At 57.3% G+C, this 143,741-nt stretch overlaps 4 protein-coding genes across 4 annotated transcripts; 2 read left to right on the top strand and 2 right to left on the bottom strand.

Moving 5' to 3' along the window:
* Positions 1–31,486: 31,486 nt before the first annotated feature.
* Positions 31,487–56,571, bottom strand: C3 (complement C3; the record flags this gene model as incomplete). Its single annotated transcript, XM_080636188.1, has 40 exons — positions 31,487–31,628; positions 32,230–32,365; positions 32,806–32,889; positions 33,397–33,483; positions 34,010–34,099; positions 34,260–34,365; positions 34,838–34,927; positions 35,132–35,219; positions 35,376–35,427; positions 35,507–35,657; positions 36,188–36,346; positions 37,111–37,274; positions 37,987–38,137; positions 38,271–38,366; positions 38,503–38,662; positions 38,734–38,809; positions 39,037–39,240; positions 39,322–39,408; positions 39,743–39,809; positions 40,459–40,671; positions 40,777–40,916; positions 41,674–41,759; positions 41,980–42,111; positions 42,566–42,770; positions 43,529–43,600; positions 43,743–43,872; positions 43,956–44,117; positions 45,060–45,254; positions 46,035–46,247; positions 47,092–47,238; positions 47,577–47,692; positions 48,180–48,300; positions 48,419–48,521; positions 48,930–49,020; positions 49,095–49,177; positions 49,256–49,350; positions 49,424–49,494; positions 50,363–50,522; positions 52,474–52,666; positions 56,501–56,571. 40 exons carry the CDS (start codon positions 56,569–56,571, stop codon positions 31,487–31,489), a joined length of 4,989 nt encoding a protein of 1,662 aa, XP_080492314.1.
* A 2,780-nt stretch (positions 56,572–59,351) lies between these two features.
* Positions 59,352–93,601, top strand: VAV1 (vav guanine nucleotide exchange factor 1; the record flags this gene model as incomplete). The annotated part of the gene is made up of 27 exons (XM_080636150.1): positions 59,352–59,555; positions 60,957–61,073; positions 61,160–61,218; positions 61,724–61,789; positions 62,905–63,007; positions 63,125–63,214; positions 65,855–65,923; positions 66,695–66,801; positions 67,543–67,639; positions 68,667–68,762; positions 70,297–70,365; positions 71,919–72,005; positions 72,096–72,181; positions 76,258–76,390; positions 77,014–77,123; positions 77,216–77,317; positions 78,986–79,083; positions 79,732–79,754; positions 79,883–79,928; positions 80,046–80,182; positions 80,496–80,561; positions 80,684–80,715; positions 83,985–84,101; positions 84,204–84,291; positions 84,399–84,513; positions 89,540–89,688; positions 93,498–93,601. The coding sequence occupies 27 exons, from the start codon at positions 59,352–59,354 to the stop codon at positions 93,549–93,551; spliced, it is 2,520 nt and encodes an 839-aa protein (XP_080492276.1). The 3' UTR covers positions 93,552–93,601.
* Positions 93,602–95,264: 1,663 nt separating this feature from the next.
* LOC308231075 (hepatic lectin-like) lies at positions 95,265–102,058 on the bottom strand (the record flags this gene model as incomplete). The annotated part of the gene is made up of 10 exons (XM_080636187.1): positions 95,265–95,442; positions 95,719–95,828; positions 96,914–97,083; positions 97,273–97,362; positions 98,119–98,181; positions 98,498–98,620; positions 98,715–98,765; positions 98,847–98,966; positions 101,057–101,107; positions 101,983–102,058. The coding sequence occupies 10 exons, from the start codon at positions 102,056–102,058 to the stop codon at positions 95,307–95,309; spliced, it is 990 nt and encodes a 329-aa protein (XP_080492313.1). The 3' UTR covers positions 95,265–95,306.
* Positions 102,059–111,027: 8,969 nt separating this feature from the next.
* On the top strand, positions 111,028–131,976 carry LOC308231074 (EVI5-like protein; the record flags this gene model as incomplete). The annotated part of the gene is made up of 19 exons (XM_080636186.1): positions 111,028–111,176; positions 112,198–112,387; positions 112,459–112,683; positions 113,859–113,933; positions 114,014–114,139; positions 115,796–115,939; positions 116,016–116,105; positions 117,738–117,835; positions 117,918–117,978; positions 118,341–118,394; positions 119,263–119,295; positions 120,356–120,496; positions 121,509–121,637; positions 123,250–123,329; positions 123,456–123,513; positions 124,914–124,988; positions 125,381–125,434; positions 130,435–130,527; positions 131,794–131,976. The coding sequence occupies 19 exons, from the start codon at positions 111,028–111,030 to the stop codon at positions 131,974–131,976; spliced, it is 2,058 nt and encodes a 685-aa protein (XP_080492312.1).
* Between the last annotated feature and the right edge of the window lie 11,765 nt (positions 131,977–143,741).

Below are 143,741 nucleotides of genomic sequence, written 5' to 3'. Positions count from 1 at the left end.
CAATGCGGATGGCACCGTTGCAAAGCTGACTTTCTGCAGAAGAGGCACAGCTCAAGTTTTTTGCCCTGGCTCTTCGGCTGTGGGAGCAGAGGCCAACCGTTCGTGCTCTACTCCCTGGGATGCTGGGCAGCCGAGCACGGGTGCCAAAGAGGTTCCATTGTAATGGACTTTGAGTTGGGAAATGGAGGAGCGACAGCAATGCGGATGGCACCGTTGCAAAGCTGACTTTCTGCAGAAGAGGCACAGCTCAAGTTTTTTGCACTGGCTCTTCGGCTGTGGGAGCAGAGGCCAACCGTTTGTGCTCTATTACCTGGAATGCTGGGCAGCCTAGCACGGGTGCCAAAGAGGTTCCATTGTAATGGACTTTGAGTTGGGAAATGGAGGAGCGACAGCAATGCGGATGGCACCGTTGCAAAGCTGACTTTCTGCAGAAGAGGCAGAGCTCAAGTTTTTTGCCCTGGCTCTTCGGCTGTGGGAGCAGAGGCCAACCGTTCGTGCTCTACTCCCTGGAATGCTGGGCAGCCGAACACGGGTGCCAAAGAGGTTCCATTGTAATGGACTTTGAGATGGGAAATCAAGGAGCGAGAGCAATCCTGATGGCACCGTTGCAAAGCTGACTTTCTGCAGAAGAGGCACAGCTCAAGTTTTTTGCCCTGGCTCTTCGGCTGTGGGAGCAGAGGCCAACCGTTCGTGCTCTACTCTCTGGGATGCTGGGCAGCCGAACACGGGTGCCAAAGAGGTTCCATTGTAATGGACTTTGAGTTGGGAAATGGAGGAGCGACAGCAATGCGGATGGCACCGTTGCAAAGCTGACTTTCTGCAGAAGAGGAACAGCTCCGGTTTTTTGCCCTGGCTCTTCGGCTGTGGGAGCAGAGGCCAACCGTTTGTGCTCTACTCCCTGGGATGCTGGGCAGCCCAGCAGGGGTGCCAAAGAGGTTCCATTGTAATGGACTTTGAGTTGGGAACTGGAGGAGCGACAGCAATGCGGATGGCACCGTTGCAAAGCTGACTTTCTGCAGAAGAGGCACAGCTCAAGTTTTTTGCCCTGGCTCTTCGGCTGTGGGAGCAGAGGCCAACCGTTCGTGCTCTACTCCCTGGGATGCTGGGCAGCCGAGCAGGGGTGCCAAAGAGGTTCCATTGTAATGGACTTTGAGTTGGGAAATGGAGGAGCGACAGCAATGTGGATGGCACCGTTGCAAAGCTGACTTTCTGCAGAAGAGGCACAGCTCAAGTTTTTTGCCCTGGCTCTTCGGCTGTGGGAGCAGAGGCCAACCGTTCGTGCTCTACTCCCTGGGATGCTGGGCAGCCGAGCACGGGTGCCAAAGAGGTTCCATTGTAATGGACTTTGAGTTGGGAAATGGAGGAGCGACAGCAATGTGGATGGCACCGTTGCAAAGCTGACTTTGTGCAGAAGAGGCACAGCTCCAGTTTTTTGCCCTGGCTCTTCGGCTGTGGGAGCAGAGGCCAACCGTTCGTGCTCTACTCCCTGGGATGCTGGGCAGCCGAGCACGGGTGCCAAAGAGGTTCCATTGTACTGGACTTTGAGTTGGGAAATCGAGTAGCGAAAGCAATGCGGATGGCACCGTTGCAAAGCTGACTTTCTGCAGAAGAGGCACAGCTCAAGTTTTTTGCCCTGGCTCTTCGTCTGTGGGAGCAGAGGCCAACCCTTCGTGCTCTACTCCCTGGGATGCTGGGCAGCCCAGCACGGGTGCCAAAGAGGTTCCATTGTAATGGACTTTGAGTTGGGAAATGGAGGAGCGACAGCAATGCGGATGGCACCGTTGCAAAGCTGACTTTCTGCAGAAGAGGCACAGCTCCAGTTTTTTGCCCTGGCTCTTCGGCTGTTGGAGCAGAGGCCAACCGTTCGTGCTCTACTCCCTGGGATGCTGGGCAGCCGGGCACGGGTGCCAAAGAGGTTCCATTGTAATGGACTTTGAGTTGGGAAATGGAGGAGCGACAGCAATACAGATAGCACCGTTGCAAAGCTGACTTTCTGCAGAAGAGGCACAGCTCAAGTTTTTTGCCCTGGCTCTTCGTCTGTGGGAGCAGAGGCCAACCCTTCGTGCTCTACTCCCTGGGATGCTGGGCAGCCGAACACGGGTGCCAAAGAGGTTCCATTGTAATGGACTTTGAGTTGGGAAATCGAGGAGCGAAAGCAATGCGGATGGCACCGTTGCAAAGCTGACTTTCTGCAGAAGAGGCACAGCTCAAGTTTTTTGCCCTGGCTCTTCGGCTGTGGGAGCAGAGGCCAACCGTTCGTGCTCTACTCCCTGGGATGCTGGGCAGCCGAGCACGGGTGCCAAAGAGGTTCCATTGTAATGGACTTTGAGTTGGGAAATGGAGGAGCGACAGCAATGCGGATGGCACCATTGCAAAGCTGACTTTCTGCAGAAGAGGAACAGCTCCGGTTTTTTGCCCTGGCTCTTCGGCTGTGGGAGCAGAGGCCAACCGTTTGTGCTCTACTCCCTGGGATGCTGGGCAGCCCAGCACGGGTGCCAAAGAGGTTCCATTGTAATGGACTTTGAGTTGGGAAATCGAGGAGCGACAGCAATGCAGATGGCACCGTTGCAAAGCTGACTTTCTGCAGAAGAGGCACAGCTCCGGTTTTTTGCCCTGGCTCTTCGGCTGTGGGAGCAGAGGCCAACCGTTTGTGCTCTACTCCCTGGGATGCTGGGCAGCCCAGCACGGGTGCCAAAGAGGTTCCATTGTAATGGACTTTGAGTTGGGAAATGGAGGAGCGACAGCAATGCGGATGGCACCGTTGCAAAGCTGACTTTCTGCAGAAGAGGCACAGTTCATGTTTTTTGCCCTGGCTCTTCGTCTGTGGGAGCAGAGGTCAAATGCTCTTGCTCTACTCCCTGGGATGCTGGGCAGCCGAGCATGGGTGCCAAAGAGGTTCCATTGTAATGGACTTTGAGTTGGGAAATGGAGGAGCGACAGCAATGCGCATGGCACCGTTGCAAAGCTGACTTTCTGAAGAAGAGGCACAGCTCAAGTTTTTTGCCCTGGCTCTTCGGCTGTGGGAGCAGAGGCCAACCGTTCGTGCTCTACTCCCTGGGATGCTGGGCAGCCGGGCACGGGTGCCAAAGAGGTTCCATTGTAATGGACTTTGAGTTGGGAAATGGAGGAGCGACAGCAATGCGGATGGTACCGTTGCAAAGCTGACTTTGTGCAGAAGAGGCACAGCTCCAGTTTTTTGCCCTGGCTCTTCGGCTGTGGGAGCAGAGGCCAACCGTTCGTGCTCTACTCCCTGGGATGCTGGGCAGCCGAGCACGGGTGCCAAAGAGGTTCCATTGTAATGGACTTTGAGTTGGGAAATGGAGGAGCGACAGCAATGCGGATGGCACCGTTGCAAAGCTGACTTTCTGCAGAAGAGGCACAGCTCCGGTTTTTTGCCCTGGCTCTTTGGCTGTGGGAGCATATGTCAAATGCTCGTGCTCTACTCCCTGGGATGCTGAGCAGCCGAGCACGGGTGCCAAAGAGGTTCCATTGTAATGGACTTTGAGTTGGGAAATGGAGGAGCGACAGCAATGCGGATGGCACCGTTGCTAAGCTGACTTTCTCCAGAAGAGGCACAGCTCAAGTTTTTTGCCCTGGCTCTTCGTCTGTGGGAGCAGAGGCCAACCGTTCGTGCTCTACTCCCTGGGATGCTGGGCAGCCGAGCACGGGTGCCAAAGAGGTTCCATTGTAATGGACTTTGAGTTGGGAAATGGAGGAGCGACAGCAATGCGGATGGCACCGTTGCAAAGCTGACTTTCTGCAAAAGAGGCACAGCTCAAGTTTTTTGCCCTGGCTCTTCGGCTGTGGGAGCAGAGGCCAACCGTTTGTGCTCTATTACCTGGAATGCTGGGCAGCCGAGCACGGGTGCCAAAGAGGTTCCATTGTAATGGACTTTGAGTTGGGAAATCGAGGAGCGACAGCAATGCGCATGGCACCGTTGCAAAGCTGACTTTCTGCAGAAGAGGCACAGCTCCAGTTTTTTGCCCTGGCTCTTCGGCTGTGGGAGCAGAGGCCAACCGTTCGTGCTCTACTCCCTGGGATGCTGGGCAGCCGGGCACGGGTGCCAAAGAGGTTCCATTGTAATGGACTTTGAGTTGGGAAATGGAGGAGCGACAGCAATGCGGATGGCACCGTTGCAAAGCTGACTTTCTGCAGAAGAGGAACAGCTCCGGTTTTTTGCCCTGGCTCTTCGACTGAGGGAGCAGAGGCCAACCGTTCGTGCTCTACTCCCTGGGATGCTGGGCAGCCGAGCACGGGTGCCAAAGAGGTTCCATTGTAATGGACTTTGAGTTGGGAAATGGAGGAGCGACAGCAATGCGGATGGCACCGTTGCAAAGCTGACTTTCTGCAGAAGAGGCAGAGCTCAAGTTTTTTGCCCTGGCTCTTCGGCTGTGGGAGCAGAGGCCAACCGTTCGTGCTCTACTCCCTGGGATGCTGGGCAGCCGAGCACGGGTGCCAAAGAGGTTCCATTGTAATGGACTTTGAGTTGGGAAATGGAGGAGCGACAGCAATGTGGATGGCACCGTTGCAAAGCTGACTTTCTGCAGAAGAGGCACAGCTCAGGTTTTTTGCCCTGGCTCTTCGGCTGTGGGAGCAGAGGCCAACCGTTCGTGCTCTACTCCCTGGGATGCTGGGCAGCCGAGCACGGGTGCCAAAGAGGTTCCATTGTAATGGACTTTGAGTTGGGAAATGGAGGAGCGACAGCAATGCAGATGGCACCGTTGCAAAGCTGACTTTCTGCAGAAGAGGCACAGCTCAAGTTTTTTGCCCTGGCTCTTCGGCTGTGGGAGCAGAGGCCAACCGTTTGTGCTCTACTCCCTGGGATGCTGGGCAGCCGAGCACGGGTGCCAAAGAGGTTCCATTGTAATGGACTTTGAGTTGGGAAATGGAGGAGCGACAGCAATGCGCATGGCACCGTTGCAAAGCTGACTTTCTGCAGAAGAGGCACAGTTCATGTTTTTTGCCCTGGCTCTTCGTCTGTGGCAGCAGAGGTCAAATGCTCGTGCTCTACTCCCTGGGATGCTGGGCAGCCGAACACGGGTGCCAAAGAGGTTCCATTGTAATGGACTTTGAGATTGGAAATCAAGGAGCGAGAGCAATCCTGATGGCACCGTTGCACAGCTGACTTTCTGCAGAAGAGGCACAGCTCCAGTTTTTTGCCCTGGCTCTTCGGCTGTGGGAGCAGAGGCCAACCGTTCGTGCTCTACTCTCTGGGATGCTGGGCAGCCGAGCACGGGTGCCAAAGAGGTTCCATTGTAATGGACTTTGAGTTGGGAAATGGAGGAGCGACAGCAATGTGGATGGCACCATTGCAAAGCTGACTTTCTGCAGAAGAGGAACAGCTCCGGTTTTTTGCCCTGGCTCTTCGTCTGTGGGAGCAGAGGCCAACCGTTTGTGCTCTACTCCCTGGGATGCTGGGCAGCCCAGCACGGGTGCCAAAGAGGTTCCATTGTAATGGACTTTGAGTTTTGAAATCGAGGAGCGACAGCAATGCGGATGGTACCGTTGCAAAGCTGACTTTCTGCAGAAGAGGCACAGCTCCAGTTTTTTGCCCTGGCTCTTCGGCTGTGGGAGCAGAGGCCAACCGTTCGTGCTCTACTCCCTGGGATGCTGGGCAGCCGAGCACGGGTGCCAAAGAGGTTCCATTGTAATGGACTTTGAGTTGGGAAATCGAGGAGCGACAGCAATGCAGATGGCACCGTTGCAAAGCTGACTTTCTGCAGAAGAGGCACAGCTCCGGTTTTTTGCCCTGGCTCTTCGGCTGAGGGAGCAGAGGCCAACCGTTCGTGCTCTACTCCCTGGGATGCTGGGCAGCCGAGCACGGGTGCCAAAGAGGTTCCATTGTAATGGACTTTGAGTTGGGAAATGGAGGAGCGACAGCAATGCGGATGGCACCGTTGCAAAGCTGACTTTCTGCAGAAGAGGCAGAGCTCAAGTTTTTTGCCCTGGCTCTTCGTCTGTGGGAGCAGAGGCCAACCGTTCGTGCTCTACTCCCTGGGATGCTGGGCAGCCGGGCACGGGTGCCAAAGAGGTTCCATTGTAATGGACTTTGAGTTGGGAAATCGAGGAGCGACAGCAATGCGGATGGTACCGTTGCAAAGCTGACTTTCTGCAGAAGAGGCACAGCTCAAGTTTTTTGCCCTGGCTCTTCGGCTGTGGGAGCAGAGGCCAACCGTTCGTGCTCTACTCCCTGGGATGCTGGGCAGCCGAGCACGGGTGCCAAAGAGGTTCCATTGTAATGGACTTTGAGTTGGGAAATGGAGGAGCGACAGCAATGCGGATGGCACCGTTGCAAAGCTGACTTTCTGCAGAAGAGGCACAGCTCCGGTTTTTTGCCCTGGCTCTTTGGCTGTGGGAGCATATGTCAAATGCTCGTGCTCTACTCCCTGGGATGCTGAGCAGCCGAGCACGGGTGCCAAAGAGGTTCCATTGTAATGGACTTTGAGTTGGGAAATGGAGGAGCGACAGCAATGCGGATGGCACCGTTGCAAAGCTGACTTTCTGCAGAAGAGGCACAGCTCAAGTTTTTTGCCCTGGCTCTTCGTCTGTGGGAGCAGAGGCCAACCGTTCGTGCTCTACTCCCTGGGATGCTGGGCAGCCGAGCACGGGTGCCAAAGAGGTTCCATTGTAATGGACTTTGAGTTGGGAAATGGAGGAGCGACAGCAATGCGGATGGCACCGTTGCAAAGCTGACTTTCTGCAGAAGAGGCACAGCTCAAGTTTTTTGCCCTGGCTCTTCGTCTGTGGGAGCAGAGGCCAACCGTTCGTGCTCTACTCCCTGGGATGCTGGGCAGCCGGGCACGGGTGCCAAAGAGGTTCCATTGTAATGGACTTTGAGTTGGGAAATGGAGGAGCGACAGCAATGCGGATGGCACCGTTGCAAAGCTGACTTTCTGAAGAACAGGCACAGCTCAAGTTTTTTGCCCTGGCTCTTCGGCTGTGGGAGCAGAGGCCAACCGTTCGTGCTCTACTCCCTGGCATGCTGGGCAGCCGGGCATGGGTGCCAAAGAGGTTCCATTGTAATGGACTTTGAGTTGGGAAATGGAGGAGCGACAGCAATGCGGATGGCACCGTTGCAAAGCTGACTTTCTGCAGAAGAGGCACAGTTCAAGTTTTTTGCCCTGGCTCTTCGGCTGTGGGAGCAGAGGCCAACCGTTCGTGCTCTACTACCTGGAATGCTGGGCAGCCGAGCACTGGTGCCAAAGAGGTTCCATTGTAATGGACTTTGAGTTGGGAAATCGAGGAGCGACAGCAATGCGGATGGCACCGTTGCAAAGTGAGTTTTTGCAGAAGAGGCACAGCTCAAGTTTTTTGCCCTGGCTCTTCGGCTGTGGGAGCAGAGGCCAACCGTTCGTGCTCTACTCCCTGGGATGCTGGGCAGCCGAGCACGGGTGCCAAAGAGGTTCCATTGTAATGGACTTTGAGTTGGGAAATGGAGGAGCGACAGCAATGCGGATGGCACCGTTGCAAAGCTGACTTTCTGCAGAAGAGGCAGAGCTCAAGTTTTTTGCCCTGGCTCTTCGGCTGTGGGAGCAGAGGCCAACCGTTCGTGCTCTACTACCTGGCATGCTGGGCAGCCGAGCACGGGTGCCAAAGAGGTTCCATTGTAATGGACTTTGAGTTGGGAAATGGAGGAGCGACAGCAATGCGGATGGCACCGTTGCAAAGCTGACTTTCTGTAGAAGAGGCACAGCTCCTGTTTTTTGCCCTGGCTCTTCGGCTGTGGGAGCAGAGGCCAACCGTTCGTGCTCTACTCCTTGGGATGCTGGGCAGCCGAGCACGGGTGCCAAAGAGGTTCCATTGTAATGGACTTTGAGTTGGGAAATGGAGGAGCGACAGCAATGCGGATGGCACTGTTGCAAAGCTGACTTTCTGCAGAAGAGGCACAGCTCCAGTTTTTTGCCCTGGCTCTTCGGCTGTGGGAGCAGAGGCCAACCGTTCGTGCTCTACTCCCTGGGATGCTGGGCAGCCGAGCACGGGTGCCAAAGAGGTTCCATTGTAATGGAATTTGAGTTGGGAAATGGAGGAGCGACAGCAATGCGGATGGCACCGTTGCAAAGCTGACTTTCTGCAGAAGAGGCAGAGCTCAAGTTTTTTGCCCTGGCTCTTCGGCTGTGGGAGCAGAGGCCAACCGTTCGTGCTCTACTCCCTGGGATGCTGGGCAGCCCAGCACGGGTGCCAAAGAGGTTCCATTGTAATGGACTTTGAGTTCGGAAATGGAGGAGCAACAGCAATGCGGATGGCACCGTTGCAAAGCTGACTTTCTGCAGAAGAGGCACAGCTCAAGTTTTTTGCCCTGGCTCTTCGGCTGTGGGAGCAGAGGCCAACCGTTCGTGCTCTACTCCCTGGGATGCTGGGCAGCCGAGCACGGGTGCCAAAGAGGTTCCATTGTAATGGACTTTGAGTTGGGAAATGGAGGAGCGACAGCAATGCGGATGGCACCGTTGCAAAGCTGACTTTCTGCAGAAGAGGCACAGCTCAAGTTTTTTGCCCTGGCTCTTCGTCTGTGGGAGCAGAGGCCAACCGTTCGTGCTCTACTCCCTGGGATGCTGGGCAGCCGGGCACGGGTGCCAAAGAGGTTCCATTGTAATGGACTTTGAGTTGGGAAATGGAGGAGCGACAGCAATGCGGATGGCACCGTTGCAAAGCTGACTTTCTGCAGAAGAGGCACAGCTCAAGTTTTTTGCCCTGGCTCTTCGGCTGTGGGAGCAGAGGCCAACCGTTCGTGCTCTACTCCCTGGGATGCTGGGCAGCCGGGCACGGGTGCCAAAGAGGTTCCATTGTAATGGACTTTGAGTTGGGAAATGGAGGAGCGACAGCAATGCGGATGGCACCGTTGCAAAGCTGACTTTCTGCAGAAGAGGCACAGCTCAAGTTTTTTGCCCTGGCTCTTCGGCTGTGGGAGCAGAGGCCAACCGTTTGTGCTCTACTCCCTGGCTTGCTGGGCAGCCGAGCACGGGTGCCAAAGAGGTTCCATTGTAATGGACTTTGAGTTGGGAAATGGAGGAGCGACAGCAATGCGGATGGCACCGTTGCAAAGCTGACTTTCTGCAGAAGAGGCACAGCTCAAGTTTTTTGCCCTGGCTCTTCGGCTGTGGGAGCAGAGGCCAACCGTTCGTGCTCTACTCCCTGGGATGCTGGGCAGCCGGGCATGAGTGCCAAAGAGGTTCCATTGTAATGGACTTTGAGTTGGGAAATGGAGGAGCGACAGCAATGTGGATGGCACCGTTGCAAAGCTGACTTTCTGCAGAAGAGGCACAGCTCAAGTTTTTTGCCCTGGCTCTTCGGCTGTGGGAGCAGAGGCCAACCGTTCGTGCTCTACTCCTTGGGATGCTGGGCAGTCGAGCACGGGTGCTAAAGAGGTTCCATTGCAATGGACTTTGAGTTGGGAAATGGAGGAGCGACAGCAATGCGGATGGCACCGTTGCAAAGCTGACTTTCTGCAGAAGAGGCACAGCTCAAGTTTTTTGCACTGGCTCTTCGGCTGTGGGAGCAGAGGCCAACCGTTCGTGCTCTACTCCCTGGCATGCTGGGCAGCCGAGCACGGGTGCCAAAGAGGTTCCATTGTAATGGACTTTGAGTTGGGAAATGGAGGAGCGACAGCAATGCGCATGGCACCGTTGCAAAGCTGACTTTCTGCAGAAGAGGCACAGCTCCAGTTTTTTGCCCTGGCTCTTCGGCTGTGGGAGCAGAGGCCAACCGTTCGTGCTCTACTCCCTGGGATGCTGGGCAGCCAAGCACGGGTGCCAAAGAGGTTCCATTGTAATGGACTTTGAGTTGGGAAATGGAGGAGCGACAGCAATGCGGATGGCACCGTTGCAAAGCTGACTTTCTGCAGAAGAGGCAGAGCTCAAGTTTTTTGCCCTGGCTCTTCGGCTGTGGGAGCAGAGGCCAACCGTTCGTGCTCTACTCCCTGGGATGCTGGGCAGCCGAGCACGGGTGCCAAAGAGGTTCCATTGTAATGGACTTTGAGTTGGGAAATGGAGGAGCGACAGCAATGCGGATGGCACCGTTGCAAAGCTGACTTTCTGAAGAACAGGCACAGCTCAAGTTTTTTGCCCTGGCTCTTCGGCTGTGGGAGCAGAGGCCAACCGTTCGTGCTCTACTCCCTGGGATGCTCGGCATACGGGTGCCAAAGAGGTTCCATTGTAATGGACTTTGAGTTGGGAAATGGAGGAGCGACAGCAATGCGGATGGCACCGTTGCAAAGCTGACTTTCTGCAGAAGAGGCACAGCTCAAGTTTTTTGCCCTGGCTCTTCGGCTGTGGGAGCAGAGGCCAACCGTTCGTGCTCTACTACCTGGAATGCTGGGCAGCCGAGCACGGGTGCCAAAGAGGTTCCATTGTAATGGACTTTGAGTTGGGAAATGGAGGAGCGACAGCAATGCGGATGGCACCGTTGCAAAGCTGACTTTCTGCAGAAGAGGCACAGCTCAAGTTTTTTGCCCTGGCTCTTCGGCTGTGGGAGCAGAGGCCAACCGTTCGTGCTCTACTCGCTGGGATGCTGGGTAGCCGAACACGGGTGCCAAAGAGGTTCCATTGTAATGGACTTTGAGTTGGGAAATGGAGGAGCGACAGCAATGCGGATGGCACCGTTGCAAAGCTGACTTTCTGCAGAAGAGGCACAGCTCAAGTTTTTTGCCCTGGCTCTTCGGCTGTGGGAGCAGAGGCCAACCGTTCGTGCTCTACTCCCTGGGATGCTGGGCAGTCGAGCACGGGTGCTAAAGAGGTTCCATTGCAATGGACTTTGAGTTGGGAAATGGAGGAGCGACAGCAATGTGGATGGCACCGTTGCAAAGCTGACTTTCTGCAGAAGAGGCACAGCTCCAGTTTTTTGCCCTGGCTCTTCGGCTGTGGGAGCAGAGGCCAACTGTTCGTGCTCTACTCCCTGGCATGCTGGGCAGCCGAGCACGGGTGCCAAAGAGGTTCCATTGTAATGGACTTTGAGTTGGGAAATGGAGGAGCGACAGCAATGCGGATGGCACCGTTGCAAAGCTGACTTTCTGCAGAAGAGGCACAGCTCAAGTTTTTTGCCCTGGCTCTTCGGCTGTGGGAGCAGAGGCCAACCGTTCGTGCTCTACTCCCTGGGATGCTGGGCAGCCGAGCACGGGTGCCAAAGAGGTTCCATTGTAATGGACTTTGAGTTGGGAAATGGAGGAGCGACAGCAATGCGGATGGCACCGTTGCAAAGCTGACTTTCTGCAGAAGAGGCACAGCTCCAGTTTTTTGCCCTGGCTCTTCGGCTGTGGGAGCAGAGGCCAACCGTTCGTGCTCTACTCCCTGGGATGCTGGGCAGTCGAGCACGGGTGCTAAAGAGGTTCCATTGTAATGGACTTTGAGTTGGGAAATGGAGGAGCGACAGCAATGCGGATGGCACCGTTGCAAAGCTGACTTTCTGCAGAAGAGGCACAGCTCCAGTTTTTTGCCCTGGCTCTTCGTCTGTGGGAGCAGAGGCCAACCGTTCGTGCTCTACTCCCTGGGATGCTGGGCAGCCGAGCACGGGTGCCAAAGAGGTTCCATTGTAATGGACTTTGAGTTGGGAAATGGAGGAGCGACAGCAATGCGGATGGCACCGTTGCAAAGCTGACTTTCTGCAGAAGAGGCACAGTTCAAGTTTTTTGCCCTGGCTCTTCGGCTGTGGGAGCAGAGGCCAACCGTTCGTGCTCTACTACCTGGAATGCTGGGCAGCTGAGCACGGGTGCCAAAGAGGTTCCATTGTAATGGACTTTGAGTTGGGAAATGGAGGAGCGACAGCAATGCGGATGGCACCGTTGCAAATCTGACTTTCTGCAGAAGAGGCACAGCTCAAGTTTTTTGCCCTGGCTCTTCGGCTGTGGGAGCAGAGGCCAACCGTTCGTGCTCTACTCGCTGGGATGCTGGGCAGCCGGGCACGGGTGCCAAAGAGGTTCCATTGTAATGGACTTTGAGTTGGGAAATGGAGGAGCGACAGCAATGCGGATGGCACCGTTGCAAATCTGACTTTCTGCAGAAGAGGCAGAGCTCAAGTTTTTTGCCCTGGCTCTTCGTCTGTGGGAGCAGAGGCCAACCGTTCGTGCTCTACTACCTGGAATGCTGGACAGCTGAGCACGGGTGCCAAAGAGGTTCCATTGTAATGGACTTTGAGTTGGGAAATGGAGGAGCGACAGCAATGTGGATGGCACCGTTGCAAAGCTGACTTTCTGCAGAAGAGGCAGAGCTCAAGTTTTTTGCCCTGGCTCTTCGGCTGTGGGAGCAGAGGCCAACCGTTCGTGCTCTACTCCCTGGGATGCTGGGCAGCCGAGCACGGGTGCCAAAGAGGTTCCATTGTAATGGACTTTGAGTTGGGAAATGGAGGAGCGACAGCAATGCGGATGGCACCGTTGCAAAGCTGACTTTCTGAAGAACAGGCACAGCTCAAGTTTTTTGCCCTGGCTCTTCGGCTGTGGGAGCAGAGGCCAACCGTTTGTGCTCTACTCCCTGGGATGCTGGGCAGCCGAGCACGGGTGCCAAAGAGGTTCCATTGTAATGGACTTTGAGTTGGGAAATGGAGGAGCGACAGCAATGCGGATGGCACCGTTGCAAAGCTGACTTTCTGAAGAAGAGGCACAGCTCAAGTTTTTTGCCCTGGCTCTTCGGCTGTGGGAGCAGAGGCCAACCCTTCGTGCTCTACTCCGTGGGATGCTGGGCAGCCGGGCATGGGTGCCAAAGAGGTTCCATTGTAATGGACTTTGAGTTGGGAAATGGAGGAGCGACAGCAATGCGGATGGCACCATTGCAAAGCTGACTTTCTGCAGAAGAGGCACAGCTCAAGTTTTTTGCCCTGGCTCTTCGGCTGTGGGAGCAGAGGCCAACCGTTCGTGCTCTACTCCCTGGCATGCTGGGCAGCCGAGCACGGGTGCCAAAGAGGTTCCATTGTAATGGACTTTGAGTTGGGAAATGGAGGAGCGACAGCAATGCGGATGGCACCGTTGCAAAGCTGACTTTCTGCAGAAGAGGCACAGCTCAAGTTTTTTGCCCTGGCTCTTCGGCTGTGGGAGCAGAGGCCAACCGTTCGTGCTCTACTCCCTGGGATGCTGGGCAGCCGAGCACGGGTGCCAAAGAGGTTCCATTGTAATGGACTTTGAGTTGGGAAATGGAGGAGCGACAGCAATGCGGATGGCACCGTTGCAAAGCTGACTTTCTACAGAAGAGGCACAGCTCAAGTTTTTTGCCCTGGCTTTTCGGCTGTGGGAGCAGAGGCCAACCGTTCGTGCTCTACTCCCTGGGATGCTGGGCAGCCGAGCACGGGTGCCAAAGAGGTTCCATTGTAATGGACTTTGAGTTGGGAAATGGAGGAGTGACAGCAATGCGGATGGCACCGTTGCAAAGCTGACTTTCTGCAGAAGAGGCACAGGTCAAGTTTTTTGCCCTGGCTCTTCGGCTGTGGGAGCAGAGGCCAACCGTTCGTGCTCTACTCCCTGGGATGCTGGGCAGTCGAGCACGGGTGCTAAAGAGGTTCCATTGCAATGGACTTTGAGTTGGGAAATGGAGGAGCGACAGCAATGCGGATGGCACCGTTGCAAAGCTGACTTTCTGCAGAAGAGGCACAGCTCCAGTTTTTTGCCCTGGCTCTTCGTCTGTGGGAGCAGAGGCCAACCGTTCGTGCTCTACTCCCTGGGATGCTGGGCAGCCGAGCACGGGTGCCAAAGAGGTTCCATTGTAATGGACTTTGAGTTGGGAAATGGAGGAGCGACAGCAATGCGGATGGCACCGTTGCAAAGCTGACTTTCTGCAGAAGAGGCACAGGTCAAGTTTTTTGCCCTGGCTCTTCGGCTGTGGGAGCAGAGGCCAAATGTTCGTGCTCTACTCCCTGGGATGCTGGGCAGCCGAGCACGGGTGCCAAAGAGGTTCCATTGTAATGGACTTTGAGTTGGGAAATGGAGGAGCGACAGCAATGCGGATGGCACCGTTGCAAATCTGACTTTCTGCAGAAGAGGCAGAGCTCAAGTTTTTTGCCCTGGCTCTTCGTCTGTGGGAGCAGAGGCCAACCGTTCGTGCTCTACTACCTGGAATGCTGGACAGCTGAGCACGGGTGCCAAAGAGGTTCCATTGTAATGGACTTTGAGTTGGGAAATGGAGGAGCGACAGCAATGCGGATGGCACCGTTGCAAAGCTGACTTTCTGCAGAAGAGGAACAGCTCCAGTTTTTTGCCCTGGCTCTTCGGCTGTGGGAGCAGAGGCCAACCCTTCGTGCTCTACTCCCTGGGATGCTGGGCAGCCGGGCACGGGTGCCAAAGAGGTTCCAATGTAATGGACTTTGAGTTGGGAAATGGAGGAGCGACAGCAATGCGGATGGCACCGTTGCAAAGCTGACTTTCTGCAGAAGAGGCAGAGCTCAAGTTTTTTGCCCTGGCTCTTCGGCTGTGGGAGCAGAGGCCAACCGTTCGTGCTCTACTCCCTGGGATGCTGGGCAGCCGAGCACGGGTGCCAAAGAGGTTCCATTGTAATGGACTTTGAGTTGGGAAATGGAGGAGCGACAGCAATGCGGATGGCACCGTTGCAAAGCTGACTTTCTGCAGAAGAGGCACAGCTCCAGTTTTTTGCCCTGGCTCTTCGGCTGTGGGAGCAGAGGCCAACCGTTCGTGCTCTACTCCCTGGGATGCTGGGCAGTCGGGCACGGGTGCCAAAGAGGTTCCATTGCAATGGACTTTGAGTTGGGAAATGGAGGAGCGACAGCAATGCGGATGGCACCGTTGCAAAGCTGACTTTCTGCAGAAGAGGCACAGCTCCAGTTTTTTGCCCTGGCTCTTCCGCTGTGGGAGCAGAGGCCGACCGTTCGTGCTCCACTCCGTGGGATGCTGGGCAGCCGGGCACGGGTGCCAAAGAAGTTCCATTGTAATGGACTTTGAGTTGGGAAATGGAGGAGCGACAGCAATGCGGATGGCACCGTTGCAAAGCTGACTTTCTGCAGAAGAGGCACAGCTCAAGTTTTTTGCCCTGGCTCTTCGTCTGTGGGAGCAGAGGCCAACCGTTCGTGCTCTACTCCCTGGGATGCTGGGCAGCCGAGCACGGGTGCCAAAGAGGTTCCATTGTAATGGACTTTGAGTTGGGAAATGGAGGAGCGACAGCAATGCGGATGGCACCGTTGCAAAGCTGACTTTCTGCAGAAGAGGCACAGCTCAAGTTTTTTGCCCTGGCTCTTCGGCTGTGGGAGCAGAGGCCAAATGTTCGTGCTCTACTCCCTGGGATGCTGGGCAGCCCGGCAAGGGTGCCAAAGAGGTTCCATTGTAATGGACTTTGAGTTGGGAAATGGAGGAGCGACAGCAATGCGGATGGCACCGTTGCAAAGCTGACTTTCTGCAGAAGAGGCACAGCTCCAGTTCTTTGCACTGGCTCTTCGGCTGTGGGAGCAGAGGCCAACCGTTCGTGCTCTACTCCCTGGGATGCTGGGCAGCCGGGCACGGGTGCCAAAGAGGTTCCATTGTAATGGACTTTGAGTTGGGAAATGGAGGAGCGACAGCAATGCGGATGGCACTGTTGCAAAGCTGACTTTCTGCAGAAGAGGCACAGCTCCAGTTTTTTGCCCTGGCTCTTCGGCTGTGGGAGCAGAGGCCAACCGTTCGTGCTCTACTCCCTGGGATGCTGGGCAGCCCAGCACGGGTGCCAAAGAGGTTCCATAGGTTCCATTGTAATGGACTTTGAGTTGGGAAATCGAGGAGCGACAGCAATGCTGATGGCACCGTTGCAAAGCTGACTTTCTGCAGAAGAGGCAGAGCTCAAGTTTTTTGCCCTGGCTCTTCGGCTGTGGGAGCAGAGGCCAACCGTTCGTGCTCTACTCCCTGGGATGCTGGGCAGCCGAGCACGGGTGCCAAAGAGGTTCCATTGTAATGGACTTTGATTTGGGAAATTGAGGAGCGACAGCAATGCGGATGGCACCATTGCAAATCTGACTTTCTGCAGAAGAGGCAGAGCTCAAGTTTTTTGCCCTGGCTCTTCGGCTGTGGGAGCAGAGGCCAACCGTTCGTGCTCTACTCCCTGGGATGCTGGGCAGCCGAGCACGGGTGCCAAAGAGGTTCCATTGTAATGGACTTTGAGTTGGGAAATGGAGGAGCGACAGCAATGCGGATGGCACCGTTGCAAAGCTGACTTTCTGCAGAAGAGGCACAGCTCAGGTTTTTTGCCCTGGCTCTTCGGCTGTGGGAGCAGAGGCCAACTGTTCGTGCTCTACTCCCTGGGACGCTGGGCAGCCGAGCACGGGTGCCAAAGAGGTTCCATTGTAATGGACTTTGAGTTGGGAAATGGAGGAGCGACAGCAATGCGGATGGCACCGTTGCAAAGCTGACTTTCTGCAGAAGAGGCACAGCTCCAGTTTTTTGCCCTGGCTCTTCGGCTGTGGGAGCAGAGGCCAACCGTTCGTGCTCTACTCCCTGGGATACTGGGCAGCCGAGCACGGGTGCCAAAGAGGTTCCATTGTAATGGACTTTGAGTTGTTATATCGAGGAGCGACAGCAATGCGGATGGCACCGTTGTAAAGCTGACTTTCTGCAGAAGAGGCACAGCTCCAGTTTTTTGCCCTGGCTCTTCGGCTGTGGGAGCAGAGGCCAACCATTCGTGCTCTACTCCCTGGGATGCTGGGCAGCCGAGCACGGGTGCCAAAGAGGTTCCATTGTAATGGACTTTGAGTTGGGAAATGGAGGAGCGAGACCAATGCGGATGGCACATTTGCAAAGCTGACTTTCTGCAGAAGAGGCACAGCTCCAGTTTTTTGCCCTGGCTCTTCGGCTGTGGGAGCAGAGGCCAACCGTTCGTGCTCTACTCCCTGGGATGCTGGGCAGCCGAGCACGGGTGCCAAAGAGGTTCCATTGTAATGGACTTTGAGTTGGGAAATGGAGGAGCGACAGCAATGCGGATGGCACCGTTGCAAAGCTGACTTTCTGCAGAAGAGGCACAGCTCCAGTTTTTTGCCCTGGCTCTTCGGCTGTGGGAGCAGAGGCCAACCGTTCGTGCTCCACTCCGTGGGATGCTGGGCAGCCGGGCATGGGTGCCAAAGAGGTTCCATTGTAATGGACTTTGAGTTGGGAAATGGAGGAGCGACAGCAATGTGGATGGCACCATTGCAAAGCTGACTTTCTGCAGAAGAGGCACAGGTCAAGTTTTTTGCCCTGGCTCTTCGGCTGTGGGAGCAGAGGCCAACCCTTCGTGCTCTACTCCCTGGGATGCTGGGCAGCCGAGCACGGGTGCCAAAGAGGTTCCATTGTAATGGACTTTGAGTTGGGAAATGGAGGAGCGACAGCAATGCGGATGGCACCGTTGCAAAGCTGACTTTCTACAGAAGAGGCACAGCTCAAGTTTTTTGCCCTGGCTCTTCCGCTGTGGGAGCAGAGGCCAAACGTTCGTGCTCTACTCCCTGGGATGCTGGGCAGCCGGGCACGGGTGCCAAAGAGGTTCCATTGTAATGGACTTTGAGTTGGGAAATGGAGGAGTGACAGCAATGCGGATGGCACCGTTGCAAAGCTGACTTTCTGCAGAAGAGGCAGAGCTCAAGTTTTTTGCCCTGGCTCTTCGTCTGTGGGAGCAGAGGCCAACCGTTCGTGCTCTACTCCCTGGGATGCTGGGCAGCCGAGCACGGGTGCCAAAGAGGTTCCATTGTAATGGACTTTGAGTTGGGAAATGGAGGAGCGACAGCAATGCGGATGGCACCGTTGCAAAGCTGACTTTCTGCAGAAGAGGCACAGCTCCAGTTCTTTGCACTGGCTCTTCGTCTGTGGGAGCAGAGGCCAACCGTTCGTGCTCTACTCCCTGGGATGCTGGGCAGCCGGGCACGGGTGTCAAAGAGGTTCCATTGTAATAGACTTTGAGTTGGGAAATGGAGGAGCGACAGCAATGCGGATGGCACCGTTGCAAAGCTGACTTTCTGCAGAAGAGGCACAGCTCAAGTTTTTTGCCCTGGCTCTTCCGCTGTGGGAGCAGAGGCCAAACGTTCGTGCTCTACTCCCTGGGATGCTGGGCAGCCGAGCACGGGTGCCAAAGAGGTTCCATTGTAATGGACTTTGAGTTGGGAAATGGAGGAGCGACAGCAATGCGGATGGCAGCGTTGCAAAGCTGACTTTCTGCAGAAGAGGCAGAGCTCAAGATTTTTGCCCTGGCTCTTCGTCTGTGGGAGCAGAGGCCAACCGTTCGTGCTCTACTCCCTGGGATGCTGGGCAGCCGAGCACGGGTGCCAAAGAGGTTCCATTGTAATGGACTTTGAGTTGGGAAATGGAGGAGCGACAGCAATGCGGATGGCACCGTTGCAAAGCTGACTTTCTGCAGAAGAGGCACAGCTCAAGTTTTTTGCCCTGGCTCTTCGGCTGTGGGAGCAGAGGCCAAATGTTCGTGCTCTACTCCCTGGGATGCTGGGCAGCCCGGCAAGGGTGCCAAAGAGGTTCCATTGTAATGGACTTTGAGTTGGGAAATGGAGGAGCGACAGCAATGCGGATGGCACCGTTGCAAATCTGACTTTCTGCAGAAGAGGCAGAGCTCAAGTTTTTTGCCCTGGCTCTTCGTCTGTGGGAGCAGAGGCCAACCGTTCGTGCTCTACTCCCTGGGATGCTGGGCAGCCGGGCACGGGTGCCAAAGAGGTTCCATTGTAATGGACTTTGAGTTGGGAAATGGAGGAGCGACAGCAATGCGGATGGCACTGTTGCAAAGCTGACTTTCTGCAGAAGAGGCACAGCTCAAGTTTTTTGCCCTGGCTCTTCGTCTGTGGGAGCAGAGGCCAACCGTTCGTGCTCTACTCCCTGGGATGCTGGGCAGCCGAGCACGGGTGCCAAAGAGGTTCCATTGTAATGGACTTTGAGTTGGGAAATGGAGGAGCGACAGCAATGCGGATGGCACCGTTGCAAATCTGACTTTCTGCAGAAGAGGCACAGCTCCAGTTTTTTGCCCTGGCTCTTCGGCTGTGGGAGCAGAGGCCAACCGTTCGTGCTCTACTCCCTGGGATGCTGGGCAGCCGAGCACGGGTGCCAAAGAGGTTCCATAGGTTCCATTGTAATGGACTTTGAGTTGGGAAATGGAGGAGCGAGACCAATGCGGATGGTACCTTTGCAAAGCTGACTTTCTGCAGAAGAGGCACAGCTCAAGTTTTTTGCCCTGGCTCTTCGTCTGTGGGAGCAGAGGCCAACCGTTCGTGCTCTACTCCCTGGGATGCTGGCCAGCCGAGCACGGGTGCCAAAGAGGTTCCATTGTAATGGACTTTGAGTTGGGAAATGGAGGAGCGACAGCAATGCGGATGGCACCGTTGCAAAGCTGACTTTCTGCAGAAGAGGCACAGCTCCAGTTTTTTGCCCTGGCTCTTCGTCTGTGGGAGCAGAGGCCAACCATTCGTGCTCTACTCCCTGGGATGCTGGGCAGCCAAGCACGGGTGCCAAAGAGGTTCCATTGTAATGGATTTTGAGTTGTTATATCGAGGAATCGACAGCAATGCGGATGGCACCGTTGCAAAGCTGACTTTCTGCAGAAGAGGCACAGCTCCAGTTTTTTGCCCTGGCTCTTCGGCTGTGGTAGCAGAGGCCAACCGTTCGTGCTCTACTCCCCGGCATGATGGGCAGCCCGGCACGGGTGCCAAAGAGGTTCCATTGTAATGGACTTTGAGTTGGGAAATCGAGGAGCGACAGCAATGCGGATGGCACCGTTGCAAAGCTGACTTTCTGCAGAAGAGGCAGAGCTCAAGTTTTTTGCCCTGGCTCTTCGGCTGTGGGAGCAGAGGCCAACCGTTCGTGCTCTACTCGCTGGGATGCTGGGCAGCCGAGCACGGGTGCCAAAGAGGTTCCATTGTAATGGACTTTGAGTTGGGAAATTGAGGAGCGACAGCAATGCGGATGGCACCGTTGCAAAGCTGACTTTCTGCAGAAGAGGCACAGCTCAAGTTTTTTGCCCTGGCTCTTCGGCTGTGGGAGCAGAGGCCAACCGTTCGTGCTCTACTCCCTGGGATGCTGGGCAGCCGAGCACGGATGCCAAAGAGGTTCCATTGTAATGGACTTTGAGTTGGGAAATGGAGGAGCGAGACCAATGCGGATGGTACCTTTGCAAAGCTGACTTTCTGCAGAAGAGGCACAGCTCAAGTTTTTTGCCCTGGCTCTTCGGCTGTGGGAGCAGAGGCCAACCGTTCGTGCTCTACTCCCTGGGATGCTGGGCAGCCGAGCACGGGTGCCAAAGAGGTTCCATTGTAATGGACTTTGAGTTGGGAACTGGAGGAGCGACAGCAATGCGGATGGCACCGTTGCAAAGCTAACTTTCTGCAGAAGAGGCACAGCTCAGGTTTTTTGCCCTAGCTCTTCGGCTGTGGGAGCAGAGGCCAACCGTTCGTGCTCGACTCCCTGGGATGTTGGGCAGCCGAGCACGGGTGCCAAAGAGGTTCCATTGTAATGGACTTTGAGTTGGGAACTGGAGGAGCGACAGCAATGCGGATGGCACCGTTGCAAAGCTGACTTTCTGCAGAAGAGGCACAGCTCAAGTTTTTTGCCCTGGCTCTTCGGCTGTGGGAGCAGAGGCCAACCATTCGTGCTCTACTCCCTGGGATGCTGGGCAGCCGAGCACGGGTGCCAAAGAGGTTCCATTGTAATGGACTTTGAGTTGGGAAATGGAGGAGCGACAGCAATGCGGATGGCACCGTTGCAAAGCTGACTTTCTGCAGAAGAGGCACAGCTCCAGTTTTTTGCCCTGGCTCTTCGGCTGTGGGAGCAGAGGCCAACCGTTCGTGCTTGACTCCCTGGGATGCTGGGCAGCCGGGCACGGGTGCCAAAGAGGTTCCATTGTAATGGACTTTGAGTTGGGAAATGGAGGAGCGACAGCAATGCGGATGGCACCGTTGCAAAGCTGACTTTCTGCAGAAGAGGCACAACTCAGGTTTTTTGCCCTGGCTCTTCGGCTGTGGGAGCAGAGGCCAAACGTTCGTGCTCTACTCCCTGGGATGCTGGGCAGCCGAGCACGTGTTCCAAAGAGGTTCCATTGTAATGGACTTTGAGTTGGGAAATGGAGGAGCGACAGCAATGCGGATGGCACCGTTGCAAAGCTGACTTTCTGCAGAAGAGGCACAGCTCCAGTTCTTTGCACTGGCTCTTCGTCTGTGGGAGCAGAGGCCAACCGTTCGTGCTCTACTCCCTGGGATGCTGGGCAGCCGGGCACGGGTGTCAAAGAGGTTCCATTGTAATAGACTTTGAGTTGGGAAATGGAGGAGCGACAGCAATGCGGATGGCACCGTTGCAAAGCTGACTTTCTGCAGAAGAGGCACAGCTCAAGTTTTTTGCCCTGGCTCTTCCGCTGTGGGAGCAGAGGCCAAACGTTCGTGCTCTACTCCCTGGGATGCTGGGCAGCCGAGCACGGGTGCCAAAGAGGTTCCATTGTAATGGACTTTGAGTTGGGAAATGGAGGAGCGACAGCAATGCGGATGGCAGCGTTGCAAAGCTGACTTTCTGCAGAAGAGGCAGAGCTCAAGATTTTTGCCCTGGCTCTTCGTCTGTGGGAGCAGAGGCCAACCGTTCGTGCTCTACTCCCTGGGATGCTGGGCAGCCGAGCACGGGTGCCAAAGAGGTTCCATTGTAATGGACTTTGAGTTGGGAAATGGAGGAGCGACAGCAATGCGGATGGCACCGTTGCAAAGCTGACTTTCTGCAGAAGAGGCAGAGCTCAAGTTTTTTGCCCTGGCTCTTCGTCTGTGGGAGCAGAGGCCAACCGTTCGTGCTCTACTCCCTGGGATGCTGGGCAGCCGGGCACGGGTGCCAAAGAGGTTCCATTGTAATGGACTTTGAGTTGGGAAATGGAGGAGCGACAGCAATGCGGATGGCACTGTTGCAAAGATGACTTTCTGCAGAAGAGGCACAGCTCAAGTTTTTTGCCCTGGCTCTTCGGCTGTGGGAGCAGAGGCCAACCGTTCGTGCTCTACTCCCTGGGATGCTGGGCAGCCGAGCACGGGTGCCAAAGAGGTTCCATAGGTTCCATTGTAATGGACTTTGAGTTGGGAAATGGAGGAGCGAGACCAATGCGGATGGTACCTTTGCAAAGCTGACTTTCTGCAGAAGAGGCACAGCTCAAGTTTTTTGCCCTGGCTCTTCGGCTGTGGGAGCAGAGGCCAACCGTTCGTGCTCTACTCCCTGGGATGCTGGCCAGCCGAGCACGGGTGCCAAAGAGGTTCCATTGTAATGGACTTTGAGTTGGGAAATGGAGGAGCGACAGCAATGCGGATGGCACCGTTGCAAAGCTGACTTTCTGCAGAAGAGGCACAGCTCAAGTTTTTTGCCCTGGCTCTTCGGCTGTGGGAGCAGAGGCCAACCGTTCGTGCTCTACTCCCTGGGATGCTGGGCAGTCGAGCACGGGTGCCAAAGAGGTTCCATTTTAATGGACTTTGAGTTGGGAAATGGAGGAGCGACAGCAATGCGGATGGCACCGTTGCAAAGCTGACTTTCTGCAGAAGAGGCACAGCTCCAGTTTTTTGCCCTGGCTCTTCGTCTGTGGGAGCAGAGGCCAACCATTCGTGCTCTACTCCCTGGGATGCTGGGCAGCCAAGCACGGGTGCCAAAGAGGTTCCATTGTAATGGATTTTGAGTTGTTTTATCGAGGAATCGACAGCAATGCGGATGGCACCGTGGCAAAGCTGACTTTCTGCAGAAGAGGCACAGCTCCAGTTTTTTGCCCTGGCTCTTCGGCTGCGGTAGCAGAGGCCAACCGTTCGTGCTCTACTCCCTGGGATGCTGGGCAGCCGAGCACGGGTGCCAAAGAGGTTCCATTGTAATGGACTTTGAGTTGGGAAATTGAGGAGCGACAGCAATGCGGATGGCACCGTTGCAAAGCTGACTTTCTGCAGAAGAGGCACAGCTCAAGTTTTTTGCCCTGGCTCTTCGGCTGTGGGAGCAGAGGCCAACCATTCGTGCTCTACTCCCTGGGATGCTGGGCAGCCGAGCACGGATGCCAAAGAGGTTCCCTTGTAATGGACTTTGAGTTGGGAACTGGAGGAGCGACAGCAATGCGGATGGCACCGTTGCAAAGCTAACTTTCTGCAGAAGAGGCACAGCTCAGGTTTTTTGCCCTGGCTCTTCGGCTGTGGGAGCAGAGGCCAACCGTTCGTGCTCGACTCCCTGGGATGCTGGGCAGCCGAGCACGGGTGCCAAAGAGGTTCCATTGTAATGGACTTTGAGTTGGGAACTGGAGGAGCGACAGCAATGCGGATGGCACCGTTGCAAAGCTGACTTTCTGCAGAAGAGGCACAGCTCAAGTTTTTTGCCCTGGCTCTTCGGCTGTGGGAGCAGAGGCCAAATGTTCGTGCTCTGCGGTTTGGGATGCTGGGCAGCCGAGCACGGGTGCCAAAGAGGTTCCATTGTAATGGACTTTGAGTTGGGAAATGGAGGAGCGACAGCAATGCGGATGGCACCGTTGCAAAGCTGACTTTCTGCAGAAGAGGCACAGCTCAAGTTTTTTGCCCTGGCTCTTCGGCTGTGGGAGCAGAGGCCAACCATTCGTGCTCTACTCCCTGGGATGCTGGGCAGCCGAGCACGGGTGCCAAAGAGGTTCCATTGTAATGGACTTTGAGTTGGGAAATGGAGGAGCGACAGCAATGCGGATGGCACCGTTGCAAAGCTGACTTTCTGCAGAAGAGGCACAGCTCCAGTTTTTTGCCCTGGCTCTTCGGCTGTGGGAGCAGAGGCCAACCGTTCGTGCTTGACTCCCTGGGATGCTGGGCAGCCGGGCACGGGTGCCAAAGAGGTTCCATTGTAATGGACTTTGAGTTGGGAAATGGAGGAGCGACAGCAATGCGGATGGCACCGTTGCAAAGCTGACTTTCTGCAGAAGAGGCACAACTCAGGTTTTTTGCCCTGGCTCTTCGGCTGTGGGAGCAGAGGCCAACCGTTCGTGCTCTACTCCCTGGGATGCTGGGCAGTCGAGCACGGGTGCCAAAGATGTTCCATTGTAATGGATTTTGAGTTGTTATATCGAGGAGCGACAGCAATGCGGATGGCACCGTTGCAAAGCTGACTTTCTGCAGAAGAGGCACAGCTCCAGTTTTTTGCCCTGGCTCTTCCGCTGTGGGAGCAGAGGCCAACCGTTCGTGCTCTACTCCCCGGCATGCTGGGCAGCCCGGCACGGGTGCCAAAGAGGTTCCATTGTAATGGACTTTGAGTTGGGAAATCGAGGAGCGACAGCAATGCGGATGGCACCGTTGCAAATCTGACTTTCTGCAGAAGAGGCAGAGCTCAAGTTTTTTGCCCTGGCTCTTCGGCTGTGGGAGCAGAGGCCAACCGTACGTGCTCTACTCCCTGGGATGCTGGGCAGCCGAGCACGGGTGCCAAAGAGGTTCCATTGTAATGGACTTTGAGTTGGGAAATGGAGGAGCGACAGCAATGCGGATGGCACCGTTGCAAAGCTGCCTTTCTGCAGAAGAGGCACAGCTCAAATTTTTGCACTGGCTCTTCGGCTGTGGGAGCAGAGGCCAACCGTTCGTGCTTGACTCCCTGGGATGCTGGGCAGCCGAGAGGGGGAGCTGGGGATATTTGGATTCCAATGGCCTTATAGTTTGGAAAGTGAGGAGTGAGAGCAATGCGGGAGGCAACTTTGCAAAGCTGGTTGTCTGCATCCCAGAAAGAGAATGTCCTTTAGATTTGAAGCTCTGTGGCACCCGTTCTCAGCTGTCGCTCCTCGATTTCCCAACGGGGGCTGGTGGTGGTGTACTGAAAGGGGCGTGGCTAGAGAAGGGGCGGAGCTAAAGGGAGTGGATTCAGGGAATGGGGCGGGGCCTGGCAGGGGAGTCCCGAATGTGGAGGTTCCCCCTTGGGGTGGGGGCGCTTTTATATTTGGGGGCTCACTTATAGGGGAACCCCATTAGGACCCCATAGGAGTTCTGGGGGGGGTCCTTGGGGGTGGGCATCGATGAGGGTCCCATTTCGAGAGGGTTTACTTAGGGGTCTTATTTGGGGGGGGCCACTTGGCGAGGGTTCCATGGGGGGGGTGGCTTGGGAGGGGGTCCCATGGGGGGGATGTTCATGGGGGGGTCTTCTCTGGGGTTGTCTCCCATGAGGGGTGCAGGTTTCAATGGGAGGGTCTGCCATAGGGGGGTGTTTTCCATGGGGGGGATGTTCTCAATGGGGGGATCTCCCATAGGGGCGTGCTTCCTGTTGGGGGGGATGTTCTCAACTGAGGGGGGGTCTCTCATGGGGGTTCTCCCATAGAGGGGTGTTTCCTGATGGGGGGGATGTTCTCAATGTGGGGTCTCCCATAGGGGATGTTTTCCAATTGGGGTTGTATTCCCAATGGGGGGGTGTCTGCTGTAGAGGGCTGTTTCCCATAGGGGGGCTGTTCTCAATGGGGGGGGCTCCCATAGGGGGGTGTTTTCTATAGTGGGGGATCCTTCCCTTCACCACCCCTTTGGTTTGCACGGGGGGGTCCCGGTGTTGAACCGAGGAAGCCGCCCCCCCCCCCCCATTGCTTGTGTCATCCCCGTCCCCCCCCATCCCCTTCCCATTCCCGATGTTCCCCCCCCCCCCCCCCCCCGCAGGAGCAGGAAGCGACCAGAGGAGGCGAAATCCCCTTTGGGAGGGGGGGGAGGTGACGTCACCCAGGCTGGATCCCCCCCATCCCATCGCATCCCATCCCGTGTCCCGCCCGGGCTACCCCCGCCCCCGAGGCCGCTGGTTCCTTCCCGGCCGGTCCCCACCTCCGGTCCCCGCCTCCGGTCCCTCCCTGCTCCGGTCCCTTTAAGAGGCGGCTCCGCCGCTCGGTCCCTGCTGCGATGCCGCCGATCGCCGACCCCGAGTCCCCGCCGCTGCCTCCCGGCCACGACCGAGATTGGGACCGGAGCCGCCGCCGCCTCTTCCCGGTTCTCGCCGCGCTCGGAGCCGCCGCTCTCGGAGCCGCCGCAGCGGCCGCCGCGCTCCTGGGGATGCTCCATTGCGGGATGCTCCAGAGGGGGACCCTGCCGCAGGTCCGTGTCCGTGCCCCCCCCCCGAGTCCATCTGTCCCAGTGTCCAAGGGTCTGTCCCAGTCTCTGCCTCGTGGTCCATGTGTCCGGATGTCCGAGGGTCTCTGTTCTGGTGTCCGTCTGTGTCCACTTGTCCAAGCATCCATCTGGATGTCTGTCCGTCCCTCTGGGTGTCCATCTGGGCTTTCCCTTCCCATCCTTCTGGGTGTCTGTTCCTCCAATGTCCATCCAGGTTGCCCATCCTGGTGGTGTCCATCCATCCCTCCATCATCCATCCATTCGTCTGTCCATCCATCCATCCATCCATCCCTCCCTTCCTCCCTCCATCCTTCCCACCCTTGTGGGTGGCTGTTCTTCCAGCGTCCATCCAGGTTGCACATCCTAGTCGTGTTCATCCCTTCATCCATCATCCGTCCCTTCATCCATCATCCATCGCTTCATCCATCATCTATCCATCCACCATCCATTCCTCCCTTCCTCCCTCCATCCTTCCCATCCTTCTGGGTGTCCATTCAGGTTGCACATCCTGGTGGTGTCCATCCATCCCTCCCTCCATCCATCTCTCCCTTCCTCCCTCCATCCCTACTGACCAATGGGGTATCCACCACCTGCCTGCCTCTTGGAGACCCCCAATCCTTCCCCGTGCCTCAGTTTCCCATCCCCAAACACACCAAGTCTCCCCATATCCAGGTCTCACCCCCTTGCTTGGGGACCCCCCGGAGTCCCCAGGGGGATGCTGGAAAGTCCCCACATCCTGATGTGACGCCAACTTCCCCTTCCCTGAGGGGCACACTGGGGACAAGGACGCTTTGGGTGCTTCCTGACACTCGTTTCCTTTCTCTCCTCAGGCTCCCACAGCTGCCCACATGCTGCTGAGTGCTGGTAAGTCCCCAGGGCCTGAGGCCACCACGAGGGGACAAAGGGAGATGGGGACAGGCCCTTCCTTAGGCGGGTGGCTCAGTCATCTCGAAAACCCTCCTGTGGGTTCCTCCTTCCGCCCTCACAATGGAAATGTCACCCCAAGGCCTGCAGCATCCGGACATGTCTCAGGGCGGCCGTGGTGTCACAGAGTGCCCAGGGTGTCATGGAGCATCCTCCATCCCTGTGGTACCCAGGGTGTCATGGAGCATCCTCCATCCTTGTGGTCCCTACGGTGTCATGGAGCATCCTCCATCCCTGCGGTACCCAGGGTGCCATGGAACATCCTCTGTTGTCATGGAGCATTCTCCATCCCTGTGGTACCCAGAGTGTCATGGAGCATCCTCTGCCCTTGTGGTCCCCAGGGTGTCACAGAGCATCCTCCATCCCTGTGATACCCAGAGTGTCATGGAGCACCCTCCATCCTTATGGTACCCAGGGTGTCACGGAGCATCCTCCGTCCCTGTGGTCCCCAGGGTGTCATGGAGCATCCTCTATTCCTGTGGTACCCAGGGTGTCACGGAGTATCCTCCATCCCTGTGGTACCCAAGGTGTCACGGAGCATCCTCCGTCCCTGTGGTCCCCAGGGTGTCATGGAACATCCTCTATTCCTGTGGTACCCAGAGTGTCACGGAGTATCCTCCATCCCTGTGGTACCCAAGGTGTCACGGAGTGTCCCATGGGTGTCACGGAGCATCCTCCATCCCTGTGGTACCCAGGGTGTCACAGAGCATCTTCCATCCCTGTGCTCCCTTTGTTCCACATCCCTGGCTTTCCTGCAGCGCCTTGGGGCCACCGAGGAGAGCTGCAGAACCCATCTCCCCTTGGGGTCACCCATCCCCACCCCTCACCACCCCTCTCCCTCTCCCCCCGCAGGCTCCCTGTCGCCGCCATCCTCCCCTCTCTGGCGCTACGAACGCGGCATCAGCGGCGTCTTCCTCAGTGGCGACGTTCAGGCGACAGCCGGGGACCTGCGGGTGACGACGGCCGGGCTCTACCTGCTCTATGGGCAGCTCGCCCTGACCTGCACGGCCCCTGCGTGTCCCCCCGGCACCGCCACCCTCCAGCTCCGCCGCTCGGGGGCCCCGCGGCCGCTGCTGGCGGTGCCCGTGGCGCTGCGCGATGGCCCCGGCCCCGTGCGCTCGGCTCTGGTCCAGGCCGTGGGGCGGCTCCGTGCCGGGGAGCGACTGAGCCTGGCGCTGGTCGGGGACACGGAGCGGGCCGGGGCCGGGTGGCAGCTGGCGCAGGACGAGCGGGAGGGGAACTTCGTGGGGCTGCTGCGCATCGCGGGGGACCCCGTGGGTGCAGGCAGGGGGGTGGTGGAGGAGGCCATGGTTTGAGGATGTGGCTGGAGATGGAGACGTCAAGGGACGTCAATGGACGTCAATGGACATCAGTGGACATCAATGGACATGGCTGACCTCAATGGGCAGCAATGGACACCAATGGCCACCAATGGCCATTGCTGACCTCAATGGACACCAGTGGACATCAATGGACATCAATGGACATCAATGGACATCGCTGACCTCAATGGACGTCAATGGACACCAATGGCCACCAATGGCCATTGCTGACCTCAATGGACACCAGTGGACATCAATGGACACCAATGGACGTCAATGGACATCAATGGATGTCAATGGACATCAGTGGACATCAATGGACACCAATGGACACCAGTGGCCATTGCTGACCTCAATGGACACCCATGGACACCAATGGACACCAGTGGACACCAATGGACATCAATGGACATCAATGGACATCGCTGACCTCAATGGACACCAATGGACACCAATGGACACCAATGGACACCAATGGACATTGCTGACCTCAATGGACATCAATGGACACCAGTGGCCACCAATGGCCATTGCTGACCTCAATGGACATCAATGGACATCAATGGACATCAATGGACATCAATGGACGTCAATGGACGTCAATGGACATCAGTGGACATCAATGGACACCAATGGACACCAATGGCCATTGCTGACCTCAATGGACACCCATGGACACCAATGGACACCAGTGGACACCAATGGACATCAATGGACATCAATGGGCATCGCTGACCTCAATGGACACCAATGGACACCAGTGGACACCAATGGCCATTGCTGACCTCAATGGACACCCACGGACACCAATGGACACCAATGGACACCAGTGGACACCAATGGACATCAATGGACATCAATGGGCATCGCTGACCTCAATGGACACCAATGGACACCAATGGACACCAATGGACATTGCTGACCTCAATGGACACCAACGGACTCAATGGACATCGCTGACCTCAATGGACATCAATGGACACCAATGGACACTGCTCACCTCGGTGGACACCAATGGACACCAATGGACATCAGTGGACATTGCTGACCTCAATGGACATCAGTGGACACCAATGGACATCAATGGACATTGCTGACCTCAGTGGACCCCAATGGACATCACTGGACACTGCTGACCTCAGTGGACATCAATGGACACCAATGGACATTGCTGACCTCCGTGGACATCCATCAATGGACCTCAATGGACATCACTGACCTCAATGGACATCACTGACCTCAATGGACATCCATCAATGGACATCGCTGACCTCAATGGACATCAGTGGACACCAATGGACATTAATGGACACCTATGGACACCAATGGACATTGCTAACCCCCATGACCAGAGACCTGGGGACATCAAGGGACAGTAAGTGGCATTAATGGACACTGCTGACCTCAATGGGCATCCATCAGTGGACATCAATGGGCATTGCTAACCGCCATGACCAGAGACTGAGGGACATCAAGGGACATTCAGTGGCATTAAGGCACATTGCTGACCTCCACACGTTGAGGTTTGGGTGCCAAGACCCCCATGACCAGAGATTTGGGGGCATTAAGGCACATTGCTGACCTCCACACGTTGAGGTTTGGGTGCCAAGACCCCCAACCACAGAGATTAAGGGACGTCAATGGACGTCAATGGACACCAATGGACATTGCCAACCCCCATGACCAAAGACCTGGGGACATCAAGGGACCATTGCTGACCCTCATGCCCCATGGTGCTGGTGACCCCAGAGGCTGGGGACATCAAGGGACCTTGGACACCCCCATGGTGGCCATCTGGGGGGACCCCGATGCTGGACACTTGGAGACCTCTGAGCTCCCCATGATGGGGTCATTGGGGACCAGAGAAGTGGGGTCCCTGCAGGTTCCCACCCCCCCCCCAGCAGGCCTGGTGGGGGTCCCGCCCCCCCCCCTTAAATTAAGACCTTAATTTATTGATTAATAACGATTATTTATTGATTAATGAAGTTATTTATGTTCCCATACACGTGTGTATGAACCCACATATGTCTGTTTGCACATACATGTGCCAATGCACACACACATGTATATGCACAACCCTCCCCAGCCCCCCCTTTGGTCCCTTCCATTCCCTTCCCCCCCCCCCCCGCCATGGCCTCATCCGGCCTCAGCAGCAGGAAACAAGAACAAGGGGGGGGGGATGGGGGTGTCACATATGGGTCCCAACCCCCCCCCCCCCGCATTCATCCCCCCCATAACCGGAAGTTGGGGGTGTGTGTGGTGTGGTGTGTGCTCAACCTCATAGCAGCCAGCAGAGAATCTCCGCTTCTAAGCACAAAGGCTGCTGGTGAACTGGGAGTGAATGGGTTGGCCCTGACCGTCCCCCCCCAATAGCCCCTGCACCCCCATTTTGACCCCCCCAGACCCATAGGTTTGCTCCTGCACCCCCAAATCTACCCCAGAGCCCCCCAGTAGAGCCCTGATCCTCCAATATAGCCCTGACCCCCCAATCTGCCCCTACACCCCCGAAACTGCCCCAGGCCACCCCAATTTGCCCCAAACCCAAGCTGGGGATGGGATTGGGGGCTTGGGGGTTCCCCTGAATGTCAGGGTTCAATCCCCCCCCAGTGAGCACCCCTGTGCACAACCCTATACGAGCCACTGGAGAATCCCCACTGCTCTCCAGGCTTGAGGACTTGGAGGGTGGGCAAAGGGGTCTCCACAGGCTTCCAGTGAGGGACCCAAGCCTCTGGGTTGGGGTCTGGAGGGTCCAGGGCATCGTGACCCCATGCACAACCCTATACATCCCCTATGGAGTCCCCATCACCCCTATGGTGTCCCCATGATCCCACCATCCCCTATGGTGTCCCCATCACCCCTATGGTGTCCCCATGATCCCATCATCCCCTATGGAGTCCCCATCACCCCTATGGTGTCCCCTTGATCCCATCATCCCCTATGGAGTCCCCATCACCCCTATAGTGTCCCCATGATCCCATCATCCCCTATGGTGTCCCCATCACCCCTATGGTGTCCCCATGATCCCATCATCCCCTATGGAGTCCCCATCACCCCTATGGTGTCCCCTTGATCTCATCATCCCCTATGGAGTCTCCATCACCCCTATGAAGTCCCCATCACCCCTATGGTGATCCCATCATCCCCTATGGAGCCCCCACACTCCTCTTGCCCCCTACAAAGCCCACATGACCACCCTGAAGGCCTCACCACCCTATTGTCCCCTATGGTGTCCCCATCACCCAACACAGAGCCAGGCAATCAGAAAGGACCTTTATAACCCAAAACCAAGGGGCAGGAGGGTGGGGAGCACTCATGGGTGCTCACGAGGGGCACCCAAACATGGTCATGGCCTCAGCAAACTCCACGAAGTCCTGGCACAGGGCTTGGAGGTCGGGCTCCTGACATGCTGCCTCCGAGGGCCAGGCCTCCAGCCACGTGTCCTTGCCGATGAGGTAGGAGAAGCTGGAGGCAAGGGGATGTCAAGGGGGACACGGTCAGAAGGAGGTGGCACCTCGGTGGAGGGGGATGGGGACACACAAGGGATGGGCAATGGATGTGCACAACCCTGTACGAGACACTGGAGAATCTCAGGTTTGGGGAAGGGGAATGCTTGGGTGTCGGTGTCACCATGGGCACGTGTCTCCGTATCTACCCATGTCACCCATGTGCCATGTCCCCAATGCCCCATGCCCCATGTCCTCCGTGTCCCCCATGTGTCACCATGTCCCATATCTAGTGTCACCATGGCCGTGTGTTCCCAAACCTACCCATGTCCCCTATGCCCCATGTCCCGTGTCCCATTCCATATCTAGTGTCACCACGATCACGTGTCTCCAAACCTACCCATGTCCCCCATGCCCCATGTCCCCTGTGTCCCATGTCCCCATATGTCCCACGTCCCATATCTAGTGTCCCCATGGACATGTGTCTCCATATCTACCCATGTCCCCCACATCTCCCATGTGTCACCATGACCACGTGTCTCCAAACCTCCCCATGTCCCCCACATCCCATGATGTTCCTGTGTCCCCAGGACCCCCCCTCCATGTCCCCACGTCCGTACCGGTTGCCGGTGACCCACATGTCGGTGCTCAGCCCCCAGAGCAGGTAGTCCTGACCCAGCTGGAGCTTCAGAGCATCGCGGCACTGCCGGTGGCTCACGAAGGTCCGGTTGCTTCTTGCTGGGTCCTCATCGGTGCCTGTCCCCATAGGACACAAGGTGCACGTCACCTCCCCGCCGGCACAGCAGGGGCACCCGCTTTGGTGGGGTCCACAGTGGGGACCCTCAATCCCCACTGATGGCGCACCAGCCATGAGTGACACCAGATCCCTCCAGCGCCCTTGGATGTCACCAACCCAACTGGGTGACCCCAATGCCATTGGGTGACACCAACCCAACTGGGTGTCCCTTTCCAATGGGTGTCCCCAGCACCCTTGGGTGACACCAACCCAACTGGGTGTCCCTTCTCAATGCGTGCCCCCAATGCCATTGGGTGACACCAACCCAACTGGGTGCCCCTTCCTAATGGGCATCCTCAGCACCATTGGGTGACACCAACCCAACTCATGTCCCCAGCCCCAGGTGACCCCCCCATGTCCCTCAGGGTGGCCTTGTCCCCCCACCCGGGGGTGCTTGTACCCATCTTGATGACGGAGAGGATGGTCATGATGTAGTTGTCATGGGACGGCGTCTCCTCCATTGCCACCAGCTTCACCTTGTACACTGGGAATGGACATCACCGTGTCCCCCCCAGGCCCAGAAGGCACCAGGGTGGCCCCACTGCACTTGGTGGTCCCTCTGTCCCCACCTCTCCACCTTCTACATCCCCCCCTGTCCTTGTCCCTTCATGTCCCCTCCTGTCCCTCCATGCTCCCTGTGTTCTTCAATGGCCCTTCATGGCCCCATCCACATCTATGTCCCCTCATCTGCCTCTGTGACCCATGTCCCCCATGTCCCCATGTCCCCCATGTCCCCCATGTCCCCATGTCCCCCATGTCCCCCATGTCCCCATGTCCCCCATGTCCCCCATGTCCCCCATGTCCCCCATGTCCACCATGTCGCACCATGTCCCCATGTCCCCATATCCCTCATGTCCCCATGTCCCCAAGTCCCTCACGTCCCCATGTCCCCAACTCCCACCATGTCCCCATGTCCCTCATGTCCTCCATGTCCCCCATGTTCCCCCATGTTCCCCCTGTCCCCATGCCCCCCATGTCCCCCATGTCCCACCATAGTCAACTCCCGGCTCGCAGGCGCGCTCAATGCGTTGGTTGACGGTCATGGGGACATCATCATCCTTCCGCTTGAAGCAGTTCTCTGCAGGGACATCATGACAGGGATGTGTCCAACCATGGCAGGGACATGGCTCCATTGCAGTCATCCCAGCTGGTCAATGCCGTGTCCCAGCACAACCATGATGTCCCACCATCCACAATGATGTGTCCCATCACAACCATGATGTCCCACCATCCACAATGACGTGTCCCATCACAACCATGATGTCCCACCATCCACAATGATGTGTCCCATCACAACCATGATGTCCCACCATCCACAATGACGTGTCCCATCACAACCATGTCATCCCATCACCCACAATGATGTGTCCCATCACAGCTATGACATCCCATCATCCACAATGATGTGTCCCATCACAACCATAGCATCCCATCACCCACAATGATGTGTCCCATCATGGCTATGACATCCCACTATCCACAATGACGAGTCCCATCACAACCACAATGTCCCACCCTCCACTAGGACACGTCTTATCATGGCTATGACGTGTCCCGTCATGGTAGAGGTGGTGGCCTAGTCTGTCCCCATGTCCCCACATCACCTTCTGCGCAGCGGCACACATCCTTGTAGCAGATCTTGCTCAGTTTTCCACCTTCCTTGTCCGGGTGGTAGAACCGCGTGCAGCGGTCATCTGCTGGGACATGGGGACACAGGGGGGGACAGGAGGGGACACAGTGGGAGCCATGGGGGCAGAGCAGTGACACACGGAGGGTGAGGGTCAGCAAAAGGATGTGGTGGGACAAAGGGACAAGAGGGGACCCAAGAGTGGCACCGGGGCACATGGCACCCACCGATCTTGTAGTAGCTGTAGACGGTGACGGCTGCGGGCTGGATCAGGCCCACCTTGAACTGCTGGTGGGCCTTGAAGGAGAAGCACTCCTCGGCCTTGTGTGAGATCTGGGGGCACGGCGGTGGCACTCAGCACCCTTGTCCCCAGCATTGAGACCATCCTGGCCTTGTCCCCCCCCCCTGAGACCCTTTCCTGTCCCCACCTCTGGCCCCAGCTTCATTCCTATCTCCAGCCTCTATCTGAGTCCCCAACCCCACCTGCATCCCCATCCCTGCCCTATCCCTGTCCCCAGCTTCATCCTCATCCTTGTTCCCATCTCATCCCTGCCCATGTCCCCAACTCAATTCAATGCCCATCCTTGTCCTTGTCCCCATCCCTGTCCCATCCCATCCCCATCTCTGTCCCATCACATTCCCTTCCCTGTCCCATCACATCCACATCCCTGTCCCATCCCATCCCCATCCCTGTCCCATCACATCCCCACCTCTGTACCATCACATCCTTATCCCTATCCCATCACGTCCCCATCCCTGTCCCATCACATTCCTAGCCCTGTCCCATGGTACAGGTCCATGGTACCTTGTCCAGGTAGATGACGACGTTGCTGCGGTCCGACTGAGCTTGGTCAATCTCAAACTTGGAGATGTATCGGTCCACCCCATCTGTGAGCTGGGGACAGAGCCATGGTGACATGCAGGACACAAGGGACACATGGGGACATCCATCAGGATACAGCAATGGAGGGACACAGTGGGACACGGTGTCATTGGCCACATGGGACACACAGGGACATGTGGGGACACGGTGGGACACAATGGCACAAAGATGCAAGGTCCTGGGTCCCCCTCATGTGTCCCCATGGACCACACTCACCCTCTTCAGGTCCTGGACATCAGGCAAGAAGCCTGTGAGCATGGAGACGTCAAGGATGGACATGGTGGCATCCACTTTGTCCAGGTACCTATAGGGACAGGGCTGAGGCCACCCACCTTGTCCTGTTGTCCCCAGCCCCTCCATCCTTCATGTTCCTATTCCCAAGAATCCCTATGGGGGCATCCCAACCATCCCCATTCCCATCCCTATCTCCAGCATCCCTGATGTCCCCACGTGGTCCTACCTGGTGCAGATGGTGATCTTGATGGAGCGGATAGCACCCTCCCGTTCCTTGCCTGTCATGGGGACAATGAGGGGACATTGAAGGGGATGCACACGGAGTGAGGACATAGGGGGGACATGTGAGGGACTCACCCATCTTCACGTCCTCCACTTGCACCCGCAGGTCAAAGCTGTCACACTTGTCGTCCTTCTCAGGGACGATGGCATTGTAGATGGTCACCACGGTCATCGTCCCCTTGCCCGTGCCCTCGGCCTTCACTGTGAAGTCCTCATTAAACTTGGTCTATGGGAAGAGGGGACATTGAGATGGGGCAGGGACACTGGGAGGGACATGGAGGGATGGACATTGAAGGACATGGAGGGGACAACAGCGTTGCAGGACACAATGGAGGGATGGACATAGGGGACATGGAGGGGACAACAATGTTGTGTGACACCATGGAGGGATGGACATTGAAGGACATGGAGGGAACAACAGCATTTTGTGACACCATGGAGGGATGGACATTGAAGGACATGGAGGGGACAGCAGCGTTGTGTGACACCATGGAGGGATGGACATTGGGGAACATGGAGGGGACAAGGAAATAAGAGGATGCAGAGGGACATGAAGGGGACAGGGACATTCCAGGCCCCAGCAAGACAAGGGGACATGGAGGTACATGGCAGGGACATCCCAAGCCTTGGAACGTCCCCATGGAAGCAACAGGGACATCCGAGGGCCATAGCGAGGGGACAGGGCTGTGGTGGGACGTGAAGAGACACAGAGGGGACAGGGACATCCCATGGCCACCACCACGGCCCCCGTGGTACCTCTGCGGAGCGCGCCACCAGCGCGTTGCGGTTCTCGATGCGGTAGGTGATGGCGTTGGCGCGCCGGGGCAGCAGCACCGACACGTCCAGGTCCAGGTCGAGCTCCCGGGGAGATGCCAGCTGGTACTGGGCCAAGGCTTGGAACACCAGCATGGTGGCCTGCAGGGACACCGGTGTCACCGGGGCTTGGGGACATTGCCTGGAGCATCCCTGTCATGGCCCTGAGCTCAGGGTGACCCCAAGCACTTGGAAAATGCCCTTGGAGGTGTTATGGGGCAGGAGGGTTCTCCAGGACAGGATGAGACCATGAGGGTCCACAGGGGCTGGAGGTGGCCCCTGGGAGTGGGCTTCTGGGGTTTCTGAAGCCCTTGAGATCCCATAGGAGCAGGGGTGTTCCTCAAGGATATAGGGGATCCCAAGGGCTATAAGGTGACCCCCGAGCCCCAAGAGGCCCCTCAATGCCTTTAGGGTCCCATAGGAGCAGGGGTGTTCCTCAAGGACATGGTGGATTCCAAGGACCATAAGGTGACCCCCAAAGCCCTGAGTCACCCCCCAATGCTTTTAGGGTCCCATAGGACCAGGAGTGCTCCCCAAGCACATGGGGGATCCCAAAGGCCCTGAGGTGACCCCCAAGCCCTAACAGGTCCCCCAATGCCTTTAGGGTCCCATAGGAGCAGGGGTGCTCCTCAAGGATATAGGGGATCCCAAGGGCCATAAGGTGACCCCCAAAGCCCTGAGTCACCCCCCAATGCCTTTAGAATTCCACGGCACCAGCTGTGTCCCCTATGACACATTCCAAGTCCCCGGAATCCCCATGGCCATTGGCGACCCCTCAGCGCTCAAACCCTCTCTCCTTGTCCCCATCCCCATGGCAGCGGGGGCCAGCGCAGCCCCCATGGGTGCCAGGGGGGTCCGTAGCCCACCTGGGTGGATCCGTAGCCACCTCCAAAGTAGTTCTGCTGGGCCAGCCAGCGGGCCACCGGCCCCGTCAGCTCCGGCTTCTCCATCCTCAGCAGGGCCAGCAGAGCATAGGAGGTGCCCTCGATGTTGTAGGTGAAGGCGTTGCGTTCCTCCCACCGGTTGCCCTCTGCGGTGACACCGGTCCCTCAGCACCCTCTAAGGATGGGTTCTCCCCACACCGTAGAAGGGGGTGGGTTGGGTTGGAAGGGAGCTTAAAGCTCATCCAGGTCCAACCACCTTCAACTTGGGCAGGATGCTCCAAGCCCCATTCAACCTGGCCTTGAATAGGGATGGTTCATCCAAACCTTCTCCATTCAACCCATCCCAGTGTCCCACCACCCTCATCGTGAAGAATTCCCTCATCTCCAACCTGAACTTCCCCTGTTTCATTTGGAACCCATCACCCCTTGTCCTATCCCTGAGGAAGGTCCCTCCATGTCCCCAAGGGGGATCTCACCAAGCAGAGCAGAGGGGCAGGATCCCCTCCTTGGACCTGCACCCACTCGATGGTTGGCTGGGTCCTGTTGAACATCTCCTCACCCAACACCCCCAAGTCCTTCTCAGGCTGCTCCATCCAGCCCGTGCCTCCCTTGGGATCATCCCAACCCATGTGCAGGGACCTTGCCCTTGGTCCCATTGCTCTCCATGAGGTTCCCACCTCTCCAGGTCCCTCTGGATCCCATCCCTCTCCTCCAGCTCGGTGCCACCACAACCATGCCCATGTCCCCAACAACAATGCTGAGCCCAGCACCAACCCCTCGGTCTCCTCTTGGACATCGAGCCATTGACCACAGCTCCCTGCTAACCCATAATTCCCCCTCCATCCGGTTGGACATCACCTTTGGAGAGCTTCATGAGAACCTTCTCGCTCTTGAGCTTCCCTGTCAAGGCCAAGGCGTAGGAGCTCAGGGCCAACGTGTAGGGCCGGGACAGCGACTGGTACCTCCGGGCCAGGTATTCAGCAGCTTTGGAGATGCCGTTGTCCAAGCTCTGGGCAGAAAGGAGGGAAGTTTGGATTCTCTGGTGGCTGCTATGAGCGGTGAGCCCCTTGACTTGAGGCGCTTGTCCCTCTATGGGACAGGTTTGTTGCATCCCATCTCCATCCCCATATGGGGACACTCACGTTGACATGGTCCTTGCAGATTTCCCGGGCCTCCTCCAGCGCAATGAGGACAAAGGCTGTGAGCGACACCTCGGGCTCAGCACCCTGGTAACCTCCCTGTGTGAGAGATGGAGGAGGAAGACCTCAGCATCGTGGTCTCCACACCAAGCTCTGGCCACCCAATGCTCATCCCCATCACCCAACATTGTCCTTCCCATTCCATCAGCCAATAGGGCTCCAATCCCCCCCATACCACCATCTCCTTATGGATGACAGGAGCATCTTCTTGGAAGATCCCATCTGGCTTCTGCCTGTTCAGGATGAGCCACTTCACCGCACCACAAACCACGTCGGGCTCGATGTCTATCAGCTTGATGGCCATGGCAAAGACTTTGGCCACGTAAGCGGTCAACCTGGGGACAGGAGAACCTCAGTGCCACGTCCAACCCTGTCACCCAGACCCATGGTGGCCGCAGGACCTCACCAAGTGCTTGATGGACGGTCCTTGAAGGCCGCATAGGAGCCGTCAGGCTTCCGGAACGCGAGCTGTTGGGTGTAACCTGGGGAGGAGGTGGTGGTTGGGCACCCCAAGGAGCACCCGGCCAAGCTTCAGGCCCCCAACCCATTCCTGGAGCCCATTCCAGGCCTTCCAGTAGAAATCCCCAACCTGGTTGCACCCAACCCATGTCTCCTTCAAAGCTCCTTCATCACCTTGGGTGACGGGGACATTTGGCACCCCAAAAGAGGAACCCAGGAGATGCTCCCCCCCTTTGGGGGGTGCTCTTACCCTTCCTGATCAAATTGATGGCGTCAGTGCGGCGGTCGACCCCAAGGCTCTCCCATTGCAAGGTGCTGTCCAAGTAATGGGTGGCAATGACAGTGGGGGTCATCCCGATCATGTTCTGCTCCCCACAGCCCGAGGGTGTCACGATGAGATGCTTCAGCTTCTCCCCATCCAGGGCTTTCTCCACCATGATGGACACGGGGTTGCCTGGACAAGGAGAAGGGGAGATGTGAAGCCAGGAGGGTCCCAAGCCCTTGGCCCCATGAGTGCCCCTTCCCTTAGGCTCACCTTGGATGCTGACTTTGGTCTCCGACTCGGTGTTGGGGACGATGTCGGAGAGGTTGGCGGCCTTCACCTTCTCCTCCTGCACCCCATCTGTGGGGCAGGATGGAGATGGGTGACCCCAAATCATGTCCCCTCCCCACACCATGAGGTTGAGCCAGCCCTGCCCCACATCTGCAGCAAGGACGTCCCTTGGGCCTCAGGATGCTCCAGATCCACATCAGGATGTCCCTTCCCCATTGAGATGCCCCAGCTCCAAGTAGAATGTCCCTTGCCCCATAGACCCATAGCAGGACCTCCCCCATCCCCCAAGATGTCCCAGCCCCACAACGGGACTTCTTTTGCCCCATAGATACCCCAGACCTTTCCCTCAGTGGAACATCCCTGTGGGGCTTAGACAGCCCCAGGACCGGATGGGGCCACTCACTGACTCCCTTCTTCTTCGGGTCCAGCTCGATTATCTTCACTGTCTTCTCCATCCTCATCCCTTCGGGCTGCAGAGGTGAGAGTCCAGTGCTAAAGGCTGGGTTTGGGTCCCCCTTTCCCATGTCCAGGAGATGCCAGTGCTAAAGGTTGGGTTTGGGTCCTCCTTTCCCATGTAGGAGAGTCCAATGCCCAAGGTTGGCTTGGGTTTGGGTCCCTCTTTGTCATCTCCAGGAGATTCCAATGCTCAAGGTTGGGTTTGGGTCCCCCTTTCCCATGTTCAGGAGATCCCAATGGTAAAGGTTGGGTTTGGGTCTCCCTTTCCCATCTCCATGAGATTCCTATGCTAAAGGTTGGGTTTGAATCCCCCTTTCCCATCTCCAGGAGATCCCAATGCTAGAGGTTGGGTTGAGTTTGGGTCCCTCTTTCCCATCTCCAGGAGAGCCCAATGCTAAAGGTTGGGTTTGGGTCCCCCTTTCCCATGTTCAGGAGATTTCAATGCTCAAGGCTGGGTTGGGTTTGAGTCCTTCTTCCCAACCTCTCCGTGTTGCCCCAGTAGAAACCAGCACCCTTATCTCATGCTCCAAACTAGAAAAGCCCCACTTGAGCATCCTTGGTGGGCAGCATCCTTCATCCCTGGGTACCAACCCCATGTGGACACAGGGCTCTGTGCTGGGAGCATCCCAATGATGGAGATACCACCACGTAGAGGCAACTCACCACCACTTTGAGCTTCTTCTTGACACCATCGGCCACGAAGCGGCCCTGCACGGCCGCCTTCACCTCGACCTCATGGAGCCCCAGCTCCAAGGGCACGATGACGAAGGGCACGGCCCAGGAGGACTGGGGCTCCAGCCTGAGGACCTGCTGGTAGCGCTGCTTGGTGGTGGAGGCGCTGCACAGGGCTGGGTTGTACATCAGCTCCACGCGCACCTATGGGCCCCGGGAGATGGCGCTCGATGGGGTTGAGGTGACCATGGACCATGGACACCCCCTGCCTGCCCCATGGTCCCCACATCTTGGGTCTCCTTTTCCTACCGTGATCCTGTGTGTCCAGTAGTTGTAGAGGATGGCGCGGATCTCCACCTGCTCGTTCCTCACCACCGAGTAGGGCAGGCGCAGGTCCATGAAGAACTCCTTCATCACCGTGATCTCGTAGGGGTCGGCCACGCAGAGCCCTAGGGGGGGAGCGCATTGGGTCAGGCTTGTGGGGACCCCAGGGGCATCGCCAAGGGTTAGGAGGTCCTTCAGGTCCCATTGAGTCCTCCTAAGACCCATGGAGCCTTCACAAGGCTTAGGGGATCCTTCAAGTCTAATGAAGTCCTCCCAAGGCTTAGGAGATACCTCAAGTCCCATTGAGTCCTCCTAAGACCCATGGAGTCCTCCCAAGGCTTAGGAGATCCTTCAAGTCCCATGGAGTCCTCCCAAGGCTTAGGAGACCCTCCAAGTCCCATTGAGGCCTCCCAAGTCTCATGGAGTCTTCCCAAGGCTTAGGAGACCCTTCAAGTCCCATTGAATCCTCCTAAGACCCATGGAGTCCTCCCAAGGCTTAGGGGATCCTTCAAGTCCAATGGAGTCATTCCAAGACTTAGGAGATCCTTCAAGTCCAATGGAGTCCTCCCAAGGCCCACAGAGATTCCTCAAATCCCATGGAGTCCTCCCAATGCCCATGGAGTCCTCCCAAGGCTTAAGGGATCCCTCCAGTCCAATGGAGTCATTCCAAGGCTTAGGAGATCCCTCAAATCCCAGGGAATGCCCCCAGGCTTTGATGGATGTCCCCAAGGGCCGGGGCACTTCTCCACCCTTCTTAAGGTCTTGGACATCCCTCAAACTCCAAGGAAGCCCACCAGGCTTTAGGGGACCCTTCAAGTCCCAGGGACCATCCCTGAGGATCGGGATATCCCTTTGCTCCACAGGGAATCCTCCATCACGTACCCTTGCTCTTGGAGATGCTGACAGCCAGGACCTCCCATGTGGTGATGGAGTCCTTCAGGTACACAGGGAGAGTCTTTGTGGAGATCCTGGAGAGGGTGGGAATGGCCAAGGGGGTCGTAACAGTCCCCAAGCCAAGCTAAGGAGGTGGACGGGGCCACACAAGCTGGTCCCAAAGCTGGACCAGGGGTTGCAGATGGGCCCTGAGCTGGATCAAGGCAGCACCACGGTCTCAGAAGCAGCCCCTGTGGGGGCTCTGGGGGGGCCCTGGTGTTACGGCCCCACATGGGCCGTGGGGCCAGGACTCACCCCAGCTCATTGGGCTGCTCCGTGAGCGGCTCCTCCTGCCACAACCAGCTCTCGGGGAAGAGGCTCCGGGAGGTGATGTCCTCATCAGCCAGGAACCCATCGTCCACCTCGCCTGGGGGGGACACGGGGCCTCTGGACCTTACCCCCAGGACCTTGTGCCCTGGGCAAAGCCACGTTCAGCGCAGCATCAGCCAAGCAGCAGCCAAGTGATGGCCAAGCGATGGGTGGGCATCGGCCAAGCATCACCCAAGGGTGGCACAAGCATTACTTGAGGTTCACCCCCAAAGCATCATCCAAGGGTAGCACAAGCATCACTTGAGCATCACCCAAGCATCACCCAATGGAGGCACAAGCATTACTTGAGGTTCACCCCCAAAGCATCATCCAAGGGTAGCACAAGCATCACTTGAGCATCACCCAAGCATCACCCAATGGAGGCACAAGCATCACTTGAGCATCACCCAAGCATCACCCAAGGGTGGCACAAGCATCACCTGAGGTTCACCCAAGCATCCCCCAAGCATCACTGAAGCTTCCCCCAACCACCAACCCCCCCCCCCCCCCGAACCCCTCCATGTCCTATCACTTGCTTCGGGCCAGCTGGAGGTGGAGCAGGCGCTGCTTCTGGCTGCGGATGGTCCTGATGTGGGTGCAGCAGTCGAGGAAGGCCTGGACACAAGCGTCCCCGTCCTGGATGTAGGTGGAGCGCTGCTCGCAGCTGTGGTCCATGGGGTTCTCCTTCATCCCGTCCTCACAGCACTTGCGCAGGGCCTTGTCCTTGTACTCGGCCGCTGCCGGCACCAAGGGACCCAACTGGTACCCGGCCCCAGAGCCCATCACCAGGGCCATGGGGCGCAATGGTGTCCTTTGGGGTGTGGGATGCTGTGGGGTCATCAGGGACATGGGACATGCTGGTGTCCTTTGAGATATGCGATGCTGTGGGGTCACCAGGGACATGGTGTGCAGTGGTGTCCTTTGGGATGTGGGGTGCTGTGGGGTCTTCTGGGACATGGGACACACTGGTGTCCTTTGGGATATGGGACACTGGTGTTCGCTGGGGCATGGGATGTTGTGGTATCTCCAGGGACATTGTGACATCCTTCAAGGACATGAAACACCGGTACTGGGATAGGTACCATGGCATGGGCAAGGGACACTGGTATTGACTGGGACATGGGATGGACATGGAACAGTGGTACTGGGATAGGTACCATGGGATGGACAGGGGACACTGGTGTTGGGATAGGTACCATGGGATGGGCAAGGGACACTGGCACTGGGATAGGTGCCATGGAATGGGCAAGGGACACTGGTATTGACTGGGACATGGGATGGACATGGAACAGTGGTACTGGGATAGGTACCATGGGATGGACAGGGGACACTGGTGTTGGGATAGGTACCATGGGATGGGCAAGGGACACTGGCACTGGGATAGGTGCCATGGAATGGGCAAGGGACACTGGTATTGACTGGGACATGGGATGGACGGGGACACTGGGGACTCTGGTGCCCCTTGGGGCCATGGGACACTCCCAGAGCCACCTACCCTTGATGCCCTTGTACTCAATGAGCTGCACGGAGCGACGCTTGCGTTGTGCAGGCTGGGGACACTTCACCTCTGGGGACAGAGGGGACACAGGTCAGGACCCCATCCCCAACCCTGGACCTCCATTGTCACACCCCAAAGCTCACAGCACCCATCCCTTGGGTGCCCCCTGCTCATCCTTCAGGTGCCACCCCTGAGGTTGTCCCATCCCTACCCCCTCGCTGCGGCGTCGTGATCTTCACGTTGGTGACCAAGCTGAGACCAGCATCAGCGAAGACCCCCACGTTGTCCCTCCCGCTGCCCGGTGTGCAGCCGATGTCGCTCTTCTCCACCGTGTCCCAAACCTGGGGCCACCATGGGACAACCCTGACAACCAAGCCCATCATAAGGGGGGGCACACAATGGGGATGGGGACCTGGGCACCCACCTTGGACTGGGTGAGTTTGTTCTTCTTGCTGAGGACGAAGACGCCCTTGTCCACGGCCACCAGGCCCACGTAAGCGTTGTGGTCGCCCTGGATGTGGAGCCTCATGGGTGTCCCCGGTTCATGCACCCGGTTGTCAGCTTCTGTCGCTCCCTTCACCACCAGCTGCAGAAGACATGGGGCTTGGAGAGGGTCATGGCCATGGGGTGCCCCAAACCCCACTTGATGGCACCCCCGGGAGGTGCCCATGGCGGCAACTCCAAGGCAATGGGGTGGTGGAGTCCTCCAGGTGATGGTTGGGGATTGTACCATGGAAGAGCTGGAGCATCAATGGGGCAACAGAGACCCACATGGACTATCCAAGCCACCTCAGTGACACCCAATCCCCATCATGGACCACTCAAGCACCATCATGGACTACCCAAGCCCCTCAAGGACCATCCAAGCCTCATCATGGACCATCTAAAATCCATCCTGGACCACCCAAACCCAACCACAGACCACCCAAGCCCACAAGGACCACCCAAGCTCCATTATGGACCACCTAAGCCCCATCATGAACCATCCAAGCCCCTCAAGGACCCAAGTCTCAACATGGACCACTCAATCCCCATCATGGGTCATCAACCAAAACCCTCAAGGACCACTCAAAACCCCTAAGGACCACCCAAGTCCCTCAAAGACCAACCAAGCCCCACCATGGACAACCCATGCCCCATCAAGGACCATCCAATTCCCATCATGGACCATCCAAACCTCATTATAGACCACCCAAACCCCTCAAGGACCACCCCAGACCCATCATGAACCACTCAAGCCCCATCATGGACCACTCAAGCCCCTCATTGACCAACCAAACCCCATCATGGACCAACCAAGCCCCATCGTGGACCACGCAATTCCCTTCATGGACCACCCAAGCCCCTCAAGGACCACCCAATCCTCACCATGAATCGTCTAATCCCCATCATGGACCACCTAAACCCCATCATGAACCCCCCAAGCCCCTCAAGGACCACCTCAAGGCTCCCCCAAGCTACTTCCAAGTCCCAACCAAAGCCCCCCCAAGGACACCCTGGCCCCCAAGGGCACTGGGGACACACTCACGGTGCCCATGCAAGTGTCCTTGACGTCAACCCAGATGGAGTCGGCCACGATCTCGCCCGGCAGCACGTAGTAATAGGCCACGATGCGGAAGGACGGGAGGAGCTCGGAGGTCACCGGCAGGGACATGGTCACCAGGCTCTGGCCGGCCTCATGCCGCTGGCGCCCCACATGGACAATGTGGCCCTTGCTCATGATCTGTGGTGGCCAAGGGAAGGTTGGGTTGGTGGCACCAGGATACTGGGGTTGGTGGCACCAGGACACTTGGGTTGGTGGCACCAGAATATTTGAGTTGGTGGCACTTGAATATTTGGGTTGGTGGCACCAGGACACTTGGGTTGGTGGCACCAGAATATTTGGGTTGGTGGCACTTGAATATTTGGGTTGGTGGCACTAGGACACTTGGGTTGGTGGCTCCTGGACACTTAAGTTGGTGGGACCTGGACACTCAAGTTGGGATGGTGGCATCTGGACACTTGGGTTGGTGGCACCGGGACACTGGGGTTGGGTTGGGGCACTGAGACTCTTGGGTTAGTGGCGCTTGGACTCTTGGGTTGGGGGCACCTGGACACTTGGGTTGGTGGCACTGGGACACTGGGGTTGGGTTGGTGGCACCAGGACACTTGTTTGGTGGCACCGCAACACTTGGGTTGGTGGCACTGGGACACTTGAGTTAGTGGAACCTGGACACTTCAGTTGGGTTGATGGCATCTGGACACTTGGGTTGGGTTGGTGGCACCAGCACAGTCACGTTGGGTTGGTGGCACCAGGACACTGGGGTTGGTGGCACCAGGACACTGGAGTTGGTGGCACCAGGACACTGGGGTTGGGTCGATGGCACTGGGACACTTGGGTTGGTGGCTCCTGGACACTGGGGTTGGGTTGGTGGCACTGCATATTGGGGTTGGGTTGGTGGCACCAGGACACTGGGGTTGGTGGCACCGGGACACCGGTGTTGGGTCGGTGGCCGTGGCTCACCAAGTAGGTGAAGTAGGGCACCGAGTCCCGGACGTTGTTGTTGTTGGTCTTGAGGTGGAAGTTGACGGCCAGGTTCTCCCCGAGCTGCAGCTCCGTGGCCCCCACGGCCAAGTGCAGGAAGTTCCCGGATGCTCCTTGGCTGCGATAGGCTTCGGCCACCATCTGCCGCGAGGCCTGGCGGGGCTCAGGGAGCTCCGGCTCTGCTGTCCTCACCTGCAGGGGCAGCAATGGAGAGGGGAGACCCTGGGAGTTGATCCCAGTGTGGATGTGGTGGCACCGAGCTGGAGGAGAGGGATGGGATCCAGAGGGACCTGGAGAGGTGGGAACCTCATGGAGAGCAATGGGACCAAGGGCAAGGTCCCTGCGCATGGGTTGGGATGATCCCAAGGGAGGCACGGGCTGGATGGAGCAGCCTGAGAAGGACTTGGGGGTGTTGGGTGAGGAGATGTTCAACAGGACCCAGCCAACCATCGAGTGGGTGCAGGTCCAAGGAGGGGATCCTGCTCCTCTGCTCTGCTTGGTGAGATCCCCCTTGGGTGCTGCATCCAGCTCTGGTGTCCTCAACTTAAGGAGGACATGGAGGGACCTTCCTCAGGGATGGGACAAGGGGTGATGGGTTCCAACTGGAACTGGAAGCTTGGAGATAAGGAAGAAGGGTGCTGGGACACTGGGATGGGTTGGATGGAGAAGGTTTGGATGCCCCATCCCTGGCAGTGTTCAACCAGACTGAGCCTGGTTGCAGGCCACTATGGACATCTTTGCCAGTCTCCATGACCATGGACATCCTTTGGTCCTTGACCCTCAATATCTTGGTCAACCCAATTGCGTTGGCCACCATTGTCCCCCCCGGCACCAGCCATCATACTCCTTCATCAGTGGTGGCCACGGTGGTCCACCTCCATGGATGTCTTAAGCCATCCTGGTCCCCTTCCTGTTACCCTGGCCCTTGGTCAATGGTGACCATGGTCCTTGGTCACCTTGGACATCTCACCCACCCCAGCACCATCTCCCTCCATCCACCAGTTCCTAGGGCACCCTGGTTCCTGTCCCCACTCACAGTGATGGGGACGGTGTCCTTGTTGGTGGGCATGTTGAGGACCAGCTTGGCTGTGCCATCGCGCTGGGTGGACACCACACCTTGGAAGCCATCAGCCTTGACGGTGACACGGGGAGCTGGGGACGCGTCTGGGTTGGTGACATAGACCTGCAGGGGGGTATGAGGACATCACCAGGAGGGACTCGTCACCGGGTGCAGGCAGGGTGACATGGGGACAGTGGCACCGCGAGGGAACATAGGGACAGACCCTGGTCCCCAAGGCTGTTCCACTATGGTGGGGCCATGGTGGGGCATGGTCCTGATGTGAGGGACCCTGGTACCATGGGGGTCCTGGACCAATACCACCACTGACCCCATCCCAGTGCTGGGGACCCTGGTACCATGGGGTCCTGGGCCAATGTCACCACTGTCCCCATCCCAATGTTGGGGACCCTGGTACCATGGGGTCCTGGACCAACCCCACTGCTGTCCCCAGATGCTGTTACCGTCAGGTCGAAGGGCATCCCTGGCTTGAAGTACTTTGGGGTGCGGGTGAAGTGGATGGTGTACGGGGACGTCACGATGCGGATGCCGCTCCGCTGGGCCTCCACCATGTCACTGCCTGCAGGACCATGGGAAGGGACTGTCCCCATTGCCCCAACCCCACCTCTCCCCATCCTCATTGCCCCCATCCCCACCTCTCCCCATCCTCATTGCCCCCATCCCCACCTCTTCCCATCCCCATTGCCTCCATCCCCACCTCTCCCCATCCTCACCATCCCCATCCCCACCTCTTCCCATCCTCATTGCCTCCATCCCCACCTCTTCCCATCCCCATTGCCTCCATCCCCACCTCTCCCCATCCTCATTGCCCCCATCCCCACCTCTTCCCATCCCCATTGCCTCCATCCCCACCTCTCCCCATCATCACCATCCCCATCCCCACCTCTCCCCATCCTCATTGCCCCCATCCCCACCTCTCCCCATTCTCACTGTCCCCATCCCCACCTCTCCCCATCCTCATTGCCCCCATCCCCTCCCCTCCCCATCCTCATTGCCCCCATCCCCTCCCATGTCCCCTCTGTCCCCACCAGCCGCCCGCTGCAGACCTGACTCTGTGAGCACGGTGACGGACACGTAGACGGAATGTCCCACCAGCTCCGCAGGGTTGGGGAACCTCTCCCGCAGGGTGGCCATGGACAACACGGCTTCTCCATCCCCATCCGTCACCTGCAGCATGGAGATGGTAGCACAGGGACAACCATGGGGACAGGGTTGGAGAAGACAGAGCCCGGCAGGACACTGGAGCAGGGACAAGGAATGGGGACAGGGACAAGGATGGGGTCACCTGGACACGGCGCAGGGATTGGGGAATGCTCTTCTTCTCATCATCCACCATGACACCAAAGAGGACAAAGGCTGAGCCCTGCACACGCTTCCCATAGAGGTATCTATGGACAAGCCACCACTGTCACCATCAACCCCTGTCCCCATCGCATCCACCTCGTGTCCCCACATGAAACCCTATCATCCATTGCCCCATGTCTTCATCACCCATGTCCTCCTGCCACCTACATCACCATCACCCCTGTCCCCATCATCCCATGTCCTCCATCACCATCACCCTCTGTCCCCATCATCCCATGTCCTCCATCACCATCACCCTCTGTCCCCATCATCCCATGTCCTCCTCCATCACCATCACCCTCTGTCCCCATCACCTCATTTCCCCACATCCCCATCACCTCAAACCTGTCACCTTTGGCCCATCCTTGGGGACTTTGTCACCCCATGGTGACCCCATCACCCATGAGGGGTCTTGACCCCTAAACTGAGCAGGTTTGGGGTCTCCATCCCACCTGGCTGTGATGGACACTCGGAAGTCCTCCTTCTGGTCAATGTAGAGGAACCTCTTCTCTGGCTCCAGCACCACCTCGAAGCTCGGCAGCACTATGGGAGGGGGGACACCCAATGGACCAGCGATGCAGGAGAAGGGACCCCCACCCTGAGGACCCCCCCCTTACCGTACTCCTTGACTTCAAACTGGCTGCTGAAGACCTGTTCTGGGGAGTCTTCGAATTTGGCCATTATTGTCCATGTCCCCAGGCTGCAAAAGGGGACAGGGTTGAGGGGACAAGCCCATGGCCATGGATGTCCCCAGGTCACCCTTGGAGGTGGCACCGACCTGACCACCTCGGGCAGGTTGTGGTTGAGGGAGAAGATGCCGGTCTTCATGGGCGAGGACACGGGCACTTGCTTGATGATGATGTTATCGGGTGTCTGAAGGACACGGGGATGGTGGCATTGGTGTCCCCATGTCCCTGTGGCCCCATCCCATGTCCCTGTGACCCACCTTGACCTCCACGATCACCGTCTTGGACACTGGTTGCATGAGGTGGTCCAGAGCGAAGAGGCGACAGAGCACTGGGAGGGGACGCGGGGGACAGGGGTGGTGTGAGGACATCCAGAAATGGGGCATGGACCATGACAACAGCACCCCAGGGTGCCACCAGGACCTCAAGAGGTGCCATGGAGGGGATCCAACACCCCCAGGTCACACCAGCACCCCCTGGACCCCATAGAGGAGGGAGCCCAACACCCCAAGGTGCCACCAAGACCACAAGAGATGTCATGGAGGGGACCCAACACCTCAAGGTGCCACCAAGACCCCAAGAGGTGCCATGGGGGGAATCCAACACCCCAAGATGCCACCAAGACCCCAAGATGCCATCAACACCCCAAGAGGTGCCATGGAAGGAACCCAACACCCTAAGATGCCACCAAGACCCCAATGTGCCATGGAGGGAACCCAACACGCCAAGATGCCGCCAGCACCCCAATGTGCCATGGAGGGGACCCGACACGCAAAGATGCCACCAAGACCCCAAGATGCCACCAAGACCCCAAGAGGTGCCATGGGGGGAACCAAACACCCCAAGGTCCCACCACCACCCCATAGAGGGAACCCAACACCCCAAGATGCCACCAAGACCCCAAGATGCCACAGATGGAACCCAGCACCCCAAGGTCACACCAGCACCCCACGGACCCCATGGAGGGAACCCAACACTTCAAGATGCCACCAGTACCCCAATGTGCTATGGAGGGGACCCAACACCCCAAGATGCCACCAAGACCCCAAGAGGTGCCATGGGGGGAACCCAACACCCCAAGATGCCACCAGCACCCCAATGTGCCATGGAGGGGACCCCAAGACGCCCCCAAGACCCCAAAGAGCCACCAGCAGCCAAGAGGCCACGGTGATGCCCAGCACCCCAAGGACAGGACGCACCGGTGGAGCCGGGGGTGTAGATGGGCTTGTCGGTCTGCACGAAGATGTGCCCGCTCTGCAGGGCCACCAGCAGCACCTTCTCCAGGGTGACCTGGGCCACCCGCGCCGTCACCGACACGAACTGCTTCTCCGTGGACTTGGGCAGGGCCTTGGCCAAGACCTGAGGTGACAGCGGTGGCACCGTGGGGACAACGGCACCAAGGAACGGGGAACGGGGCTGAGGGTGCCAAGGTCTTCATCAAGACCAAGGTCTTTGTCAGCAAAGACATAGAGGTGACCACGCCAAGTGTGTCATAGGGTGACCATCACCAAGGACCTCATGGTTCCTGCCCCATGGGACCAGCCATCCCCAAACACCTCATAGAACCTGCCCCATGTAACCCCATGGAGATTCTCCACTGTCTCGTATAGGGTTGAGCTTGGGGCAGGTCATCCAGAGGTCTTCATCAAGACCAAGGTCTTCATCATCAGACATCTAGAGGTGACCACCCCAAGTGTCACCATCCCCTGGTCATAGGGTGACCATCACCAAGGACCTCATGGTTCCTGCCCCATAGGACCAACTATCCCCAAAGACCCCATGGTGACCACCCCTGCCCCATATAACCCCGTGGAGATTCTCCACTGTCTCGTATAGGGTTGAGCTTGGGGCAGGTCATCTAGAGGTCTTCATCAAGACCAAGGTCTTCATCATCAGACATCTAGAGGTGACCATCCCAAGTGTGACCATCCCCTGGTGACCATCACCAAGGACCTCAAGGTTCCTGTCCCATAGGACCAACCACCCCCAAAGACCCCATGGTGACCACCCGTGCCCCATGTAACCCCATGGAGATTCTCCACTGTCTCGTATAGGGTTGAGCTTGGGGCAGGTCATCCAGAGGTCTTCATCAAGACCAAGGTCTTCATCATCAGACATCTAGAGGTGACCACCCCAAGTGTCACCATCCCCTGGTCGTAGGGTGACCATCACCAAGGACCTCATGGTTCCTGCCCCATAGGACCAACTATCCCCAAAGACCCCATGGTGACCACCCTGCCCCATATAACCCCGTGGAGATTCTCCACTGTCTTGTGTAGGGTTGAGCTTGGGGCAGGTCATCCAGAGGTCTTCATCAAGACCAAGGTCTTCATCATCAGACATCTAGAGGTGACCACCCCAAGTGTCACCATCCCCTGGTCGTAGGGTGACCATCACCTAGGACCTCACTGTCCCTGTCCTATAGGGCCAACCACCCCCAAAGGCCCCATGGTGACCACCCGTGCCCCATATAACCCCATGGAGATTCTCCACTGTCTTGTATAGGGTTGAGCTTGGGGCAGGTCATCTAGAGGTGACCATCCCAAGTGTGACCATCCCCTGGTGACCATCACCAAGGACCTCAAGGTTCCTGTCCCATAGGACCAACCACCCCCAAAGACCCCATGGTGACCACCCCTGCCCCATATAACCCCATGGAGATTCTCCACTGTCTCGTATAGGGTTGAGCTTGGGGTAGGTCATCTAGAGGTGACCATCCCAAGTGTGACCATCCCCTGGTGACCATCACCAAGGACCTCAAGGTTCCTGTCCCATAGGGCCAACCACCCCCAAAGACCCCATGGTGACCACCCCTGCCCCATATAACCCCACGGAGATTCTCCACTGTCTCATATAGGGTTGAGCTTGGGGCAGGTCATCCAGAGGTCTTCATCAAGACCAAGGTCTTCATCATCAGACATCTAGAGGTGACCACCCCAAGTGTCACCATCCCCTGGTCGTAGGGTGACCATCACCAAGGACCTCATGGTTCCTGCCCCATAGGACCAACTATCCCCAAAGACCCCATGGTGACCACCCCTGCCCCATATAACCCCATGGAGATTCTCCACTGTCTCATATAGGGTTGAGCTTGGGGCAGGTCATCTAGAGGTGACCACCCCAAGTGTGACCATCCCCTGGTGACCATCACCAAGGACCTCAAGGTTCCTGTCCCATAGGACCAACCACCCCCAAAGACCCCATGGTGACCACCCCTGCCCCATATAACCCCACGGAGATTCTCCACTGTCTTGTATAGGGTTGAGCTCGGGGCCAGAAGGGGGCAGTGCCCCGTGGGGTGCTGACCCACCTTGATGGTGGTGTTGGCCATCATGCCCTCATTGGGGTTCAGCTTCACACGGGTCTGATGGAGCACGTGGCGCTTGTGGGGGAAGTCCTGCACCAGGACGGTGGCCTCGGCCGCAGAGGACAACCCCGGGGCCTCCAGCACCACTTGCTCCTCCACCTCCAGCCTCAGCACCGCCGGGGTCACCATCGTCACCCTGGGGACACCGGGCACCATGGGGGGGTCACAGCGCCGCATAGAGCCCTGGGGACCCAATGGCACCCCAGGGACCTCCAACCTGACCCCATAGCACCAGGAGCCCCCAATCTGTCCCCATAGAGCCCTGGGGACCCAATGGTACCCCAGGGACCCCCAATCTGTCCCCATAGAGCCCTGGGGACCCAATGGCACCCCAGGGACCCCCAATCTGTCCCCATAGAGCCCTAAGGACCCAATGGCACCCCAGGGACCTCCAACCTGACCCCATAGCACCAGGAGCCCCCAGTCTGTCCCCATAGAGCCCTGGGGACCCAATGGCACCCTAGGGACCCCCAATCTGTCCCCATAGAGCCCTGGGGACCCAATGGCACCCTAGGGACCCCCAACCTGACCCCATAGCACCAGGAGCCCCCAGTCTGTCCCCATAGAGCCCTGGGGACCCAATGGTACCCCAGGGACCCCCAATCTGTCCCCATAGAGACCTGGGGACCCAATGGCACCCTAGGGACCCCCAACCTGACCCCATAGCACCAGGAGCCCCCAGTCTGTCCCCATAGAGCCCTGGGGACCCAATGGCACCCTAGGGACCCCCAATCTGTCCCCATAGAGCCCTGGGGACCCAATGGCACCCCAGGGACCCCCAATCTGTCCCCATAGAGCCCTAAGGACCCAATGGCACCCCAGGGACCTCCAACCTGACCCCATAGCACCAGGAGCCCCCAGTCTGTACCCATAGAGCCCTGGGGACCCAATGGCACCCTAGGGACCCCCAATCTGTCCCCATAGAGCCCTGGGGACCCAATGGCACCCTAGGGACCCCCAATCTGTGCCCATAGAGACCTGGGGACCCAATGGCACCCCAGGGACCCCCAATCTGTCCCCATAGAGCCCTGGGGACCCAATGGCACCCCAGGGACCCCCAATCTGTCCCCATAGAGCCCTGGGGACCCAATGGCACCCCAGGGACCCCCAACCTGACCCCATAGCACCCAGAGACCCCATAGCACCCAAAGACCCCCAGTCTGACCCCATAGCACGCTTGGGACCCAATGGCACCCCAGGGACCCCCAACCTGACCCCATAGCACCCAAAGACCCCCAGTCTGACCCCATAGCACCCTTGGGACCCAATGGCACCCCAGGGACCCCCAATCTGTCCCCATAGAGCCCTGGGGACCCAATGGCACCCCAGGGACCCCCAATCTGTGCCCATAGAGCCCTGGGGACCCAATGGCACCCCAGGGACCCCCAATCTGTCCCCATAGAGCCCTGGGGACCCAATGGCACCCCAGGGACCCCCAATCTGTCCCCATAGAGCCCTGGGGACCCAATGGCACCCCAGGGACCCCCAGTCTGACCCCATAGCACCCTGAGGACCTCATAGTCCAATGGGGGAGGGAGGTCCCATGCACACAAAGAGGATCCTGGGGGTGTCCCATGGGGGGGGGGGGGGAAGGCATAACTCAGACCCCAATCTGCCCCATAGGACTAAAGCAACCCAACCCCCCCATTGCACCCCCATTGCACCCCCATTGCCCCCCATTGCACCCCCATTGCCCCCCATTGCACTCCCATTGCACCCCCATTGCACCCCATTGCCCCCCATTGCAACCCCATTGCACTCCCATTGCACCCCATTGCCCCCCATTGCACCCCATTGCACCCCCATTGCACCCCCATTGCCCCCCATTGCACCCCATTGCACCCCCATTGCAACCCCACTGCACCCCATTGCCCCCCCATTGCACCCCCATTGCAACCCATTGCCCCCCATTGCCCCCCCATTGCACCCCATTGCACCCCATTGCCCTCCATTGCACCCCCATTGCACCCCCATTGCCCCCCATTGCCCCCCCATTGCACCCCATTGCACCCCATTGCCCTCCATTGCACCCCCATTGCACCCCCATTGCACCCCATTGCCCCCCATTGCCCCGCATTGCACCCCCATTGCACCCCATTGCACCCCATTGCCCCCCATTGCCCCCCATTGCCCCCCATTGCACCCCCATTGCACCCCCATTGCCCCCCATTGCCCCCCATTGCAACCCCATTGCACCCCCATTGCACCCCATTGCCCCCCATTGCCCCCCATTGCAACCCCATTGCACCCCCATTGCACCCCATTGCCCCCCATTGCACCCCATTGCACCCCATTGCACCCCCATTGCCCCCCATTGCCCCCCATTGCACCCCCATTGCACCCCATTGCCCCCCATTGCCCCCCATTGCACCCCATTGCCCCCCATTGCCCCCCATTGCACCCCCATTGCACCCCATTGCCCCCCATTGCACCCCCATTGCACCCCCATTGCACCCCATTGCACCCCATTGCCCCCCATTGCACCCCCATTGCACCCCATTGCCCCCCATTGCCCCCCATTGCACCCCATTGCCCCCCATTGCCCCCCATTGCCCCCCATTGCACCCCCATTGCACCCCATTGCCCCCCATTGCACCCCCATTGCACCCCCATTGCACCCCATTGCACCCCATTGCCCCCCATTGCACCCCCATTGCACCCCATTGCCCCCCATTGCACCCCCATTGCACCCCATTGCCCCCCATTGCACCCCATTGCCCTCTAGCACCCCCCCTGGAAAGGGGGCTCCCATCTATGGGGGGGGTGTCCCTGGATGGGGGGGGTCCCAATGGGGGTGGGGGTCCCTGAATGGGGTCAAGGGGGATAGGGGGGGTTAATGTGGGGGGGGGGGTCCTATGAGCATCTATGGGGGGGGACCCTGGGGGTGTCCCATGGGTGGGGGTCTCAGAAGAGGGGTTCCAATGGGGGGGTCCATGGGGGGGGTCCATGGGGGGGGTCCCAAGCGGGGTTCCATGAGGGGGCCCAGAAGAGGGGTTCCAATGGGGGGGTCCCATTGGGGGGGTCCCAGATGAGGGACTCCAATAGGGGGGGGCCATGGGGGGGTCCTATGGGGGGGTCCCATGGAGGGGCCAGAAGAGGGGTTCCAATAAGGGGGGGGGGGTCCCAGAAGAGGCGATCCAATGGGGGGGCCATGGGGGGAGTCCCATTGGGGGGGTCCATAGGGGGGTCCCAGAAGAGGGGTTCCTATGGGGGGGTCCCATTGGGGGGGTCCCATAGGGGGGTCCCATTGGGGGTCCCAGAAGAGGGGTTCCAATGGGGGGGTCCCATAGGGGGGTCCCATTGGGGGTCCCAGAAGAGGGGTTCCAATGGGGAGGTCCCATAGGGGGGTCCCATTGGGGGTCCTAGAAGAGGGGTTCCAATGGGGGGGTCCCATAGGGGGGTCCCATTGGGGGCCCCAGAAGAGGGGTTCCAATGGGGGGGTCCCATAGGGGGGTCCCATTGGGGGTCCCAGAAGAGGGGTTCCAATGGGGGGGTCCCATAGGGGGGTCCCATTGGGGGTCCCAGAAGAGGGGTTCCAATGGGGGGGTCCCATAGGGGGGTCCCATTGGGGGTCCCAGAAGAGGGGTTCCAATGGGGGGGTCCCATAGGGGGGTCCCATTGGGGGTCCCAGAAGAGGGGTTCCAATGGGGGGGTCCCATAGGGGGGTCCCATTGGGGGTCCCAGAAGAGGGGTTCCAATGGGGGGGTCCCATAGGGGGGTCCCATTGGGGGCCCCAGAAGAGGGGTTCCAATGGGGGGGTCCCATTGGGGGGTCCCATTGGGGGTCCCAGAAGAGGGGTTCCAATGGCGGGGTCCCATAGGGGGGTCCCATTGGGGGTCCCAGAAGAGGGGTTCCAATAGGGGGGTCCCATAGGGGGGTCCCATTGGGGGTCCCAGAAGAGGGGTTCCAATGGGGGGGTCCCATTGGGGGGGTCCCATGGGTGTCGGGGGGGGGGGTTCCCCTCACTCACATCTGGCCCTGGCTGGAGGCCGCGCTCAGCAGCAGCAGCAGCAGCCCCATGGGCAGCGCCGGGGCCCCCATGGCCGCAGGGGAGGGCAATGGCAGAGCCGGGGGGGGGGGGGGGGGTCCCTTTATAGCAGCACCCAGGGGTTAATGGGTAACCAGCACCCATGGGGCCACCCAACACCACGGGGGGGGGGGACGGGTATCTGGGTCCAACCGGACACTTATGGGGCCATTAAGGGGGGGGGGGGGGGGATGTTTTCTGTGCCCCCCCCCCCCAAATGGATCAGTCATTGAGGGGGGGGTCGGGACGTAGCAATGGGGGTCCCTTGGGTGGGGGTTGGGGTGGCCCCCCCCCCGGGGGGGGGAGGGGCTTCCCGGGTGCTTCCTCATTTCGGGGAAGGAGCTGGCGAGGGGCCACCGGTTGCGACATGGGGGGAGGGACAATGGGGGGGTGATGGGAGAGCAGGGGGTGCGTAGGGGGTGATGGGGGCAATGGGGTAATGGGGGTGATGGGGATAATGAGAGGCAATGAGGGTAATGGGGGCAATGGGACAATGGGGGGAATGGGGGGCAATGGGGGCAGTGGGGGTAACGGGGGACAATGGGGTAATGGGGTAATGGGGACAATGGGGGCAATGGGGGTAATCGGGGGCAATGAGGGCAATGGGGGCAATAGGGGTAATGTGGGGCAATAGGGGAATTTGGGGCAATGGGGTAATGGGGACAATGGGGGCAATGGGGGTAATCAGGGGCAATGAGGGTAATGGGGGGCAATGGGGGCAGTGGGGGTAATGGGGGACAATGGGGTAATGGGGGACAATGGGGGAAATGGGGGCAATGGGGTAATGAGGGGTAATGGGAGTAATGGAGGACAATGGGGGCAATGGGGGTAATCGGGGGCAATGGGGGTAATGGGGGCAATGAGGGCAATGGGGGCAATGGGGGTAATGTGGGGCAATGGGGTCAATGGGGGCAATGGGGATAATGAGGGGCAATGAGGGTAATGGGGGCAATGGGGGGCAATTGGGGAAAGGAAATAAGCATCTCGGGTTCCCCCCTAGACCAGGACCCTGGGCAAGACCCGGACATGGGGGTGTCCCCCCAACAAGATCCCCACCAGGTCTCAGGTGCCTCCATCCCTCCTGGACCCATTGGGTCCCTCGTGGACCCGGATGCTGGTCCCATGGGCCCCATTGGGGGGCCATACCCAGACCCCTGTGCCCCCCAATGGGTCCCAGCCCCCTGTGCCCCCCATGGGCGCCCCATTCCCACCACCACCCCCCATGACCACAGGGGCCCCTCTGTGGTCTCCAGTTCCTCCCCGGCAGCAGGAGCAGGAAGGACCCAGCATCCGGGTTCCCATTGGCCCCCGCGGCGCCGTGGGGCGCAGGCGCAGCACCCACAGCTTCCGCAGGCCCCACCCGGGCCCCACAGCGCTGCCGCCTGCACTGGGGGGGGTCCCGGGGCCCACGGACCCTCCCGGACATCATCGGGACAAGGTCGACTCCAGGAGGTGGGAAGGAGCCAACGGAGGTGGTGGCCCCATCGCCACCAGCTCCTGGGGGTTCCTGGACGGGAAGGATCCCCCCCCTTGCTGTAGGAGCCTCCTGAGGACTCATCTCCATCACTAGAAGTGGTCCCATCAGGATCCCATCTCCATCACTTCCTGCATAGACGTGGTCCCATCAGGATCCCATCTCCATTGGCTCCTCCATAGACGTGGTCCCATCAGGATCCCATCTCCATCACTTCCTGCATAGACGTGGTCCCATCAGAATCCCATCTCCATCACTTCCTGCATAGACGTGGTCCCATCAGGATCCCATCTCCATTGGCTCCTCCATAGACGTGGTCCCATCAGGATCCCATCTCCATCACTTCCTGCATAGACGTGGTCCCATCAGAATCCCATCTCCATCACTTCCTGCATAGACGTGGTCCCATCAGGATCCCATCTCCATCAGCTCCTCCACAGACACGGTCACATCAGGATCCCATCTCCATTGACACCCACCAGGACCCATCTCCATTGACACCCACCAGGACCCATCTCCATTGACATCAAATCAGGACCCATCTCCATTGACACCCACCAGGACCCATCTCCATTGACACCCACCAGGACCCATCTCCATTGACACCCACCAGGACCCATCTCCATTGACATCAAATCAGGACCCATCTCCACTGACACCCACCAGGACCCATCTCCATTGACACCCACCAGGACCCATCTCCATTGACATCCCACCAGGACCCATCTCCATTGACACCCACCAGGACCCATCTCCATTGACACCCAACCAGGACCCATCTCCATTGTCACCCACCAGGACCCATCTCCATTGACACCCCACCAGGACCCATCTCCATTGACACCCACCAGGACCCATCTCCATTGTCACCCACCAGGACCCATCTCCATTGACACCCAACCAGGACCCATCTCCACTGACACCCACCAGGACCCATCTCCATTGACACCCAACCAGGACCCATCTCCATTGACACCTACCAGGACCCATCTCCATTGACACCCAACCAGGACCCATCTCCACTGACACCCACCAGGACCCATCTCCACTGACACCCACCAGGACCCATCTCCATTGACACCCAACCAGGACCCATCTCCATTGACACCTACCAGGACCCATCTCCATTGACACCCAACCAGGACCCATCTCCATTGACACCTACCAGGACCCATCTCCATTGACACCCAACCAGGACCCATCTCCACTGACACCCACCAGGACCCATCTCCACTGACACCCACCAGGACCCATCTCCACTGACACCCACCAGGACCCATCTCCACTGACACCCACCAGGACCCATCTCCTCTCCAGCCAATGGAGACCTGGCGTCAATGTGCCCAGTGGCTGGTGGCCGCGCGGGTGCTGCCAGGGGGGCACCGGGCCAGCAGCGCCATGGGGCAGGTCTGGGACCTGGCCCAGGCCCTGAGGGACGGGGTCTTGCTCTGTCACCTCCTCAATGCCCTCCTGCCCCAGGCCGTGCCCCCCCGTGACATCTGCCCCCGGCCCCAGATGTCCCAGGTGAGACCAAAGGGGCGAGATTGCCCCCGGGGGGGTATTCGGGGTGGGAATTGCCCCAGGATGGGGTATGGGGGGGTGGTGACGCTGGTGTGAATGAGGGTGATGGCAATGGGGTGATGGGGATGAGAAGGGGGGTGATGGGGATGATGGGAGATGATGATGGAGGTGATGCTGGGGATGATGATGATGGTGACAACGGGGATGATGATGGATGAAGATGATAATGACGATGATGGTGGGTAGAGAACATGCGGTAGTGGTGGTGGTACCAGTGGATGATGCTGTAGACAGTGGAAGGGGTGGTGATGATGGTGATGATGGGGTGATGACGATGGAGGTGAAGATGGTGACAACGGGGTTGATGGTGGATGAAGATGATGATTATGGGTAGAGAACATGGGGTAATGGTGGTGGTACCAGTGGACAATGCTGTTGACAGTGGACGTGGTGACGATGACGGTGATGATGGGGTGATGATGATGGAGGTGATGCTAGAGTCAATGGGGATGATGATGATGGTGACAACAGGGATGATGGTGGATGAAGATGATGATGATGATGGTAGAGAACACGGGGTAATGGTGATGGAACCAGTAGACAATGCTGTTGACAGTGGGGAGGATGATGATGATGGTGATGAGGATGATGATGAGTGGTGATGAGGATGATGATGAGTGATGATGAGGAAGGTGATGCTGGTGCCAATGGGGATGATGACGACAGTGACAATAGGGTGGACGGTGATGATGATGGAAGGAGAACATGGGGATGATGGTGATGGTGATGATGATGATGCTGGAGGTGATGGTGATGATGATGGAGGAGATGCTGGTGCCAATGCTGCTGATCGTGCTGATAGGACTGAAGGGGATGATGATGATGATGATGAAGGTGACAATGGAGTTGATGGTGATGACAAGGATGATGGTGGTAATGGTGGCAGTGGGGGTGATGATGGCGGAGGTGATGATAATGATGATGGGGCAATGATGAGAGAGGTGATGCTGGTGCCAATGGACATGATGATGATGGTGTTGCTGGTGTTGCTGGTGCTGATGGAGCTGATGGAGCTGATGATGCTGATGGAGCTGATGGAGCTGATGGTGCTGATGGAGTTGATGGTGCTGATGGAGCTGATGGTGCTGATGGTGCTGATGGTGATGGAGCTGATGGTGCTGATGGTGCTGATGGTGCTGATGGTGCTGATGGTGCTGATGGAGCTGATGGAGCTGATGGAGCTGATGGTGCTGATGGTGCTGATGGTGCTGATGGTGCTGATGGAGCTGATGGAGCTGATGGTGCTGATGGTGCTGATGGTGCTGATGGAGCTGATGGAGCTGATGGTGCTGATGGTGCCAATGGGGGTGCCACCGAGTGCTGATGGTGCCGGTGCCACCACAGTTCCTGTGCCTGAGGAACATCCGCACCTTCCTGACCGCTTGTGCTGACAAGTTTGGGCTCCCGAAGCACCGGCTCTTCGGCGCCTTCGACCTCTTCGACGTCCGCGACTTCGGCAAGGTGGGACCCACACTTGTGGGGCAGAGCTTGGGAGGGAGCCGGGGGTCACGCTCCCCCTGGCCCCAACGGCCCCTCCATATCCGCAGGTCATTGAGACCCTCTCGACGCTCTCCTGGACCCCCATCGCCCAGAGCAAGGGCCTCACGTGAGTGGGGAGATCGGGGGGGGGGGGGGCATTCCCAACGGATCCGTCATCCGGGTCCTTGTTCCCTATGGATCCATCATCCGGGTTCCTCGTTCCTGACGGATCCAGGTCCTGGTTCCTGATGGATCCATCATCCAGGTCTCTGGTTCCCAATGGATCCATCATCTGGGTTACTGGTTCCCAACGGATCCATCATCTGGGTCCCTTGTTTCTGATGGATCCTGGTCCTGGTTCCTGATGGATCAGGGTCCTTAATCCTCATGGATATAAGTTCTGGTTCCCAATGGATCCATCATCTGGGTCCTGCTTCCTGATGGATCCATCATCTGGGTCCTGCTTCCTGATGGATCCAAGTTCAGGTTCCCAATGGATCCATCATCTGGGTCCTGGTTCCTGATGGATCCAAGTTCAGGTCCTGGTTCCTGGTGGATCCAGGTCCCAGTTCCCAGTGGAGCCAGGTCCTGGTTCCCAATGGATCCATCACCCAGGATGTGTCCCCCCACAGGCCCTTCCCCACCGGTGACTGTGTTGGGGACGAGGACATCTACAGCGGCCTCTCTGACCTCATTGAGTGAGTGGGGACAATGGGGGGCAACGGGTTGCAATGGGGGCAATGGGGGGGAATGGGGGCATTGGGGGGGTGTTGGGGCATTAAGAGTCATTTGAGGGGTGTCAAAGGGGGGGACTGGGAGGTATTTAGGGGGTACTGGGGGTCAATAGAGGGGTATTAGAGGGGTACCTGGGGGCATTAAGTGGTCCAAAGGGATATTAAGTAGGTATTTGGAGTTATTTAATGGGTAAATGGGGTATTAGGGGGGTATTGGGGGTATTTAAGGGGTAAATGGGATATTAGGAGGATATTGGGGTATTTAAGGGGTAAATGGGGTATTAGGAGGGTATTGGGGGTATTTAAGGGGTAAATGGGGTATTAGGAGGGTATTGGGGTATTTAAGGGGTAAATGGGGTATTAGGGGATATTGGGGGTATTTAATGGGTAAATGGGGTATTAGGAGGTGTTGGGGGTATTTAATGGGTAAATGGGGTATTTAAGGAGATATAGGGGGTATTTAATGGGTAAATGGGGTATTTAAGGGGCTATTGGGGGTATTTAATGGGTAAATGGGGTATTTAAGGGGCTATTGGGGGTATTTAATGGGTAAATGGGGTATTTAAGGGGATATTGGGGGAATTTAATGGGTAAATGGGGTATTTAAGGGGATATTGGGGGGTTTTAATGGGTAAATGGGTATTTAAGGGGATATTGGGGGTATTTAATGGGTAAATGGGGTATTTAAGGGGATATTGGGGGTATTTAATGGGCAAATGGGGTATTTAAGGGGATATTGGGGGTATTTAATGGGTAAATGGGGTATTTAAGGGGATATTGGGTTTATTTAATGGGTAAATGGGGTATTTAAGGGGATATTGGGTTTATTTAATGGGTAAATGGGGTATTTAAGGGGATATTGGGTTTATTTAATGGGTAAATGGGGTATTTAAGGGGATATTGGGTTTATTTAATGGGTAAATGGGGTATTTAAGGGGATATTGGGTTTATTTAATGGGTAAATGGGGTATTTAAGGGGATGTTGGGTTTATTGAATGGGTAAATGGGGTACTGGGGAGCCATTGGTGTCTCTGGGTGTCCCTGGGGGTCACGGTCCCCGCTGCCCCCCCCCCCCGCAGCGACACGGCGGAGGAGGACGATGACCTCTACGACTGCGTGGAGGCCGAGGGCGACGACGGCGACGACGTCTACGAGGACCTGATGCGAGCGGAGCCCCCCCCGGTGGGAGCCCAATGGGAGATCCCGGGGGCAAGGGGGGGCGGTAACCAGGGCATGGGGGGGACCCAACCACTGTTGGCTTCAATGGGGGGGGTTTCCTGTGTGTGTGTGTGTGTGCAGAAGGTGGAGGTGGATCGGAGGCTCTGCTGCCTCCAGGAGCTGAGGCTGACGGAGGAGAGGTACACGGAGACCTTGGAGGCCATCTGCCAGGTGGGATGAAGGGGTGGGATGTGGGGGTGTGGGGATATGGGGATATGGGGATATGGGGATATGGGGATATGGGGATATGGGGGATATGGGGGATATGGGGATATGGGGATATGGGGATATGGGGATATGGGGGATATGGGGATATGGGGGATATGGGGATATGGGGATATGGGGGATATGGGGATATGGGGATATGGGGGATATAGGGATATGGGGGATATGGGGGATATGGGGATATGGGGGATATGGGGATATGGGGGATATGGGGATATGGGGGATATGGGGATATGGGGATATGGGGGATATGGGGGATATGGGGGATATGGGGATATGGGGGATATGGGGATATGGGGATATGGGGGATATGGGGATATGGGGATATGGGGGATATGGGGATATGGGGATATGGGGGATATGGGGGATATGGGGGATATGGGGATATGGGGGATATGGGGATATGGGGGATATGGGGGATATGGGGATATGGGGGATATGGGGATATGGGGATATGGGGGATATGGGGATATGGGGGATATGGGGATATGGGGATATGGGGGTTATGGGGATATGGGGATATGGGGGTTATGGGGATATGGGGATATGGGGGATATGGGGGATATGGGGATATGGGGGATATGGGGGATATGGAGGACATGAGGATATGGGGGATATGGGGATATGGGGGATATGGGGATATGGGGGATATGGGGGATATGGGGGATATGGGGATATGGGGGATATGGGGATATGGGGGATATGGGGGATATGGGGATATGGGGGATATGGGGGATATGGGGATATGGGGGATATGAGGATATGGGGATATGGGGGATATGGGAATATGGGGGATATGGGGGATATGGGGATATGGGGGATATGGAGGATACGGGGATATAGGGGATATGGGGATATGGGGGATATGGGGATATGGGGGATAAGGGAGATATGGGGGATATGGGGGATATGGAGGATACGGGGATATGGGGGATATGGGGATATGGGGGATATGGGGGATATGGGGATATGGGGGATATGGGGATATGGGGATATGGGGGATATGGGGATATGGGGATATGGGGGATATGGGGGATATGGGGATATGGGGGATATGGGGATATGGGGATATGGGGGATATGGGGATATGGGGGATATGGGGGATATGGGGATATGGGGGATATGGGGATATGGGGGATATGGGGATATGGGGATATGGGGGATATGGGGATATGGGGATATGGGGGATATGGGGATATGGGGATATGGGGGATATGGGGGATATGGGGATATGGGGGATATGGGGATATGGGGATATGGGGATATGGGGGATATGGGGATATGGGGATATGGGGTTATGGGGATATGGGGGATATGGGGATATGGGGATATGGGGGATATGGGGATATGGGGATATGGGGGATATAGGGATATGGGGGATATGGGGGATATGGAGATATGGGGGATATGGGGATATGGGGATATGGGGATATGGGGGATAAGGGAGATATGGGGGATATGGGGGATATGGAGGATATGGGGATATGGGGGATATGGGGATATGGGGATATGGGGGATATGGGGATATGGGGGATATGGGGGATATGGGGGATGGGTGTATGGGGATGGGATATGGGGGATATGGGGGATATGGGGGATATGGGTGGGGTGGGGATATGGGGGATATGGGGGATATGGGGATATGGGGGATATGGGGATATGGGGATATGGGGGATATGGGGATATGGGGATATGGGGGATATGGGGGATATGGGGGATATGGGGGATATGGGGGATATGGGGGATATGGGGGATATGGGGATATGGGGGATATGGGGATATGGGGATATGGGGGATATGGGGGATAGGGGGATATGGGGGATATGGGGGATATGGGGGATATGGGGATATGGGGATATGGGGGATATGGGGGATATGGGGGATATGGGGGATATGGGGGATATGGGGGATATGGGGATATGGGGGATATGGGGTTTGGGGATATGGGGGATATGGGAGGATATGGGGGATATGGGGATATGGGGGATATGGGGGATATGGGGGATATGGGGGATATGGGGGATATGGGGGATATGGGATATGGGGGATATGGGGGATATGGGGATATGGGGGATATGGGGGATATGGGGGATATGGGGGATATGGGGATATGGGGGATATGGGGATATGGGGGATATGGGGGATATGGGGATATGGGGGATATGGGGGATATGGGGGATAGGGGGATATGGGGATATGGGGATATGGGGATATGGGGGATATGGGGGATAGGGGGATATGGGGATATGGGGGATATGGGGGATATGGGGATATGGGGGATATGGGGATATGGGGATATGGGGGATATGGGGATATGGGGGATATGGGGGATATGGGGGATATGGGGATATGGGGGATATGGGGGATAGGGGATATGGGGGATATGGGGATATGGGGGATATGGGGGATATGGGGGATAGGGGGATATGGGGGATATGGGGATGTGATGGGCTATGGGGGGACACGGGGCCCATTGAGGACACTGGGGGCACTTGAGGCTGGAGGTGCAGGGACCCAGGGCACTGGGCAGGTCCCCCCCAGTGCTCCCAGTGCTCCCAGTGACCCCAGTTCCCCCCCCCACCCCAGCACTTCCTGCGGCCGCTGCGGCACTTCCTTCAGCCCCAGGACCTGGAGAGCATCTTCATCAACATCGAGGTGAGCCCCATTGAGACCCCACTGAGCCTCATTGAGCCTCATTGCCCCCCATTGAGCCCCATTGCCCTCCACCGAGATCCATTGCCCCTCATTGAGCGCTATTGCCACCACTGCATCCCATTGAGACCCCATTGTTCCCCACTGAGCCCCTATTGAGACCCCATGGACCCCATTGCCACCCATTGAGCCCCATTGCCCTCCATTGATCCCCATTGACCCTCATTGAGTCCCCATTGCCCCCCATTGATCCCCATTGCCCCCCACTGACCCCCATTGACCCCCATTGGTCCCCATTGGCCCCACTGACCCCCATTGATCCCCATTGACCCTCATTGAGTCCCCATTGACCCCCATTGATTCCCATTGCTCCCCATTGATCCCCATTGACCCCCATTGCCCCCCACTGATCCCCATTGACCCCCATTGCTCCCCATTGACCCCCATTGATCCCCATTGCTCCCCATTGACCCCCATTGCCCCCCATTGACCCCCATTGACCTCCATTGATCCCCATTGACCCCCATTGATCCCCATTCCTCCCCATTGATCCCCATTGACCCCCATTGCCCCCCACTGACCCCCATTGACCCCCATTGCTCCCCATTGGCCCCCATTGATCCCCATTGCTCCCCATTGACCCCCATTGCCCCCCACTGACCCCCATTGACCCCCATTGCTCCCCATTGACCCCCATTGATCCCCATTGATCCCCATTGCCCCCCACTGACCCCCATTGACCCCCATTGCTCCCCATTGCCCCCTGCCCCACAGGAGCTGCTGCAGCTGCACCGGCTCTTCCTGGGGGAGCTGCGGGAGGCACTTGGGGGGCCCGGGGGGAGCCGAGGGCTGCCCCCCCTCTTCCTGGCCTACAAGGAGAGGTGAGGGGCAATGGGGGCAATGGGGGCAATGGGGGTGATGGGGGCAATGGGGGGCAACGGGGGTAATGGGGGACCCAGACAGGTTCTGGGGGGACAGTTTGGGTGCATCTGAGTGGGGGTTTGGCTCCATTTGCGTCCATTTGGGTGGGTTTTGGGTCCATTCGGGTGGGGTTTGGGTCCATTTGAGTCCATTTGTGTCCATTTGGGTGGGTTTTGGGTCCATTTGGGTGGGTTTTGGGTCCATTTGAGTGGGTTTTGAGTCCATTTAAGTCCATTTGTGTCCATTTGGGTGGGGTTTGGGTCCATTTGGGTGGGTTTTGGGTCCATTTGAGTGGGTTTTGAGTCCATTTAAGTCCATTTGTGTCCATTTGGGTGGGTTTTGGGTCCATTTGGGTGGGTTTTGGGTCCATTTGAGTGGGTTTTGAGTCCATTTAAGTCCATTTGTGTCCATTTGGGTGGGTTTTGGGTCCATTTGGGTGGGTTTTGGGTCCATTTGAGTGGGTTTTGAGTCCATTTAAGTCCATTTGTGTCCATTTGGGTGGGTTTTGGGTCCATTTGGGTGGGTTTTGGGTCCATTTGGGTGGGGTTTGGGTCCATTTGAGTGGGTTTTGAGTCCATTTAAGTCCATTTGTGTCCATTTGGGTGGGTTTTGGGTCCATTTGGGTGGGTTTTGGGTCCATTTAAGTCCATTTGGGTCCGTTTGTGTCCATTTGGGTGCTGTTGGCCGCTCTCCCCCCACAGGTTCCTGCTCTATGGCCGCTACTGCAGCCAAGTGGAAGCGGCCGCGCGGCGCCTGGAGCATCTCTCCTCCAGCACCGACCTGCACATGAAGCTGCAGGTGGGGCACGGGACCCCATAGAGACCCATAGAGACCATAGAGACCATAGAGACCATAGAGACCCATGGACACCATAGAGACCCATAGAGACCATAGAGACCCATAGAGACCATAGAGACCCATAGAGACCCATAGAGACCATAGAGACCATAGAGACCCATGGACACCATAGAGACCCATGGACACCATAGAGACCCATAGAGACCATAGAGACCCATAGAGACCAATGGACACCATAGAGACCCATAGAGACCATAGAGACCCATAGAGACCCATAGAGACCATAGAGACCCATAGAGACCATAGAGACCCATAGAGATCCCATAGAGACCATAGAGACCACAAGGACCCATAGGGACCATAGAGACTCATAGAGACCATAGAGACCACAGGGACCCATAGGGACCATAGAGGCCCATAGAGACCATAGAGACCATAGAGACCATAGAGACCCATAGAGACCCCATACAGACGATAGAGACTCCATAGAGACCCATAGAGACCACAGGGACCCATAGAGACCCATAGAGACCACAGGGACCCATAGGCACCATAGAGACTCATAGAGACCATAGAGACCACAGGGACCCATAGGGACCATAGAGGCCCATAGAGACCATAGAGACCACAGGGACCCATAGAGACCCCATACAGACGATAGAGACTCCATAGAGACCCATAGAGTCCCATAGAGACCATAGACACCCATAGACACCATTGACACCCATAGACATCCATAGAAACCCACAGACACCCATAGACACCCACTGACACCCAATGACACCGATTGGCACCATAGACACCCATAGACACCCATAGCCCCCATAGACACCCATGGACCCCATAGACCCTATAGAACCCTCCCAGCACCTCCCATGTCCTCCCATCCCTCACATCCCCCATGTCCCCATCCTCCTCCAGCCCCCTGTGACCCCAAACCCCCCAGACCCCCCAAATCCCTACAGCCCCCATTGCCTCCCATTGACCCCCATGTCCCCTGTGACCCCCATGTCCCTGTGACCCCCAGGAGTGCTCCCAACGAGCCAACAATGGGCGCTTCTCCCTCCGGGACCTGCTGATGGTGCCAATGCAGCGGGTGCTCAAGTACCACCTCCTGCTGCAGGTGTGACCATGGGGGCAATGGGGATAATGGGGGTAGTGGGGGTAATGGGGGCAATGGGGATAATGGGGGTAATGGGGGCAATGGGGGTAATGGGGGTAATAGGGGTAATGGGGGCAATGGGGGCAATGGGGGTAATGGGGGTAATGGGGGCAATGGGGGCAATGGGGGTAATGGGGGTGATGGGGGCAATGGGGGTAATGGGGGCAATGGGGCAATGGGGGCAATGGGGGTAATGGGGGTGATGGGGGCAATGGGGGTAATGGGGGCAATGGGGGCAATGGGGTAATGGGGGCAATGGGGGCAATGGGGTAATGGGGGTAATGGGGGCAATGGGGGCAATGGGGATAATGGGGGTAATGGGGGTAATGGGGGTAATGGGGATAATGGGGGCAATGGGGATAATGGGGGCAATGGTGGTAATGGGGGCAATGGGGCAATGGAGGTAATGGGGGTAATGGAGGTAATGGGGATAATGGGGGTAATGGGGGCAATGGGGGCAATGGGGGTAATGGGGGCAATGAGGGGTAATGGGGGTAATGGGGGCAATGGGGATAATGGGGGCAATGGGGGCAATGGGGGCAATGGGGGTAATGGGGGCAATGAGGGGTAATGGGGGTAATGGGGGCAATGGGGGTAATGGGGTAATGGGGGTAATGGAGGGTAATGGGGCAATGGGGGTAATGGGGGTAATGGGGGCAATGGGGGTAATGGGGGTGATGGGGGCAATGGGGGGCAACGGGGGTAATGGGGGGTAATGGGGATAATGGGGGCAATGGGGGTAATGGGGGCAATGGGGGCAATGGGGGTAATGGGGTAATGGGGGTAATGGGGGGCAATGGGGGTAATGGGGGCAATGGGGGCAATGGGGTAATGGGGGCAATGGCGGTAATGGGGGTAATGGGGGATAATGGGGGATAATGGGGGTAATGGGGGTAATGGGGGGTAATGGGGGTAATGGGGGTAATGGGGGATAATGGGGGTAATGGGGGTAATGGGGGGTAATGGGGGCAATGGGGGTAATGGGGGATAATGGGGGTAATGGGGGTAATGGGGGGCAATGGGGGTAATGGGGGCAATGGGGGTAATGGGGTAATGGGGGCAATGGCGGTAATGGGGGTAATGGGGGATAATGGGGGATAATGGGGGTAATGGGGGTAATGGGGGGTAATGGGGGTAATGGGGGTAATGGGGGATAATGGGGGTAATGGGGGTAATGGGGGGTAATGGGGGCAATGGGTATAATGGGGTTAATGGGGCAATGGGGTTAATGGGGGCAATGGGGGTAATGGGTGTAATGATGCAATGGGGGTAATGGGGGATAATGGGGATAATGGGAGGTAATGGGGGTAATGGGAGCAACGGGGGTCATCAAGGCTCCCCGGCGCACCCTTGGGTCCATCCCTATGGGGTATCCATGGGTCCCTTGGGGAGGGGGGACCCCGATTCCCACCGAGGCGTTTCCCTGGGATCCCTTTGGGATTGCTTTGGGATGGGGGGGGGGGCCCATTCCTGACCCCTCATCCCGGCCCCATAGGAGCTGGTGAAGTTGACCCCGGACCCAGCCGAGAGGGAGAGGCTGAGGGTGGCCCTGGATGCCATGAGAGTGGGTCTGGGGGGGTCCTATGGGGACCTATGGGGGGTTTGGGGGTCCCAATGGGGTCTTGGGGGGTCCTGAGGGGGTCTTGGGGGGTCCCAATGGGGTCTTGGGGGGTCCTGAGGGGGTCTTGGGGGGTCCCAATGGGGTCTTGGGGGGGCCTGAGGGAGTCTTGGGGGGACCCAATGGGGTCTTGGGGGGGCCTGAGGGAGTCTTGGGGGGACCCAATGGGGTCTTGGGGGGTCCTGAGGGGGTCTTGGGGGGTCCCAATGGGGTCTTGGGGGGGCCTGAGGGAGTCTTGGGGGTCCCAATGGGGTCTTGGGGGGTCCCAATGGGGTCTTGGGGGGGTCCTGATGGGGTCTTGGGGGTCCCAATGGGGTCTTGGGGGGTCCTGAGGGGGTCTTGGGGGTCCCAATGGGGTCTTGGGGGGTCCTGAGGGGGTCTTGGGGGTCCCAATGGGGTCTTGGGGGGTCCTGAGGGGGTCTTGGGGGGTCCTGAGGGGGTCTTGGGGGGGCCTGAGGGGGTCTTGGGGGTCCCAATGGGGTCTTGGGGGGTCCCAATGGGGTCTTGGGGGGTCCTGAGGGGGTCATGGGGGGTCCTGAGGGGGTCTTGGGGGTCCCAATGGGGTCTTGGGGGGTCCTGATGGGGTCTTGGGGGTCCCAATGGGGTCTTGGGGGGTCCTGAGGGGGTCTTGGGGGGTCCTGATGGGGTCTTGGGGGGTCCTGAGGGGGTCTTGGGGGTCCCAATGGGGTCTTGGGGGGTCCTGAGGGGGTCATGGGGGGTCCTGAGGGGGTCTTGGGGGGTCCCAATGGGGTCTTGGGGGGTCCTGAGGGGGTCATGGGGGGTCCTGAGGGGGTCTTGGGGGTCCCAATGGGGTCTTGGGGGGTCCCAATGGGGTCTTGGGGGGGCCTGAGGGAGTCTTGGGGGTCCCAATGGGGTCTTGGGGGGTCCCAATGGGGTCTTGGGGGGGTCCTGATGGGGTCTTGGGGGTCCCAATGGGGTCTTGGGGGGTCCTGAGGGGGTCTTGGGGGTCCCAATGGGGTCTTGGGGGGTCCTGAGGGGGTCTTGGGGGTCCCAATGGGGTCTTGGGGGGTCCTGATGGGGTCTTGGGGGTCCCAATGGGGTCTTGGGGGGTCCTGAGGGGGTCTTGGGGGTCCCAATGGGGTCTTGGGGGGTCCTGAGGGGGTCTTGGGGGTCCCAATGGGGTCTTGGGGGGTCCTGAGGGGGTCTTGGGGGTCCCAATGGGGTCTTGGGGGGTCCTGAGGGGGTCTTGGGGGACCCAATGGGGTCTTGGGGGGTCCTGAGGGGGTCTTGGGGGTCCCAATGGGGTCTTGGGGGGGTCCTGATGGGGTCTTGGGGGGACCCAATGGGGTCTTGGGGGTCCCAATGGGGTCCTTTGGGGGGTCTTGGGGGGCTCCTATTGAGTTTTGGGGTACCCGGAGAGATGCTGGGACAAATGTGGGGGGGATTGGGGGGTTCCAATGGGGTGCTTTGGGGTACTTGTGCGTCTGGGGGGTTACTTGTGGGTCTGGGGGGGGGTGTCCCTGACGCTGCCCCCCCAGGACCTGGCTCAATGCGTGAACGAGGTGAAACGGGACAACGAGACCCTGAAGCAGCTCACCAGCGTCCAGCTTTGCCTCCATAACATGGTGGGGACCCCCCCAGGCCCAACCCCACCTCAACACCCCACAGCACCCCACAACCACCCCCATGACCCCACCACCCCACCCCCCCCCCAGCCGCAGTCCCTGGCACAGTTTGGGCGCCCCAAGATCGATGGAGAACTGAAGGTGTCGAGCACGGAGCGGAGATCCAAGGTGGACAGGTAGGAAGGGATGAGGGACACCAAGGGGACACCACGTACCCCATACCCCATACCCCATATCCCATATCCCATATCCCATACCCCATATCCCATATCCGATACCCCATATCCCATACCCCATATCCCATATCCCATATCCCATACCCCATACCCCATATCCCATACCCCATATCCCATATCCCATACCCCATATCCCATACCCCATATCCCATATCCCATATCCCATATCCCATATCCCATATCCGATACCCCATATCCCATACCCCATATCCCATATCCCATATCCCATACCCCATACCCCATATCCCATACCCCATATCCCATATCCCATATCCCATATCCCATACCCCATACCCCATATCCCATATCCGATACCCCATATCCCATACCCCATATCCCATATCCCATATCCCATATCCCATACCCCATACCCCATACCCCATATCCCATATCCGATACCCCATATCCCATACCCCATATCCCATATCCCATATCCCATATCCCATACCCCATACCCCATACCCCATATCCCATATCCGATACCCCATATCCCATACCCCATATCCCATATCCCATATCCCATATCCCATACCCCATACCCCATACCCCATATCCCATATCCGATACCCCATATCCCATACCCCATATCCCATATCCCATATCCCATACCCCATACCCCATATCCCATATCCGATACCCCATATCCCATATCCCATATCCCATACCCCATATCCCATATCCCATACCCCATACCCCATATCCCATATCCCATACCCCATATCCCATACCCCATATCCCATACCCCATATCCCATATCCCATATCCCATACCCCATATCCCATATCCCATACCCCATACCCCATATCCCATATCCGATACCCCATATCCCATACCCCATATCCCATATCCCATACCCCATACCCCATATCCCATATCCGATACCCCATACCCCATACCCCATACCCCATATCCCATATCCCATATCCCATATCCCATACCCCATACCCCATACCCCATACCCCATACCCCATATCCCATATCCCATACCCCATACCCCATATCCCATATCCGATACCCCATATCCCATACCCCATATCCCATATCCCATATCCCATATCCCATACCCCATACCCCATACCCCATATCCCATATCCGATACCCCATATCCCATACCCCATATCCCATATCCCATATCCCATACCCCATACCCCATATCCCATATCCGATACCCCATATACCATACCCCATATCCCATATCCCATATCCCATATCCCATACCCCATACCCCATATCCCATATCCGATACCCCATATCCCATACCCCATATCCCATATCCCATATCCCATATCCCATACCCCATACCCCATACCCCATATCCCATATCCGATACCCCATATCCCATACCCCATATCCCATATCCCATATCCCATACCCCATACCCCATATCCCATATCCGATACCCCATATCCCATATCCCATACCCCATATCCCATATCCCATACCCCATACCCCATATCCCATAACCCATACCCCATATCCCATACCCCATATCCCATACCCCATATCCCATATCCCATATCCCATACCCCATATCCCATATCCCATACCCCATACCCCATATCCCATATCCGATACCCCATATCCCATACCCCATACCCCATACCCCATACCCCATATCCCATATCCGATACCCCATATCCCATACCCCATATCCCATATCCCATATCCCATATCCCATACCCCATACCCCATATCCCATATCCCATATCCCATACCCCATACCCCATATCCCATATCCGATACCCCATATCCCATACCCCATATCCCATATCCCATATCCCATACCCCATACCCCATATCCCATATCCGATACCCCATATCCCATATCCCATATCCCATACCCCATATCCCATATCCCATACCCCATACCCCATATCCCATATCCCATACCCCATATCCCATACCCCATATCCCATATCCCATATCCCATACCCCATATCCCATATCCCATACCCCATACCCCATATCCCATATCCGATACCCCATATCCCATACCCCATATCCCATATCCCATACCCCATACCCCATATCCCATATCCGATACCCCATACCCCATACCCCATATCCCATATCCCATATCCCATATCCCATACCCCATACCCCATACCCCATACCCCATATCCCATACCCCATATCCCATACCCCATACCCCATATCCCATACCCCATACCCCATATCCCATACCCCATACCCCATACCCCATATCCCATACCCCATACCCCATATCCCATATCCCATACCCCATATCCCATACCCCATACCCCATACCCCATATCCCATATCCCATACCCCATACCCCATATCCCATACCCCATACCCCATATCCCATACCCCATGCCCCATACCCCATATCCCATATCCCATACCCCATATCCCATACCCCATATCCCATATCCCATACCCCATACCCCATACCCCATATCCCATATCCCATATCCCATACCCCATACCCCATACTCCATATCCCATATCCCATACCCCATACCCCATATCCCATACCCCATATCCCATACCCCATACCCCATATCCCATACCCCATATCCCATATCCCATACCCCATACCCCATACCCCATATCCCATACCCCATATCCCATATCCCATACCCCATACCCCATACCCCATATCCCGTACCCCATACTCCATACCCCATATCCCATACCCCATACCCCATACCCCATATCCCATACCCCATACCCCATATCCCATACCCCATACCCCATATCCCATACCCCATGTCCCATACCCCATATCCCATACCCCATATCCCATATCCCATATCCCATACCCCATATCCCATACCCCATATCCCATATCCGATACCCCATATCCCATATCCCATACCCCATACCCCATATCCCATACCCCATATCCCATACCCCATACCCCATATCCCATACCCCATATCCCATACCCCATATCCCATACCCCATACCCCATATCCCATACCCCATATCCCATATCCCATACCCCATACCCCATATCCCATACCCCATACCCCATATCCCATACCCCATGCCCCATACCCCATACCCCATATCCCATATCCCATACCCCATATCCCATACCCCATATCCCATATCCCATACCCCATACCCCATACCCCATATCCCATACCCCATACCCCATATCCCGTACCCCATATCCCATATCCCATATCCCATACCCCATACCCCATATCCCATACCCCATATCCCATATCCCATACCCCATACCCCATACCCCATATCCCATACCCCATACCCCATATCCCATACCCCATATCCCATATCCCATACCCCATACCCCATACCCCATATCCCATATCCCATACCCCATACCCCATATCCCATATCCCATACCCCATATCCCATACCCCATATCCCATACCCCATATCCCATATCCCGTACCCCATATCCCATATCCCATATCCCATATCCCATACCCCATACCCCATATCCCATACCCCATATCCCATACCCCATACCCCATATCCCATACCCCATATCCCATACCCCATATCCCATACCCCATACCCCATATCCCATACCCCATATCCCATATCCCATACCCCATACCCCATATCCCATACCCCATATCCCATATCCCGTACCCCATATCCCATATCCCATACCCCATACCCCATACCCCATATCCCATATCCGATACCCCATATCCCATACCCCATATCCCATATCCCATATCCCATATCCCATACCCCATACCCCATATCCCATATCCGATACCCCATATCCCATACCCCGTACCCCATACCCCATACCCCATATCCCATATCCCATATCCCATACCCCATATCCCATACCCCATACCCCATACCCCATATCCCATATCCCATACCCCATACCCCATACCCCATACCCCATATCCCATACCCCATACCCCATACCCCATACCCCATATCCCATATCCCATACCCCATACCCCATATCCCATACCCCATACCCCATACCCCATATCCCATACCCCATACCCCATACCCCATACCCCATATCCCATACCCCATACCCCATATTCCAGGTACGGATTCCTCCTGGACAAGGCTCTCATCATCTGCAAGCGCCGGGGAGACTCCTACGAGGCCAAGGACGTCGTGGACCTGCAGAGCCACCAAGTGCGGGATGGGGGCATCAGCGCCCGCGATGGCAAGAAGGTACCTGGATCCCAACGGATCCCAGGGTCCATGTCCAGGGGGATCCCGAGCAGCCAGGTCTGGTGGATCCCCGGATCCATGTCCATGGTGGACTCCAGCATCCATGTCCTTGATGTACCAAGGGTCCATGTCCATAATGTACACATGGAAGCCTGGACATGGTCACCATTGATGCCTCAGTGATGTCTTCAGTAATGTCCCAGTGATGCTCCAGTGATGTCCCCATTGATGCCCCAGTGATGTCCCCGTTGATGTCCTCACTGATGCCCCCATTGATGCCCCATTGATGCCTCAGTGATGTCCCCATTGGTGCCTCAGTGATGTCCCCATTGATGTCCCCAGTGGTGTCCCCATTGATGTCCCCTGTGATGTCCCCACTGATGCCCCAGTGATGTCCCCACTGATGTCCTCATTGATGTCTCCAGTAGTGTCCCCATTGATGCCCCAGTGATGTCCCCATTGATGTCCCCTTGATGTCACCATTGATGTCCCCATTGATGTCCCCATTGATGTCACCAGTGATTTCCCCATTGATGCCCCAGTGATGTCTCCAGTGATGTCCCCACTGATGTCCCCATTGATGCCCCAATGCTGGGGTGCTGCTGACCCCATTGTCCCCACAGTGGACCCACACGTTCCTGCTCATCGAAGCTGGAGGTCTCCAGTGCTATGAGCTCTTCTTCAAGACCCATGAGCTGAAGAAGAAGTGGTTGGAGCAGTTCGAGATGGCCGTGTAGGTGCACCCAAGGGTGGGGGGGACGTCACCCATTGGGGTCCGGGTGGTCCTTGGGAGTCTATGGTGTCCCCCCCGCATTGTCCTGCCAGGTCCAACATCTTCCCGGAGCACGCGCTGGCGGATGGACACGAATTCCAGATGTTCTCCTTCGAGGACACCACTTCCTGCAGGGCCTGCCAGATGTTGCTCAGGTGGGAGCCCAAAGCCACGTCACCCATCCCATAATATCCCCAACCCATCCCATGATGTCCCTCACCCATGGGTGGGTCCATGGTGGGTGCAAGGTGGGTCCATGAATGGGTGCAAGGTGGGTCCATGGATGGGTGCAAGGTGGGTCCATGGTGGGTGCAAGGTGGGTCCATGGTGGGTGCAAGGTGGGTCCATGGATGGGTGCAAGGTGGGTCCATGGTGGGTGCAAGGTGGGTCCAGGGGTGGGTGCAAGGTGGGTCCATGGTGGGTGCAAGGTGGGTCCATGGTGGGTGCAAGGTGGGTCCATGGATGGGTGCAAGGTGGGTCCATGGTGGGTGCAAGGTGGGTCCATGGATGGGTGCAAGGTGGGTCCATGGTGGGTGCAAGGTGGGTCCATGGTGGGTGCAAGGTGGGTCCATGGATGGGTGCAAGGTGGGTCCATGGATGGGTGCAAGGTGGGTCCATGGTGGGTGCAAGGTGGGTCCATGGTGGGTGCAAGGTGGGTCCATGGATGGGTGCAAGGTGGGTCCATGGTGGGTGCAAGGTGGGTCCATGGTGGGTGCAAGGTGGGTCCATGGATGGGTGCAAGGTGGGTCCAGGGGTGGGTGCAAGGTGGGTCCATGGTGGGTGCAAGGTGGGTCCATGGATGGGTGCAAGGTGGGTCCATGGATGGGTGCAAGGTGGGTCCATGGTGGGTGCAAGGTGGGTCCATGGATGGGTGCAAGGTGGGTCCATGGTGGGTGCAAGGTGGGCCCAGGGGTGGGTGCAAGGTGGGTCCATGGTGGGTGCAAGGTGGGTCCATGGATGGGTGCAAGGGGGTTCCATGGTGGGTGCAAGGTGGGTCCATGGTGGGTGCAAGGTGGGTCCATGGATGGGTGCAAGGTGGGTCCATGGTGGGTGCAAGGTGGGTCCATGGTGGGTGCAAGGTGGGTCCATGGATGGGTGCAAGGTGGGTCCATGGATGGGTGCAAGGTGGGTCCATGGTGGGTGCAAGGTGGGTCCATGGTGGGTGCAAGGTGGGTCCATGGATGGGTGCAAGGTGGGTCCATGGTGGGTGCAAGGTGGGTCCATGGTGGGTGCAAGGTGGGTCCATGGATGGGTGCAAGGTGGGTCCATGGATGGGTGCAAGGTGGGTCCATGGTGGGTGCAAGGTGGGTCCATGGTGGGTGCAAGGTGGGTCCATGGATGGGTGCAAGGTGGGTCCATGGTGGGTGCAAGGTGGGTCCATGGATGGGTGCAAGGTGGGTCCATGGATGGGTGCAAGGTGGGTCCATGGTGGGTGCAAGGTGGGTCCATGGTGGGTGCAAGGTGGGTCCATGGATGGGTGCAAGGTGGGTCCATGGTGGGTGCAAGGTGGGTCCATGGATGGGTGCAAGGTGGGTCCATGGTGGGTGCAAGGTGGGTCCATGGTGGGTGCAAGGTGGGTCCATGGTGGGTGCAAGGTGGGTCCATGGATGGGTGCAAGGTGGGTCCATGGATGGGTGCAAGGTGGGTCCATGGTGGGTGCAAGGTGGGTCCATGGTGGGTGCAAGGTGGGTCCATGGATGGGTGCAAGGTGGGTCCATGGATGGGTGCAAGGTGGGTCCATGGTGGGTGCAAGGTGGGTCCATGGTGGGTGCAAGGGGGCTCCATGGATCCATCCCCATGGCCCCACGTGCTGCTGTCCCCAGGGGCACGTTCTACCAGGGCTATCGCTGCAGCCGGTGCCGGGCGCCCGCGCACAAGGAATGTCTGGGGCGGGTTGGGACCTGCGGTAGGGCCAGCACCGGTGAGAGACCAGGAATGGGGTGGGGTAGGATGGGGTTGGGTGGGGGGCATCATGGGATGAGTGAGGGACATCATGGATGGGAGCGGGACATCATGGGATGGGTTGGGATCAGCATGGGATGGGTTGGGATCATCATGGGATGGGTTGGGATCAGCATGGGATGGGTTGGGATCATCATGGGATGGGTTGGGATCAGCATGGGATGGGTTGGGATCATCATGGGATGGGTTGGGATCAGCATGGGATGGGTTGGGAACAGCATGGGATGAGTGAGGGACATCATGGGATGGGTTGGGATCATCATGGGATGGGTTGGGATCAGCATGGGATGGGTTGGGATCAGCATGGGATGGGTGAGGGATATCATGGGATGGGTTGGGATCATCATGGGATGGGTTGGGATCACCATGGGATGGGTGAGGGATATCATGGGATGGGTTGGGATCTTCATGGGATGAGAGTGGGACCCCACGGATGGAGAATGGGACATTGTGGGATTGAAGCTGCCCACCACAGACATGGATCGGGATAGGGGTGGCCTGGCTGGAGCAACCATGGCCCCCCCCCATCCATGACCCACCCCCCCCCCCAGCATTCCCAATGGAGATGCCCCCCCCCCAATGACTCCTTCCCTCTTCCCCCCCCCAGATTCCAGCTCCGGCCCCAGGAAGGTACCAGGAGAACGGGTCCGGATGGGCTCAGATTCCCCACATTGGGAGCAGGGAGGCCCTGGGGGGGGGCCATGTCCATGCCCCCCCCCCCCCCCAAAGGGGCTCATTGGGGTCTCCTTGCTCCCCAGAACAAGCCCCAGCGGCCGGGCCCTGAGAAGGAGAGAGGAGGCCTTGGTGAGACCCATGGTGGTTGTGGGGCACAGGGGGCGGTTGTGGGGCAGAGATGGGGGGGGGGGGTGTCCGTGCCCCACATGTCCCGTTTCACCCCCCACGTTGGGTGTTCTCCTCCAGGGTTGCCCAAGATGGAAGCCCACCAGCCCTATAGCGGCATCCCCCCACCACCGGGCGCTATGGGGCCGGGCCTGAGCCTCAGCCCTGGGGACATCCTGGAGGTCACCGTGGCCGAGGCCGAGCAGCTCTGGTGGCAGGTGGGGAGGGAGCCCCATGGATGTGGGGGGCGGGGTCTGATCCATGGGGCAGGGCGCTATGGCCACAATGGGTGGATCTCCTCTATGGGGCAGAGCGCTATGACCACAATGGGTGGATCTCCTCTATGGGGCAGAGCACCATGACCACGATGGGTGGATCTCCTCTATGGGGCAGAGCGCTATGGCCATGATGGGTGGATCTCCTCTATGGGGCAGAGCACCATGACCACAATGGGTGGATCTCCTCTATGGGGCCCTTCACCCTCTATGGGGCACAGGAACCCCCTTGGCTCCATGGCTCCTTCCTCCCTAGGGCCGGAACGTGGCCACCGGCGCCCTGGGCTGGTTCCCCTGTGCCGCTGTCAGGCCCTTCCTCTGCGTGAGTTGGGGGGCCCAGCACCCACTGGGGCACTTGGGGGGCTCCATGGGGCATGGGGGGGGGGGGTCCCTCCACCCCCGGGTCCCCTCCTTGGTCCCCACCTCTGCTTCTCCCCCCCCCAGGTACCGCTGCCGGATCTCTCCATCTACCCCTGGTTGGTGATGGGGACCCCCCCATTGGCCATGGAGACCCCCTCAGGGTCCCCCATTCCCATTGGGATCACCCCAAATCCCTCCTCAGGGTCCCCCATTCCCATTGGGATCACCCCAAATCCCTCCTCAGGATCCCCCATTCCCATTGGGATCACCCCAAATCCCTCCTCAGGGTCCCCCATTCCCATTGGGATCACCCCAAATCCCTCCTCAGGGTCCCCCATTCCCATTGGGATCACCCCAAATCCCTCCTCAGGATCCCCATTCCCATTGGGATCACCCCAAATCCCTCCTCAGGATCCCCCATACCCATTGGGATCACCCCAAATCCCTCCTCAGGATCCCCCATACCCATTGGGATCACCCCAAATCCCTCCTCAGGGTCCCCATTCCCATTGGGATCACCCCAAATCCCTCCTCAGGGTCCCCATTCCCATTGGGATCACCCCAAATCCCTCCTCAGGATCCCCCATTCCCATTGGGATCACCCCAAATCCCTCCTCAGGATCCCCCATTCCCATTGGGATCACCCCAACTCCCTCCTCAGGATCCCCCATTCCCATTGGGATCACCCCAAATCCCTCCTCAGGATCCCCCATTCCCATTGGGATCACCCCAAATCCCTCCTCAGGGTCCCCATTCCCATTGGGATCACCCCAAATCCCCCCTCAGGGTCCCCCATTCCCATTGGGATCACCCCAAATCCCTCCTCAGGGTCCCCATTCCCATTGGGATCATCCCAAATCCCTCCTCAGGGTCCCCCATTCCCATTGGGATCACCCCAAATCCCTCCTCAGGATCCCCATTCCCATTGGGATCACCCCAAATCCCTCCTCAGGGTCCCCATTCCCATTCGGATCACCCCAAATCCCTCCTCAGGATCCCCATTCCCATTGGGATCACCCCAAATCCCTCCTCAGGGTCCCCATTCCCATTCGGATCACCCCAAATCCCTCCTCAGGATCCCCCATTCCCATTGGGATCACCCCAAATCCCTCCTCAGGATCCCCATTCCCATTCGGATCACCCCAAATCCCCCCTCAGGGTCCCCATTCCCATTGGGATCACCCCAAATCCCCCCTCAGGGTCCCCATTCCCATTGGGATCACCCCAAATCCCCCCTCAGGGTCCCCATTCCCATTGGGATCACCCCAAATCCCCCCTCAGGGTCCCCATTCCCATTGGGATCACCCCAAATCCCTCCTCAGGGTCCCCATTCCCATTGGGATCACCCCAAATCCCTCCTCAGGGTCCCCATTCCCATTGGGATCACCCCAAATCCCTCCTCAGGATCCCCATTCCCATTGGGATCACCCCAAATCCCTCCTCAGGGTCCCCATTCCCATTGGGATCACCCCAAATCCCTCCTCAGGATCCCCATTCCCATTGGGATCACCCCAAATCCCTCCTCAGGATCCCCCATTCCCATTGGGATCACCCCAAATCCCTCCTCAGGGTCCCCATTCCCATTGGGATCACCCCAAATCCCTCCTCAGGATCCCCATTCCCATTGGGATCACCCCAAATCCCTCCTCAGGATCCCCATTCCCATTGGGATCACCCCAAATCCCTCCACAGGATCCCCCATTCCCATTGGGATCACCCCAAATCCCTCCTCAGGGTCCCCATTCCCATTGGGATCACCCCAAATCCCCCCTCAGGATCCCCCATTCCCATTGGGATCACCCCAAATCCCTCCTCAGGGTCCCCCATTCCCATTGTGATCACCCCAAATCCCTCCTCAGGGTCCCCATTCCCATTGTGATCACCCCAAATCCCTCCTCAGGGTCCCCATTCCCATTGGGATCACCCCAAATCCCCCTCAGGATCCCCCATTCCCATTGGGATCACCCCAAATCCCTCCTCAGGATCCCCATTCCCATTGGGATCACCCCAAATCCCTCCTCAGGGTCCCCATTCCCATTGGGATCACCCCAAATCCCTCCTCAGGATCCCCATTCCCATTGGGATCACCCCAAATCCCTCCTCAGGATCCCCCATTCCCATTGGGATCACCCCAAATCCCTCCTCAGGATCCCCATTCCCATTGGGATCACCCCAAATCCCTCCTCAGGGTCCCCATTCCCATTGGGATCACCCCAAATCCCTCCTCAGGGTCCCCATTCCCATTGGGATCACCCCAAATCCCTCCTCAGGGTCCCCATTCCCATTGGGATCACCCCAAATCCCTCCTCAGGATCCCCCATTCCCATTGGGATCACCCCAAATCCCTCCTCAGGATCCCCCATTCCCATTGGGATCACCCCAAATCCCTCCTCAGGGTCCCCATTCCCATTGGGATCACCCCAAATCCCCCCTCAGGGTCCCCATTCCCATTGGGATCACCCCAAATCCCCCCTCAGGGTCCCCATTCCCATTGGGATCACCCCAACTCCCTCCTCAGGGTCCCCATTCCCATTGGGATCACCCCAAATCCCCCCTCAGGGTCCCCATTCCCATTGGGATCACCCCAAATCCCCCCTCAGGGTCCCCATTCCCATTGGGATCACCCCAAATCCCTCCTCAGGATCCCCATTCCCATTGGGATCACCCCAAATCCCTCCACAGTATCCCCCATTCCCATTGGGATCACCCCAAATCCCTCCTCAGGGTCCCCATTCCCATTGGGATCACCCCAAATCCCTCCTCAGGGTCCCCATTCCCATTGGGATCACCCCAAATCCTTCCTCAGGGTCCCCATTCCCATTCGGATCACCCCAAATCCCTCCTCAGGGTCCCCATTCCCATTGGGATCACCCCAAATCCCTCCTCAGGGTCCCCATTCCCATTGGGATCACCCCAAATCCCTCCTCAGGGTCCCCATTCCCATTGGGATCACCCCAAATCCCTCCTCAGGGTCCCCATTCCCATTGGGATCACCCCAAATCCCTCCTCAGGATCCCCATTCCCATTGGGATCACCCCAAATCCCTCCTCAGGATCCCCCATTCCCATTGGGATCACCCCAAATCCCCCCTCAGGGTCCCCATTCCCATTGGGATCACCCCAAATCCCTCCTCAGGATCCCCATTCCCATTGGGATCACCCCAAATCCCCCCTCAGGGTCCCCATTCCCATTGGGATCACCCCAAATCCCTCCTCAGGGTCCCCATTCCCATTGGGATCACCCCATAGCAATGAGGAACCCCCACATCCTTCCCCCACCACTCCCGCTATGTCCCATCCCATTCCCCATCCCCGCTGTTATCCCAAAGGATGGGGCAGGAGGGATGCTGGGGGGGACGGGTTCAGGATGGGTCCCTGGTACCCAGGTACGCCGGCGCCATGGAGCGGGCGGAAGCGGAGCAGCTCCTTGCATCCCGCTCCGACGGCTCCTTCCTGGTGCGGCAGCGGGTGAAGGACGCGGCCGAGTTCGCCATCAGCATCAAGTAGGGACCGGGGGGGTTCCATTGGGGTGCATGGGGAAAGGGGGGGGGGACACACACACAATGGTGATGGGGACCCCTCTTGGGCTCATCCTCCATGGGCAGGTACCATGGGGAGGTGAAGCACATCAAGGTGATGACGGCGGAAGGGCTCTACCGGCTCACCGAGAGGAAGGCGTTCAAGGGGCTGGTGGTGAGCACGGGGACCCCCAACTCCTGTTGTTGTCCCCCCCCCCCCCCCACACACACACACATTGGGTTGGGGTTTGGGGTGCCCACGTTGGACCGCGTCGTCCGTAGGAGCTGGTGGGGTTCTACCGGCGCTGCTCGCTCAAGGATTGCTTCAAAGCGCTGGACACGGCGCTGGTGGTGCCCTTCAAGGAGCCCGAGAGTAGGGATGGAGCCCGGGCAGCGGGTAGGATGTGGGTGATGGGGTGGGGTGGAGGTGGGGTTGAGGGGGTGGGATGGAGGGGGTGGGATGGAGGTCATGGGATGGAGGGGGTGGGATGGAGGTGGTGGGATGGAGGTGATGGGATGGAGGGTGTGGGATGGAGGTGATGGGATGGAGGTGATGGGATGGAGGTGATGGGATGGAGGGGGTGGGATGGAGGTGGTTGGATGGAGGTGGTTGGATGGAGGTGGTTGGATGGAGGGGGTGGGATGGAGGTGGTTGGATGGAGGTGATGGGATGGAGGTGGTGGGATGGAGGTGGTTGGATGGAGGTGATGGGATGGAGGTGGTTGGATGGAGGTGGTTGGATGGAGGTGGTTGGATGGAGGTGGTTGGATGGAGGTGGTTGGATGGAGGTGATGGGATGGAGGTGGTTGGATGGAGGTGATGGGATGGAGGTGGTTGGATGGAGGTGGTTGGATGGAGGGGGTGGGATGGAGGGGGTGGGATGGAGGTGGTTGGATGGAGGTGGTTGGATGGAGGTGGTTGGATGGAGGTGATGGGATGGAGGTGGTTGGATGGAGGTGGTTGGATGGAGGTGGTTGGATGGAGGTGATGGGATGGAGGTGATGGGATGGAGGTGGTTGGATGGAGGTGGTTGGATGGAGGTGGTTGGATGGAGGTGATGGGATGGAGGTGGTTGGATGGAGGTGGTTGGATGGAGGTGGTTGGATGGAGGTGATGGGATGGAGGTGATGGGATGGAGGTGGTTGGATGGAGGGGGTGGGATGGAGGTGGTGGGATGGAGGTGGTTGGATGGAGGTGATGGGATGGAGGTGGTGGGATGGAGGTGGTTGGATGGAGGTGGTTGGATGGAGGTGGTTGGATGGAGGGGGTGGGATGGAGGTGGTTGGATGGAGGTGGTTGGATGGAGGTGGTTGGATGGAGGGGGTGGGATGGAGGTGGTTGGATGGAGGTGATGGGATGGAGGTGGTTGGATGGAGGTGATGGGATGGAGGTGGTTGGATGGAGGTGGTTGGATGGAGGTGGTTGGATGGAGGTGATGGGATGGAGGTGGTTGGATGGAGGTGGTTGGATGGAGGTGATGGGATGGAGGTGGTGGGATGGAGGTGATGGGATGGAGGTGGTTGGATGGAGGTGATGGGATGGAGGTGGTGGGATGGAGGTGGTTGGATGGAGGTGGTTGGATGGAGGTGGTTGGATGGAGGTGGTTGGATGGAGGTGATGGGATGGAGGTGGTTGGATGGAGGTGATGGGATGGAGGTGGTTGGATGGAGGTGATGGGATGGAGGTGGTTGGATGGAGGTGATGGGATGGAGGTGGTTGGATGGAGGTGATGGGATGGAGGTGGTGGGATGGAGGTGATGGGATGGAGGTGGTTGGATGGAGGTGATGGGATGGAGGTGGTTGGATGGAGGTGATGGGATGGAGGTGGTTGGATGGAGGTGATGGGATGGAGGTGATGGGATGGAGGTGGTTGGATGGAGGTGATGGGATGGAGGTGGTTGGATGGAGGTGATGGGATGGAGGTGGTTGGATGGAGGTGATGGGATGGAGGGGATGGGATTGAGGGGGAATGGAGGGGGGATGGAGGACATGGGATGGAGGTGATGGGATGGAGGTGGTTGGATGGAGGTGGTTGTATGGAGGTAATGGGATAGAGTTGGTTGGATGGAGGTGATTGGATGGAGAGGGTGGGATGGAGGTGGTTGGATGGAGGAGGTGGGATGGAGGTGGTTGGATGGAGGTGATGGGATGGAGGTGGTTGGATGGAGGTGATTGGATGGAGGTGGTGGGATGGAGGTGATGGGATGGAGGTGGTTGGATGGAGGTGATGGGATGGAGGTGGTTGGATGGAGGTGATTGGATGGAGGTGGTGGGATGGAGGTGATGGGATGGAGGTGGTTGGATGGAGGTGATGGGATGGAGGTGGTTGGATGGAGGTGGTTGGATGGAGGTGGTTGGATGGAGGTGATGGGATGGAGGTGATGGGATGGAGGTGGTTGGATGGAGGTGGTTGGATGGAGGTGGTTGGATGGAGGTGATGGGATGGAGGTGGTTGGATGGAGGTGGTTGGATGGAGGTGGTTGGATGGAGGTGATGGGATGGAGGTGATGGGATGGAGGTGGTTGGATGGAGGGGGTGGGATGGAGGTGGTGGGATGGAGGTGGTTGGATGGAGGTGATGGGATGGAGGTGGTGGGATGGAGGTGGTTGGATGGAGGTGGTTGGATGGAGGTGGTTGGATGGAGGGGGTGGGATGGAGGTGGTTGGATGGAGGTGGTTGGATGGAGGTGGTTGGATGGAGGGGGTGGGATGGAGGTGGTTGGATGGAGGTGATGGGATGGAGGTGGTTGGATGGAGGTGATGGGATGGAGGTGGTTGGATGGAGGTGGTTGGATGGAGGTGGTTGGATGGAGGTGATGGGATGGAGGTGGTTGGATGGAGGTGGTTGGATGGAGGTGATGGGATGGAGGTGGTGGGATGGAGGTGATGGGATGGAGGTGGTTGGATGGAGGTGATGGGATGGAGGTGGTGGGATGGAGGTGGTTGGATGGAGGTGGTTGGATGGAGGTGGTTGGATGGAGGTGGTTGGATGGAGGTGATGGGATGGAGGTGGTTGGATGGAGGTGATGGGATGGAGGTGGTTGGATGGAGGTGATGGGATGGAGGTGGTTGGATGGAGGTGATGGGATGGAGGTGGTTGGATGGAGGTGATGGGATGGAGGTGGTGGGATGGAGGTGATGGGATGGAGGTGGTTGGATGGAGGTGATGGGATGGAGGTGGTTGGATGGAGGTGATGGGATGGAGGTGGTTGGATGGAGGTGATGGGATGGAGGTGATGGGATGGAGGTGGTTGGATGGAGGTGATGGGATGGAGGTGGTTGGATGGAGGTGATGGGATGGAGGTGGTTGGATGGAGGTGATGGGATGGAGGGGATGGGATTGAGGGGGAATGGAGGGGGGATGGAGGACATGGGATGGAGGTGATGGGATGGAGGTGGTTGGATGGAGGTGGTTGTATGGAGGTAATGGGATAGAGTTGGTTGGATGGAGGTGATTGGATGGAGAGGGTGGGATGGAGGTGGTTGGATGGAGGAGGTGGGATGGAGGTGGTTGGATGGAGGTGATGGGATGGAGGTGGTTGGATGGAGGTGATTGGATGGAGGTGGTGGGATGGAGGTGATGGGATGGAGGTGGTTGGATGGAGGTGATGGGATGGAGGTGGTTGGATGGAGGTGATTGGATGGAGGTGGTGGGATGGAGGTGATGGGATGGAGGTGGTTGGATGGAGGTGATGGGATGGAGGTGGTTGGATGGAGGTGATGGGATGGAGGTGGTTGGATGGAGGTGATGGGATGGAGGTGGTTGGATGGAGGTGATGGGATGGAGGTGGTTGGATGGAGGTGATGGGATGGAGGTGGTTGGATGGAGGTGATGGGATGGAGGTGGTTGGATGGAGGGGGTGGGATGGAGGTGGTTGGATGGAGGTGATGGGATGGAGGTGGTGGGATGGAGGTGATGGGATGGAGGTGGTTGGATGGAGGTGGTTGGATGGAGGTGATGGGATGGAGGTGGTTGGATGGAGGTGATGGGATGGAGGTGGTTGGATGGAGGTGATGGGATGGAGGGGATGGGATTGAGGGGGAATGGAGGGTAGATGGAGGGGATGGGATGGAGGGGAAGGGATGGAGGTGATGGGATGGAGGTGATGGGATGGAGGTGGTTGGATGGAGGGGGTGGGATGGAGGTGGTTGGATGGAGGTGATGGGATGGAGGTGATTGGATGGAGGTGGTTGGATGGAGGTGATGGGATGGAGGTGGTTGGATGGAGGTGATTGGATGGAGGTGGTGGGATGGAGGTGATGGGATGGAGGTGGTTGGATGGAGGTGATGGGATGGAGGTGGTTGGATGGAGGTGGTTGGATGGAGGTGATGGGATGGAGGTCGTTGGATGGAGGTGGTTGTATGGAGGTAATGGGATAGAGTTGGTTGGATGGAGGTGATGGGATGGAGAGGGTGGGATGGAGGTGATGGGATGGAGGTGGTGGGATGGAGGTGATGGGATGGAGGTGGTTGGATGGAGGTGATGGGATGGAGGTGGTTGGATGGAGGTGATGGGATGGAGGGGATGGGATTGAGGGGAGATGGAGGGGGGATGGAGGACATGGGATGGAGGTGATGGGATGGAGGTGGTTGGATGGAGGTGGTTGTATGGAGGTAATGGGATAGAGTTGGTTGGATGGAGGTGATTGGATGGAGAGGGTGGGATGGAGGTGGTTGGATGGAGGAGGTGGGATGGAGGTGGTTGAATGGAAGTGGGATGGAGGGGGTGGGATGGAAGGTGGATGGAGGCAGGATGGAGGTGAGGGGGATGGTGTTGGTGGTATAGAGGTGATGGGGATGGAGTTGGTGGGATAGAGGGGATGGGGATGGAGTTGATGGGATAGAGGTGATGGGATGAAGGTGGTGGGATGGAGGTGGTGGGGTGGAGGTGATGGGATGGAAGGGGATGGAAGTGGTTGGATGGAGGTGGGGATGGAGGTGGTTGGATGGAGGTCTGATGGAGGAGGTTGCATGGAGGTGGTGGGACGGGAATGGTGGGATGGAGGTGGGATGGAGGTAGTGAGATAGAGGTGGGATGGAAGTGGTTGGATGGAGGTGGAGATGGTGGGAACGGACGTGGAGTGCATGCAGCAATGATGGGATGGACATTGTGGGTCTTTGGTGATGGCCAAGAGCCGAGCTGAGGGATCAGTGATGGGATGAGTCCAGTAGGGACCAACAGCCAAGAGGGACAAGTTGGGACCAGGCCAGGGGGACAATCGGGTTCTGGGGACACATCAATGGAGGTGACCAAGGGCTGGGTTGGGGGAAAGCCAATGGGACAGCCAAGGGGGCACGAATGGACCAGATGGAGAGGACTTGGACATGGAGGAGATGACCTGGGGGGACTCATCCATATCCATGTCCATGTCTCCATATCCATGTATCCATATCCATGTCTCCATGTCCGTGTCCATCTCCAGGGGCCGTGCGCAGCTTTGGCTCAGCCAAGGCTCGCTACGACTTCAGCGCTCGGGACCGGACGGAGCTGACCTTGCGGGAGGGGGACATCGTGCGGGTGCTGACCAAGAAGGGGCACCCGGGCTGGTGGAAAGGGGAGGTCTATGGACGGGTACGGCCCCAGCCCCACTGAGGCCCCACAGCAGCCATCGGCATCCTCGAACCTCCATCTGCATCCTCCCACCTCCATCTGCATCCTCCCACCTCCATCTGCATCCTTGACCTCCATCTGCATCCTCCCATCTGCATCCTCCCATCCTCCCATCTCCATCCTCATCCTCCCACCTCCATCTGCATCCTCCACCTCCATCTGCATCCTTCACCTCCATCTGCATCCTCCAACCTCCATCCGCATCCTCCCACCTCCATCCGCATCCCACCTCCATCTGCATCCTCCAACCTCCATCTGCATCCTCCCACCTCCATCCGCATCCTCCCACCTCCATCTGCATCCTCCAACCTCCATCTGCATCCTCCAACCTCCATCTGCATCCTCCCACCTCCATCCGCATCCTCCCACCTCCATCTGCATCCTCCCACCTCCATCTGCATCCTCCCACCTCCATCCGCATCCTCCCACCTCCATCTGCATCCTTGACCTCCATCTGCATCCTCCCATCTGCATCCTCCCATCCTCCCATCTCCATCCTCATCCTCCCACCTCCATCTGCATCCTTCACCTCCATCTGCATCCTTGACCTCCATCTGCATCCTCCCATCTGCATCCTCCCATCCTCCCATCTCCATCCTCATCCTCCCACCTCCATCTGCATCCTTCACCTCCATCTGCATCCTTCACCTCCATCTGCATCCTTCACCTCCATCTGCATCCTCCAACCTCCATCCGCATCCTCCCACCTCCATCCGCATCCCACCTCCATCTGCATCCTCCAACCTCCATCTGCATCCTCCAACCTCCATCTGCATCCTCCCACCTCCATCCGCATCCTCCCACCTCCATCTGCATCCTCCCACCTCCATCTGCATCCTCCCACCTCCATCCGCATCCTCCCACCTCCATCTGCATCCTTGACCTCCATCTGCATCCTCCCATCTGCATCCTCCCATCCTCCCATCTCCATCCTCATCCTCCCACCTCCATCTGCATCCTTCACCTCCATCTGCATCCTTCACCTCCATCTGCATCCTTCACCTCCATCCGCATCCTCCAACCTCCATCTGCATCCTTCACCTCCATCCGCATCCTCCAACCTCCATCTGCATCCTCCACCTCCATCTGCATCCTCCAACCTCCATCTGCATCCTCCACCTCCATCTGCATCCTCCACCTCCATCTGCATCCTTCACCTCCATCTGCATCCTCCCACCTCCATCTGCATCCTCCACCTCCATCTGCATCCTTCACCTCCATCCGCATCCTCCAACCTCCATCCGCGTCCTCCACCTCCATCTGCATCCTTCACCTCCATCTGCATCCTCCACCTCCATCTGCATCCTTCACCTCCATCTGCATCCTCCACCTCCATCTGCATCCTCCAACCTCCATCCGCATCCTCCACCTCCATCTGCATCCTTCACCTCCATCTGCATCCTCCCACCTCCATCCGCATCCTCCACCTCCATCTGCATCCTCCACCTCCATCTGCATCCTCCACCTCCATCTGCATCCTTCACCTCCATCCGCATCCTCCAACCTCCATCTGCATCCTCCACCTCCATCTGCATCCTTCACCTCCATCTGCATCCTCCAACCTCCATCCGCATCCTCCAACCTCCATCTGCATCCTCCACCTCCATCTGCATCCTTCACCTCCATCTGCATCCTCCACCTCCATCTGCATCCTCCACCTCCATCTGCATCCTTCACCTCCATCTGCATCCTTCACCTCCATCTGCATCCTCCACCTCCATCTGCATCCTCCACCTCCATCTGCATCCTCCACCTCCATCTGCATCCTCCAACCTCCATCTGCATCCTTCACCTCCATCTGCATCCTTGACCTCCATCTGCATCCTCCAACCTCCATCTGCATCCTCCAACCTCCATCTGCATCCTCCACCTCCATCTGCATCCTCCAACCTCCATCTGCATCCTCCAACCTCCATCTGCATCCTCCACCTCCATCTGCATCCTTCACCTCCATCTGCATCCTCCCACCTCCATCTGCATCCTCCACCTCCATCTGCATCCTCCCACCTCCATCTGCATCCTCCACCTCCATCTGCATCCTTCACCTCCATCCGCATCCTCCAACCTCCATCTGCATCCTTCCACCTCCATCCGCATCCTCCCACCTCCATCCGCATCCTCCACCTCCATCCGCATCCTCCAACCTCCATCCGCATCCTCCACCTCCATCTGCATCCTCCACCTCCATCTGCATCCTCCACCTCCATCTGCATCCTCCAACCTCCATCCGCATCCTCCAACCTCCATCTGCATCCTCCAACCTCCATCTGCATCCTCCACCTCCATCTGCATCCTTCACCTCCATCTGCATCCTTCACCTCCATCTGCATCCTCCAACCTCCATCTGCATCCTCCAACCTCCATCCGCATCCTCCAACCTCCATCCGCATCCTCCACCTCCATCTGCATCCTTCACCTCCATCTGCATCCTTCACCTCCATCTGCATCCTCCAACCTCCATCCGCATCCTCCAACCTCCATCTGCATCCTCCACCTCCATCTGCATCCTTCACCTCCATCTGCATCCTTCACCTCCATCTGCATCCTCCAACCTCCATCCGCATCCTCCAACCTCCATCTGCATCCTCCAACCTCCATCTGCATCCTCCAACCTCCATCTGCATCTTCCCACCTCCATCTGCATCCTCCAACCTCCATCTGCATCCTCCAACCTCCATCTGCATCCTCCCACCTCCATCTGCATCTTCCCACCTCCATCTGCATCTTCCCACCTCCATCTGCATCCTCCAACCTCCATCCTCATCCTCCCATCTCCATCTTCATCCTCCACCTCCATCCCCATCCTCCAACCTCCATCCTCATCCTCCCACCTCCATCTGCATCCTCCCACCTCCATCTGCATTCTTCACCTCCATCCTCATCCTCCCACCTCCATCTGCATCCTCCACCTCCATCTGCATCCTCCAACCTCCATCTGCATCCTCCCATCTCCATCTGCATCCTCCCATCTCCATCTGCATCCTCCCACCTCCATCAGCATCCTCCATCTCCATCCCCATCCTCCAACCTCCATCTGCATCCTTCACCTCCATCTGCATCCTCCAACCTCCATCCGCATCCTCCCACCTCCATCTGCATCCTCCCACCTCCATCTGCATCCTCCAACCTCCATCTGCATCCTCCAACCTCCATCCTCATCCTCCCACCTCCATCTGCATCCTCCACCTCCATCTGCATCCTCCACCTCCATCCTCATCCTCCCACCTCCATCTGCATCCTCCACCTCCATCTGCATCCTCCACCTCCATCTGCATCCTCCCACCTCCATCTGCATCCTCCCACCTCCATCTGCATCCTCCCACCTCCATCTGCATCCTCCAACCTCCATCCTCATCCTCCCACCTCCATCTGCATCCTCCCATCTCCATCTGCATCCTCCCATCTCCATCTGCATCCTCCCACCTCCATCTGCATCCTCCACCTCCATCTGCATCCTCCCATCTCCATCTGCATCCTCCCATCTCCATCTGCATCCTCCCACCTCCATCCTCATCCTCCACCTCCATCAGCATCCTCCCACCTCCATCTGCATCCTCCACCTCCATCTGCATCCTCCCATCTCCATCTGCATCCTCCCATCTCCATCTGCATCCTCCCACCTCCATCCTCATCCTCCCACCTCCATCAGCATCCTCCATCTCCATCCTCATCCTCCCACCTCCATCAGCATCCTTCCACCTCTTCCCACTTCTTCCCAACCTCATCCCACCTTCTCCCAGCCCTTCTCCCAACATCTCCCTCTTTCCCAGGTCGGATGGTTCCCAGCCAACTACGTGGAAGAGGATTACTCGGAATACTGCTGACCATGGATGGATCCTCGTCCATCCCACCCCACCTCCCATGGCCCCACCACTGTCCCCACGTTAACTTGTGCCTCCTCCTGCCCCGGAGGGACAATAAACAGGGATCAGATCCCATGGGAAGAGGCCGGGATGAGGCCATGGGATTGGGATCGATCTTTCCTGGAAGGGACCCAATGCCCGGGCAGGCACCGGGGTCAAGGCCGGAGCGGTTGGAGCCGCTGGGAATAAGCTTGGGAATGAGGCCATGGAAGGGGGAAAGGCTCCAGGAAGCGACCTGGAGGTGGGGGCTCATCCATTGATGGTCATCCATGCAATGAACTGCCCCAGCCTCAGCACAATATGGGGGGGATTGGGGTCTTGAGACCCAAAAAGGGGGGGTTGAGACCCCAAAATGGGGGGGTTTAGATCCAGATTGTGGGTTGAGACCCAAAATAGGATGTTGAGACCCAAAAAATTGGGGGTTTAGAACCAAAAAGGGGTGTTTGAGACCCAAAAATGGGGATTTGAGAATAAAAATGGGGCTTTGAGACCCAAAAACAGGGCTTTGAGACCCAAAAATGAGGATTTGAGACCCAAAAGGGGGGGATTTAGACCCCAAAATAGGGATTAAGACCCAAAAAGGGGAGTTTGAGTCGAAAAATAGGGGCTTTGAGACCCAAAAGGGGGGGTCTTAGACACAAAAATAGAGATTGAGGCCCAAAAAGGGGAGTTTGAGACCCAAAATAGAGGGTTGAGACTCAAAAAATGGGGGTTTGAGAGCCCAAAAAGGAGGGGTTTAGCCCCCAAAAGGGGGTTTGAGCGCCCCAAAACGGGGTTCTGTGCCCTCCTGTGGGCAGATGCACCCCAAAAGGACCCATTTCCAGTGGTTTTCCAGCACATCCCACCCATTTCCTGCCTCTTCCCGGCAGATCCATCCTCTTCCAGTTCCCCCCAGTGCTGAGCAGGGGGCAGCCCCATTTCCATGCTAAAACAGCCTATTTTGGTTAAATGTCCACTTTTAGCGCCTCTTCCAGTTCAAACCAGCCCAAAGTGGCCTCAAACCAGTTCCATTTTCAGCCCCGGGGCCTCGCTTGGATCCATTTTCCAGGGAATTGCTCCAATTCCCTCGTTTCCAGGGTTAATGTTCAACCCGGGCAGGGAATTCCATTGCCAGGAATGAACCCATCCTGATGGAATTGCCTCAAAACAGGGATTTTTTTAGCTTAAAAGAAAGCATTAACGTCCCAGCAGGGTTTGGACAGAATTCCTGCAATTCCATAGATCCCGGGGGACACAAAAACCATGGAATGGCATGCACTGGATCCCTTGGATTAAAAAACCTAAGGTTTATTTGGGGATCATGTGCTGGATACTAGAGGAAAAGTGGGAATTGGGGGGGTTGGGGAGCTGGGAACAATAAAGGATAAATAAGGGAAAAGGTACGTGGAAAGTGGGAAAACAACCCAGGATTTTACTGAAATGGTGTTTTCCGGGAATGAGGAAGCAGCCCTGCCGGGAACGGGATGGATTTGGGGCTGGGGAATGGGATTTAACCATTTGCGAGTCATTTTAGCTGAAAATCCCGTTTTTCCCCATGGATTATGGTCAGGTTGGGAGCTCGGGGGTCAATGGGGCTGTGCTGGGTTTCCTTTCGGGATCAAACATCAGGAACAGGCAAAAAGTGGGAATGTGGAGCCTCCCGAGGCACCGAATCCATCCAGCTCCAGTGCGGAATGTACCTTTTGTCCAGGAAAATGGGCTGGGAATGGGGGAAAATCAGCAATTCCAGGACTTCTCACAAATCCAGCGCCTGGAATGGGAGCATCTCTCGGCATTCCAGATGCCATTGGGCCCGATGATGCCGCAGTCCTTCTGGTCTTTGTCTTTGTTCTCCTCCCATGTGTTCCAGTAGCTGGAGCAAGGAAAAGGGGAGAAGAAGATCCCAAGGGAAGGAAAAGCAGCCCCACGGCAGCGGAATTCCCTCCGGAAGAGGGAATTGCCCTCAAAATAAGGGAAAACACCACCAAAAAGCTCCGTTTTTGTTAACCACCCGCAAGAAGATGCTCCCAAAACACCGCTTTCCCAATGGAAAGCCTTTGTCTTCCACAAAACCACCAAACCCCCCAAGTTTTTGTGGCTCAGTTTCCCCTTTTCCCACTTGGGGGTCATTCCCAGAGGGAATTCTTACCTGATGCTCGGACGCTCGCCGTTGGTCCAGAGCCAGATGCCTTCCTCCTGCTGATCCGTCACTCCCAACCAATACGTGGTGCTGGCGTTGATGTTGTTCTTCAGGAAGTTCTGGAAGAGCAGAATTGGTTCAAACAGCCCCAAATCCCCAAGAATTCCGATGGATTGTGGAGCATTTCAGGGCGTTGGGTCACCCAGATGAGGTCAGCACCAGGATTTGGGGTAAATCATGAGTATTTGGGTGGATTTGGGAAGGAGGCGCTGAGCTTTTTGCTCCGTTTTTAGCATTTTTTCCCTAAAAGCAGGAATTTGGAGGTGGCTGGGCTCAACTTGGCCATTGGGGCTTCTCACCCACCCCAAGTAACCTCAAGGAACATCATGCAGCATCAAGTAACACGCAGGAACATGAAGGACCATGAAGTGACATCAAGGAACATGAAGGAACATCAAGTAACACCAAGGAACATGAAGAAACATGAAGTAACATGAAGATACATCAAGGAACTTGAAGGGACACCAGGTAACATCAAGTTGCATCAGGTAACATGAAGGAGCACGAAGTAGCACGGCAATACATGAAGGAACATCAAGTAACATGAAGCACCATGAAGATACGACGAGTAACATGAAGGAACATGAAGATACATCAAGTAACATTAAGGAACATGAAGATGCATTAAGTAACATCAAGTAACATGAAGAAACATGAAAGAACATGAAGATGCATCAAGTTACATGAAGTTGCATGAAAGAACATGAAGGAATATGAAGTAGCATGATGATACATCAAGTAACATCAAGTAACGTGAAGGAACATGAAGATGCATTAACTAACATCAAGTAACATGAAGGAACATGAAAGACCATGAAGATACATCAAGTTACATCAAGTTATATAAAGGAACATGAAGATACATCAAGTACCATGAAGGAACATGAAGATACATCAAGTTACATGAAGGAACATGAAGGAACACCAAGTAACATCAAGTTGCATCAAGTAACATGAAGGAACATGAAGTAGCATGAAGATACATCAAGTAACATGAAGGAACACGAAGGAACATCAAGCATCTCCAAGCTTGATGGCCAATCTTGATGAATTTGAGCCCAAAACAGGGTTTGGAGTTCCCGTGTTGGGAGCTGTCCAAGGAAAGGGGGATTTAAGCCATGGAACGGGTCATCCCCCCACTGACCTGCTCCATCGCCGAGTTGATGAAGACCAAATGAGCCCCTTGCTCAGCACACGTCTTGTTGGCGTCCCACCAGCTCATGGGCTTCGTTGAGAAGGAATAGCAGCTCTGCTCGAAGATCCTCCAGCCAGCCCAGCACTTCCTGCTGTCCTGCACGGATCTGCAGATCAACGCTGGGAAAAGGAAGAAAACCCCCACGTCCACCCCAAAATCAGGCTTTGTGCTCATCACCAGCATCCCCCTTGAGGTCACGCCTCAAAATTGGGTCTAAACCACCCAAATTCTCCGTTCCAAAGAGGTTCCTCTTGGGTCTTGGTTGGATCTCCACTGGAGACGCCGTTGGGATGGGAACGCGGAGTTACCCGTGATGTCCTGCAGCTCCTCGTAGTAGTTGTGCATCCTGCTCCGCATCCGTGCCTGCTCCCGGTGCGTCTCCGACAGCTCCTGCCGCACTGGGATGCGCCTTTGGGTGAGGGACCAGCACCAGCCTCGTCCCCCCCCAGCTTCCTCCTTCATCCCCCCTTTGGTTTACTGCAATCCCAAGCTTTTCCCCCCGGGATTTAGGCTTTGTGTGGAAAACGCAAGCAGGGATGGAAAAGCTCTTCCATGATGGGTTTTGACTCTTTGGGTGATGTTTTCGTGCAATATCCCCCATAATACCACTGAATTCATGATATTCAGGGATTGGATCTGATTTCTGGGGAATTCTCCATGGGATTTATGTCCTTCCCTTCCCATAGCCTTTAACAGATCCCAATGAGGATAAATCCCAAGGGATAATTTGCTCCTGTTCGCACTCATTGGGTCTAATTCCTTCAGGATCGGGGCATGAGCTCCGTCGGTGTCTGATCTACTCCATTGCTCCAATGTCATTCCCAGTGGGAATCAACTCAATGCTGCTTCACTGAGAGACGGAGCAGAGCCAGGGGCTGCTTGGAAGCACAACACCGAGGTGTGCGGTGGGATCGGGATGGCATCCAGAGGGATCAAGGATGGGGCTGGAGAGGTTGGAACCTCATGGAGCTCAACAAGATCCTGCACATGGGTTGGGGCAATCCCAAGGGAAAACGGGCTTGGAGCAACCTGGTCTAATGGAAGGTGTCCCCGTCCATGGCATTGGAATGAGATCATGTTTAGGGTCTATTCCAACCCAAACCATTCCAAGATCCCATGATCCAAGCAAGTATCAGCATCTCCTGAGGACCCACCATTGGCTTCATTCTCTGAGTAGTTCGCCTTCAAGAGCTTCAGCTCGGCCGTGATTTCCATCTCTGGAATGAGAATGAAAGGAAAACCCCTCCTGGATCACCCCAAGGAATGAGCGGTGCCTCGTTTCCCTCAATTTACAGCTTTCCAGGGAATTCCAGGGTGGATTTACCCTGGATTTACCCCCTGTAGCACGCTCTTGGTGCAGGCAGGAGGAGGATGGAGGGACCCTTTAATTCACATCCCAAGGTGGAACTCAACCCAAATCAAGATGAGGGATGAGCTTCCAGCACCGTTCCCATATGGAAAACAGGGAAAACGGGATGTTCGGAGGTGTTTGAACCAGGTCCCATCCTGGTGGGACCATCCCGGGATACTCACGCTTCACCACAGCCAACGCGAAGAGCAGCCCCCAAGCGACGAAGCTCAGCACCACCAGGACATAGAGGATGGCCACGGATGTGTCCCTGCTGCTCCGTCCCCTTCCACCCTTGGGCTCTGCTCCTGGAAGGAATCAGGTTGGAATCCCAGTTTTCCGGGTCTGGATCGGGCTGATGCATCCGGAATGGGATAATGGCATCGGATAAGAGCAACTCACCCTTTTGGGAAGGATGCGGAGACGCTGGCTTGCCCGCAAGGATGTAGACCCCTGATGGGAGGAAGGAAAGAGTCAGCAGGGATGGGGACGGGCTCAATCCTGCCCCACGGAGGTGCTGGAGGTGGGTGCTACCGGTGCCTCCTTTGCTCCTCTGGCTCTGCAGATCTTCATCGGCCACCGGTGGCTTGTGGCCACGATCCGATTCCGATAGGGATACATCATCGTAGTCATCCTCGAAGCTGTCCGGGGATGCTGAGTGAGGGAATATGGGGAAAAGTCAGGATTGGAGGGAATTCTGGGTGTGAAGGAACAGTTGGATTCTATGGGAAGCAAATCCCCTTTCCCATCAGGTTGATCTGCAGCACCTCCAGAGGGGTCTTCATTTCCTTTTCCCTACGTATAGATGGATTTAGAGCGTTCCAGAATCATGGAACTGGGATGGGAAGGGTCTTAAAGCCCATCCAGTTCCATGGGCAGGGACACCTTCCACTAGAGCAGGTTGCTCCAACCTGGCTTTGAACAGGGGTGCTTGGTCCAAACCTTCTCCATTCAACCCATCCCAGTGTCCCGCCACCCTCACAGGGAAGAACTTCTCCCTGTATCCCATCAACTCTTCCCTTTTCCAATTGGAAGCTGTTATTCCTCATCCCATCCCTCCAGCCCTCTCCATAGGTGGCCTCTCCTGGACCTGCTCCAGCAGCTTCGCATCCCTCTTATGCTGGTGCCCCAGAGCTGGACACACAGGACTACACCCTTGGCCTTATTGATCTCCATGAGGTTCCCACCTCTCCAGGTCCCTGTGGATCCCATCCTTCCCTTCCAGCTCGGTGCCACCTCAACTGTGTTGAGGGTGCTTGATCCCATTGCCCATGTCCCCAGCAACGATGGTCAATGATGGACCCAACGATGGACACAACTATGGACAATGATGGACCCAGTGAAGGACCCAATGATGAACCCAACGATGGACCCAGTGAGGGACCCACTGATGGACCCAATGATGGAGCCAACAATGGACCCAACGATGGACAACGATGGACCCAGCGATGGACCCAACAATGGACAATGGTGGACCCAATGATGAACCCATTGATGCACCCAATGATGGACAATGAAGGACTCAGTGATGGACAATGATGGACCCAACAATGGGCAATGATGGACCCAACAATGGACCCAATGATGGACCCAACAATGGACCCAACAATGGACCCAATGATGGACCCAGCGATGAACCCAGCGATGGACAATGTTGAACCCAACAATGGACAATGATGGACCCAATGATTGACCCAACGATAGACCCAATGGTGGATGATGATGGAACCAGCGATGGACAATGATGTACCCAGCAATGAATCCAGCGATGGACAATGTTGAACTAGCGATGAACCCAACAATGGACAATGAGGAACCCAATGATAGGCAATCATGGATCCAATGATGGACAACGATGGACCCAATGATGGACAATTATGGACCCAGCGATGAACCCAACAACGGACAATGATGAACCCAATGATAGACAATGACGGACCCAATGATGGACAATGATGAACCCAATGATGGACCCAGCCATGAACCCAACAACGGACAATGAGGAACCCAATGATAGACAATGATGGACCCAACGATGGACCCAGCGATGAACCCAACAACGGACAATGAGGAACCCAATGATAGACAATGACGGACCCAGTGATGGACAATGATGAACCCAGTGATGGACAATGATGGACCTAGTGATGGACCCAACAACGGACAATGATGAACCCAATGATAGACAATGACGGACCCAATGATGGACAATGATGAACCCAGTGATGGACAATGATGGACCTAGTGATGGACCCAACAACGGACAATGATGAACCCAATGATAGACAATGACGGATCCAATGATGGACAATGATGAACCCAGTGATGGACAATGATGGACCTAGTGATGAACCCAACAATGGACAATGATGAACCCAATGATAGACAATGACGGACCCAATGATGGACAACAATGGACCCAACGATGGACCCAGCCATGAACCCAACAACGGACAATGATGAACCCAATGATAGACAATGATGGACTCAATGGTGCACAATGAAGGACCCAACGACAGACCCACCACCAACCCCTGAGGACCACCCCTCTTTGGCCCTCCAGGCCTTTTGGGGGCTTCCTTGGTGCCACGTGAGAGCAGGACCCAACGCCCTGCGCACAGGAGACACGTTTGACCAACCAAGCTGAAAGCGAAGCCGGGTTTGGCCTTGGGGAGGCACCGGAGGGACTTCTGCTTTCCACTGAACCCCCCCCCCCCCGCGAAGGGGACAACGTCAGAGCTCACCCGGCCTCAAGTCCCCCGCGGGCGTCATCTTCCCGGCCCCGCAGTAAATTCCTGCCCAAAGCAGAGGGAAAAGGCCTTGAGGGGATGGGAGAAGCCTCGGATCCAGCCCTAGGGCTTCTGCCAAGCCTGGGGCTGGTGCTGGAAGGCCCCATGTGAGGTTTGCAGCTCAAATTGGGGCTAAAGATGGAGGGTTTGGGGTCCTGGAGGGCAAAGCAGCACCCAAAGGGCTCCTGCACCTCAAATTGGGGGTGAACATGGAGGGTTTGGGGTCCTTGAAGACCTCCTGAGCACCCCAAATGTGCTTCACCCGGCTCCGTGTTCATCGGCAGCATCTTTGGGTACCCCCAGACACCAGCAAGGCCCGAAAACATGCTAAGAACATGGAAATGACATGGAAATGACATGGAGAGGACATGGAGAGGACATGGAAGTGACATGGGAAGGACATGGAAATGGTATGGAAATGACATGTAAAAGACATGGAAAGGACAAGGAAACAACACGGAAACAGCATGGAAAGTTCACAGAAATGACACGGAAATGACATGGAAAAGGCACGGAAAGGACACAGAAATGACACGGAAGGGACATGTACTGAACACGGAAAAGACATTGAAAGGGCATGGAAAGAATACGGAAAAGACATGGAAAAGACACATAAAACACATGGAAAGGACACGGAAAAGACATGGAAAAGACACATAAAACACATGGAAAGGACACGGAAAAGACACATAAAACACACGGAGAGGACACGGAAAACACACATAAAACACACATAAACGACACGGAAACGACACAGACAAGACACGGAAAGGACACGGAAAAGACCCATAAAACACACGGAAAACACACGGGAAAGGCACGGAAAGGACCCAGGAGGGGCCTGGAAAGGGGTCCTCGTGTGGGTCCCCCCCCTCCTTTACCTGCTGCCCGCACCAGGCCCGTGGGGGGCGCTGGGGGGGGCCCGAGCCAGTTCCCGTAGGTCTGGTGCTGAGCCATGGGTGCGGGAGGCGCCGCTCCCCCCCCCCCCCCAAAGCACCGCCCCCCCCCCGCTGCCGTTGGGCCCCGGTTTCGGTTCCCTTCTGAGGCACGGGAAGGGGGGGGGGAAGGGGGGGAAGGGGGGGGGAGCGGGGTCCTGCGAGGCTGAGGTGGGGAGAAGGGGTTGGGGATTGGGGGGAAAAGAGGGGGATTTGGGGGCGAAACTTGGGATTTGGGGTTAAAAGAGGGGGATTTGGGGCAAAAATTGGGATTTTGGGGTTAAAAGAGGAGGATTTGGGGTTAAAAGAGGGGGATTTGGGGCAAAATTTGGGATTTGGGGTTAAAAGAGTGGGATTTGGGGTGAAAATTGGGATTTGGGGTTAAAAGAGGGGGATTTGGGGGCGAAACTTGGGATTTGGGGTTAAAAGAGGGGGATTTGGGGCAAAACTTGGGATTTTGGGGTTAAAAGAGGGGGATTTGGGGCAAAACTTGGGATTTGGGGTTAAAAGAGGGGGGTTTGTGGCAAAACTTGGGATTTTGGGGTTAAAAGAGGGGGATTTGGGGGCGAAACTTGGGATTTGGGGTTAAAAGAGGGGGATTTGGGGCAAAACTTGGGATTTTGGGGTTAAAAGAGGGGGATTTGGGGTAAATCTTGGGATTTTGGGGTTAAAAGAGGGGGATTTGGGGTTAAAAGAGGGGGATTTGGGGAAAAAATTGGGATTTTGGGGTTAAAAGAAGGGGATTTGGGGCGAAACTTGGGATTTGGGGTAAAAAGAGGGGGATTTGGGGAAAAAAATGGGATTTTGGGGTGCGAAGAGGGGGATTTGGGGCAAAACTTGGGATTTGGGGTTAAAAGAGGGGGATTTGGGGGCGAAACTTGGGATTTGGATGAAAGAGTGGGATTTGGGGATGAAAGAGTGGAATTTGGGGGCAAAAATTGGGATTTGGATGGAAGAGGGGGTTTTGGGGACAAAAGAGTGGGATTTTGGATGAAAGAGTGGGATTTGAGAGTAAAAGAGGGGGATTTGGGGGCAAAAATGGGGATTTTGGGATAAAAGAGGGGGATTTGGGGGCAAGAGCGTGGGATTTGATGGCAAAAAGGGGGGATTTGGGGATAGAAGGGTGGGATTTGGGCCCAAAAAGTGGGATTTGGATAATAGAGTGGGATTTGGGAACAACAGGGTGGGGAGTGGGGTCAACGGGGTGGGATTTGGGGCCAAAAGATTGGGATTTGGGATAAAAGATTGGGATTTGGGATAAAAGATTGGGATTTAGGGATGAAAGAGTGGGATTTGGAGTCAACAAGGTGGGATTTGGATGGAAGAGTGGGATTTGGGGCCAAAAGAGTGAGATTTGGGGCGAAAAGGGTGGGATTTGGGGCCAAAAGAGTGGGATTTGCGTCCGCATCCAAAACACGCTCCTGCCTCATCCGTGCCTCTCCCCCTTTTGGGAATGGGGTTTCCCTTCCACCTTGGGAATAAGAGTGGGAATTCCACCCTCCCCACCACACGGACCCAAATTTGCCTCCAAGCCATCAAAACTCTTTATTTATTCCTGTTCCTTCCCGTGATTCCACACCAAATCCCTCATTTTCCCCAAAAAACAAGGGACTTTCGGGAAGCAGGAACCCATTTTGGGACACCTTTGCCCCCCGGAACCATGGTTTTCCTGGTTCCCCCCCCTTTGGATCCATTGGGATGGGGAGGCCCTAACAGGAGCGCTCGCAGATCCAAGCTTCCCTGTTGGAGCAGGACACGTCATTCCAGCGCCCATTGGAGAAGATGGTGGCACAATCTTCTCCGTGCTCCCCCACGTTGTTGGGCTCACCGCTATTCCAGAAGCTGGGAATGAGGTGGGAAAGGGGGGGGGGGGGCACATCAGTTTGGGTGGAAAACTCGCCATTTGGGAGCATCTTTGGGGGTGGGATTGGGGATGGAAGCGCAAGGGAAGCACCCCCCAAAAAAGAACCTTCTCCCCCCTCCTTTAAACCCCATTTTGGTGCTTTTTTGGGATGCAATTCCCATGCTTTTCCCATTTTCCGGCTGTTTAAGGTGGGAAAAGAGCGCGGATGCTCCCAGCATCCTCAGAACGAGGAGATCCATGCGGAAGAACCCCTTGGATGAGGGAACCAAATGGCTCCTTCTATGCCCCCTTTTGGCCTCTTCCACTGCCCAAAGTTCATTCCTGTGCTCCGGAAGAGCCGGAAACAGAGCGGACGGAGCAGGAAGAGCCTGGATTTGGGTCCAAAAAGGGCAAAAAAGGGATAAAAGCTGCTTTTGGGGGGGGGATTGCCCCCAAAAGATGGGGCTCAAACCGTACGAGATGGAGAGGGAGCTCCCGTCCTCCCATTGCCAATGGCCTTCCCGGGAGGAATCCGTCAGCCCCAGCCAGAAGATCCGGTTCTCCATGATGTGATTTGCCAGGAATTTCTGCCGACGGGGCGGGAAAAGGGATTTCCAAGGCATTCCTGCCCTTTCCAAAGGTTTTCTGCCTTTTCCGAGGGATTTCTGTCCTTCCCAAGATATTCCTGCTCTTTCCAAGGGGTTTCTGTCCTTTGCAATGGATTCTTGCCCTTTCCAATGGATTCCTGCCCTTCCCAAGGGATTCCTGCCCTTCCTAATGGATTCCTGTCCTTCCCAAGGTATTCCAGCTCTTTCCAAGAGAATTCTGCCTTTTCCAAGGGATTCTTGCCCTTCCCAATGGATTCCTACCCTTCCCAAGGAATTTCTGCCCTTCCCAAAGGATCCCTGCCCTTCCCAAGGAATTTCTGCCCTTCCCAAAGGATCCCTGCCCTTCCCAATGGATTCCTGCCCTTCCCAAGGGATTCCTGCCCTTCCCAATGGATTCCTGCCCTTCCCAAAGGATCCCTGCCCTTCCCAATGGATTCCTGCCCTTCCCAAGGGGTTCGTGCCCTTCCCAATGGATTCCTGCCCTTCCCAATGGATTCGTGCCCTTCCCAAGGGATCCCTGCCCTCTCCACTCACGTTCTCCTGCTCGGAGCTGACGGTGGCCAAGTGCCCGTTGAGGCTCCCACAGAATTCCTTGGCTTCCAACCAGGATTTGGTGGTGCCGGAGAAGAAGTAGCAGGTCCTGGCGAACTGCAGCCACCCGGGGGGGCACGTGGGGCACAGGATTCCTGCGGGAAGCGCGATGGAAGCATGGCAGCGACGGGAAAACCCATCGGGAATAACGGGGAGGGCTCGCTCCTCACCGGAGAGGCCGCGCGTCGCCTCCAGCACCACGGAGAGCTCCCGCTTCACCCCCTCCAGCTGCTGCAGCACCGGCTCCAGCGCATTCCTGGCCTCTGGAATGGGTGCAAGGGATCAAAGGGAACGCGGGAGCTGGAAAAACCCAAATCCTCCCTTGTCACCCCCTTTTCCCATCCCCATTCCCACCAGTTCTTCATGCCCGGCCCTCAAAACCCCTTTGGTTCCATGGGGGTTTGGCTCCGTTTCTCCCTGCCGTATCCCGCTTCCCATCACCCCAAACTCAGGTTGGCTCCCTGCATTCCCAGCACCTTCCCCCCATATTCCAGAGGGTTGGAAAATGGGGGGGGGAAAGGGCTAAATTTAAGGGTTTTCCATCAAAACCCAGCTCTCACCCAGGTCTTGGAGGCGACCCAAGAGCTCCTTCCTGCATCCCACTTCACACTGCTCCATCCTCCCCTGCACCTTCTCCACCTCCTGGGACACTGGGAAGAGGGGAAACCCCGTTTGATCCCATTTGGATGCTCCTTGCTCCCAGCTTTTGGGATCCCAAAGGAATCCCCCCCCCCCCCCCCCCGCCATTGCCTTTTCCTTGGAATACCATTGAGGAGTTGGATGCGCACGGCCTTGACCTCCTTGGAGAGCTGCTTGTCTGCAATGGACACAAGAGAGGGATGCTCGCCATGGGAGCGCTTCATTCCCGCCGGGAAGCGCCGCGTCCGTGCGGCCGCGGAGGGTGCGGATCCTTCGGGAAGCGCTCCCGTACCCAGGGCGTGCTGGACCTGCGAGAGGTTGAGCCACGCTGTTGTGTGGCCGCTCTCGTCCCGCATCCGAGCCTCTTCCAGTGCTTCCCAGGCCATGGATCCTATGGGAGAGAGGGATCCCGCTTGGAGAGCTCCACGGCCGCGGTTTTGCTCCATTGGACCCAGACCGGGGCTCGGCCTCACCTCTCCGCAGGCTCACGATGGACAGAGCCATGAGGAGCACGAAGGAGAGGGCCAGGAGCAGGGAGAGCAAAGCAATGGCTCTATCCGGGAGCAAGGCTGGAAAGGACGGATATTCCCGGGATGAGGCGATCCCAAAGAGCATTCCCCAACGGATGCTCTCCGAAGGAATCACCCCAAACCCACCCCTCCAGGGGCTCCGTCGCCCTCTCCTTACCCCAAGACCCAATGGTGTCCATCCCCCTCCATCACCTCCTCCTTAGGGAGCCCAAAGCCTCCTCTTCCCTACCTCAGGAAGCCCAAATCCATTCCCTCTTCCCGGTACCTCCTTTAGGAGCTTCCTGCTCCCGCTCCCGCAGCTCCATCTCCTCCACCCCTTCTCCCGGCTGCATCTCGGAGCCGTTCCCTTTGGATCCCGGCCCCGTCTATGGGGCGCCTATGGGGAGGAGGAGCCAGCGCATCCCAAGGAAGGGAAGGAAGCGCCTTGCACAACCCTGACCTTTAAGAGCACAGGAACGGGACCAAATCTGCTCACTCAGGACCTTTGGGGCTCCGGATGGCGCCGCCCCTTCCCTCTTCATCCTGGACCCAAAAACGCACTTTTTCACCCCAAAACCAAGGTGGAAACTGCCCCAAAGAGGTGGTTTTCTTGGGGGGTTTCATCCCCAAAACGATGCCCTCCGAAACGCAGCTCTTTTCTGGGGGGCGTTTTTAGCTTTTTGGGGGTCATTTCTTGCCTTCGGACCAGGCTCTGCTCCATGGAATCCGGGGTTGGGAAGGAGCCTGAGGTCCTCCAGCTCCAGCCTCGAGCGGACACTTCCCATTGGAGCAGGTGGCTCCAAGCCCCATCCAACCCGGGATGCTTCATCCCAACCTTCTCCGCTCACCCCATCCCCGTGTCCCACCTCTTCCCTATCCCCAAGCTGAACTTCCCATGGATCCCATCACCCCGCGTCCATCCGGGCCGCGTCTCCCTTGGGATCACCCCAACCCATGCACACGGACCTTGCCCTTGGTTCCTATTGATCCCCATGAGGATCCCACCTCGCCCGGTCCCTCCGCATCCATCCCCATCCCTCCATCGCTCGGTGCCGTCACAACCCGCCGCCGCCGCCGCCGTCCTTGGGAATGGGTTTGTGCCACGCATCGGATCCCTATGGAAAACCCAAATCCCGACCCAAAAAGCACCCAAAATCGGCCCGTTTCAGCCCATTCCCGCGGCGGAAGCCCAACGTTCCCGCCCTGCTTCCTCCTTCGCTCCCATTTCCCCTTTCGGATCCCGGATTTAGGGGAAGTCAAGGCTCAGCTCGTGCCTTCTGCTGCCTTTTTGGGTCAAAATCCGGCGATTTTGGGTTCTGGTTGCCCTGGTGCTGATGGGGGGGGGGGGGGGGGGGGTGGAAATGGTGCTTTTTAAGCTGAAACAGCGCAAAACCGGGACTGAAGTGGATAAAGGGCTCCAAAATGCACCCCCATTCCCATCCATAGGGATCTCGCATCCCCATATCCCTATGGACACGCTCCTCTCCTTGGAGACACCCCCATGGCCCCCCAAAACCCTTCTCCCTGCGGGATGGGGGCTCCAGGGTCCCTGCATCCCCCCCCCCCCCCCCCATTCCCCCTATTCCAAGACCTGAATCCATAAGGAACAAGGCACCCGTTTCTATGGGGCTGGGCTCCCTGTGAACCCCATCCCTAGGGAATTGGGCGCCCCAACACCTGGATCCCTATGGCAATGAGGGACAGGCTCCCCATCACCCCACTATCCCACCCTATAGGGCACCATGGCCCCATATCCCAGCCTATGGGGCACCAGGGCGCCTTATCCCTATGGATATCCCTATGGATCAGGGACCCCATCCCAGGTACACCCCCCCCCTTGGTGGCAATAAGAGTACCCTCACAGCTACTCGACACCCCATTGGTGGATGCGCCTGCCAATCATCCGCCTTAGCCAATCAGAGCGGCGAATCCCGCCCGGGAAGGCGGGACCCTACGCATCGACGAACGCCGCTCCTATTGGCTGCCTCACCCTCTCCTCCGCCTGCGATTGGTCGCTTCTCCCATCAATCAAACCCAGCCGGGGAGGCGGGGCTTGCTTCCTTCCCCGCCACCCCAGCCCCAGCTCTGACATCCCATTGGCTGCCCTCCCCATCCATCCCCACCACCCTCGCCTCCCATTGGCTGCTCCCACCCCTCCTTGCATCTCATTGGCTCAGCCAGCCCAGCAGCGGGCGCGGGCAGCAGCGATTGGTGGAGCGCAAGGGGCTGAAGGGCGAAAGCTGCGCTCTGATTGGATGAGGGGCGGGGCTCGCCCATCAATCACCACCCAATGAGGGCGGTGGCGGCGGTGCCCCCCCCCCGACGGCTGCGGCCGGGCCCGTTCGGCTCCCGCTCGGTTCCCGTTCGGTTCCCGCTCGGCTCCCGTTCGGTTCCCGCTCGGCTCCCGTTCGGCTCCCGCTCGGCTCCCGCTCGGCTCCCGCTCGGCTCCCGTTCGGCTCCCGCTCGGCTCCCGCTCGGTTCCCGTTCGGCTCCCGTTCGGCTCCCGCTCGGCTCCCGTTCGGCTCCCGCTCGGCTTCCGCTCGGTTCCCGTTCGGCTCCCGCTCGGCTCCCGTTCGGCTCCCGCTCGGTTCCCGCTCGGTTCCCGTTCGGCTCCCGCTCGGCTCCCGCTCGGCTCCCGCTCGGCTTCCGCTCGGCTCCCGTTCGGCTCCCGTTCGGCTCCCGCTCGGCTCCCGCTCGGCTCCCGCTCGGCTCCCGTTCGGCTCCCGCTCGGCTCCCGTTCGGCTCCCGCTCGGGTCCCCCCCCCGCCCCGCGCCCTCGGATGCAGCGGGCGGTTGCCATGGCAACGCATCCCAGGTAGGAGGGGCTGGGGGGGGGGCTCCTTCCATTATACCCTATGGGGGGGGGGGCGATGTGGGGTGACCCCCCCTTATGGCTATAGGGAGGGTCCCATGCTATGAATGGAGGGAGGGGTCTATAGGGTAAATACCCCCCCCATCTATAGGGTGGGGGGGATATTGGGGGTACCCCATTGTGGAGGGGCATTGGGATAACCCCCCCCCCCCGTCTATGGGGCAGCTTGGGGGTGTCGTCCCCCCCCATGGCCATAGATTAAATAGGGCCGACCCCCCCTTTAGGGCTGAGGGGGGTGCTTCCATTGTGGGGCTCTATGGGGGGGGGCCCATAGAGGGGAACATTGGGGGGGGCCCCTCTTCTCTTCCCCCCCCCCCCTTTCCTGGCTGCTTTTTCCCTTTAAATCATGAGGGTTTGGTTAAAAAGCACCAAAAAGGGGGGTGGGGGGGGGGAGGGTTTGGGGGGGGCACAACCCAAGCAAAGCACCCCCTGCCCCACATCTATGGGGCGAAGGTTTGGGTACCCCCCCCCCCATGGTGGTACCATCCAGGCACAGCCCCGGAGCGCTGCCTTTGTGTGCTTCCCGCTGCCTCCTTTCGGGTTGAAATCCCGGGATTTTGGGGCTCTGTTGGGATTTGGCAGCGAATCCCGGTCCCGTCCCGTCCGTCCCCCCCCCCTCAAATCCCTGCTCCTTTTGGGATGCTTTTCCCCTTTTCCTGCTGCTTGGATACCCACGGCATGGATGGAAGCAGGAAACCCCCCCGGATTTTGGGCTCATTTCAGCCGATTTCGGGCAAAAAATCCCTTCCTGGGCACGGTTTGGGGATGTTTCCCCCTGAAAATCCACATTTTGGGATGGAAAGGGTGGGATTTGAGCCTCCGATCCCCCCCCTCTGGCCCGCTCGGAGCAGAATTCCTCCTGTTTCCCCTCATTTCCAAGCCGTTCGCCTGCTTTTCCCACCCTCTGGAATGCCGCTGGCTCCATCCACGGGGTTTTCCCTCTTCCGGCTCCTTTTCCATGTGAAAAACGGGGGGTTCCTGGCAAAAAAAAAAAGGGGGGGGGGGATTTGCTGGTTTGGGAATGATGGGAAGAGCCTCCAATAACCACTGCTGGATGGAGGGGGGGGGGCGGAATTCCCGCTTCCAGGAATTCCCTTTGGGATCCCCAATCCCTGCTCTCCCCTTGGCCAATTTCCCAGAGCCATTCCCCCCCCCTTTGCGCCTTCCATGATCCCTCCCAATCCAAGTGTTCCCGGCAAAGCCTCTTCCCCATCCCATTCCCGCTTGGGAATCCTCACGGAGCGGCGCCCACCGGCTCCTGATCTCCCGGCTGCAAATCCAATGGGATTTCACGCCATGAACAACCCCCCCCCCCCCAGCTTCCCTTGGCTTCTCCTCATCCCATTCCCACCCGGATTCGGGCAGGGAACAGCATCCCCCTTTGCCCACCTCGGATTGGCCATTCCATGGCCGTCCAATGGGAATTCGTCCTCCTCTGGGTTTGGGAATGTTCTTAGGGAATATCTCACCCCTCTGGAATCCCTTTTCCCAGCATTCCCAAACCTACTCTTTCCCATCCCATTCCTGCCATCCCAAACCGGGATTCCCTCCGCAGAGAGGCGTTTTTTCCATGGCCGACCACCAAAACGGGTTGTGGATCCATAGGGAAGCCTACGGATCACCCTCTCATCCCACCCATCCCTTCCCAAAACGAGGGAATTTCGGGCTGAATTCCCGGTTTTCCGCTCTTTCAATGGGGGCCAACGCAGGATGGGAAAAGTGGGCGTCAAAGAACAACTTTTTAGGGAAAATCAGGGAATTTTAGGGAATTTTTAGGGTATTCCACGCTTTTCCATGGGCTGCCCGCCGAGGGATGCTCCCGCCTTGGTCGGGCTCCATGACAACAGCGGGATGGGGGGGGGGGGGGACGCCCTTCACGTCGGCCTTGGTTTCCCAGGTGAGATCACAAGATCCCAGCCGGAATTCCATGATGGCGTCGCCGGCCGTCAGCCCCGATTCCTCTTCCCATGAAGGCCTCTCCTCCATCCACTCGGCTCCCGCTTGTTCTCCCACTTCCGACTCGGAAAACCTCAGTCCCGATGAGCTGGAGCTGTTGGCAAAGCTGGAGGAGCAGAACCGGTGAGTTCCCGATGGGATCCCGCCCCATTCCCGCTCTTCATCCCGCCTTTTCCCAAGCGTTTCCCATCGCGGATGTCCCAACCCCGACGGGGATGGAATCCCGGGAGCTGCTTCCTCAAGCATCCCAGGTGGGAATCGTCTCCATGGTGACCACCTCCAAGGTGCTTTTTTCCCTAGGGAAGCAGCAATTCCAGGCGGGAAAAGGGGCTTTGGGGAAGGAGGCGGCTGGGTGGGAAGGGGTAAATAAGGAATGGTGCCATTGTGGGGCCGGGATCCCATGGGAAAAGGAGGATTGGAGGGGCCTCTTGGCCTCCTGTGGGATGCTTTGTGGGAATAGCGCCTTTTTCGGGACGGGTTTGATGGAATCGCCTCTTCTGGGGTGCTCTTTTGTGGGAATGCCTCCATTTCTGGGATAATTTTGATGGAATCTCCTCTTCTTTGGGTGATTTTGTTGGAATTCCTCCATTTTTGGGCTAATTTTGATGGAATCTCCTCTTCTTTGGGTGATTTTGTTGGAATTCCTCCTTTTTTTGGGATAATTTTGCTGGAATCTCCTCTTCTTTGGGTGATTTTGTTGGAATCCCTCCATTTTTGGGCTAATTTTGATGGAATCTCCTTTTCTTTGGGTTATTTTTTGGGGAATTCCTCCATTTTGGGGCTAATTTTGATGGAATCTCCTCTTTTTTGGGTTAGTTTGTGGGAATTCCTCCTTTTTGGGGGTAATTTTGATGGAATCTCCTCTTCTTTGGGTTAGTTTGTTGGAATTCCTCCATTTTTGGGCTAATTTTGCTGGAATCTCCTCTTCTTTGGATGATTTTGTTGTAATTCCTCCATTTTGGGGCTGATTTTGATGGAATCTCCTTTTCTTTGGGTTATTTTTTGGGGAATTCCTCCATTTTTGGGCTAATTTTGCTGCAATCTCCTCCCCTTTGGGCTCATTTTGGGGGGGGGGGAACCCCCCCGTCCCCCCCGTCCCCCTTTTCCTTGGGTGCCCTTTGGGCCTTACCCCCGCCTCCCGCAGGCTCCTGGAAGCCGACTCCAAATCCCTGCGCTCCATGAACGGCTCCCGGCGGAACAGCGGCTCCTCGCTGGTCTCCAGCTCCTCGGCCTCCTCCAACCTGAGCCACCTGGAAGAGGACACCTGGGTCCTCTGGGGCCGCATCGTCGACGAGTGGGACGAGTGGCGGAGGAAGAAGGAGAAGCTGCTGAAGGTCGGGAAGCGCCGCCTCCTCCCCGCCTCCGCGGCCGCTTCCCGGGGATCCTCATCCCGCCTCTTCCCTAGGAGCTCATCCGGAAAGGGATCCCCCACCACTTCCGCGCCATCGTCTGGCAGCTCCTGTGCAGCGCCACCGAGATGCCCGTCAAGAAGCAGTACTCGGAGCTGCTCAAGATGTCCTCGCCCTGCGAGAAGCTCATCCGGAGGGATATCGCCCGCACCTACCCGGAGCACGACTTCTTCAAGGGGCAGGATAGCCTGGGCCAGGAGGTGCTCTTCAACGTCATGAAGGTAGCGGCCAATCCCGTGCCTTCGGTGCTCGGCCGCGGCGATGGGGTTTGGAGGGACCCGAATGCGGAGCCAGCACTTCCCGCGTCAAGGAGCGCGTTCCCAAAGCTCCGTTTCCCTCTTTCCTGGGTTAAGGACCCAAAACTCAATCGTTTTCCCATTGGGTTTCCTCTTTCCTTGGTTAAGGAGCCAAAACTCAATCGTTTTCCCATTGGTTTTCCTCTTTCCTTGATTAAGGAGCCAAAACTCAATCGTTTTCCCATTGGTTTTCCTCTTTCCTGGATTAAGGAGCCAAAACTCAATCGTTTTCCCATTGGGTTTCCTCTTTCCTTGGTTAAGGACCCAAAACTCAATCGTTTTCCCATCGGGTTTCCTCTTTCCTTGGTTAAGGAGCCAAAACTCAATCGTTTTCCCGTTGGTTTTCCTCTTTCCTTGATTAAGGAGCCAAAACTCAATCGTTTTCCCATTGGTTTTCCTCCTTCCTTGGTTAAGAACCCAAAACTCAATCGTTTTCCCATTGGTTTTCCTCTTTCCTGGGTTAAGAACCCAAAACTCAATCGTTTTCCCATTGGTTTTCCTCCTTCCTTGGTTAAGAACCCAAAACTCAATCGTTTTCCCATTGGGTTTCCTCTTTCCTGGATTAAGGACCCAAAACTCAATCGTTTTCCCATTGGGTTTCCTCTTCCCTTGGTTAAGGACCCAAAACTCAATCGTTTTCCCTCTGGATTAAGGAACCAACACGCAATCGTTTTCCCATTGGGTTTCCCTCTGGATTAAGGAAGCAATTGGGGCTTTTGGGATCTCATCCCAACGGGAGTTGATGTCAACCACAACCAAAGCTCTTTTCCAGCATAGAAATGGGCTTTCCATTGAGGATTAAGGCTTCCCGCCACAGGGAATGTGGAGGCCAAGGCCCTGCTCACGCATCCATTGATTTAGAAGGGTTGGGAATCAGGGAATCCTGGAATGAACCAGGTTGGGAAAGAGCTTCAAGCTCCTCAAATCCCACCTTTATCCAAGCTCTTCCAAGGCCTGGGATTCCCCCTCAAGCCGGTGTCGTTGGGATGCCCTCATCCGCATCAATGGAGCCACCAAGCCTAAGGGTGTCCCCGGGCGGATGTGACCCCATTCCCATCACCCTATGGAGCAGAGCATCCAATGCTTTCCCTTCTTCCCAGGCCTATTCCCTGGTGGACCGCGAGGTCGGCTACTGCCAGGGCAGCGCCTTCATCGTGGGACTGCTGCTCATGCAGGTTTGTGGTGGGTGCCGAGGCTCCCTTCCCGCTCCTCCGGCGCCGGATCCGGTGGGATTTGTGTCCCGTTGCATCTGCAGATGCCCGAGGAAGAGGCCTTCTGCGTCTTCGTGAGGCTGATGCAGGAATACCGCCTCCGGGAGCTCTTCAAGCCCAGCATGGCCGAGCTGGGGCTCTGCATCTTCCAGTTCGAGTCCCTGCTGCAGGTGGGCACCAGCGCCGTGGGGCAGCCGGGGGGGAGAGACCATGGGGACCAGCCATGAGGTGCTCCATGGACCAGCCATGGGCCTATGGGCACCATGGGGACCAGCCATGAGGTGCTCCATGGACCAGCCATGGGCCTATGGGCACCATGGGGACCAGCCATGAGGTGCTCCATGGACCAGCCATGAGCCTATGGGCACCATGGGGACCAGCCATGAGGTGCTCCATGGACCATCTATGGGCCTATGGGGACCAGCCGTGAGGTGCTCCATGGACCAGCCATGGGCCTATGGGCACCATGGGGACCAGCCATGAGGTGCTCCATGGACCAGCCATGGGCCTATGGGCACCATGGGGACCAGCCATGAGGTGCTCCATGGACCAGCCATGGGCCTATGGGCACCATGGGGACCAGCCATGAGGTGCTCCATGGACCAGCCATGAGCCTATGGGCACCATGGGGACCAGCCATGAGGTGCTCCATGGACCATCTATGGGGCTATGGGCACCATGGGAACCAGCCATGAGACATCCAAAGGGGCCATCCATGAGATGCTCCATGGACCATCTATGAGCATATGGGGACCATCCATGAGACATCCAAAGGGACCATCCATGAGATGCCCTGAGGCCCATCCATGGATGCTCCTCAGAGCATCCATGACTCCTAAAGGGGGGCATCAATGTTACCCAAAGGACACCTTGGGGGTATCCATGGAGCACCTATGGGCCTCTGGGCACCATGGGGACCACAGTTGGGTCCCTTATGGTGGTCTCATCTCATGGGGCATCACCAAGGCCCATCCACAAACCCTCCTGGACCTGTCCAAGTCTCAGGAGCCAGGATTGACCCTGGGAACCATCTCCCATTCCCGGTATTCCTCCATCCCCCATTCCCAGTTTTCTCCATCCCCCATTCCCGGTTTTTCTCCATCCCCCATTCCCGCTATTCCTCCATCCCCATTCCCAGTTTTCTCCATGCCCCATTCCCACTGTTCCTCCACCCCTCATTCCCAGTTTTCTCCATGCCCCATTCCCGGTTTTTCTCTGTCCCCCATTCCCGGTTTTCTCCATGCCCCATTCCCGCTATTCCTCCATCCCCATTCCCAGTTTTCTCCATGCCCCATTCCCGCTATTCCTCCATTTCCCATTCCCAGTTTTCTCCATGCCCCATTCCCGCTATTCCTCCATCCCCATTCCCAGTTTTCTCCATGCCCCATTCCCGCTATTCCTCCATCCCCATTCCCAGTTTTCTCCATGCCCCATTCCCGCTATTCCTCCATCCCCATTCCCAGTTTTCTCCATGCCCCATTCCCGCTATTCCTCCATTTCCCATTCCCAGTTTTCTCCATGCCCCATTCCCGCTATTCCTCCATTTCCCATTCCCAGTTTTCTCCATGCCCCATTCCCGCTATTCCTCCATTTCCCATTCCCAGTTTTCTCCATGCCCCATTCCCGCTATTCCTCCATCCCCATTCCCAGTTTTCTCCATGCCCCATCCCCGCTATTCCTCCATCCCCATTCCCAGTTTTCTCCATGCCCCATCCCCGCTATTCCTCCATCCCCATTCCCAGTTTTCTCCATGCCCCATTCCCACTATTCCTCCATCCCCATTCCCGGTTTTCTCCATCCCCCATTCCCGGTTTTCCTCCATCCAGGAGCAGCTGCCGGAGCTGAACACCCACTTCCGCTCCCAGAGCTTCCTCACTTCCATGTACGCTTCTTCCTGGTTCCTCACCCTCTTCCTCACCACCTTCCCATTGCCCGTGGCCACGCGCGTCTTCGACATCTTCATGGACGAGGTAATTCCCAAGGGAATCCCATCCCTCTGGATTCGGGAATGGTCTCCTCCGGGATCCCCATAGACCCTTCCCATAGGGGCTGGAGATCGTCTTCCGCGTGGGAATGGCGCTGCTGCAGTTCAACCAGGCCGAGCTGGTCCAGTTGGATATGGAGGGAATGTCCCAGGTCCGTGCTGGCTCCTTTGGGGTGCTTTGATCCCATGGGATGCTTGGGATGGGTTTTCCAATGGGATTTGGTTTGGGGCACATTTGGAATGGGTTTTCCAATGGGATTTGGTTTGGGGTACTTTTGGAATGGGTTTTCCAATGGGATTTGGTTGGGGGCGTGTTTGGGATGGGTTTTCCAATGGGATTTGGTTTGGGGCCTGTTTGGGATGGGTTTGTCCAATGGGATTTGGTTGGGGGTACTTTTGGGATGGGTTTTCCAATGGGATTTGGTTTGGGGCACATTTGGGATGAGTTTTCCAATGGGATTTGGTTTGGGGCACATTTGGGATGGGTTTTCCAATGGGATTTGGTTTGGGGCCCGTTTGGGATGGTTTTCCAATGGGATTTGGTTGGGGGTACATTTGGGATGGGTTTTCCAATGGGATTTGGTTTGGGGCACATTTGGAATGGGTTTTCCAATGGGATTTGGTTTGGGGTACTTTTGGAATGGGTTTTCCAATGGGATTTGGTTGGGGGCGTGTTTGGGATGGGTTTTCCAATGGGATTTGGTTTGGGGCCTGTTTGGGATGGGTTTTCCAATGGGATTTGGTTGGGGGTACTTTTGGGATGGGTTTTCCAATGGGATTTGGTTTGGGGCCCGTTTGGGATGGTTTTCCAATGGGATTTGGTTGGGGGTACATTTGGGATGAGTTTTCCAATGGGATTTGGTTTGGGGCACATTTGGGATGGGTTTTCCAATGGGATTTGGTTTGGGGCACATTTGGGATGAGTTTTCCAATGGGATTTGGTTTGGGGCACATTTGGGATGAGTTTTCCAATGGGATTTGGTTTGGGGCACATTTGGGATGAGTTTTCCAATGGGATTTGGTTTGGGGCACATTTGGGATGAGTTTTCCAATGGGATTTGGTTTGGGGCACATTTGGGATGAGTTTTCCAATGGGATTTGGTTTGGGGCCCGTTTGGGATGGTTTTCCAATGGGATTTGGTTGGGGGTACATTTGGGATGGGTTTGTCCAATGGGATTTGGTTGGGGGCCTGTTTGGGATGGGTTTTCCAATGGGATTTGGTTTGGGGCCCGTTTGGGATGGTTTTCCAATGGGATTTGGTTGGGGGTACATTTGGGATGGGTTTGTCCAATGGGATTTGGTTGGGGGTACATTTGGGATGGGTTTTCCAATGGGATTTGGTTGGGGGCCTGTTTGGGATGGGTTTTCCAATGGGATTTGGTTTGGGGCGTGTTTGGGATGGGTTTTCCAATGGGATTTGGTTGGGGGCCCGTTTGGGATGGTTTTCCAATGGGATTTGGTTGGGGGTACATTTGGGATGGGTTTGTCCAATGGGATTTGGTTTGGGGCGTGTTTGGGATGGGTTTTCCAATGGGATTTGTTTGGGGGCACATTTGGGATGGGTTTTCCAATGGGATTTGGATTGGGGCCTGTTTGGGATGGGTTTGTCCAATGGGATTTGGTTTGGGGCCTGTTTGGGATGGGTTTGTCCAATGGGATTTGGTTGGGGACACATTTGGGATGGGTTTTCCAATGGGATTTGGTTGGGGGCACATTTGGGATGGGTTTGGGGCTGGTTTCCCGCTATGGGTCCATGTTCCATGGCTGTTGCCTGCATCCGCAGTACTTCCAGAAGGTGATCCCGCACCAGTTCGACAGTTGTCCGGATAAGCTCATCCTGAGGGCGTTCCAGGTCAAATACAACGCCAAGAAGATGAAGAGGTGAGGCCATGGAATTGGGGTCCTGCGGGAGATGTGGGGCGCGGGACAATGGGGTCTGGTCCCATCCCTGTGTCCCAACCAGGCTGGAGAAGGAATACGCCAGCATCAAGAACAAGGAGATGGAGGAGCAGATCGAGATCAAGGTGAGGCCCAGCCATGGGGCCCATTCCAGAGCCATGGAGCCCATCCCATGGAACCCATCCCAGAGCCGTGGAGCCCATTCCAGAGCCATGGAGCCCATCCCATGGAAACCATTCCAGATCCATGGAACCCATCCCATATAACCCATTCCAGAGCCATGGAGCCCATTCCAGAGCCATGGAACCCATCCCATATAACCCATTCCAGAGCCATGGAGCCCATTCCATAGCCATGGAACCCATCCCATGGAACCCATCCCATGGAACCCGTTCCAGAACCATGGAACCCATCCCACAGCGATGGAACCCCTCCCATGGAACCCCCCTCATGGCCTCATCTCCCCCCTTTGTGTCTCCCCCCCCAGCGCCTGCGCACAGAGAACCGGCTCCTGAAGCAGCGAATCGAGACCCTGGAGAAGGTGAGGGCCATGGGCAGCACCCCAAGAACACCCCAAAACCACCCTAAAACACCCCAAAACCACCCCTAAAACACCCCAAAACCACCCTAAAACACCCCAAAACCACCCCTAAAACACCCCAAAACCACCCCTAAAACACCCCAAAACCACCCCTAAAACACCCCAAAACCACCCTAAAACACACCAAAACCACCCCTGAAACACCCCAAAACCACCCTAGAACGCCCCAAAACTCCCCCAAAACCACCCTAAAACACACCAAAGCCACACCTAAAACTCCCCAAAACCACCCTAGAACCCCCTAAAACACACCAAAACCACCCGTAAACACCCTAAACCACACCAAAACCACCCCTAAACCACCCTAAAGGACAACAGAACACCCTAGAACACCCCAAAACACCCCTAAAACACACCAAAAGACCCCTAAACCACCCCAAAACCACCCCAACACCCCAAAACACCCCTCTAAAACCCCCTAAACCACCCCAAAACCCCCTAAACCACCCCTAAAACACCTTAAAACCCCCCAAACCACCCCAAAACCCCCCTCGCTCGGAGCACCCCTGGGTGCCCCCCCAGCGCCTCCAGCTCCATCGCCCCCCCGTCGCTCCCAGCGCTGTCCAGGGTGCTGAAAGCCGCTCTTCCCGCCCGCTCCACGGCCGCTCCCTCCGGAATCGTCCCTTTGGGAGGTGGGAAAACGCTTCGGGATCGGGGCAGGGCAGGGAAAAAACCCCTGGAATTCCACAAGGAAAGGGCTGGGAATGCTGCGGGCGCCTCCACTTTACGGCTTCTCTCGCTGCTTCCGTCTCATTCCCTCTCTTTTCCCCCCTCTTTTCCCACCCCCCTTTTCCCGGCCGCGCCGCAGGAGAGCGCGGCTCTCGCCGACCGCCTCATCCAGGTACTTATTCCCCAAAGAGGGAATTCTCCCGCTGCTGCTTCCCGCTCGCTCCCAAGCCTTCTCCTCCCCCCCCTTTTTCAGCCGCCCTCTTCCCGCTTTGGGGAATCGCGGCCCTGATCCTGCTTTTCCGGAGGCTCCCGCGGCTCTTCCCTGTTGGGGAGGGGGTGGGAATGGGAATGGGAATGGGGTGGGAATGGGATGGGGGGAGAGGGGGCCCAAAGGTCGCCATGGGGCGGATGGCTCCTCCTATGGGGTGTGACAGGGGCATCGCTCCTCAGCCTTGGTGCCTCCTTCACCCCCTCGTCCCCACTGGTCCCCATTGTCCCCCTTGTACCCATTGCCCCCCATTACCCCCATTGCCCCCATTAAACCCATTACCCTCATTAACCCCATTGCCCCCATTGTCCCCATTAATCCCATTGCCCCCATTGCCACCATCATCCCCATTACCCCATTGCCTCCATTACCCCCTTAACCGCCATTGCCTCCATTGCCCCCATTACCCCATTGCTTCCATTGCCCCCTTGACCCCCATTGCTTCCATTGCCCCCATTGCTTCTATTGCCCCCATTACCCCATTACCCCCATTACCCCCATTATCCCATTGCCCCCTTGACCCCCCTTACCCCCATTGTCCCATTACCCCTATTAACCCCATTGCCCCCATTACCCCCATTGCCCCATTACCCCATTGCCCCATTATTCCCATTAATCCATTACTCCCATTGCCCCCATTACCCCATTACTCCCATTGCCCCCATTACCCCATTGCCCCCATTACCCCATTACTCCCATTGCCCCCATTGCCCCCATTACCCCATTACTCCCATTGCCCCCATTACCCCCATTACCCCATTGCCCCCATTGCCCCCATTACCCCCATTGCCCCATTACCCCATTACCCCCATTGTTCCCATTACCCCATTGCCCCCATTACCCCCATTACCCCATTGCCCCCATTACCCCCATTACCCCCATTGCCCCCATTACCCCCATTACCCCCATTGCCCCCATTACCCCACTGCCCCCATTAACCGCATTGCCCCATTCCCCCCGTCAGGGTCAGGTGACGCGGGCGCAGGAGGCCGAGGAGAACTACATCATCAAGCGGGAGCTGGCCGTGGTGCGGCAGCGCTGCAGCAGCGCCACCGAGAGCCTGCAGCGCGCCCAGAGCACCATCCGGCAGCTGCAGCACCAGCAGGTGCGGACAGCGCCCCCTTCTGCTGGGGAGGCCTCAGGTCTCTCTTGGGTCCCTGTTGGGTTTGCATTGGGTCCCTGTTGGGTCCCTGTTGGGTCCCTGTTGGGTTCCTGTTGGGTTCCTGTTGGGTCCCTGTTGGGTTCCTGTTGGGTTCCTGTTGGGTTCCTGTTGGGTCCCTGTTGGGTCCCTGTTGGGTCCCTGTTGGGTTCCTGTTGGGTCCCTGTTGGGTTCCTGTTGGGTCCCTGTTGGGTCCCTGTTGGGTCCCTGTTGGGTCCCTGTTGGGTTCCTGTTGGGTCCCTGTTGGGTTCCTGTTGGGTCCCTGTTGGGTCCCTGTTGGGTCCCTGTTGGGTCCCTGTTGGGTCCCTGTTGGGTTTGCATTGGGTCCCTGTTGGGTTCCTGTTGGGTCCCTGTTGGGTTCCTGTTGGGTCCCTTTTGGGTTCCTGTTGGGTCCCTGTTGGGTTCCTGTTGGGTCCCTGTTGGGTTCCTGTTGGGTTCCTGTTGGGTCCCTGTTGGGTCCCTTTTGGGTCCCTGTTGGGTTCCTGTTGGGTTCCTGTTGGGTCCCTGTTGGGTCCCTGTTGGGTCCCTGTTGGGTTCCTGTTGGGTCCCTGTTGGGTTCCTGTTGGGTCCCTGTTGGGTCCCTGTTGGGTCCCTGTTGGGTCCCTGTTGGGTTCCTGTTGGGTCCCTGTTGGGTTCCTGTTGGGTCCCTGTTGGGTCCCTGTTGGGTCCCTGTTGGGTCCCTGTTGGGTCCCTGTTGGGTTTGCATTGGGTCCCTGTTGGGTTCCTGTTGGGTCCCTGTTGGGTTCCTGTTGGGTCCCTTTTGGGTTCCTGTTGGGTCCCTGTTGGGTTCCTGTTGGGTCCCTGTTGGGTTCCTGTTGGGTTCCTGTTGGGTCCCTGTTGGGTCCCTTTTGGGTCCCTGTTGGGTTCCTGTTGGGTCCCTGTTGGGTTCCTGTTGGGTTTGTGTTCTCTCCCTGTTCCATCCCTGTTCTCTCCCTGTTCCATCCCCGTTCTCTCCCAGGGGAACCCGCGCCTGAGCGAGGCCTTCGTGACGCAGCTCGAGGCAGAGCTGGAGCAGTCGCGGCTCCGGGAGAGCCAGACCCGAGGAGCCCTCAAGGAGATGCAGGACCGGGTCCTCCACATGGAGCAGGTGCTGGGACCCGGCTGCCCTGGCAGGGAGCCATGGGTGGCCCTGGGCAGGGCGAGGCTCCCCTATGGCACCCAGTGCTCCTGGGCCATGTGCCACCATCCTGGGGGGTCCACAGTGCTGGCCCCATGGTGGCCCCATGGTGTCGCCTTCCTGTCCCCATGGTGACCCCTTAGTGTCCCCTTGCTGTCACCATACCTCCCCATGATGTTCCCGTGGTATCACATTGATGTACCCGTGGTGTCCCATTGATGTCCCCATGGTGTCCCATTGATGTCCCATTGATGTCCCCATGGTGTCCCATTGATGTCCCATTGATGTCCCCATTGATGTCCCCTTGATGTCCCCGTGGTGTCCCCATGGTGTCCCATTGATGTCTTATTGATGTCCTCAGGCTGTCCCATTGATGTCCCATTGATGTCCCCATGGTGTCCCATTGATGTCCCCATTGATGTCCCATTGATGTCCCCATGGTGTCCCATTGATGTCCCCATTCATGTCCCCATTGATGTCCCCATGGTGTCCCCATGATGTCCCATTGATGTCCCCATTGATGTCCCCATGGTGTCCCATTGATGTCCCATTGATGTCCCCATGATGTCCCATTGATGTCCCCATTGATGTCCCCATGGTGTCCCCATGATGTCCCATTGATGTCCCCATTGATGTCCCCATGGTGTCCCATTGATGTCCCATTGATGTCCCCATTGATGTCCCCATTGATGTCCCCATGGTGTCCCCATGGTGTCTCATTGATGTCCCATTGATGTCCCATTGATGTCCCCATGGTGTCCCATTGATGTCCCCATGGTGTCCCCATGGTGTCCCATTGATGTCCCCATGATGTCCCATTGATGTCCCCATTGATGTCTCCATGGTGTCCCCATGATGTCCCATTGATGTCCCCATTGATGTCCCCATTGATGTCCCCATGGTGTCCCCATGGTGTCCCATTGATGTCCCATTGATGTCCCCATGGTGTCCCCATGGTGTCCCATTGATGTCCCATTGATGTCCCCATGGTGTCCCCATGGTGTCCCATTGATGTCCCCATGATGTCCCATTGCTGTCCCCATTGATGTCTCCATGGTGTCCCCATGATGTCCCATTGATGTCCCCATTGATGTCCCCATTGATGTCCCCATGGTGTCCCCATGGTGTCCCATTGATGTCCCATTGATGTCCCCATGGTGTCCCCATGGTGTCCCATTGATGTCCCATTGATGTCCCCATTGATGTCCCCATGGTGTCCCATTGATGTCCCATTGATGTCCCCATGGTGTCCCCATGGTGTCTCATTGATGTCCCATTGATGTCCCATTGATGTCCCCATGGTGTCCCATTGATGTCCCCATGGTGTCCCCATGGTGTCCCATTGATGTCCCCATGATGTCCCATTGATGTCCCCATTGATGTCTCCATGGTGTCCCCATGATGTCCCATTGATGTCCCCATTGATGTCCCCATTGATGTCTCCATGGTGTCCCCATGGTGTCTCATTGATGTCCCATTGATGTCCCCATTGATGTCCCCATGGTGTCCCATTGATGTCCCCATGGTGTCCCCATGGTGTCCCATTGATGTCCCATTGATGTCTCCTCTGTCCCCACAGCAGAGCAGTTCAGTGCGGCTGCAGGAGGATCTCCAGGAGCAGCTCCAGGGGCAGCTCCCGGAGCAGCTGGAGCAGGAGGAGCTGCAGGAGGAGCTGCAGGAGGAGCTGCAGGAGGAGCTGCAGGAGGAGCTGCAGGAGGAGCTGCAGGAGGAGCTGCAGGAGGAGCTGCAGGAGGAGCTGCGGGCGCTGCGTGAGGCCGGGGCCCTCAGGTCCCTCTCGGAGCTGCAGCAGGTGAAGGAGCTCAGGGACAGCAGCGCGGGGGTGCCAGTGGGTGCTATGGGTGCTGATGGGTGCCAATGGGTGCTATGGGTGCTGATGGGTGCCAATGGGTGCTATGGATGCTGATGGGTGCCAATGGATGCTATGGGTGCTGATGGGTGCCAATGGGTGCTATGGGTGCTGATGGGTGCCAATGGGTGCTATGGATGCTGATGGGTGCCAATGGGTGCTATGGATGCTGATGGGTGCCAATGGGTGCTATGGGTGCTGATGGGTGCCAATGGGTGCTATGGATGCTGATGGGTGCCAATGGGTGCTATGGGTGCTGATGGGTGCCAATGGGTGCTATGGGTGCTGATGGGTGCCAATGGGTGCTATGGATGCTGATGGGTGCCAATGGGTGCTATGGATGCTGATGGGTGCTGATGAGTGCCAATGGCTGCTATGGATGCTGATGGGTGCTATGGGTGCTGATGAGTGCCAATGGGTGCTATGGGTGCTATGGATGCTGATGGGTGCTGATGGGTGCCAATGGGTGCTGATGAGTGCCAATGCGTGCTATGGGTGCTGATGGGTGCCAATGGGTGCTATGGGTGCCAATGGGTGCCAGTGGGTGCTATGGATGCTGATGGGTGCCAATGGGTGCTATGGGTGCTATGGATGCTGATGGGTGCCAATGGGTGCTATGGATGCTGATGGGTGCTAATGAGTGCCAATGGCTGCTATGGATGCTGATGGGTGCTGATGGGTGCCAATGGGTGCCAATGGATGGTATGGGCACTGATGGGTGCCAATGGGTGCTATAGGTGCTGATGGATGCCAGTGGGCGCTATGTATGCTGATGGGTGCCAATGGGTGCTATGGGTGCCAGTGGGTGCTATGGGCACTGATGGGTACCAATGGGTGCTGTGGGCACTGATGGGTGCTGTGGATGCTATGGGTGCCAATGGGTGCTATGGGCACTGATGGGTGCCAATGGGTACTATGGGTGCCAATGGGTGCTATGGGTGCTGATGGGTACCAATGGGTACTATGGGTGCCAATGGGTGCTATGGGTACTGATGGGTGCCAATGGGTGCTATGGATGCTAATGGGTGCCAGTGGGTGCTATGGGTACTGATGGGTACCAATGGGTGCTATGAGTGCCAATGGGTGCTATGGGTGCTATGGGTACTGATGGGTGCCAATGGGTACTATGGGTGCCAATGGGTGCTATGGGCACTGATGGGTACCAATGCGTACTATGGGTGCCAATGGGTGCTATGGGCACTGATCGGTACCAATGGGTACTATGGGTGCCAATGGGTGCTATGGGTGCTAATGGGTGCCAATGGATGCTATGGGTACTGATGGGTGCCAATGGGTGCTATGGGCACTGATGGGTACCAATGGGTGCTATGAGTGCCTATGGGTGCTGTGGGCACTGATGGGTGCTGTGGGTGCTGCAGGAGCCCAGCACGCTGCAGGAGGCGCAGGTGGAGCTGCGGGAGCTGCGGCAGAGGGTGCTGCACCTCGAGAGCCAGGTAGAGCCTCACTGCGGGTGCTGGGTGCTGGGTGCATGGGTGCTGGGTCTATGGGTACTCAACTGGGGGCTATGGGTCCATGAGTGCTGGGCCTATGGGCGCTCAGTGCTGAATCCATGGGTGCTAGGTCTATGGGTGATGGGGCCGTGGGTGCTGAACTAGGGCTCTGTGTCCATGGGTGCTGGGTCCATGGGTGCTGAGTCCATGGGTGCTGGGTGCATGGGCGCTGAATGGGGCTCTGGGTGCATGGGTGCTGGGCGCATGGGTGCTCAATGCTGGGTCCATGGGTGCTGAATGGGGTTCTGGGTGCATGGGTGCTGGGTCCATGGGTTCTGGGTGCATGGGTGCTGGGTGCATGGGTGCTGACCCAGGGGTGATGCTGTCCCCCATAGGGTGCTCTGCAGCCACTGGAGGTTCAGCACCGGCACCAGGAGCTGCAGAGCCAGGTACGGGGACACCCCCATGGCACCCATGGGCACCCCATAGACACCCTATAGACACCCATGGACACCCTATAGACACCCATGGACACCCTATAGACACCCTATAGACACCCATGGACACCCTATAGACACCCATGGACACCCTATAGACACCCTATAGACACCCATGGACACCCTATAGACACCCATGGACACCCTATAGACACCCTATAGACACCCATGGACACCCTATAGACACCCTATAGACACCCTATAGAAACCCTATAGACACCCATGGACACCCTATAGAAACCCTATAGACACCCTATAGACACCCATGGACACCCTATAGACACCAATGGGCACCCTATAGACACCCTATAGACACCCTGCAGACACCCATGGACACCCTATAGACAACCATAGACACCCTATAGAAACCCTATAGACACCAATGGGCACCCTATAGACACCCATAGACCTCCATGGACACCCTATAGACACCCTATAGAAACCATATAGAATCCCTATAGACACCCATGGGCACCCTATAGACACTCCATAGACACCCATGGAGCCTCATGGACACTACATAGGGTGAAACTGGGTGACACTGGGGTGTCGTTGAGTGCCATTGGGTGACACTGGAGTGACATTGGGTGACATTGGGTGCCACTGTGTGGCACTGGGCTGCCATTGGGTACCACTGGGTGACATTGGGTGCCATTGGATGCCATTGAGAGCTGTTGGGTGCCATTGGGTGCCATTTGGGGATGCTGGGGTGCCATTGGGTGCCATTGGGTGCAATGAGTGCCATTGGGTGACACTGGGGTGCCATTGGGTGCCATCGGATGCCATGGGTGCCATTGAGTGCCATTGGGTGCCATTGGGTTCCATTGGGTGCCATTGGGTGCCATGGGTGCCATTGGGTTCCATTGGGTGCCATTGAGTTCCATTGGGTGCCATTGGGTTCCATTGGGTTCCATTGGGTGCCATGGGTGCCATGGGTGCCATGGGTGCCATTGGGTGCCATTGGGTTCCATTGGGTGCCATTGGGTGCCATTGGGTACCATGAGTGCCATGGGTTCCATTGGGTACCATTGGGTGCCATTGGGTTCCATTGGGTACCATTGGGTTCCATTGGGTGCCATTGGGTGCCACTGGGTTCCTTTGGGTGGCATTGGGTACCATGGATGCCATGGGTTCTATTGAGTACGATTGGGTGCCATTGGGTGCCATTGGGTTCCATTGGGTGCCATTCTGTGCCATTCTGTGCCATGGGTGCCATGGGTGCCATTGGGTGCCATTGGGTGCCATTGGGTGCCATGCGTGCCATTGGGTGCCGTTGGGTGCCATTGGGTGCCATGGGTGCCACTGGGTGCCATTGGGTACCATTGGGTGCCATTGGGTGCCATTGGGTTCCATTGGGTGCCATTGGGTGCCATGGGTGCCATGGATGCCATTGGGTGCCATTGGGTGACATGGGTGCCATTGGGTGCCATTGGGTGCCATGGGTGCCATGGGTGCCATTGGGTGCCATTGGGTGCCATGGGTGCCACTGGGTGCTATTGGGTGCCATTGGGTGCCATTGGGTGCCATGGGTGCCACTGGGTGCCATTGGGTTCCACTGGGTGCCATTGGGTGCTATTGGGTGCCATTGGGTGCCATTGGGTGCCATGGGTGCCACTGGGTGCCATTGGGTTCCACTGGGTGCCATTGGGTGCTATGGGTGCCATTGGGTGCCATTGGGTGCCACAGAGCCTGCAGCAGGGGCTGCACGAGGGGAGCAACGCGGCGGCAATGGAGGAGCTTCGGCAACGAGTGACAGAGCTGGAACTGCAGGTGTGGGAATGGGAATGGGAATGGGGTATGGGATATGGGATATGGGATATGGGATATGGGGTATGGGGTATGGGATATGGGATATGGGATATGGGATATGGGGTATGGGATATGGGATATGGGATATGGGATATGGGGTATGGGGTATGGGGTATGGGGTATGGGATATGGGGTATGGGGTATGGGGTATGGGGTATGGGGTATGGGATATGGGATATGGGGTATGGGGTATGGGGTATGGGGTATGGGATATGGGGTATGGGGTATGGGGTATGGGGTATGGGGTATGGGATATGGGGTATGGGATATGGGGTATGGGATATGGGGTATGGGGTATGGGATATGGGATATGGGATATGGGGTATGGGATATGGGGTATGGGGTATGGGATATGGGGTATGGGGTATGGGGTATGGGGTATGGGATATGGGATATGGGGTATGGGGTATGGGGTATGGGGTATGGGATATGGGATATGGGATATGGGGTATGGGGTATGGGGTATGGGATATGGGATATGGGGTATGGGATATGGGGTATGGGATATGGGGTATGGGGTATGGGATATGGGGTAAGGGGTGTGGGATATGGGGTATGGGATATGGGATATGGGATATGGGATATGGGGTATGGGATATGGGATATGGGGTATGGGATATGGGATATGGGGTATGGGATATGGGGTATGGGATATGGGGTATGGGATATGGGATATGGGGTATGGGATATGGGGTATGGGATATGGGGTATGGGATATGGGATATGGGGTATGGGATATGGGGTATGGGATATGGGGTATGGGATATGGGGTATGGGGTATGGGATATGGGGTAAGGGGTGTGGGATATGGGGTATGGGATATGGGATATGGGATATGGGATATGGGGTATGGGATATGGGATATGGGGTATGGGATATGGGATATGGGGTATGGGATATGGGGTATGGGGTATGGGATATGGGGTATGGGATATGGGATATGGGATATGGGGTATGGGATATGGGATATGGGATATGGGGTATGGGATATGGGATATGGGATATGGGGTATGGGGTATGGGGTATGGGGTATGGGGTATGGGATATGGGATATGGGATATGGGGTATGGGGTATGGGATATGGGGTATGGGATATGGGATATGGGGTATGGGATATGGGGTATGGGGTATGGGATATGGGATATGGGGTATGGGGTATGGGGTATGGGATATGGGGTATGGGATATGGGGTATGGGATATGGGATATAGGATATGGGGTATGGGATATGGGGTATGGGGTATGGGGTATGGGATATGGGATATGGGATATGGGGTATGGGATATGGGATATAGGATATGGGATATGGGGTATGGGATATGGGGTATGGGGTATGGGATATGGGATATGGGATATGGGATATAGGATATGGGATATGGGATATGGGGTATGGGATATGGGATATAGGATATGGGATATGGGGTATGGGATATGGGGTATGGGGTATGGGATATGGGGTATGGGGTATGGGATATGGGGTATGGGATATGGGATATAGGATATGGGATATGGGGTATGGGATATGGGGTATGGGATATGGGATATAGGATATGGGGTATGGGATATGGGGTATGGGATATGGGATATGGGATATGGGATATGGGATATGGGGTATGGGATATGGGATATAGGATATGGGATATGGGATATGGGGTATGGGATATGGGATATGGGATATAGGATATGGGATATGGGGTATGGGATATGGGATATGGGGTATGGGGTATGGGATATGGGGTATGGGGTATGGGGTATGGGATATGGGATATGGGGTATGGGATATGGGGTATGGGATATGGGGTATGGGATATGGGATATGGGATATGGGGTATGGGGTATGGGGTATGGGATATGGGATATGGGATATGGGGTATGGGATATGGGGTATGGGGTATGGGGTATGGGATATGGGATATGGGGTATGGGATATGGGATATGGGATATGGGATATGGGGTATGGGATATGGGGTATGGGATATGGGGTATGGGATATGGGGTATGGGATATGGGGTATGGGATATGGGGTATGGGGTATGGGATATGGGGTATGGGGTATGGGATATGGGGTAAGGGGTATGGGATATGGGATATGGGGTATGGGATATGGGATATGGGGTATGGGATATGGGGTATGGGATATGGGATATGGGATATGGGGTATGGGATATGGGGTATGGGGTATGGGATATGGGATATGGGGTATGGGATATGGGGTATGGGGTATGGGATATGGGATATGGGGTATGGGATATGGGGTATGGGATATGGGGTATGGGGTATGGGATATGGGATATGGGATATGGGGTATGGGATATGGGGTATGGGGTATGGGATATGGGGTATGGGGTATGGGGTATGGGATATGGGGTATGGGGTATGGGGTATGGGATATGGGGTATGGGGTATGGGATATGGGATATGGGATATGGGGTATGGGGTATGGGATATGGGATATGGGGTATGGGATATGGGATATGGGGTATGGGGTATGGGATATGGGGTATGGGGTATGGGATATGGGATATGGGGTATGGGATATGGGATATGGGGTATGGGATATGGGGTATGGGGTATGGGATATGGGATATGGGGTATGGGATATGGGGTATGGGATATGGGATATGGGGTATGGGATATGGGGTATGGGGTATGGGATATGGGATATGGGGTATGGGATATGGGGTATGGGATATGGGATATGGGGTATGGGATATGGGATATGGGGTATGGGATATGGGGTATGGGATATGGGGTATGGGGTATGGGTTATGGGGTATGGGATATGGGATATGGGGTATGGGATATGGGGTATGGGGTATGGGGTATGGGATATGGGGTATGGGATATGGGATATGGGGTATGGGATATGGGGTATGGGGTATGGGGTATGGGGTATGGGGTATGGGATATGGGGTATGGGATATGGGGTATGGGGTATGGGATATGGGATATGGGGTATGGGGTATGGGATATGGGATATGGGGTATGGGGTATGGGGTATGGGGTATGGGGTATGGGGTATGGGGTATGGGATATGGGGTATGGGATATGGGATATGGGGTATGGGGTATGGGATATGGGGTATGGGATATGGGGTATGGGGTCTGTGGGTGCTGCACCCATGGGTGCTCTGGTTCCCAGCAGGAGCAGCGCCTGCTCCAGGGGCAGCTCAAGCACTCGGAAGCGGCTCAGAGCATCCGGCACCTGCAGGAGCACATCCGGGAGCTCAAGGCCGAGGTGAGGCCCCCGCAGCACCCATGGGTGTCAATGGGACCAGGACCAGCACCCATGGGTGTCAATGGGAACAGGACCAGCACCCATGGGTGTCAATGGGACTGGGACCCGTGGGTGTCAATGGGACCAGGACCAGCACCCATGGGTGTCAATGGGACCAGGACCAGCACCCATGGGTGTCAATGGGACTGGGACCCATGGATGTCAATGGGACCAGGACCAGCACCCATGGGTGTCAATGGGACCAGGACCAGCACCCATGGATGTCAATGGGACTGGGACCCATGGGTGTCAATGGGACCAGGACCAGCACCCATGGGTGTCAATGGGACCAGGACCAGCACCCATGGGTGTCAATGGGAGCCGGCACCCATGGGTGTCAATGGGACCAGGACCAGCACTCATGGGTGTCAATGGGACCGGGACCAGCATTCATGGGTGTCAATGGGACCGGGACCAGCACCCATGGGTGTCAATGGGACCCGGCACTCATGGGTGTCAATGGGACCGGGACCAGCATTCATGGGTGTCAATGGGACCGGGACCAGCACCCATGGGTGTCAATGGGAACCGGCACCCATGGGTGTCAATGGGACCGGAACCGGCACCCATGGGTGTCAATGGGACTGGGACCAGCACCCATGGGTGTCAATGGGAACCGGAACCCATGGGTGTCAATGGGACCGGGACCAGCACCCATGGGTGACAGCGCCTCTCCTCCTTCCCTCTTCTCTGCTGTCCCTTATCCCTCCCTTATCCCCCCCTTATCCCTCCCTTATCCCCCCCTTATCCCCCCCTTATCCCTCCCTTATCCCCCCCTTTATCCCTCCCTTATCCCCCCCTTATCCCCCCCTTATCCCCCCCTTATCCCTCCCTTATCCCCCCCTTATCCCTCCCTTATCCCTCCCTTATCCCCCCCTTATCCCTCCCTTATCCCCCCTTATCCCCCCCTTATCCCTCCCTTATCCCCCCCTTATCCCCCCCTTATCCCCCCCTTATCCCTCCCTTATCCCCCCCTTATCCCCCCCTTATCCCCCCCTTATCCCCCCCTTATCCCTCCCTTATCCCTCCCTTATCCCCCCCTTATCCCCCCCTTATCCCTCCCTTATCCCCCCCTTATCCCCCCCTTATCCCCCCCTTATCCCCCCCTTATCCCTCCCTTATCCCCCCTTATCCCCCCCTTATCCCTCCCTTATCCCCCCCTTATCCCCCCCTTATCCCCCCCTTATCCCCCCCTTATCCCTCCCTTATCCCCCCCTTTTCCCATAGATCCGGATGCTCCGGGGGTCGCTGCCGTTCGGCGCCGTGGGGCTGGGCCCCCCCTTGGGCCCCCCCCTGGACTCCTCGGGCTCTTCCGATGAGGAGCCCCCCCCCCCCTCCCCCCTCCGGGACCTCGGGCACTTGGGGGGCAGCAGCGACAGCGACCACGAGGGGGCGCCCCCCGCACCCTGAGCCCCATTGAGGGGGGGGGGCTCCAGCCCCATAGAGCCCGGGGGCACCAAGGAGCACCCATGGAGCCCAAGGAGCACCCATGGACCAGATGGCACCCAAGGGGCACCCATGGACCCTATGGCACCCAAGGGGCACCCATGGACCCGATGGCACCCAAGGGGCACCCATGGACCCTATGGCACCCAAGGGGCACCCATGGACCCTATGGCACCCAAGGGGCACCCATGGACCCGATGGCACCCAAGGAGCGCCCATGGACCCTATGGCACCCAAGGAGCACCCATGGACCCTATGGCACCCAAGGGGCACCCATGGACCCGATGGCACCCAAGGGACACCCATGAACCCTATGGCACCCAAGGAGCACCCATGGACCCGATGGCACCCAAGGAGCGCCCATGGACCTGATGGCACCCAAGGGGCACCCATGGACCCTATGGCACCCAAGGGGCACCCATGGACCCGATGGCACCCAAGGGACACCCATGAACCCTATGGCACCCAAGGGGCACCCATGGACCCGATGGCACCCAAGGAGCGCCCATGGACCCGATGGCACCCAAGGGGCACCCAGGGACCCGATGGCACCCAAGGGGCACCAAGGAGCACCCATGGAGCCCATAGGACACTGAGGGGCACCCAAGGACCCTATGGCACCCAAGGGGCACCCATGGACCCTATGGCACCCAAGGGACACCCATGGACCCTATGGCACCCAAGGGGCACCCATGGACCCGATGGCACCCAAGGAGCACCCCAGGGCAGGCTCCTGCCATGGGGGATCCCGGAGCCCCGCTGCATCCGGGAGCATCCGGGTGCTGGGATGCGATGGGAGCCCCGGATACAGCCCAAGGCCGGGGCTTGGACACGGACACATCCATGGATCCCGGATCCTGGATCCCAGCCCCATCCCCCCCCCCAGCTCCATGCCTGGATCCTGCCCCTTCCGGATACTCCTGGATCCAATCCCCCCCCCCATTGGGATCCAAGCATGGGGGGACCCCAACACTGGAGCAGGGATGGGGGGGGGGATGGGGATGGACCCGATCCTGCCCCCCCCCCCTTCCCCATTGGTTCCTTCCTGTACAGAGAAATAAAGAGAACGCGGGAAAAGAGCCCCAAAATCCCGGGAATTCCGCCCAAAAATGGGCTGGGACCTAAAAAACATCGAATTCACCCCAAAACCCCCACTTGGACCCAAAATCCCTGGAATTCAGCCCAAAATCACCTCCCCCCCCCAATAACCACAATTGGGGGGGGGGGCTCAGGGGCTCCTTTATTTGCCCCCTGGGATGGGGGGGGGCCGGAAGGTTCCATCCATGAGGGGGGGAACCCGGCCTCAGGGTGCTGAGGGGGGGGCCCCGGTGGGAGTTGGCATCAGGGGGGGGCTCCTGAGCTGGGGGGGGAGGTTCCATTGAGTCCCCATTGAGCACCATTGAGTCCCCATTGAGCCCCATTGAGTCCCATTGAGTCCCATTGACACCCATTGAGCCCCATTGAGTCCCCATTGAGTCCCCATTGAGCCCCCATTGAGCCCAGATTGACCCCCATTGCGTCCCCATTGAGCCCCCATTGACCCCCATTGAGTCCCCATTGAGCCCCCATTGAGCCCAGATTGACCCCCATTGCGTCCCCATTGAGCCCCCATTGACCCCCATTGAGTCCCCATTGAGCCCCCATTGAGCCCAGATTGACCCCCATTGCGTCCCCATTGAGCCCCCATTGACCCCCATTGAGTCCCCATTGAGCCCCCATTGAGCCCCCATTGAGCCCCATTGAGTCCCCATTGAGTCCCATTGACACCCATTGACACCCATTGAGCCCCCATTGAGTCCCCATTGAGTCCCCATTGAGACCCATTGAGATCCCATTGAGTCCCCATTGAGCCCCCATTGAGCCCCCATTGAGATCCCATTGAGCCCCATTGACCCCCATTGAGCCCCATTGAGCCCCCATTGAGCCCCATTGAGTCCCCATTGAGCCCCATTGACACCAATTGAGTCCCCATTGAGCCCAATTGACCCCGATTGAGCCCCATTGAGTCCCCATTGAGCCCCCATTGAGTCCCATTGAGTCCCCATTGAGTCCCCATTGAGCCCCCATTGAGATCCCATTGAGTCCCCATTGAGTCCCCATTGAGCCCCCATTGAGTCCCCATTGAGCCCCATTGACCCCCATTGAGCCCCATTGAGTCCCCATTGAGCCCCATTGAGTCCCCATTGAGTCCCATTGACACCAATTGAGTCCCCATTGAGTCCCCATTGAGTCCCCATTGAGCCCCATTGAGCCCCCATTGAGTCCCCATTGAGCCCCATTGAGCCCCCATTGAGTCCCCATTGAGCCCCATTGACCCCCATTGAGCCCCATTGAGTCCCCATTGAGCCCCCACTGAGTCCCCATTGAGCCCCCATTGAGTCCCCATTGAGTCCCCATTGACCCCCATTGAGCCCCATTGAGTCCCCATTGAGTCCCCATTGAGTCCCCATTGAGCCCCCATTGAGTCCCATTGAGTCCCCATTGACCCCCACTGAGCCCCCATTGAGCCCCCATTGAGTCCCATTGACCCCCATTGACCCCCATTGAGTCCCCATTGAGCCCCATTGAGTCCCCATTGAGTCCCATTGACACCCATTGAGCCCCATTGAGTCCCCATTGAGTCCCCATTGAGCCCCACTGAGTCCCCATTGAGCCCCATTGAGTCCCCATTGAGTCCCATTGACACCAATTGAGTCCCCATTGAGCCCCATTGACCCCCATTGAGGCCCATTGAGTCCCCATTGAGCCCCATTGAGCCCCATTGAGTCCCCATTGAGCCCCATTGAGCCCCATTGAGCCCCCATTGAGCCCCATTGAGTCCCCATTGAGCACCCATTGAGTCCCCATTGACTCCCATTGACACCCATTGAGCCCCATTGAGTCCCCATTGAGCCCCATTGAGCCCCATTGAGCCCAATTGAGTCCCATTGAGTCCCCATTGAGTCCCCATTGAGTCGCCATTGAGTCCCATTGAGTCCCCATTGAGTCCCCATTGAGCCCCCATTGAGATCCCATTGAGTCCCCATTGAGTCCCCATTGAGCCCCCATTGAGTCCCATTGACCCCCATTGACCCCCATTGAGCCCCATTGAGTCCCCATTGAGCCCCATTGAGTCACCATTGAGTCCCATTGACACCAATTGAGTCCCCATTGAGCCCCATTGAGTCCCATTGACCCCCATTGAGTCCCCATTGAGGCCCTTTGAGCCCCATTGAGCCTCCATTGAGATCCCATTGAGTCCCCATTGAGCCCCCATTGAGTCCCATTGAGTCCCCATTGAGTCCCCATTGAGATCCCATTGAGTCCCCATTGAGCCCCCATTGAGCCCCATTGAGTCCCATTGAGTCCCCATTGAGTCCCCATTGAGCCCCATTGAGCCCCATTGACCCCCATTGACCCCCATTGAGTCCCCATTGAGTCCCCATTGAGCCCCCACTGAGTCCCCATTGAGTCCCCATTGAGTCCCATTGACCCCCATTGAGCCCCATTGAGTCCTCATTGAGCCCCATTGAGCCCCCATTGAGCCCCCACTGAGTCCCATTGAGCCCCCATTGAGCCCCATTGAGTTCCCATTGAGCCCCATTGACCCCCATTGACTCCCATTGAGTCCCCATTGAGTCCCATTGAGTCCCATTGAGTCCCCATTGACCCCAATTGAGGCCCCATTGAGTCCCCATTGAGCCCCCATTGACCCCCATTGAGTCCCCATTGAGCCCCATTGAGTCCCATTGAGTCCCATTGAGTCCCCATTGACTCCCATTGAGTCCCATTGAGCCCCAATTGAGCCCCCATTGAGCCCCCATTGAGACCCCATTGAGCCCCCATTGACCCCCATTGAGCCCCCATTGAGCCCCCATTGACCCCCATTGAGCCCCCATTGAGCCCCATTGAGCCCCCATTGACCCCCATTGAGTCCCCATTGAGCCCCATTGAGCCCCCATTGAGCCCCCATTGAGCCCCATTGAGTCCCCATTGAGTCCCCATTGAGTCCCCATTGACCCCCATTGAGTCCCATTGAGTCCCCATTGACCCCCACTGAGCCCCCATTGAGCCCCCATTGAGTCCCATTGACCCCCATTGAGTCCCCATTGAGTCCCATTGACACCCATTGAGCCCCATTGAGGCCCCATTGAGTCCCCATTGAGCCCCATTGAGTCCCCCTTGAGTCCCATTGACACCAATTGAGTCCCCACTGAGTCCCCATTGACCCCCATTGAGGCCCATTGAGTCCCCATTGAGCCCCATTGAGCCCCATTGAGTCCCCATTGAGCCCCATTGAGCCCCATTGAGCCCCCATTGAGCCCCATTGAGTCCCCATTGAGTCCCCATTGAGTCCCCATTGAGCCCCCATTGAGATCCCATTGAGTCCCCATTGAGCCCCATTGAGTCCCCATTGAGCCCCATTGAGCCCCATTGAGCCCCCATTGAGTCCCATTGAGTCCCCATTGAGTCCCCATTGAGCCCCCATTGAGATCCCATTGAGTCCCCATTGAGTCCCCATTGACCCCCATTGAGTCCCCATTGAGCCCCATTGACCCCCATTGAGCCCCATTGAGCCCCATTGACCCCCATTGAGCCCCATTGAGTCCCCATTGAGCCCCCATTGAGCCCCATTGAGCCCCCATTGAGTCCCCATTGAGTCCCCATTGAGGCCCCATTGAGCCCCATTGAGGCCCCATTGAGCCCCATTGACCCCCATTGAGCCCCATTGAGTCCCCATTGAGTCCCCATTGAGCCCCATTGAGTCCCCATTGAGCCCCATTGAGCCCCATTGACCCCAATTGAGCCCCATTGACCCCCATTGCCGCCCATTGCCCCCATACCTGGCCCTGGGGGGCAGCACAGGACCTGTGGGGGGCAGGAGGGGGCCGTGGGGCAGCTGGGGGGGAAGCAGCAATAAGAGGGGGTTATGGGGGGATCCATGGGGGTCTATGGGGGTCGATGGGGGGAATTTGGGGTCTCAGGGGGGTATATGTGGGTCTATAGGGGGATCTACGGGGGGTGTATGGGGGTCTCAAGGGGGTCTATGAGTGTCTATGGTGTCTATGGGTGCCTCTTGGGGGGCTATGGGTCTCTATGGGGTCTATGAGGGGCTATGGGGTCTATGGGTGTCTATGGGGTCTATGGGGGGCTATGGGGTCTATGGGTGTCTATGGGGGGCTATGGGGTCTATGGGTGTCTATGGGGTCTATGGGGGGGCTATGGGGTCTATGGGTGTCTATGGGGGGCTATGGGGTCTATGGGTCTCTATGGGGTCTATGGGGGGCTATGGGGTCTACGGGTGTCTATGGGGTCTATGGGGGGCTTTGGGGTGTATGGGTCTCTACGGTTTCCATGATCTCTATGGGTCCCTATGGGTCTCTATGGTCTCTATGGGTCTCTATGGTCTCTATGGTCTCTGTGGGTCTCTATGGTCTCTATGGTCTCTATGGGTCTCTATGGGTCTCTATGGTCTCTATGGGTCTCTATGGTCTCTATGGGTCTCTATGGTCTCTATGGTCTCTATGGGTCTCTATGGGTCTCTATGGTCTCTATGGGTCTCTATGGGTCTCTATGGGTCTCTATGGTCTCTATGGTCTCTGTGGGTCTCTATGGTCTCTATGGTCTCTATGGGTCTCTATGGGTCTCTATGGTCTCTATGGGTCTCTATGGTCCCTATGGGTCTCTATGGTCTCTATGGTCTCTATGGGTCTCTATGGGTCTCTATGGACCCTATGGGTCTCTATGGTCTCTATGGTCTCTGTGGGTCTGTATGGGTCTCTATGGTCTCTATGGTCTCTATGGGTCTCTATGGTCTCTGTGGGTCTCTATGGGTCTCTATGGTCTCTATGGGTCTCTATGGTCTCTATGGGTCTCTATGGGTCTCTATGGTCTCTATGGTCTCTATGGGTCTCTATGGTCTCTATGGTCTCTATGGGTCTCTATGGTCTCTATGGGTCTCTATGGGTCTCTATGGTCTCTATGGGTGTCTATGGTCTCTATGGTCTCTGTTGGTCTCTATTGGTCTCTATGGTCTCTATGGGTCTGTATGGGTCTCTATGGTCCCTATGGGTCTCTATGGTCTCTATGGTCTCTATGGGTCTCTATGGGTCTCTATGGGTCTCTATGGTCTCTATGCTCTCTATGGTCTCTATGGTCTCTATGGGTCTCTATGGGTCTCTATGGTCTCTATGGTCTCTATGGTCTCTACAGGTCTCTATAGGTCTCTATGGTCTCTATGGTCTCTATGGTCTCTATGGGTCTCTATGGTCTCTATGGTCTCTATGGTCTCTATGGTCTCTATGGGTCTCTATGGTCTCTATGGGTCTCTATGGGTCTCTATGGTCTCTATGGTCTCTATGGGTCCCTATGGTCTCTATGGTCTCTATGGGTCTCTATGGGTCTCTATGGTCTCTATGGTCTCTATGGGTCTCTATGGTCTCTATGGTCTCTATGGGTCTCTATGGGTCTCTATGGTCTCTATGGTCTCTATGGGTCTCTATAGGTCTCTATGGTCTCTATGGTCTCTATGGTCTCTATGGTCTCTTTGGGTCTCTATGGTCTCTATGGTCTCTATGGTCTCTATGGTCTCTATGGGTCTCTATGGTCTCTATGGGTCTCTATGGGTCTCTATGGTCTCTATGGTCTCTATGGGTCCCTATGGTCTCTATGGTCTCTATGGGTCTCTATGGGTCTCTATGGTCTCTATGGTCTCTATGGTCTCTATGATCTCTATGGTCTCTATGGGTCTCTATGGTCTCTATGGTCTCTATGGGTCTCTATGGGTCTCTATGGTCTCTATGGTCTCTATGGGTCCCTATGGTCTCTATGGTCTCTATGGGTCTCTATGGGTCTCTATGGTCTCTATGGTCTCTATGGGTCTCTATGGTCTCTATGGTCTCTATGGTCTCTATGGTCTCTATAGGTCTCTATGGTCTCTATGGTCTCTATGGTCTCTCTATGGTCTCTATGGTCTCTATGGTCTCTATGGTCTCTATGGTCTCTATAGGTCTCTATGGTCTCTATGGTCTCTATGGTCTCTATGGTCTCTATAGGTCTCTATGGTCTCTATGGTCTCTATGGTCTCTCTATGGTCTCTATGGTCTCTATGGTCTCTATGGTCTCTATGGTCTCTATGGGTCTCTATGGTCTCTATGAGTCTCTATGGTCTCTATGGGTCTCTATGGTCTCTATGGGTCTCTATGGGTCTCTATGGTCTCTATGAGTCTCTATGGTCTCTATGGTCTCTATGGTCTCTATGGTCTCTATGGGTCTCTATGGTCTCTATGGTCTCTATGGTCTCTATGGTCTCTATGGGTCTCTATGGTCTCTATGGTCTCTATGGTCTCTATGGGTCTCTATGGTCTCTATGGTCTCTATGGTCTCTATGGTCTCTATGGTCTCTATGGGTCTCTATGGTCTCTATGGTCTCTATGGTCTCTATGGTCTCTATGGTCTCTATGGGTCTCTATGGTCTCTATAGGTCTCTATAGGTCTCTATGGGTCCCTATGGGTGCTTTGCCCCTCCTCACCCGTGCGCCCGTGCACGAACCAGACCCCCCCCGCCAGCGCCGCCCCCACCACAAAGGCCCCGAAGGAAACGGCAGCGACGACCCCGGGGTGGACCTGGGGGTCTGGGGGGGGGGTAAGGGGGGGGGGTCAGTGATGGAGCCCCCCCATTGCACCCCATTGCCCCCCCATTGCCCCCCACTGCCCCCCATTGCCCCCCCACTGCCCCACCATTGCCCCTCCATTGCCCCCCACTGCCCCCCATTGCCCCCCCATTGCCCCCCCATTGCCCCCCACTGCCCCCCATTGCCCCTCCATTGCCCCCCATTGCCCCCCCATTGCCCCCCACTGCCCCCCATTGCCCCTCCATTGCCCCCCCATTGCCCCCCCATTGCCCCCCCATTGCCCCCCACTGCCCCCCACTGCCCCCCATTGCCCCCTCCATTGCCCCTCCATTGCCCTCCATTGCCCCTCCATTGCCCCCCATTGCCCCCCATTGCCCCCTCCATTGCCCCCTCCATTGCCCCCCCATTGCCCCCCACTGCCCCCCATTGCCCCTCCATTGCCCCACCATTGCCCCTCCATTGCCCCTCCATTGCCCCCCCATTGCCCCCCACTGCCCCCCATTGCCCCCACATTGCCCCCCCATTGCCCCCCCATTGCCCCCCACTGCCCCCCATTGCCCCCCATTGCCCCCTCCATTGCCCCTCCATTGCCCCTCCATTGCCCCCCATTGCCCCCCACTGCCCCCCATTGCCCCCCCATTGCCCCCCCATTGCCCCCCATTGCCCCCCATTGCCCCCTCCATTGCCCCTCCATTGCCCCCCATTGCCCCCCATTGCCCCCTCCATTGCCCCCTCCATTGCCCCTCCATTGCCCCTCCATTGCCCCTCCATTGCCCCCCACTGCCCCCCATTGCCCCCCCATTGCCCCCCATTGCCCCTCCATTGCCCCTCCATTGCCCCCCATTGCCCCCCATTGCCCCCTCCATTGCCCCCTCCATTGCCCCTCCATTGCCCTCCATTGCCCCTCCATTGCCCCTCCATTGCCCCCCATTGCCCCCTCCATTGCCCCCTCCATTGCCCCTCCATTGCCCTCCATTGCCCCTCCATTGCCCCTCCATTGCCCCCCCATTGCCACCCACTGCCCCCCATTGCCCCCCCATTGCCCCCCCATTGCCCCCCCATTGCCCCCCACTGCCCCCCATTGCCCCCCATTGCCCCCTCCATTGCCCCTCCATTGCCCTCCATTGCCCCTCCATTGCCCCCCCATTGCCCCCCATTGCCCCCCATTGCCCCCTCCATTGCCCCTCCATTGCCCTCCATTGCCCCCTCCATTGCCCCTCCATTGCCCTCCATTGCCCCTCCATTGCCCCTCCATTGCCCCTCCATTGCCCCCCCATTGCCACCCACTGCCCCCCATTGCCCCCCCATTGCCCCCCCATTGCCCTCCACTGCCCCCCATTGCCCCCCATTGCCCCCCCATTGCCCCTCCATTGCCCCCCATTGCCCCCCCATTGCCCCTCCATTGCCCCTCCATTGCCCCTCCATTGCCCCCTCCATTGCCCCTCCATTGCCCCTCCATTGCCCCCATTGCCCCCCCATTGCCCCTCCATTGCCCCCATTGCCCCCCCATTGCCCCTCCATTGCCCCTCCATTGCCCCTCCATTGCTCCTCCATTGCCCCCCCATTGCCCCCCATTGCCCCTCCATTGCCCCCCCATTGCTCCTCCATTGCCCCCCCATTGCCCCCCCACTGCCCCTCATTGCCCCTCCATTGCCCCCCATTGCCCCCCCACTGCCCCCCATTGCCCCTCCATTGCCCCCCATTGCCCCCCCATTGCCCCCCCATTGCCCCTCCATTGCCCCCTCCATTGCCCCCCATTGCCCCTCCATTGCCCCTCCATTGCCCTCCATTGCCCCTCCATTGCCCCCCCATTGCCCTCCATTGCCCCCTCCATTGCCCCCCATTGCCCCCCCATTGCCCTCCATTGCCCCTCCATTGCCCCCCCATTGCCCTCCATTGCCCCTCCATTGCCCTCCATTGCCCCCTCCATTGCCCCCCATTGCCCCTCCATTGCCCCTCCATTGCCCCCCATTGCCCCCCCATTGCCCCCCCATTGCCCCTCCATTGCCCCCTCCATTGCCCCCCATTGCCCCCCCTTCACTCACCCGTGGGGGGGGGCCGGGGCCGGTCCCGTTGCGGGGGGGGCGGGGGGAGGCGCAGAATGGGGGGGGGAGGCGGGAACGGCAGCGGGGGGGCTCCTGCGGGGGGAGGGGGTTATGGGGGGGGGGGTCGGGATCGGAGCATTCCCGCTATTCCCGGTGCTGGGTATTGGCTGTTCCCTGTATTCCCGCTATTCCCGGTGCTGGGTATTGGCTGTTCCCTGTATTCCCGCTATTCCCGGTGCTGGGTATTGGCTGTTCCCTGTATTCCCGCTATTCCCGGTGCTGGGTATTGGCTGTTCCCTGTATTCCCGCTATTCCCGGTGCTGGGTATTGGCTGTTCCCTGTATTCCCGCTATTCCCGGTGCTGGGTATTGGCTGTTCCCTGTATTCCCGCTATTCCCGGTGCTGGGTATTGGCTGTTCCCGCCATTCCCGCTATTCCCGGTGCTGGGTATTGGCTGTTCCCTGTATTTCCGCTATTCCCGGTGCTGGGTATTGGCTGTTCCCTGTATTCCCGCTATTCCCGGTGCTGGGTATTGGCTGTTCCCGCCATTCCCGCTATTCCCGGGGCTGGGTATTGGCTGTTCCCGCCATTCCCGCTATTCCCGGGGCTGGGTATTGGCTGTTCCCTGTATTCCCGCTATTCCCGGTGCTGGGTATTGGCTGTTCCCGCCATTCCCGCTATTCCCGTTGCTGGGTATTGGCTGTTCCCGCCATTCCCGCTATTCCCGGTGCTGGGTATTGGCTGTTCCCGCCATTCCCGCTATTCCCGGTGCTGGGTATTGGCTGTTCCCGCCATTCCCGCTATTCCCGGTGCTGGGTATTGGCTGTTCCCGCCATTCCCGCTATTCCCGGGGCTGGGTATTGGCTGTTCCCGCCATTCCCGCTATTCCTGGTGCTGGGTATTGGCTGTTCCCGCCATTCCCGCTATTCCTGGTGCTGGGTATTGGCTGTTCCCGCCATTCCCGCCGTTCCCGCTGTTCCCGGACCTGTTCCCCCGCCCCGCTCGGGCCCCAGGGTCACCACCATCGGCCTGGACACGGTGCGCAGGGCGGGGAAGGGGCCGGGGCCTGGGCGGGGCACGGGGGCGGGGCCTGACCCGGACGCTCCGCCCCCTCGGCGGGAGCAGCGCCTGGAGCCGCACTGGGACCGGGAACGGGAACGGAACGGGGCTCAACCGGTGACCGCGGATCCAGCCCCGTCCCGCATCCAGCCCATTCCCGCTCCATCCCCATCCTGCTCCATCCCTAATTCCCACTATATCCCCTCTCCCTGCTCCATCCCATTCCCACTCCATCCCATTCCCTCTCCATCCCTATCCCTGCTCCATCCCATTCCCGCCCCATCCCATTCCCTCTCCATCCCTATCTCTGTTCCATCCCTATCTCTGTTCCATCCCATTCTCTCTCCATCCCATTCCCTCTCCATCCCATTCCCGCCCCGTTCCCGCCCCATTCCCGCCCCGTTCCCGCCCCATTCCCGCCCCCTTCCCGCCCCGTTCCCGCCCCATTCCCGCCCCATTCCCTCCCCGTTCCCGCCCCGTTCCCGCCCCATTCCCGCCCCATTCCCGCCCCATTCCCTCCCCCTTCCCGCCCCATTCCCGCCCCATTCCCGCCCCATTCCCTCCCCATTCCCTCCCCATTCCCTCCCCATTCCCGCCCCATTCCCGCCCCTTTCCCGCCCCATTCCCACCCCATTCCCGCCCCATTCCCGCCCCATTCCCTCCCCCTTCCCGCCCCATTCCCGCCCCATTCCCTCCCCATTCCCGCCCCATTCCCTCCCCCTTCCCGCCCCATTCCCGCCCCATTCCCGCCCCGTTCCCTCCCCATTCCCGCCCCATTCCCTCCCCCTTCCCGCCCCATTCCCTCCCCATTCCCGCCCCATTCCCGCCCCTTTCCCGCCCCATTCCCGCCCCATTCCCGCCCCTTTCCCTCCCCCTTCCCGCCCCATTCCCGCCCCATTCCCGCCCTCACCGCTCTCATCCCGTTCCCGCTCCCCGCTCCCTCCCGGCAGAGCCGGACCCGGCAGTGCAGGAACTGGAGCGGCTCCGGGAAGCGGGGGGGGAGGCGGAAGGA

This window comes from Psittacula echo (assembly GCF_963264785.1).
Source record: "Psittacula echo genome assembly, chromosome: 30".
In the NCBI taxonomy this organism is placed as follows: domain Eukaryota; kingdom Metazoa; phylum Chordata; class Aves; order Psittaciformes; family Psittacidae; genus Psittacula; species Psittacula echo.
The sequence above is the reverse complement of the archived record's forward strand: the minus strand, read 5'-3'. Positions and strand labels throughout refer to the sequence as shown.